This window comes from Miniopterus natalensis, chromosome 1, assembly GCF_054644295.1.
Source record: "Miniopterus natalensis isolate mMinNat1 chromosome 1, mMinNat1.hap1, whole genome shotgun sequence".
In the NCBI taxonomy this organism is placed as follows: Eukaryota; Metazoa; Chordata; class Mammalia; order Chiroptera; family Miniopteridae; genus Miniopterus; species Miniopterus natalensis.
The window spans coordinates 153,341,790-153,485,968 of NC_142081.1; the positions used below are offsets into that span (position 1 = coordinate 153,341,790).

General features: G+C 39.3%; 3 protein-coding genes, 2 non-coding genes and 2 pseudogenes across 7 annotated transcripts in view; 4 read left to right on the forward strand and 3 right to left on the reverse strand.

Moving 5' to 3' along the window:
* The first annotated feature begins 11,791 nt into the window (after positions 1–11,791).
* Positions 11,792–37,023, forward strand: HSD17B11 (hydroxysteroid 17-beta dehydrogenase 11). Its single transcript, XM_016213116.2, has 7 exons — positions 11,792–12,057; positions 14,193–14,300; positions 18,400–18,531; positions 19,910–20,016; positions 23,918–24,055; positions 32,349–32,465; positions 35,222–37,023. The coding sequence occupies exons 1-7, from the start codon at positions 11,845–11,847 to the stop codon at positions 35,310–35,312; spliced, it is 906 nt and encodes a 301-aa protein (XP_016068602.2). The 5' UTR covers positions 11,792–11,844; the 3' UTR covers positions 35,313–37,023.
* A 2,355-nt stretch (positions 37,024–39,378) lies between these two features.
* LOC148094451 (U6 spliceosomal RNA) lies at positions 39,379–39,483 on the reverse strand. Its single transcript, XR_015716341.1, has one exon. It is a non-coding gene; the product is annotated as a U6 spliceosomal RNA (small nuclear RNA).
* A 13,463-nt stretch (positions 39,484–52,946) lies between these two features.
* LOC148094452 (U6 spliceosomal RNA) lies at positions 52,947–53,053 on the forward strand. The gene has a single exon (XR_015713691.1). It is a non-coding gene; the product is annotated as a U6 spliceosomal RNA (small nuclear RNA).
* Positions 53,054–67,234: 14,181 nt separating this feature from the next.
* LOC107537110 (tubulin alpha-1B chain-like) lies at positions 67,235–68,511 on the forward strand (annotated as a pseudogene).
* Positions 68,512–89,392: 20,881 nt separating this feature from the next.
* Positions 89,393–123,713, forward strand: KLHL8 (kelch like family member 8). 3 transcript variants are annotated; one of them, XM_087826641.1, is made up of 10 exons: positions 89,393–89,479; positions 101,785–102,064; positions 104,804–105,352; positions 106,517–106,703; positions 111,095–111,238; positions 112,188–112,299; positions 117,184–117,352; positions 117,575–117,734; positions 120,180–120,381; positions 120,610–123,713. In XM_087826641.1, exons 2-10 carry the CDS (start codon positions 101,846–101,848, stop codon positions 120,731–120,733), a joined length of 1,866 nt encoding a protein of 621 aa, XP_087682767.1. In that variant the 5' UTR covers positions 89,393–89,479; positions 101,785–101,845; the 3' UTR covers positions 120,734–123,713. The 3 variants fall into 3 exon arrangements, with proteins under 3 accessions (XP_087682767.1, XP_087682775.1, XP_087682763.1); XM_087826649.1 differs by lacking the exon at positions 89,393–89,479 and adding an exon at positions 91,412–93,681; XM_087826637.1 differs by lacking the exon at positions 89,393–89,479 and having other exon boundaries at positions 101,503–102,064.
* A 2,412-nt stretch (positions 123,714–126,125) lies between these two features.
* Positions 126,126–128,650, reverse strand: LOC148094453 (translationally-controlled tumor protein-like; annotated as a pseudogene).
* A 13,746-nt stretch (positions 128,651–142,396) lies between these two features.
* Positions 142,397–144,179, reverse strand: part of AFF1 (ALF transcription elongation factor 1) — a 174,197-nt gene continuing 172,414 nt past the window's right edge. The window contains exon 21 of the mRNA XM_016213073.2: positions 142,397–144,179. This exon is cut by the window's right edge and continues 271 nt beyond it. The gene's annotated coding sequence lies outside the window, so the exon portion shown is untranslated.

Sequence of the window (144,179 nt, forward strand, 5' to 3'; positions counted from 1 at the left end):
TTTGTCCCCCCTTCTCACTCCAGGAGATTTTGTATGGGGACATCACACTTACAAGCACCCCGTCTCCATATGCTGGCCTATTTGGGAAAATAGACAAACTACTGGTAGTCACTTTGAGGAATCCACGTTCAAATAGTGCATGGGTATATAGTTTTTATGTTTTATTGCACTTGTAACATTTAAATTTTACCATCAAATACTGAGCATCAGTATGTGCTGGTCTTACGTCTGCAGATTTTTAAAAGGTAACAATAAATGGATGAATGACTTAGTAAGCATAGATATGACACAGTAAGCATCCATTGTAGAATCTAGATGGTGGTAAAATTCTAGGTAAAGGTTGTACCTTATACCCTCCACCACTAAGAAAGAGGAACAGTGCCTCTTTGGGGTTGACAGGGGACATATACACGACGACAACTGTTGGGACTGCTTACCTGAGTAACGCAGAATGCTGCCAGTTTTCAGTGTTGCTAGAGTGAGAGCGTGCTCTGTGCCAGGTCCAGGCTGTGCTGCAAGCTTGCCGGCTGCTTGGTCTTTATTGCTCTGCAGATCTGTTGGGCAAGAGGTATCCATGGCAGAGAAGGAAGCTGTGTGAAGTTCACAGAGCAAACCCCTAGGGCTCTGGAGCAGGACTGTGCCTTCCAAGGCAAAGAGTTATTTGAATATCAATTTCCGGCATATTACCTGGCCCTTGTAAAGACTACGCGACCAACCATGGGAAATCAAGTGACCAGGTGGCTCAGGGAGGCTGCATTAGCAATATCATGTCCTGAAGACAGCCTTTCAGATGACCTTCCCAATTCTATCGGATTAGTAAATCTCCTTTGGTTTGTTGTCTCTTCTTAAACACTTGTCCCAAAGAAATATCGTGTATGTCCACTGTCCATAAATCTCAAAGAAACCGTGTCCTGTGTTTGTTTCTCTGGAAGACACAGTCGTGCTGATGACAGAGGGATTCCATGTGAACAGGGAGAGGGGCGGAGACCGTGATGGAGAGCTTTGTAGAAGGGTACAAGGAGTTTGGATTTTATTCTAAGGGCGATGAGAAGCCTGAGTGACAGGAGACTGTCCATCTAATTTTCGTCTTTGAATGAAAATATCCCTCTGGCTCCTGTGAAGAGGGGTTTCCCAGCTGAGTGGCAGGCCGAGCAGGTTGTGATTAAGGTGGAGTTTGCTGCAGTGTTTGTGTGCCAGCCAGAACGACTCGGGCACAGTGCTATGAAGGGGTCTGGAATATGACACTAGCATAAAAATGCTGTCAAGCCGAAGGCACTTGAGAACAAAAGGCTTTTTAAATGAATTCCCTTATCTACTAAAAACCAGAGCCTCCCCCAAAACCCAATTGTCATAAATCCTCTGACCTGGAGTTTTGGGAGTTGCACAATTAGGGAAGATTGTCACATACATTGTCACAACACGAGATAGATACGGCGTCTTTCGGAGAGTGGGAAAGGAAGCATCGCAGGGATTTCTTCCCAGGGAGTACTTCGCTCCCAGCTGAAATGTGCGTTCACAAATTCTCTCTGTACGGTTGAGGCTGTTTATTTGTTTTATGAAAAAAACAAAATTCTACTGAGTACATTTTAATGGACTTCATTTAATGAGTCATGAATCAGGCAGCATCCCATTTAGCAGATAGAAGGAGCTCTGAGGAACTGCACAAAATGAAAGACCTAGAGGCAGAAGGGAGCGGGACTAGGAAGTGATACGACTGGCAAAAAGCAGATTGGTTGTGGCAAAGTCACCTTCCTGGGGAGGGGTCGGGGGCGGGGTGGGAGTAGGGCTCTCCCAGGCAGATTACCTCACTAGTGCTGACCAGGTAATTCCAGGCTGACTGCTCTAAGATTCCATTCCTGGGAGAGGCTGATGCTGTAATTAAATTAGGTGTTAAGTCTCAGCTTGGTGGTGTGGGGCTTAGCACAATTGACTCCATATTTGGGCCTGTTTTTAACAGATTTCTTCCCCCCAGAAGTACTCAGCTTCTCGGTACCAGCATAGAGTAGAAAACAGCAGGGTTTAACGAGGGCTGGATCTTCACTAGGTAAGTGTAGTGGAAGGAATGAGAAAAGATAATTGATTACAATGAAGGGGCTTGGATCGAAGGTGAGGAAGGAGAGGAGGGGGGAGCTGAGTGGGGGAATCGGGACGCTGATGAGTCAGCTGAGTGAAGGTCACGGGGGAGTGGCTGCTGCAGTGGGTGCACTCAGGTGGGGCAGCTGCAAGCAAGGGCCGGTGGCGAGAGTGTGGGAGGCTCCAAGCGGAGACTGAAATGTGATGTAGTTACTAGGGATATGGAAATCATGAATACAACTCGGAATGGGTGCAAAGAGAACTGAGTAAAAGACCAATCTATCATTTTTTTAGCCGTGGTCTAGTCTCTTCTCTGCACATTGGTCTCCAACGTGTAATTGTTTTTTTACGATTGCACAATAGCAATGGATCTGGCAGTTCTCAGAGGGCATAGAGTCAAGGTTTATGGAAGAGCAGTGAACTTTCAAAGGTTATCACTGGGGGGTAGACAGTTAAGGCACATTAAATAGATTCTGAAAATTCACACAGGAGAAATCTTAAGACAAAGGGTCCTGGAAGCTCAAGGGAAAATCAAAGGTATGCAGCCCTTTGTGGCTTGGAAGGCTGCAGAAAATAAAGTGACAAAACGGAGTAGTGTTGAGTCCTTTTGTTTACAATGAAGTAAACTGCTCAGTAGTGGGAAAGAGGGATTGATTTAAGCAAATTCACTCTAATTCTCAGGGTTACAAGTCAAGGACAAATAACCCTGTATGCTCTTTTACTTACTACCTCATCTCTCTACATGGGAATATTTTCCTGTTAAATGAATCAAGTTATAATGAATATCCATAGTAGCCTGAAGAGGAAAACGAATCATAACAAAACAAAGGAGGAGATTATAGGCAAGACTCTGAACCTCTTTCTCTCAGTACAAAGTATAGTCTGAGTTACTGAATTACAGAAAACCATAAGCAAATTAGATTAAAGACAGCATTAAGTTCTGGTGCAGAGTGTAAACACCAGCCTTTATCAAATCCTGGATTAAAAATTGTACAGTTTGCACAGTATATATGAGAAGTTCTTAGGTAAGAAATACAGGTTCAAATTCAGGTCTCACAAGGCAGAAAAGATGTTTATATATCCAGACCAACTGTTTTAACATATATTTGGTTTAACAACTTTATAATCCCATTGCTGAATTTACTGATATACTTTCCTCAGAGCATGAACTTAGATAATTTCCTTATAGGGTGTTTTCTTACTGGTCATGACATTTATAGATCACTGTTTGCTGAACCTTTCCATTATTGTGGAAGTTATTTTTAGAAATTATTAACTTTTGTGCCTATTTGACCCTCCTTTCTCTGATTCAATCAACATTAGTCTCATCACCTTTACAATACAGGGCACTGAATTAGATTTACTCTTCCAAGTTAATAAAAATGTACTATTTTTTAAAAGAGTCTAGGGAATAAAATTTCAGTTATCTTCCCAAATACCAATCAAATGTTATTTGCTGCCCTATTATTAAGATCATCATTTAAATATCATTCCTCACTCACGCTACCAAAAAACTTACAATGAAAAAGCTGAAGACTGAAAGAAATGAGTCTGTACTACCCTAAGCATTAGGTGTGATTAGAAAATAAGGAGACAAGTTTTAAACAAACCTGCACCACAAAGTAAACACTTCTTTCAAACAGTTCCCCAGGGAGGAGATGCACTGTATATATGAGAGTTATGGTACTCCTGTCACAAACGAGGGACCCACTGGGACCCACTGGGGCTTGAATAACTGATTCTCAGCTAAAGGTGAAAATGGACCAGAGGGCAGAACAGAGGCCTGGATAACCAGGATCTCCAGGACAATGTGTGTGTGTGTGGGGGGGGGGGGGGGGGGGCCATACTAAACATTAAAATGATTAATTAAATTTAATATTAATTCCCAAAGACGTTCCCAGATACAGTTCAGCATTAATTAATTGAAATTATTTTTTGTTTAGTAATTTCAAATAACATTAAAGGGAAGCATAAAGTTTAAAAACTATTTTTTAAATCTAATTGTCCCCAAGCTAAAAAACAAAAACACACAAAAAAAATGCCTGGAAACAAGTATTTAGTTCTTTGTCCTAGCTCTTGACTGGTATGTGCGGAGTTAGAAAACCCAGGCAGTCTGACTTTAAATACCATATGTGTTTCATTCAAACATGCAAGGCACATCCTGCCTCAGGGCCTTTGCACTTGCACATATTTTGACTCACAGTGTAAAACATATTGCTTTCTATGGATTCTGACATAAAATATTTTAAAGATACTACATCACATCGAGCTGCCTCCACTTCTCTAGTCTCTCGTCTAGTCTGAGGCCTCCTAAACCCAGGAACAGAAGTAAGCTTATTATATAGTTATATAATGAAATTAATCCTTTGATAAAGTAGTCATTTTTTAAACTAGATGACTTTGTCTTCCTATATTCTTTCATAGCTCATATGTTTTGTGACTTTATTTGGTTATTACATATTTTAGAGTTTATGCAAAAATATGAGGGAAAAATTGTTGGAATGGCATTTTCCTTAGTCTTTAAGAAGAAAGTAGAGTTTAGTTAGATATACTGAGCTTGTGATTGTGAGAGAACTTAAGGTATTAATGTGCAACAAGAAGTTGGATAAAAGGTATCAAGTTCAGGAAACAGGTTAAGGCTAGAGCAGTATATCCCTGAGTCACTCTGCTTCAGATGGAATATTTGTGTTCCCACATTCATATGTTGAAACCCGAGCTCTAGTATAATGGTATTTGGAGTTGGAGCCTTTGAAAGGTGATTAGATCCTGAGAGCAGAGCCCTCCTGAATGGGATTAGTGACCTTACAAAAGAGCTCCCTCAGTCCCTCTGCCACATGAGGACGCACAGAGAAGCCACCTGTGAAGCAGGAAGCAGGTGCTCACCAGACACAAAATCTGCTGGCACTTTGATCTCAGACCTACCAGCCTCCAGAGCTGTGGGAAATACATTTCTGTTGTTTATGAGCCACTCGGCCTGTGGTATTCCGTTACAGCAGCCTGAACAGACTGAGATGCACTCACAGAGAGGTGGAAGCTGAAGTTATGGGCTTAGGTTAGAAGTCTAGAGAAGAGTGTCTGGCAGCTTCTTCAGACTTCAGATTCAGTAACACCTCCTCTGGCCACCCTAAATAAAGAAGGCATCCCTCCCTCCTCCCTGTTATTCTCTGTCAGAGCATCCCTTTGACTCTTTCATAGAATTTTCATAATAGCAAATTTGTAACTATATACTCATATGGGTTATTACTCCATTTTCTACCTTCCCCACTAGGATAAAAGATTCACAAGGACAGAGAGCGACAAAATTGTAATAATAATAATGTTAGCAAACTTACCTAAGTGTTTTCTGTATAGTAAGAGATTTATCTTCACAGCAATCCTAAAAGTTTGATTCTATTCTTACCTGTATTTTATAGGTGAGGAAAATGAGGTACAAAGGGATTAACCCACTTGTCCAAGTCATGAAGCCAGTACAATAGAGCCAGAATTCAAACCCTCGAAATTTGGCTCAAAAATCAGTGCTCTTAACCTCTGCTACCATGTTGCATTGTCCCTCTAAACCCAGAACCCATCACAATCATTGGCACAAGGGTGGTGTGTAGTAATTTGTTACATGAATGAAGGATTCAGTCATGTTATCCTACTGTTTAAAATGTATCAATACTCCTGATCTCCAACTGGATAATATCATATTCTAGTCTTTAACATAGAAAGCCCTGCAAGACTTGGCCCCAGTCCACCTCCTCTGTCTAGCCTCCCATCTCTCCCCCTTGGAATCTTACACGGTTCCCAGAACATGCCATGTCATACTCATCTGGTCCCTGCACATCCAGTACCATCCCTGCAAGTGCCCTTCCTTCCCTTCCTGCGCTGAACTCCTATTCAGTTTGCTGTGAAGCGTTTTCTAGCCTGCACAGGGAGAAGCGACTGCTCCTCTCTGTGAGCCCCCACTGACCCCAGCCTTGCTCTCCATAGCACCTTCCACATTGTTCAGCATTCACCATTTAGCATGTGTTTCACCCATTGGACTGTTTGCCAAGTATTAATGTTTCTACACCTACTGCTTTGCACAGCTCCTGGCACATACAGAAATTCATTGAATGCTTGCTGAACTGAATTGAAATAGAGGCAGAAGAGAATTTGGTGAAGGAGTTAGAAATAGAGGAGTCTTTAGAAAGAAAAGTATGTGCCTGGCACAGACAAGATGCTCAAAAATAGTAGTTGCACTGATTCGAATCAGCCTAGTACAACATCCAAAAGAAAGTACTTAAAACACCTGGGTAAATAGAGTTTGGCTAACAGAGTCAATAGATTCATGGGCAGTACTATAAATGAGACGTAGCTTCCTCTGTGCTCTCTCTTAGATTGCAGAATCCTAAGGGGAGAGACGTTTTTTCTCTACAGTCATGCACTGCATAAAGCTTTGGTCAACGATGGACTGAATATAAAACGGTGGTCTCAAAAGATTATAATGGAGCTGAAATTCCTATCACCTAGTGACATCGTTGCTGTCTTTTCTTAAAAAAGAATTTTTTATTGTGGTAAAATACACACAACATGAACTGTCCCCATAGTTGTTTTAAATGTAGCACAACCCATTACTCTTGTCTGTGGCAATGCTGTTGTGAACACAACTACTGTGCTGCCAGTCGTATAAAAGTCCAGCACATACAATTATGTACAGTGCATAACACTTGATAATGATAATAAATGACTGTTACTGATTTATGTATTTACTATTCTATAGTTTTTGTTATTGTAGTGTATATTCTTTCTACTTATAAAAAAAGGAAAATTTTGCCAGAAAGTCTGCTGTGCTGCTCTGGCAGCAGTCTCATGCATCTCATGTTTACAAAGTCTCTTGATTGCATCATTTTCTGCTGTGCTTAATTTTATCTTGTGTTGTTTTATACAGTCACAGGCTGTGAGGGCTTGTAGCCCGGGGTCGTGGGCTATCCCATGCAGCCTGGGTGTGCAGTAGGCTTGTGCAAGTGCACTCTATGGTGTTCCCACGAGGGTGAAATTGCCTCACAGTGTCATTAGGTGGCAGAAAACTGGTCATATCCCTCAGTGCCCTGCACACAGAATGTGTACTAACATCTGTTGAACTGAATTAAATGGAATTGATAGTGATCCCTCAATAGTATTTTGTTAGGAAGAATAAAGACCCTACAAGGCTTTCTTGAGGGAATAAAGAAAAGGGAGAATTCCCTTCAGCTTTCCGCGGTATAAGAATGGCATTGCCTTTGATTCCTTTGCTTTGGGAAAGGACTATTTTCTTTTTTTTCTTTTTTTTATGGTAAGTTTTAGTTTGTATGTTTAAATCAGAAAATAATTTAAAGATTCAACCAAGAAATTACATGAAATTCTTTGTTTTTCAATAAATGAACTACTGAATTAAAAAGTGAACTTATGACCTACGATTTCTAAATGGGTCTTCACCTACTTTCAAAAATGACAGTTTGTGCATTTTACATTGCCATGCAGTTTATAATAGGGACCTTTGCTTCACTGATTGAATCTCTGTTCAATCCTAAATAGAGAAAATGGGAACATCTGAATCTAGGTGACTTAAATCACAATCTTACAACACCTGAAAAATGATCCAAGAAAAACAACGGGCCATGGCATGGAGTAACTTTGTCGGAACGAGTTTTGCAGCAGTGGTTGCCTCTAGGTTTTCTTCTTAGATGACAGTGCCTAAAGCAAGTCTTGGATTACTTTCGAAATTCATATACTTACAATGTACCAGGCATTGTTCTAAATACTTTATAAATGCTAACGCTTTTAATCCTCTTGCTAGTCCTGCAGGGTAGTTACTAATGTTTTATAGATAAGGAAACGTAGGCACAAAGAGTATAAATGACTTGTCCAAATTCACACATCTGGAGCGTAACGGAGCTAGAAGTGCAACCCAACTTCAGAGCTTTCGCTCTAACACTATGCTGCCTCAAGCTTCCGAAGGGCCAGTGATGAAAGGTTTCAAAATGACGGTGGTTTCCTTGGTCCAGCCTGCCCCAGGCAGCTTTAATAAGCAGCAAGATGCTGAGGAAGGCTACTATAGTCACAAGAATGTGAATGCTATTTGTTAACTCTCAGCTTTCAGAATCAACCAATACACCAAGCACAGAAAATGTTAGTTACAAAACAGCAAGGAGATATTATCAGTCCTGACATGTGAAAGCAAGTGTGCAGAAAATAGAAGCAGGGAGGTAGAAATGGACAGCTGAGGAAAAGAATAGGGCATACCCTCCTCTTACAAAATCGGAAGCCAAAAATTTCAGCAGGCAGTTGCTGGAATAAGACATAAAAAGTGTAAAAGTTTTAAATATAACCATATAATAGTAGTAAAGATAATGACATAATTATATTGGGAATATATATATATATATATATATATATATATATATATAGAGAGAGAGAGAGAGAGAGAGAGAGAGAGAGAGAGAGAGAGAGAGGAGGGAGTTACATCCTCAGCTGTTACAGGAGAAAATTGACAGATAATGTCTACTATTGATTAATCTGGAAATGGCACTGTAAGTCTTTGTTAGAGGCTTTTCAGTGGCCTCTCCAATAGATACCTACGTGGATTTAAAGTAGCTGATCTGAGGAGTTAGACAAAGGTCAGACTAAAGACTATGCTTTTTAAAAAATTTATCTTTATTGTTGAAAGTATTAGATGTCCCCTTTTATTTCTCCATGGACCCCGTTTTGTTGTTGCTTTTTATTGACTTGAGAGAGAGAGAGAGGGAGAGAGAGAGAGAGAGAGAAACATTGAGAAATATTGATCAGTTGCCTCCTGTACACACTCCAACCAGGGATTGAGCCCGAAACCCAGGTATATGCCGTGACGGAAACGAACCTGCCACCTTTTTGGTGCCCAGGATGATGCTCCAACCAACTGAACCACCCGGTCAGGGCAAGATGGTATGTTTTTAATATCTGCCCTGCTGAATCTTTTTTTTTTTTTTTTAAATGTTTTTATTGATTTCAGGGAGAGGAAGGGAGAGGGAGAGAGAGATAGAAACATCAGTGATAAGTCATTGATCCGCTGCCTCCTGCAGGCCCCCACCGGGGATCAAGCTTGCAATCGGGGCATGAGAATTGAACTGTGACCTCCTGGTTCATAGGTCGATGCTTAACCACTGAACCATGCCTTCCGGGCCCCGCTGATTCATTTTTTAAACAGATATACCCATTACTTTGAATTCATAGATTCATTACTTGAAAACAAACAAACAAAAGCAGATGTGGTTGGACAAGTTAACATCTAACTCCCTCCAGCTGTCAAATTCAGACTACAGAGCCAAGTGTGAAGGCTTCTACCCCAGAATGACAGAGAAATGATTTGAAGTACCTCGTTTACAACAGTCTGACAGTCAATTCTGGATGTTCCTCTTTGGTATTTTTTAGAGTAGCAGGCAGAAAAAAAACTTGTGTAATTGCTACGTAGGGTGGCCTTTTGTCCTGAATCCACTAGGATTCTACAGAGCCAGAGCCTTACAGATGACCATCATTTATTATGTACATTTGTATGTAAAATGTCATGCTCTATGCTTTTTAAATATCTCATTTACTCAATCAAGCTGCTATTATATCCGTTTTACAGATTAAGTGCTTAAGACCTCAAATGAGGGTAAATAATTAACCAGATATCACATAGATAATAAAAACTTTGGCAGGAATTAAAACTCATTGTTTTTACAGTTGTATTCTATTGCCTGCTAATTAGTCAGTTAAGTTACTTAATAATATGAGAGGGAAGTGTTATGAATGCTGAGGAAACCTTCATCCTTCAGTTTGCAGGTGGATGCTCTAACGACTTAGCCACACCAGCCAGGGTGAAAGGCATTTTTAAAAATCACAAATATAGAAAAAAATCATAATTTTACCACTGTATCAGATTAGTAGCTAATCATCACTCACAAAACCATTCAATTGTAATTATATTAGTGTTCATTATAATTTATATAGAGTTGAATAGTAGATAAAGTATTGGGCTTTATGTTAACTTATTTGAACTTCAACAGACTCCTGTAGGGTAAGTATTAATAGCATCCCAGTTTTACAAATTAGAACACATGCTCAGGGAGGTGAAGTCACATACATATACAGGATTCAGGTATGAATGTTTCCAAAACTGGGTTCTTTCCTTGGTCAACTTAGTGAGTCAAAACTACCCAGTTTTTACTTAATAAAATTTGTAATAGAAAAAAATAGAGTCAGAGCCTTAATATATATTAAAATCGACATATACAAAAGCAAATACATATACATATACTAGGTCACCACGGAAAATACAGCTATTGGGCAAAAAAAGTTTGACAAACACCGACCCTGTATCCAGCTCCAAATTTTTACTTGCTGTGGGAACTTTAATAGTCAATCTGATTTATTCATTTATAAAATAATGAGAAAAAAATTTTTCTGTACTTCCTAGAAGGTATTTTAACATCCAATGAAATAATAAATGTGGAAAAGAGCTCTAGAAACTGTAAACTTTCTATAGCTATGTTTGTACTTTTGTAAACTTGGATTTGGGGGCCATAAAAATAAGAAAGAGTTGCAGATGAAATTCAGAACTTCCAAAGACTCCAAGGTGGAGTTTTACTTTTGCACGACTGTCACTGTCCCTTGGTCCACTATAACAGTGTAGGGCTGCTTAAGAGGAAGGGGTATGAATTACTTGGGAACTTCATTTCTTTGACTTTCCTGCCTCTTAAATCTAAAAGGGTAACCATTAATTACCCTCCTGACAAGTCTCCTCCCAAGCACTGTAATGTCTTGTTAAAAGTCCCAATTCAATTACTGTTAAGAACTGAATTGAAAAAAACACAATACATGCAACAGACATTAAGCTCTTACTGCACACATACAAGCCCAGAGTTTGGTCTTTTCTTTCAATAACCAATGGCTAGGGTTTTTAAAAATCTGCAGTTACATGTTGAATACTCACATATATAGGCTGCTAAACCCAAAATTACAATCTTTAGACAAACATTTTCTTTCTAGTTTACCTATTCTGTAGGCAGTGATTTAACCTGGATAAAATACAGTTACTAAAGGGTAATATATGGTTTTTCACAGGTTCTAATAGGTTGAGTGAAAAAGGTCATCCACATATACAGCTCTTCCTTGTGGAAACAATCCCATTTAATATGATCAGGTGTTTCCTGGGTCTTGACTATCGTTGTCCCTGAAAGCACAAATTTTCCAAAAAAAAAAAAAAAAAATCGTGCTTAGCTCCAATTAAAATGGGATGTAGCACCACTGCCCAGCCGGGAGCGGAACCGCTGGCAGTGCCCCCGGGTTCACGTAGGACAGGCCACTCTTTGCATCAATCACTTCGCTGGTGACGGGCTGCCAATCAAGTGTAAAAGCAGCATCTGCGCCGCGGACACTGTCAAATTGCCCAATTTAGGAAAACAGGCGGCCGCTAACCGTCGGAGGTCGGCTGCGAGGTCGCCGCAGCGGGCGGCCCGGCTTCCCTCCGGCGGCCTGGCCCCGCCCCGCGCCCCGCGCCCGCCCCGCGCCCCGCGCCCCGCGCCGCGCGAGCCAATTGCAGGCACCTCGCAGGCCCGGCCCCGCGGAAGGAGCGGTTCCGAGCTGTTTGTTTCTCGTCGCTGGACCAGCCTTTTCTTGCTCCTGCTTTTTACCGTCGCGGGCGTGAGACGGCGCGGCTCTCCCCCCCCGCCACACCCCACCCCACCCCACCCCACCCCCGAGCAAACCCGGAGAGATCGGTAAACGCAGCTCATCCCGGCGGCCGCGAAAATGGTCAGATTCCTTCTGGACCTGCTCCTGCTTCTGCCCTTACTGGTCGTTTTCATCTTAGAATCTCTCTTGAAGCTTTTCATTCCTAAGAAGAGAAAATCAGTCGCCGGAGAGGTCGTCCTGATCACGGGAGCGGGACACGGAATCGGGAGGCTGACTGCCTATGAATTTGCCAAACTGAAAAGCAAACTGGTTCTGTGGGATATCAATAAGGTAACAGGGCTTTCCTGCTTGACTTTCTGGGACCTTTCATCCGCGGGCGTGTTTGTATTTTTGCGGGCAACAAGCTCCTCCAGCTGTAACTGTAAAGTAGGTAGAAAAATTTACTATTGCCAATTTATAGATGGGGCGGGGTGGGGGACACACACATGGATTAATTAACGTGTTTATGACCACGGGACAAACGGACCTAGAGGGTAAGATTCTCGGTTGCTGCCCATTTGACGTTGTAAATCGATCCTCACTTTTGCCCGGGGAATAATTTGTAATTTCCTCCTGAACTTGATTTCACTGATCCCTCCGTCTTAATCATATGGAAAAAGTAATAGTTTTTAGCTGGTATATTCAAAGAGTAAGAGGTTTGTACCTATTAGGAAAAAAGTCCTACTTGCAGTTACTGAGGTAAGTCGGTTTAAGATACCAAACAGAAAGCAACATTGCTATGCGGTAGTAATTTCCAAGAGTAATTTAGTTAAAAAAAAAAAATCTTCAATGTAATTTTCTCCAGAATAGGTGTAGTCTTAAGGAAGAGAAGAGGGATTAGATTCTTACCTTTAATTTGTCCAGTGGTTGATGTACAAAGAGGTTCCTGGAAGCACCTGCTGGCCTGAAATGCTACATACCCTATACATTAGTTAACATCCAGTGATGTAAACAAGAATTCATGGGATGCGAAGTTAGGTGAGTGCCAACCGGGTGAGTTGAGAGAGCAATCAACAAATACTTGCTTAGTCTCTGTTGCCTAGATATTAAGAACAGGTGGCAAACAGGAGCTAGGTTCAGATGCCCTCACTCTAGTAAAGAAAATAGACATTAAATAATTGCAATGAAAGATACAAAGTAGGCCCAGCCCAGTCTGGTGTCGTCAAGGAAGTGTCTGGTGTGGTGGTGTGGTCAGGCTCATCTTAGCTCTGCATTTCTTCATGGACAACTTACCCAGTATCATGGGTGACTCCCTAGAGCTTTTGGTTCCTCTTCTGCAAAATATATAAACTGCAAAGTGTATAAAATAACACTACTTATCTTAGAGGGCTGGGAGGATTATATCAGATAATGCACACAAAGCATTTAGCACAGTATCTGGCACATGGTATGTGCCAAATAATGCACACTTAATATGCCACCTAACGCCCTTTGATTTGGACTACAGCTGGCCTTTTACTTTATGACCCAGCATCACCAATCTGCTAGTGCTTCCCCTGATAGGAGAGAACCTTTCTCCTATCAGTCCCTTTACTTACACTGTGCCTGCCGTGCCCTGCCCCTCTCTTTGCATGGCTGGGCTGTTCTACTCTTAAGACCCAACTCAAGTACCTCATCCAGAATTGTACTGCATGCCCCTTCTCTGTGTTCCCGCAGCTCTCTCTATGTAACTCTATTCTTATACTTGCCAATAGTCAATCCTTTGCACTAAAACAGTAACATTTAGGTGGTGGGCACATAGAGCAATATACAGATCTTGTAACAGAAACTCACACCTGAAACCTATATGTTCATATTAACCATTGTCACCCCAGTAAATTTAATAAAGTGTAAAAAAAATAAAACAATAACGATTTCATATGGTCCTACCTAAATATTATACTTATTTTATGCTTCTTTCTACTGCAGTGTGAGCTCGCTGAGGTCAGGACTCTGACTCATTCATATTTGTGTCCACAAGGTTCTTCAAAGCACCATGAATGTGACCTACACATTAAAATGTTGGAGGAATGAATGAATTGTAGTTAACTCCTTACGTATTTATTTTGCAGCCAGAAAATTGATGTCCATAAGTAGTTTTTAGTGACAGAGAAAAAAAGCTTAATGTCATATTATTAAAGCCTGATATGGAATATACACACATACATACATTCACAATGTAAAATTAATAATACAAAACCAATATTTTAAGATTTTTATCTTCTTTTTCAAAGCTTGCTTTAAATTCACTTCCAACTAAAAGAAGCTCTTCAAAGTACTGAGAGCAAGCAAAGTGTACCTATATCCCTGCCAAAAATGTGTGTCAGTTGAATTCTTGTCCAGTTCCAGTTCAAAGAATGTGACTACCCTTAATTATTTCCAGCTGTTGATATAATGCGCTCACATCATTTATTTTATTCTCCTTGCCTCTTTGTTGCTTTTCCTAGCATGGAATTGAGGAGACAGCTGCTGAATGCAAGAAACTGGGTGCAAAGGTTCATGCCTTTGTGGTAGACTGCAGTAACCGAGAAGATATTTACAGCTTGGCAAAGAAGGTGAAATTTTACATTTGGTTAGAATCATATCGTGTCAGAGCTGGGAGGGATTTTGGAGATGGCCCAGGTATGATGCAGACAAACTAACAGAAGTTTTGTGATTTACTCAAGGTTGTATAGCTGGCTCTGTATAGTGGCAGACCCAGAACTAAACCCTAGAACTGAAGTTCTCAGACTTTAGTGTGTTCTGGAATCTTCCAGGGGGCTTGTTTAAAAAAAAAAAATAGGCACCCCAGAGGTTTTCTCTCACTAGGTGGAGGGCTGGGCCCAGGAATTTTCGTGTTTAGTACACTATGCACCCACACCTCACCTGTCTGATTCTGATACAGGTAAATCCTTGGGTGGCACTGCAGAACCACTGACAGGGTCTTCTGAAGTTCAGTCCAAGAACTCAGGAAGATAGGATAAACCTAACTGTTAATCAGGCTTTGATCGTAGACATACCTATTTCTATAAACCATTATTTGACTAGTCTATATATAACTGAGATGTGCTACATATAATGGGATTTCCTCAACACATCCATAAATGTACTTGTTAACTAAATGTGGTAATGGTGGGAAGATCAGTAGAATTACCTTGGCAAATTCCTTAAAGTACACCTTCCTGGGCCTTACCCCTGGATAGTCTGATTCAGTATAGTATAAAGATTCTGATTCAGCGAAGACTTGAGAACCTCTTGAATTTTAGGAAATTTTAGATTTGGGGACATTCTTAACTTCTATTTTAAATTATAATCTTTTATTTCAAACTGATGCCTCTTATAATTGATTAGGCCTTAGCTAAGTCAAAAGAATAGGTAGAAATTACCCAGGCCAGTGGTGGGAAATCGCCTTCTGGAAAGGGGGTACCGTAAGATCAAGGCCTTTGGGTAAGAAACATCTGCATTCTTCACAGTAACTGTTTTATTAACAATGATTCTCCTTCATAGAAATGAGTTTTCTTTTAGTTAATACTAGCTTTTCCACCTTGGGCAAATTACCCAACCTCTCTGTGCCTAACTTTCCTCAATTATAAAATGGGGATCACAGCAGTATCTACCTTATAGGATTGTTATGAGGATTAAGTGAATTAATGATGTAAAGTTCTTAGAACAATACCTGGTGCTTAGTAGTCACTTAATAAGAGTTAGTTGTTAGTATTATAATGTTGCTGGTGGGAATGGGGTTCTTGCGATGTCACGAGAAAAGCATTTTGGGGGACCCACGTGAGAGGATAAGGCCTGGCAGTAAGATTTATTTGGGTGGAAATAGAAGGCTGCCTCCAGGTTCCCAATGTCTCATCTCCATCTATTGCCCTGTGGAAAAAAATCCAGCCTTGTCTTCTTTAAGCCCAATACAAAGACCAGTGTCCAAAAATTCTGTGCTGTGCCAAAGCTTAGTCCATGGTTAGCCCATGCCTGTCCCCGTGTGGCTGGCATAGCCTGTCCCCTAGCTTAGTCTCTTCCCGGTTGCACTCCGGTTGGCGCTGCGTTGCTGTACCCAGGCCTGTGCTTGGTGCCCGGGGTCCCAGATGGCTGCTAGGGCTGCATGGCTGCTATGGAGAGAAAACTCGAGAACAAACCGGGCAAGCTCGCGTTAGAGAAAAAGAGAGACAGAGACACAGGCTGATTATATTATCCCAGGCTTGGGAAGGACCAGGCACCCTTTCAAACTAACCAACTTCCCAGTCTTTCTGTGTGTGGGTGTTGGGTCCTCCCCCTAACCAGTCCCTTTCCTAGGCCTTCCAGGGCCCTGTGTCCCTTATCCAACCCGCTCCTCTTCCCAGGCTTGGCTCTGCCCCTTCTGGTTGCCGGCTCGGTTCCTGCCCTCCTGGGGTTAGGTCCCTGGAAAGGAGGGTGCCCAGGGAGTGTGTGAAGCTGTAACATCCTGGAGACACAAACAGGCTTATTGCCTGGTTCAGCTCCCTGGTTTAGTAGGCTTCATTATGTCCGATTCCTTCTACCCCCTTCCTTTATTGTCATCTGGCTACCTATGCGAACAATAATGGAATCGCCAGTATTTATATCATTTTGTTATTAGGCATTATTACACACCCGGCTGACCAGTCTCGAGTATACGGTGCTCCTGTGTCTGAGTGTTGCCGACTGGTCACGATATAACTCATGTCTGCACTTACATTAATTTAAGTAATTTTAAACACCTTGCTGACCAGTCGTGACTGAAAAGTAACCCTCCATTCAATCGAGTTCTGGCTTGAAATAGCCGGTCAGCAAGGTGTTAAGGAAATTGAGTAGTGTTATCTAAATGGAAAACATTCATTGCCATCGTCATTTGGGAATAGGCTTTTCTGGAAAAGATAATTATTATTGACACAATTCCATGTATTTTAAACATAGTGTTTTTACTGAAAATTTTATTAGATGAACTAACTATATGCTTAAACAGAGTGTACACAATGACTTATGACTATCAGATATTTTGAAGTAGCTATTTTTTTTTTGGTATTAGGACAATTTTATGCCACCTCAACAGTAAAACTCTCAGCTCACTTTCATTATTAAGAAATGTGCAAGTTGACATTCTCGCTCTGGTGGGAGATAGGTGACAATGGAGAGCTCAAGGATGAAGGAAGGGTCAAGAGGGTCTGGGTAAATACTTTGGCAATGTGAAACAGTAATTTATATCTTGAGTCATGTTAACTTGGAGGCATTAGAGCAGCTTCATCAGTTCAACCACATAAAATGTCCTGTTTTTCTCATAACTTAGTAGCATTATTCTGAATAACAATTTTCTGTTGTGCTAGAGATGTGGATATAGGTACAAATTGTATTGATTAAGCGCCCAGTAATTCTTAATTTGACTCTAGTAAGTTAAATACAACCTGATTAAATTCAGTTCTGGCTGAGGAACCTTCACAATGGCACACTGATGTCCTACAGGATATTGATGGGCCTCCCTCCCCTCCTGACTTCCTTTCTGTTCCAGATTTGACGCTTCACTTTAGTCTCTGAGGTCAGAAAATGTGGAAGAGTCCCAACTCCATGTGACCTTTAATAACCATGTGACCTTTGGCAAGAAAGTTAGCGATTCTGTGCTTCATATTTCTCATCATTAAAGTGAGCATACTAAGAGTTGCTACCTCATAGAATCTTTGTGAGAGTTAAATGAGATAATGAAATTCCTTAAAATGCATAGCACTTACATATGTGAAAGCTTTTTTTTACATGTTTTTTTGATTTCAAAGAGAGGAAGAGAGAGAGAGAGAATCATCAATGATGAGAGAGAATCATTGATTGGCTGCCTCCTGCACATCCCCTACTGGGGATCGAGCCCACAACCCAGACATGGCCTGACCGGGAATTGAACCATGACCTCTGAGTTCATGAGTCAGTGCTCAACCACTGAGCCACACCGGCTGGCCTGTGAAAGCTTTAAATAGGCTAGTAGACACCTCCCCCTCAGTCTCCCAACACACTGCACCACTATCTAAATAATGATAACTCTATTAATAGAGGCTAGCTTTTATTTGGAAGACAATGTATAACAAAATGCATTGTAACTCTAGGGTCCATCCACCAAGCAGCTTAGTTACTCAAAGAACCATAAAAATGTTGAATAGGATATTTTTGCATTGCTAGCTTAATAGTCTTGCAATTAAGCCTACTGCAACTCAATGGAGAAAGGTTAGGGAGCAATAGAGTGGAGTGACCATAAAAACAATAGAAGATGTAGCCAGTTTCATGGTGTGTAATCAGTTTTACATAGTTCCTCGTAATAGTCCCTGCGCTTGCCAATTAATTAAACTTTTTTTTTTTTTTTTGGCTTACCTTTTTAAAGTTTTATTTAAAAAATCTGCTTATTTGTCACTGGTTTTGTTTTTGTTAGCCACATGCCTCCTGAACTATAATCAATAGAGCAAAGTCAAGAGACTAAATTGCAAAAGAAAATTTTTACATAACTAATTTACAGGCAGAGCTATTTTGAAATTAAGTACCTAAAATTAAAGGTTTTTTTTTCCATGTTGGCACATAGATTCAAAACTACTTGTTTTCCCCACAGCTCGTTAAAAAATACATACTTCTTTAATAGTCATTGCTTGCAAACCTACCCTCGTACTTCTTAATGATGCAGGTATCTTTCTCATTTTATTTTTAAAGGTGAAGACAGAAATTGGAGATGTTAGTATTCTAATAAATAATGCTGGTGTGGTCTATACATCAGATTTGTTTGCGACACAAGACCCTCAGATTAAAAAGACTTTTGAAGTTAATGTACTTGCACATTTCTGGGTAAGTATGACTTCTTTTACAAAAACATTCCCTTCTCAAAGATTAAGTTTAAAGTGGAGCTTTCAGTAGACATAAGGACATATCAACTCAATACTAAAGTTTTCTCCTCTAGGTACCAGGGATAATACACAAAAAGATCATTTTTCATGTTTCAACTAAAGGTCATCAGTCTTTCTCCCCTCTCAAAAATATTAATAATAAATTAATAAATAATAATAAACTTCTGGGGTTATATATGTTTTAATTCTAAGCTACATTCTCATATCTCTGTGTTTAAAGATGAAGAAGGAATTAGTGATCATCCAAGTCACCTTCTGCGATTCTATAAAAGGGAAACCCAGTTTGCTTTCAGATTCTCATGAAAGCCAGGCCTCCCATTATATCCTGCCCCAAATGCAAACTTTATTATGAAACTCACCATTCAAGGTCTTAAATACACACACACACACACACGCACGCACGCACACACGCACACGAGTTTCTGAGGAGTCTAAATATTGCCCAAATAGCTAGTCCCTAGAAGGGTCCCTGAAAGTTTTCTCGGATGTGAGTCTGGGATGAGTAATCTCCAGAGAATATTGGAGTTAGTTGGTGAAAATGTAGTATTATGTTAACATTTTCTAGTTATTGATATGTCTTTGTATTTTATGACTTATGAGTTTGCTTATCTTTCTGCCTCTGTTGGAATGTAGGGTATTGTCTGTCTTATTTGTTTCTGAATCCCCATCACCTAGTAGATGCTCAATAAATATTTATTGTGTGAATCATTCAGCAACTACTGGAAGATTGCTGTTCACTTCAATATTTTAATGACAAACACTTTTCTAACAACTTCAAGTTAAGATAGAAGACATCATTGAGAAAAGGTGGAGGATCAGTGGACATAAGTTGTTCACAATTTTTTTTTTTTAATATATCTTTATTGATTTTAGAGAGAGGAAGGGAGATGAGGAGAGAGAGAGAATGAGAAACCTCAATGATGAGAGAGTCATTGATGGGCAGCCTCCTGCACGCCCCCGACTGGGGATCGAGCCCGCAACACAGGCATGAGCCCTGACCAGGAATCGAACCATGATCTCCTGGATCCTAGGTTGATGTTCTGCTGCTGAGCCACACCCAGCCTGGCAAGTTGTTCACAATTTAAATAAGATGAGTTCTTAAAATTTTCAATATCCATTGTTTACCTTAATTTTTTGAATCTAGGCATCCTATCCAGTTGCCTTATGTTGCCACATTTGGCAATCTAGGGTTTTTTTAATTTATGCCAGGAACAATATATATAGTTAACAAAATATATCTTTGTTTTAAAATATTCCCAATGGATTTGCAAATCAGAGATAAAAGTATTTTTTTTCTGTCTTATAAAAACGATTTCTAGACTACAAAGGCATTTCTTCCAGCGATGATGAAGAATAATCATGGCCATATTGTCACTGTGGCTTCAGCAGCTGGGCATACTACGGTCCCCTTTTTAATGGCTTATTGGTAAGTGAACATGTGTTTTTTCATTGGTTCCTATGCTTAGCTTTGTTGCACAAGGTCTCTTGTGCAACAGCATTATCACCCATTAATCCCCTTCTATGTTGACCACTGTAGAGGTGGCTGCAGAGAAACTATCCAATTAGAAGCCAACTGCTTTAAGCATTTCTTATCTCTTTAGCAGCAAGGAATTACAAAACAAGCAATACCATGAACAGAAGTTAATATTAATAATTTTAAGTAAAGTAATGTGGAAATAAAACTGTAAAGACAGAAAGAGTACAATCTGGAACTCTAAACATTAAAAGCATTCAAACAGTGAAATTGTTGTGAAAATAATTGTAATAGTTATCCATGTAAAAATCCACATTGTTTTAGTAATTGAAGAACTTACTACAGCAAGCAGGGCACAGTAATGGTGTGTTCCTCTGTATACTATAAAAAGTTGATCAGTGAGGCCACTGTAGCCAAGGTGATCCTACTGGTTGCACCCACCCTAACAGTTCTTGGCTGTTTCTGTATTTTAGCAAATAACTTTTAGAATGTTGAGTTATGATTGTGCAAATAAATATGCATACAAATAATGCTCAAATTTGTCTTCTACCATTGTGCTCTTTTGGAATTGATTATCTAAATTCCAGAAACAATATAGTTATAGTTGTATATGTAGCAGCTATAGATAATGCGTATAAATTTATAGACCTAGGTATGGGCAGGTCACACACACACACACACACACACACACACACACACATCTTGCATTTAAGAAGTTTGCAAGGATATATACCAAACCATTCATCTCACCACACCTATTGAGTGGTTAGCCTTAAGTAATGGCAATAAAAATGATTTTTATTTTGTTCTTTTTGGTCATCTATGTTTTCTTTCTTTCTTCCTTTTTGAACATTGATTTGTTTTATAATCGTTTAAAAAATAAATATAGACATGGGCTGAGTTTTTTAAAAAAGAATGAAATAACAGCTGAAGCTGTCACAGACGGAGGTGCAGCCCAGATGTCTCTCGTCTCTGTCAGAGCCAGCTTAAGTTAGGCAGCGAGCCCCTGCCGTCAAGGGCTAACACAGCTTTGCACGCGTTTACTTCCTTGATGAAAGGCGGTTGCAGACGCTGCTGCTAGGCCGCTACGTCCCACCGCCCTGCCGGGTTCTATCTTACTCCCCCGCTAAGCAAGGAGGATCAGAGACTCCAGCAGGGCCGTCGGCCTTGTTGCACTTCCCCCTTCCCTTGGCATAGGAAATATTGTAGTTCTTTTGATTCTGGTTTGATTCTGCCTCACTGAGGTTTGCAGTGCAAGTCAAGCGAGAACGGGCTTTGTGTGAGAAACAAATTTACTTTGGTGACTAGTGATGGTGCTTTCAACAGAATTAAAGCTTTTCATCGGGTATTGTCAAACAGGAGCCACATACACAGTTGTGTAGATTGTACACTACACATTCTAGGGGCACTGTTCACATTCAGGTCCTTTTAGACTTGAATGATTTTCCAGGTACATAGGCAGTAAATTAGCTTGGGAAGAGGAGTGGCCTTCTCTGATTCACAGAAAGGAACCATTTGAGCTAAAAGGCAGGGTTGCATTTGGTTTGTACATTTCCAGCTTGGGGACGGATCTGTGGTTTGCCTGCCCTTGCAAAACTCCTGTTTGTACTCTCAGCCCTCACTGGCCTGAGCTGCAGTCTGTGATCCTTACTGACCACAATTATCTTTTTTTTTTTTTCAAATATATCTTTATTGATTTCAGAGAGAGGGAGAGAGAGAGAGAAACATCAATGATGAGAGTCATTGATCGGCTGCCTCCTGCACGCCCCCGACTGGGGATTGAGCCCGCAACCCGGGCATGGGCCCTGACCGGGAATCGAACCCTGATCTCCTGGATTCCAGGTCAACACTCAACCGCTGAGCCACGCCCAGCCAGGCGACCACAATTATCTTAAATTCAGTTCACACTCTGGTTTTCGCTCAGTATCTGATCAATGGCAGAACTTTCACAGAGACACACTGAAGACTTCACCCAGCAGAAGGCAATCTTATCAGCTGTTGTTATTAACAATTGCGCAATTAAACTGAGATGCTGCTTTTTAAAACATAAACTTTTTATTGAAGTATAACATTTATAAAAATGCAGAAATCATGAGTGTACAGCTCAGTGAGTTCCTGCAAAGTGGACACATCTATTTAATCATCGTGCGGGTCAAAAATAGAACTTTACAAGACCCCAGAAGCTCCTCTTGGAACTCTTCCCAGACACCAATCTCTCTTTCCTTCCCAAGGTAACTCCTATATTGACTTGTAACACCATTGATTAATTTTGCCTATTTTTGATCTTTATATACATGGAATCACACATTGTTTTTAGATTTATCCCTGTTGTTGTTGGTAGCTGCCATTCAATCATTTTCATGCCCGTATAGTATTGCATCATGTAACTAGACAGTAATTTACTGTCATACCACTGCTGATGAACATTTCGGTTGTTTACAGGGTATGATGACTATGAATAGTAATGTTCAGAATCTTGACTCAATCACTTATTAACCTATGTGACCTTGGGCAAGTTACTCAACCTCTCTGTGCATCATTTTCCTCATCCGTAACATAATGCTAACAATAGGAACTAACTAACTCATCAGGATGCTGTAAAGTCTAAATCATATAATGAAATGCACTGAGCATAGAATCTGGAATCCTGTAAGTGTTCGACAACAGGAGGTTACCTATTGATTTTGTTCCAATTCTACTTCCCTCTCTTCACACAGAATGGTAAAGTCCCACGTCTCATTTTAGCTTTCAAAATGCTTTGCCTGGAGGGATTAATCATATATGCTCTAGCTCCTATTTGTTAGAATGAAATGAGAAAGGACCTAGCATCACCTGTTTTTCCCCCTGTAATCCAGCCCTCAGCTATCATTGTCCTGATGGACAATGCAGACATAGCAAAAGAATCGATTACAGTTCTAATCACCTATATTAGAAAATGAAAAAGTCCATTTCTTTTGAATTTATAGTTCAACAGTTTTAATGATTAATGTGAAAAATGCAAGATGAAAGAACTGAATTCATGGTGAGAGAGGTTAATCTTTTGATTCTGTTCTTTTGCTGCTTGCTAAGTATTTTACCCCAAAGTATCTTGATTTTAAAAAGAAAACAATTTGGTGCTGCAAAACTCTGGCTAATATATCTTGTCAATTCAAATAACCAATTTATAAGCATGAAAGTTAGCAGTATGGGAAGACATGGCAAAATTGGAGTCTTCATCATTAGCTTGTAATGAAATGTTATTTAAAAGAATAATTTGGAATAAGAAATATTAATTCAGATTATGAATAAGAAATTTGATATAATGTTACAAAGTACAGAAAAAATCCACTCATAGCTTTCACATATAGATATATATGTCTCAAAACAAATTCACTTTGAAGTTCAAAAATATAAAATCTTTTTAACACACTCAAGAGCATTAACTCTGAGTTTTAATATATTCTTGCATTTTTGGTTCACTTAAGAAAAATCAGAAAATACACCTTAGTAAAAGAAAATTTACTGATAATCTCTCCATGCAGAAATAACCTTGGTAAGCATTTGTTATAATTTTTTAGGACATTTTAAATGAAGATGGTCATACATTGAAAAAAACCTGTCACTCTGATAAATGATGTTGGGATGCAGTAAATATTCTATGTCAGTGCTTCTTAGACTTTAATGTACCTCTGAATTTACTCAAAGATCTAGAATGAAGGTTCTGATTCAGTAGGTCTGCGCTGGGCATTGAGATCCAGGTGCTGCCCACGCTTCTCGGCAGGCGACCACACTTAACTAAGGAAAACAGACCTCTGAATTAAATAGATGCAGCAGCTTTCCAGAATTATTTTGTGACCTCTGTCTGTATTTTCAGTTCAAGCAAGTTTGCAGCCGTTGGATTTCACAGAGCTTTGACTGACGAATTGGAAGCCTTAGGAAGAACTGGAGTCAAAACATCATGTCTCTGCCCTAATTTCATCAACACTGGCTTCATCAAAAACCCAAGTACTGGGTAAGTTGAGACAAAAATGGCAATAAAAAGATTGGTGATTGCATGAATATGAGCCATTCTGTGGGTTTTCGTAAGTATTTTAAGCCTTAAAACACCTGATATTCAATGCCCTTACCTAATTTCAGTTCCAGCTTCTGGAGATTGTGGGAAAACAGGTGTAGAGACAAAGCAAGGGAGAGAATGTATATAAATGTTCATCTGAATGACACAGGTGAACCTGCTAATCTTCCTTATTTTTCCTTTCCCTAAGCAGTGGTTCTTAGACAAGTAAACATACGTTTCACTGGGAGTGCTTGGGAACCATGTAGGGGACCCACCTGTAGAGATGTTGATTTTTATTAGGTTTGGTTGGGATAGGGTAGTCAGTAGTTGGGATGGGGAGTTGGAACTGTGTATGTTTAACAAACATCATAGGTAATTCTGATGGAGATAAATCAGGACCACAATGTGAGAAACACTTTCCATTGGTAATCTAGAGATTATCTTCCAAATTGAGTACCAGACCATGGTCTTCCCTTGGCTAAAAAATAAAATTGTAAGGATCTTCTCTGAGGTTAATTTTAATGTTTCTTCTCTTTGGGAATAGCTTTAATTGCCTTTGTAAACATGATATATACTTTTTAAAAATTCCAACACACGGAAAAGTACAAATAAGGAAAGTTTCTTTTGAAAATTTCTTAAAACCCTCTTAGCATTTTAGAAACTACTCTTAACATTTTGATGAACATCCTTCCAGACATCTCCTTATGTACAGATTAAATGTCTAAATTTTATGTAACTGGCATATATTACACATGGGGTTCTGGAAACAGTAAGTACACTGCTCACATCCCTCAGCAATATGTTTACAAACAATACTGTATTAAAAACTTCAAAGTGTCCCTGGCCGGTGAGGCTCAGTTGGTTGAATGTTGGCCCATGCACCGTGAGGTCGCCGGTTCAGTTCCTGGTCACAGCACGTGCCCAGGTTGTGGGCTCCATCCCCAGTAGGGGGCATGCAGGAGGCAGCTGACTAGTGGATCTCACACATCTGGGTTTCTTTCTCTCTCTCCTCTCACTTCCTCTCTCACTAAAATCAATAAAAACATATTTAGGGAAAAAAACAAAAAAAAAAACCCAAAACTTCAAAGCTGGATCTTAACTGTTCTGACCACAAAAAAGAAATGTGTTAACTCACACTATGGTGGCAGTCATACTACAATATATAAGTGTATCAAATCGACATGTAGTGCACCTTAAACTTACACCGTGTGATGTGTCAATTATGTCTCAATAAAAATTCATTCATTCATTCATTCATTCATTAAAAGAGCTCACTAAAACTGAAAGGGTTATCAGAGGAAGAGGTGTCATGCCCAAGGATAGAATTTGCCTATTTCCTCCATTATTTTCAGAATTTAGATACTAAAATAATATATTTGAGTCAGAATTTTTCACTTAGACTTTCAGCAGTTAAAATCAGATGGCATATATTTTTAAAATTATAATTGAATTTTTTACCCTTGCCCCCAGGGCAAGGTTGCACAAAGCTCACCTTCATGTGGGCAGGGGTGCCCTCTCCCGGCAAAGCTCTGCTTGAAAAATAACTGGGAAGCTTGCTGTGGGGGTGGGGAGCACAAACAGAAGCTGACAGGATGCTAGCCTAGTCACAGGAATATGACCTGGCTCAGGAAGGGTCTGGGGCTCGGTCCTGCCCCATGAACCCCTTTGAAGATAAGCTGATACTAGAGTGGGTGCCAAAGGTGAAGTTGGTTTTAATCTAGAAACTTAATTATTCTAATTCGAGGACAGACAGATCTTATGGGTTTATATTTTGGATACTCAATAAAATCTGTAATTTTCTTAAACCTCACGACAGTATTTTGCTTAGAGAGATCAAGTAACCTGCCTGTAAGTAGCAGAACTGAGATTCAGGCCAAACTTTGTCCATTTTACACAGAGGGCCACCTTTCTGAAATAAGGAAACTGAACCAACCTCTAAATGACTGATTCAAAATCATCTGTGTCTTGCTAATATTGGAACTTAGATTCTCTTTTAAAGCACATCAGGGGTGCAGTTTATTCGTTCTTGTATTTACACATCTAACATACTGCGAAGAAACTAGTTTACTATAAAGTTTATAATGCAGCATAATCTGAATTTATTGGAATTAAGTGTAATCAGGTGTTCTGAGTAATTTTTGACTGCTAAGAATTATTTTTGTTAGGTAAACTTGTATATCAAGAAATCATTTTATTGCCCTAGCCGGTTTGACTCAGTGGTTAGAGCATCAGCCCAGGCACTGAGGGGTGTTGGGTTCAATTCCCAGTCAAGGGCACATTCCTGGGTTGCAGGTTTGCTCCCCACCCCTGGTCGGGGCTAGTGTGGGAGGCATCCAGTCAATGTGTCCCTCTCACATCGATGTTTTTCTCTCTCTCTCTCCCCCTCCCTTCCATTGTCTCTGAAAAGCAATGGAAAAAATATCCCCAGGTGAGGATTAACACACCAAAAAAAAAGAGAGAGAAAAGAAATCATTTTATTAAAAGCATTTATTGAAGGACTACTAAATACCAGGTATCCTACTAGGTCTAGATACCTCACATAAGTTACCGTAATCTAGATTTGGCCCCAGGCTATAGTTTGCCTACGCCTGCCCTAATCCTTCTAACAATTCCGCAAGATAAGTATTACTGTGTCATTTTATGGACGAACAGAAACTTGGAGGAGTTAAGAAAATTGCCCAATGTTACACAGCCCCAAAGAGGCCGACTGAAATTCCTCCCTAGGTCCTAGATTCCAAATGCCCTACTATTCCTGGCTTTATTTTTTAACAAAATTGTAATAGAAGTTTTTTTCTGAGAATCATCATTTTAAAAATGTATATTAAATATTTCATTGGAAATAACTTTATTCCTATTCTGATAATGTGTTATGATTATAAATAAATTTTAAATAATGTAGAGAAAAGCTCCTTTAAAGATGTTGTTCTTCCAGAGATAACCACTTTATTAAAAATTAGATTTCCAGTTATAGCTTCCCAATTCTCATTAACGCTTTGCGGTCGTATTAAATTTGGACATGGGTGTCGTACTGGTCAGAATTAAGAGCTTTCAGAGAAATTATGAACTGATACATGAATGGACTTAAGATTCGTACGGTTCCTTGCTGTGGTGGCTGAGAGCAGACATACGACTGGAACAGTAAAAAAGCTTTGGTGGCTGAGAGGAGACAAACGACCGCAAAGGGTTAATGCATTTCTTTTTCTGGTACATGGAAACATACGTGCTATTCTGTAAGCTGCCTTTTTGACTTAACAGTATGCTGTTGTTGCATTATTTAGCCAAGATATGGAAGCAACCCAAGAGCCCATCAATAGCTGAGTGGATAAAAAAGCTGTGGTACACATATGCAATGGGCTATTTATTACTCAGCCGTAAAAAAGATTGAAATCTTACCATTTGCAACAGCATGGATGGACCTAGAGGGTATTATGTTAAATGAAATAAGTGAGTCAAAGACAAATACCATATGATTTTACTTACATATGGAATCTAAAGAAGAAAATAAAACTGGGTGAATAAGGTGAAGGGATTAAGAAGTGCAAATTGGCAGTTACAAAATAGTCATGGGATATAAAACACAGCATAGGGAAAATAGTCAATAATAATGTAATAACTCTATGGTATCAGGTGGGTACTGGGAATATCAGGGAGAACACTTTGTAAAGTATATGATAGTCTAACCACTATGTTGTACACCTGAAACTAGTACAATATCATATTGAATGTAAACTGTAATTGAAAAGTAAAAAACAAACAAACCATAAACACACACACAAAAAACAATTTGCTGTTGTCAGTTTTCTGTGTTGATAGATAAAGTGCTCCCTTACCTTACCCTTTTTAATGTTAGCCCAACAATTTGGGTGTACGTCTCCTCTATGGAATCACATTTAGATCTCTAATCTTTTATTGTTGTGATAAATGCATATCCTTGTTTGTGTGTGCATGCATACACCTACATATGTGCGCTGTGTGTTTATATATTCATATGCATGTGCATTTATGTACATATGTGTGTATCTTTGCTCACTTTTCCAACCATTTTGTTATGATTGGTTTTTTGCAACAGTTGCTGGATCAAAGAGTAGGGACTTACTTACTTTTATTTATTAGATTTATTAGATTGCCCTTCAGAAGGATTGTTCTCATCTCTCCTCCCACCAGCAGAGTATTAAGTGCCCATTCCCCTCACCTTTTCCAGCTTTGAATATTAGCACACTTTTAATTTTTGTGAATATGATAGGAAAAAACAGTATTTGTGTTATATTAATACATTTTTTATTATTAGAAAGGATGACAATTATCTTTTCATATTTAATAAGTCCTGTTATCTTCTCTATTCCACTCTGCTTATACAAATCAGACCCCATTATTCAAGTGCTTCTATAGATCAGGTTAAGGAAGTTCTCTTATTTTATTTGTTTGTTGAGTGGGGTTTTGGGGGGTTTTTTCATGAAAGGATTTTGTCAATTGCTTTTTCTGTTCCTACTGAGATAATCATGTGGAGCTTTTCCTTCATTCTATTAACATGGTATATGTTACATTGATTTTTATATAGTGAACCACCTTATAGTCCTGGAATAAATCTCACTTGGCCATAACACATAATCCTTTTAATATAATGTTAGACTTGGTTTGCAGTATTTTGTTGAGAATATTTTCATCTATATTTATAAGAGATATCACTAGTTTTCCAGTGATATGTTAGTCTGGCTTTAGTAACAGGGTAATTCTGGCTCATCGAATGAGTTAGGAAGCATTCTTTCCTTTATCTTTCAAAGGCTTTGACAAGGACTAGTGTTATTTCTGTAAACATTCTGGTGTTAATTCTTTAAACATCATGAAGCCATCTGGTCCTAGGATTTTCTTTACTGGGAGTTTTTTGATTACTGATTCAATCTCTTGTTAAAGGCCTATTCAGATTTCTTATTTCTTCTTCAGTCAGTTTGGTGCTAAAACTTTGTATGTTTCACTAGGTTATCTAATTTTTGTCATATATTTTTTTATAGTGTTTTCTTCTAATTCTTTTCTATTTCTGTAAGGTTGGTAGTAATGTCTTCACTTTCATTCCTGATTTGAATAGTTTGAGTCTTCTCTCTCTTTTTCTAGGTTGTGTAGCTAAAAATTTGTCAATTTTGTTGATCTTTTCAGTGTCAACTTTTGGTTTCATTGATTGTATTGTTATCTATACTCTATTTTATTATTTATTTATTTATTTATTTATTTATTTATTTATTTATTTTAAATACATCTTTATTGATTTCAGAGAGAGGAAACGAGAGGGAGAGAGAGAGATAGAAACATCAATGATGAGAGAGTCATTGATCGGCTGTCTCCTGCACGCCTCCAACTGGGGATTGAGCCCGCAACCCGGGCATGTGCCCTGACCGGGTATTGAACCCTGATCGCCTGGATCCTAGGTTGACGCTCTACTGCTGAGCCGCACCCGGCTGGGCAATACTCTATTTTATTTATCTCTACTTTATTTATTTATTTATTTATTTTTTTATTTTATGAATATATAATTTTTATTCATTTTTTGCTACAAACTAGTGCTTATTTAAAAATAGTATTTAGTAATTTATACTCAAAGGACATCTTACAGCTAACATCCAAAGAAGACAATCAAAGTATTTTTTGAAGATTTATTATGTGCTTAGTACTGAAGAGCTCCTAAATCTGCCCATTGTTGGCATTAGTAAGATGAGAGAGTTAATTTCTGGCTAATGATTAAAATTTCCAATCATTATAATCAGTAAGATTATAATTTTATATTTAACAAAGGACAGTGGTCAAACAAAAAAAAGTTTCTGATCTAAATAAGATTGCAAAAGAAATCAAGCTTCCTGGAGCTTTTATTCTTGGAGCGGGGGCAGGCCCATTTCAGACTCTTGGGTTTAATTCTGAGTTTATGCCAGTTATTCAAACAGAAAGTGAACACAAACCTCCTGTGAATGGAAGTTACTTTGCCTACATTAACCCTGAAGATGGAGGGTGCCTACTAAAGAAATACAGTCATTGAGGTGAAAGCCAAAAGAAGGACTGGAAAACTTAACTTTGTGACTTGTATGAGACAGACTCTGGATAAACATTATGGAGATAAGCCTGTAGGGATGGGAGGTACTTTCATAATTCAGAAAGGAAAAGACTCACATTATGCTTAGAGAATTTTCTTCCTGCCCATTGAACTCTGATGAAGAGGTGAATAAGTGGTTGCATTTTTATGAGATGAAGGCTCCTTTGATTTATCTCTATTTTATCTTATTATTTCCTTCATTTTGTTTGCTTTAGGTTTAGTTTTTTTTTTCTAGTTTCTTAATGTGGAAAGTTAGATTACTGATTTGAGATCTTTTTTAATGTAGGAACTTATAATTATAAATTTCCCTCTGAGCACTGCTTTAGCTGCATCTCATAAATTTTGTGTGTTGTGTTTTTTCATTCGTCTCCAAGCATTTTTTAATTTCCTGTGATTTTTTTTTTTCTTTGTCCCACTCATTAATTCCCACATATGTCTGAATTTTTTAGTTTTCTCCTATTATTGATTTCTAATTTTATTCTACTGTGGTCAGAGGACATATTTGGTATGATTTCAGTCTTTTTAAATTTAATAAGACTTGTTTTGTGGTCTAACATATGATCTGTCCTGGAGAATGTTCCTTGTGCCCTTGAGAAAAATATATGTATTCTGCTGTTGGGTGGATTTTTCTATAGATGTTATTAGGTATAGTTGATTTATACTGTTTTTCAAGTCTTCTATTTTCTTGTTATTCTTCTGTCCAGTTGTTCAATCGATCATTAAATATGTGATTAATGTCTCCAACTTTTGTTACACTATGTATCCTTTCAATTCTGTTAATTTTTTCTTTCATGTATTTTAGGACTCTGTTGTTAGATATATGACCAACTTTTAATTAAATGATTTTCCATCAAATAAGTTATCCCTTTCCAGTTAGTAATATAAACAATGCAGCATAATCTGAATTTATTATATTAAGTGTAATTGGATGTTCTGATTAGCTTTTGTTGAACATCCTTTTAAAACGTCTACTCTCCTACATGTAATATACATGACCAAATTCTATTTTCTCTAAAAATTTACTTTTTCAGTATGCCACAGAAAGATACTACTTTTTTTTGGCTACTGCCATAAATAAGATGTTATATAAGAAGGTGGCAAGTAACAATTGTATAATATAATTTATAAAGTGCTTACATGTACATTTCCCCTTTATTGTCACATTACCAGTACAGTACTGAGGCCGGATTATACTCATTCAGTGGTGCCATGTTGGTAGCTCGAAATTTGCCACAGTAATTGTATTTGTTTTGTTTTGTTTTGTTAAGCCTCACCCAAAAATATTTTTTCCATTGATTTTTAGAGAAAGTGGGAGGGAGGGGGAGAAAGAGAGAGAAACATTGATATGAGATAAACACATTGATTTGTTGCCTCCCACAAGAGCCCCAACCAGGGCCAGGGATCGAACCTGCAACCCAGGTACGTGCCCTTGACCAAGAATTGAATCCACAACCCTTCAGTGCGAGGGCAGATGCTCTAACCACTGAGCAATACTGGCCAGGGCTCACAGTAGTAGTATTTATTCTACTGGACATATTTCTGTGTTGTAATTCCTCTGACACTTTAGAAACTGTTCACTAAAATGTCTTAGTATGTAATAATACTTGTATAATGGTATCTGATTTCTTTCCCAAAGCTTCTAAATATTTAAAAGTGAATTTATCAGTGTTAACCTAGCTAAATTATTTTTAAGTCTTGGTTACTTTTATACTTCTCTCTTTTTTTGGAATTTATTGTTGAAAGTATTACAGATATCCCCCATTGTCCGCCATTGACCTCCTCCAACCCAACTCCCCCCCCCCCCGGCCTACTGCACTATTGTCTGTGTTCATGGGTTATGCATATATGCATATAAGACTTTTATACTTTTCATTTGCATAATAGGGACAGTAGTCTGTCCTTCACAGGGTTGTTGTAAAACTTCAAAGAGGTACCTTGTGGGGAATGTTGAGCTCAGTGGGCAGTACATGCTAAGCACTACATAAATGGTTATAAATGGTTTTTGTTATTATTTATGCTAATGCAGCTACCATTTTTGAGCACCTATAATGGGCTAGATGCCACAAGTCAGTTATGTTACGGTTCCTGTGGTAATGGAACTGATTTGTTTGGCACTGAACTAAAGCTGAAACCTCAGTGAAATGATTTGTTTCTGGAATCTGCTTCTGATTTCAGCTTGGGACCCACCCTGGAGCCTGAGGAAGTGGTAAGCAAGCTGATGAAGGGGATCCTGACTGAGCAGAAAATGATTTTTGTTCCATCTTCCATAAGCTTTTTTACAGTGGTGGAAAGGTAAGCAACAGTTTTGTTTGCCTGTGTTACAAATATTCATCCTACACATTTTTACTCAGATTTAAAACCAAATCTCTGTAAAGTGCAATGAAATGGAATAAAGTTAACAAAAATAATGGGTTTAAAGAATCCATCAATTTTTAAACTACATTTGTTAGTGATTGAAGCAAGATTGGTTTAGCAATTGGGTAAATGAACTGAATAATTTCACAAGTTTTTAAGTTTTTTTTTTAAAGAAAAATGTATATTTTTGGAAGTCTTGTCTTATAAATGAATAAATATGAAGGACAGTTTTTAAACATTAGTACATAATGGAATCATAGGACAATGATATTGGAGGAGACCATAGTTAAGTTTTATGTGTTCATTTAAATATACAACATATAATCATTGAGCTCTCGTTTTGTGCAAAATCATACTGAAGCATAGGGATTGCTAAATAATTTGAGAGATCTTTGAGCCATGCTACTTCAAATGTGGTCCATGGGCCAGAATCTCCTGATCTCCTGAATCAGAATTTGCATTTTAATAAGATCCACAGGTGATTTGTATGCATATTTAAATTTAGAAGCATTTCTTTAGAGCAATAGCTCTCAACTTTGCACATTGGAATTCACCTGGGAGTTCTAAAAATGCTAGTGTCTGAGACCTCCTCCCCAAGATTCTGACCTAATTGATCTGGAGTGTGGCCTGGTCTCTGAGAGATACAGCAACTTTCCGGTGATTCTAGTGTACAGCCAGGATTGGAAACCACTGCTTTAAAGAATGCCTCATTATAACACGTTGTCTCGTCACTCATCTGGTAATAAGGGGAAACTGAAGAGATGCGTTTGGCTGAAAAAAAGGCCTGTTCCTGTCCCTTGAGTCAGGCTTCTCCAACATGGTAGGGTATCAGGATGACTAGCTTTCACCTCTTGAGATATTAATATAGAATGTTTGAGTTGGGACCCAGAAATCTGTATTTTAATAGGTAATTGCCACAAGCAGTTGATTCGAAGATCAGACTTTGAGAGCTACTCACCTAAAGACTGAAAAAAAAATTTAAGAGATGAAAAATATTAGGGTGTGTGTCAGGTGTTTTAGTCCCTTCTGCTAGGGACTATGGTCGAACACACTTTAGAGGTTTAGGTAATAAAGCCCAAGTGTCTCCTTGGTGGATACATGAGTTAAAACCTTTGAGATATTAACATGTGACTTGTCACATCACCAAGGTAGGCACTCAGTGATTATAGTCCTTTAGAAAATAACTCTATGAGGGAAGAAATTTTGCCTGTTTTCATCACCATAGAGTGTCCCAAAAAATGTATACACACACTTTGAATAATTTATAAAGGCAGTGTTTATTAAAATACATTTTATTTTCAAAATTGAGCTATCAGCTGTTAAAGTGTGTATATATTTTTGGGGGCACCCTGTATATCCTCTGCACTTTGAAGTGCTGATAGACACATTCAAGGCATCAAAATATTTGCTGATTGAATAAGTGAATTCTGTTCCCTGGACCTTTAGCATAGAGACTCAAGGTTTGTGCTCTGGAGTTAGGTGAAGCTGTGTTTGTGTGACTGGCTTGCAAACATGAACATGGATGAGTTATTTAACTTCTTTGAAACTCAGTTTCTTCATCTGTCTCAAGGAGACAATAATAAGACTATAGTGCTATGAGGAATAAATAAAATAACGCATTTAAAGTATTAGTACCCTATAAATACTCAATAAATTTTATATACCAGTATTATTTTTATAACTACCACTATTACTATCAATGCCCTGATTTTCCTCTGACTATGAATGTTCAGTGCTCAATTTCCAAACTTTATTTTAATGCCATTTAGGCAGATGTCTGTATATAGTTACACTGACTTACATATTCTTTTTAGTTTCTCTCAGACTCATTAGAACATGACAAGTTCCTCAATATTCTTAAGTATAGAGCGGGAGGATGTCTATCACTGTTTAAGGCATTTTATATTAACATATTGATCCTTCAAACAACACTTGGGATAGGTGTTAATATTTTCATTTACATGTGAGGACTTTAAACTTATAAGTTAAATAACTTGCCCAGCCGGCGTGGCCCAGCGGTTGAGCATGGACCCATCAACCTGGAGATCCCGGGTCGATTCCCGGTCAGGGCACATGCCCGGGTTGCGGGCTGGATCGCCAGTCGGGGGCATGCGGGAGGCAGCCGATCAATGACTCTCTCATCATTGATGTTTCTGTCTCTCTCCCTCTCCCTTCCTCTCTCTGAAATCAATAAAAACATATATTTTTTAAAAAAGTAAATAACTTATTCAGCATTATGCTCAAAACAAAGTGTATTATCTGCATTATCATTGAGCAATTCTGCTTCCCCAGTCTCTTAGTGGAACATTTTATTAATATACAGGATTATAAAGCATAAAGTTAGCTCCTATTCTCATTTCCTTTCCGATGTCATTTTTTAAAGCCTTGGAATCTCAATCATTTAGTTCTATAGACTTCCTCTCATAGATCTTTTGAAAAACAGACTATATTTCTTTTTAAAACTAAATATTTCAAGTGACTTTAACCCTAAAGAATTAAATCTTCCTTTTCCTTTTGAAAAGGCAATGGATTTAATTGGAAAGAACATATAATAGTGACTGTGTGTTAAAATTCTCAATCTTGTTTAAAATGAACATGAAATGATACATGATAAATATAAGTATTTTAAGAGAAGATATCTTAAAAATGCACGTAATATTAATTTCCTAATTATGTTCCTGTCTTTCTTTTAGGATGCTTCCTGACCGTTTCCTGACTCTTTTAAAACGGAAGATCAATGTTAGGTTTGATGCAGTTATTGGATATAAAAGCAAAGGACAATAAGTACTTGGTTTTTTTGAAAATTGATTTACCAGGTTTAAGTTGATTTCATCCAATATTAATCAGAAGTTTAATGTTTGGACTTCTGCTTTTCTTAATTATCTTTTTTTTCCCTTCAGTATCACCTTTTGAGGCTCTGGCAGTCCTCTGCATTTATTACCATTGTTCTTTAGCTGAAAGCTAATTTCATATAATACAAAGAGAAATACCTTAGCAATTGCCTTATGGAAAATGGAGAAAAAGAACAAAAACAGTTTAACAATAATTTCTAAGATTTCATGGCTCATCGGAAAGCTTTGCATAATTTGTACTATAAATGTTTAAGATATATTTTTATTTTTAATTACACTTAAATTTTATATAATGCACGTTTCCTTTTTCTATTGTACATAAAATAGAAACTTCAGGCTCTCTAAATATAATGAAGGACTGTATCTGGTAGCATTTCACAGTGAATTTCAAGTGATGTCAGAAATGTTCAAACATTTCATCCTACACATTACCATTGTTTCCTGGGAAATACCTCACATTTCAGTGCCAAACATTTCAGCACAAGGAAACTGGAGTTAGACACATGTTGCAAATAAAAAAACATCATCAAGATTTAAGGCAGAAAATTGGGAGAATGTACCTATAAGTGGCAACAATAATAAGTGGATGAAACTTAAACTTGTGGTGTTTCCATCTTTTTTGTTTTGAACAGAACATGGCTTAACCTTCAAATGAAAGGAAAATGGATTATGTACTCAAACTTTTTTTTTAGTATATGGAAATTCCTCAGATGTGAGTGAGGCTCAGTGAGATAATAATGTAAGTTCAGACCAATAAATTGAAAAGATAAGTAGGTTTGTTGGATTTCTATTAAAGAAAAATATTTTCAAGACTGTGTTAGACACACGAAGTAAAGAACATACATATGAAGTAAAGAACTTTGCTCCTTATATCAGAAAGTTCATACTCAGAAAGCATAAATCAGAGTCACTCACCCCTGTGAAATGTAGCAAATGAATCACATTTGGGTTTAGACACTTCATTGTAAAAGATTTCGATCCATCTTATAAGCAGGAATTAATATTTATTCACCACGTGTCAAGTGCTATCCTAAACACTGACTTATTGAACAGTCGAGTAATCTCATCAATGCCACTGCAGATTCTAAGGATTGTATGACAATCCGTTTAAGGAAGGTTATACTATAGATTCTATACCATGTAAGAAAATTTCAGAAGGTATCATTCCTACAATAAATTTCCTCTTTCCCATCAGCTACCCTCCTGTGATACAGAAAATCAAAGTGCAATTACTGTTGAACTATGTTCAACATTTAGTTGATGTAAAGGCACATCTCAGTAAAAACGCCTGCTTTCCAAATTATCGTATTTGAATACCGTGACTTCGATTCCCGTCCATGCGTGGGCCATGTAGCAGCGCTCTACCAGAGAATCTACGAGAATGACACTGCGAGTCTGTACAGTCAGCTTCTAACTTGTTTTGAAATAGATGTAATTGATGATTATTTTCGTTAAGTTATACCTGTTCCAGCTTGCCCAATGGAACCATGAGGAGAAAGGCTAGGAGAAAGCCGACAGTGAAACTTCAGTAAGATAAACTGAAGTTCAAAGTGTATTGATAACTTTCCTCTTATCATAGTAAACATGTTTTGGCTCTTAACACACTTGTCTGAAATAAACACTTGGATGAACTTTGGCCTTAACCATTATGGTGAAGTATTACTTCTTCGATATTAGGCTGACGGAATGGTAATGGATTCTTTTTATTGAATGTTAACCACATTCTAGCCACAGTTTGCCATTTAACCCCCAGCGATGCTGTGCAGAGGGCATTGTTGAAGGACTGGAAATAGCTGTGGACACAGCAGGAGTGAGCAGGGACCCAGAGGAACCTTAGAGGCTGGAGCCCCACTGCTGGAAGGTCGATGATGGGATAAACACTGGAGGGGTTCTCAAGTTAGTTCTTTGCATTTTTAAAAAAAGTTTGCTATGATTCACCAACATCAGGCAATTGCTGCTGTGACTCTAAGTTTGAAAATTTTTGCCATTGGAATGAAGTTAATCTTATCTCTGAACCCACTTCTTAACAGCCAACAATAGGGCTACTTCTGAAGGTCACACCAAAGTCAGAGGCTTACATTGTCTTGAGGGAAATGGGAAAGACTCCTCATGTCAACTATATGGTGCTCTGTGGTCCTAAACTAAGATTTTAGTGGCAGATGGCTCTCTCTTTTGCTGGGTACAGAAATCCTGACTGTGGCCAGGAACCCAACCTCCAGTGACAAACTATAAAGCCTTTCTCTGAGCCCTCCCTGTCCCCCTGGAGACCTGCCATGGGACTGCTGGGACTCACTGACCTCTTCTCTTCCCTTTGAGAATATTTCCATGCTCACCTTCAGAAACAGTCTTCCCTGCCCCACCGCCACGCCACCATTCTCACTTGCCAGAAATCTACTCTTTTTAGTGGGAACAAGGATTAGAATGAGTGGGGAATCAGGCCAAGGGAAAAAATTAAAACTGACCTTCCATACATCCTCAACACCAACTTGGCTAGAGAGTAAATGGCTAATAATTTTACTGTGGGGAAGGGGAGCAGTATTAGCCTCCTTTCGCAGGCTGGCTAATAGACTTACTCCCGTGGACAATTCCCTCTGTGTGACATCTTTCCCATTTCATAGATGAGGTAACTACAGCCCAAAGAGGTTCAACAAACTAACCTAAAATCACACAGCTACTGGGAGGTCAAGCTGAGGACTGGAACCCACGTTTGCTGACCTCACTATCATACAGCCTCAGTGAAATTCTTGGAGAATCAAACCATCATCCTGAACACCTTTCTACTTCCTTTTACCCCAGCTTTCCTTGGTATTCAAACAATATCCAAAATCGGCCAATGAAAATCTCTGATGGCAATTAAAGCTATTTCATCTAGGAATTATTTTAAGGTGAAATAAAATGCTACAACGCAGGTGCTCACTATTCCACTTGAAAAAGGTCCAATCTGCCCTGGCCCAATATCATCACTGTTTAATTTCCTGATATTAAAATGCTGAGTCAGAAAATATTGGGATAGTCTTTAGCTTTAGTCTACACTGGACATCACATCCTTCCCCCAAATAAGAATTCCCACTTGACCTTAGAGTCAGTCTGACTGCTCAAGTTTTTGTTGTTGATTTTTCCTTTTTGCCTAGGGATGACTAGGGTCAACCTCAGAATTAGGGAGATGTGTCTTATTTTTAGTATGGAAGGATGTATGGAAGGTCAGTTTTAATTTTTTCCCTTGGCCTGATTCCCCACTTATTCCCCACTCATTTAGCTACTGGCACCCCAGTATTGCAAAAAGACCATTGGCAGTCTAATTCAAGGTAGCTGTTCTGGAACCTGTTTCCTCACCTATAAAAGGATCTATGTAATCTCCTGGATTATCTCCAGTTCCAGTTAAATGTCTATAGTTAAAACATGCAAAACCAAACATCTCTCCCTCCCATCTGTGTTCCCAAACAGAGAATGACACTTCTAACAAAAACATGGGATTATGCCTGCCCCCTTGCTTCTGACCCTCATCTCTCATTTCGCCCAAATCTTCTAATCCCCACCACACACACATTCCACATCAGTCACTATCCCCACATATTTCCAGCCTGAATCTCTCTTCTGAACATCAGATACATATCCAAGTGCCTTCTTTATATGTCTGCCTGTATGGCCGACAGGCATTTCAAGGTAATACTGCCAAAATTAAGCTTTTGATGTTATCCCCAAACTGCTCCAAACCCTGTTATTCCAGTTGCTCAGGCCAAAAAATAAAAATAAAAATAGTGTCATCTTTGATCCCTCTCTCTCCTATCGATGATAAAAACAATTCTGTTTGCCCTCCCTTGAAAATACTACAGAATTCTATCACCTTTTATCACCCCCACTGTGATCTGAGCCACCATCACCTCTTGTTCCCCTTGTGCTATTCCCAACATAGCAGCCAGAATGACTTTTTAAAATATGAGATCATGTCATACTTCAGCTCAAAATCCTCCATTGGCTTCTCATCTAAAACTTTGATTTTTAATGTGGACCGTTTCATGAATTTACCTGCCCTTGCACAGGGGCCATGCCAATCTTCTCTGTATCGTTCCAGTTTTAGTAAATGTGTATTCTCCAGCCTACAGCATTTCTCAACCTGGTGACAGCATCCCCTGCTCAGAAACTTTTACTAGCTCGCATTGATGCTAAGATGCTGAGTGAGCCTCTGCTATGTCCTCTGTCTTCTCTCTCTACCCCACACTGTTCTCCAAGACAGAACTTCCTTTTCCTTGGATGTGCCGCCGGCTCTCACTCCCTGGGGCCTGTCCTGTATCTGGAACTCATTCCCTTCACCGTCTGGCAAGCCCCTGCTCACCCTTTAGGTCCTGTGCCTGAGTTGTGACAACCAAAAATGTCTCCAGGCATAGTAAAATGTCCTCTGTGAGGCAAAAGTACCCCTGGTTGTGAACCACTCATTTGGTCTTAATGTCGTTGGTCTAATTAATTTAATCCCCTTGTGACGTGTAAAGTTGATATGTAAAGCCTTTAAATCAGTCTATGGCATACAGTAAGTGCTTCATAAATTTCAACTATTACTAGTATTATTTGATTTATATCACCATTTACTACTTTCAAAGCCATTTCATATACATCCTCTCTCGTTTGAGCCTTATAACTACCTTGTGTGAGGGAAGGTTGAACTTGTGATGTGTGGTAAGGTCTGTGTTGGGTCAAAGCTTGCTTTATTTTTATCTCTATTTTCCACATAAGGAAACTGAGACATAGAAAAATAAACAGCATTGGCTAAAGTCATACTGCTTTTTTTTTTATTGTGACAAAATATACATAACATAAAAGTTACTATTTTAATAATTTTAAAATGTACAATTCAGTGGCATTAAGTACGTTCAAACTGTGCAGCCATCACCACCATCCATCTCCAGAAGTTTTTCATCACCCCCAAGTCGAAACTTTGTATTCTCAAACAATAATTCTTCATTCTCCCTACCCACCAAACTCATTCCTGGTAACCACCATTCTGTTTTCGGACTCTGTATTTGACTATTCTAAATACCTTATCTGAGTGGAATCATGCAATACTTTCCTTTTGTGTCTGGCTTATTTCACTTAGCATAATGTTTCCAAGGTTCATCCATGTTGTGGCACGTACCAGAATTGCTCTCCTTCTTAGGGATGAATAATATTGCATTGTATGCATATAGCACATTTTGTTTATTCATTCATCTGTTGATGGGCACTGGGTTGTTTCCACTTTTGGGTATTGGAAGTAACATCACTTTTCAATGGAGAATTCTAGCTCCTGGTCTAATGCTCTTTCCTAAGTTATCACAAGGGAACTGGTTCCATAATATAACCTACAATCTCCCCCCAAATCAAGAGGTTTTCCAGGGAAGTAGGCATCTCATGTAAAATAATCAGCTAACTGAAATATCGATGCTGAGCTTTCATGAATAAATGAATCACGCCTAGCTTGGTTGGCCCTGGGTGGATATTAGAGCATTGTCCCGATGGCCAAGGTTGCAGGTTTGATCCCAGGTCAGGACACATACAAGAATCAAACAATGAATGCACAAATAAGTGGAACAACAAATTTATGTTTCTCTCTCTTTCAAGTTAATAATATTTTTTTAAACTAAGCTTGGTTGAACCATACTTTAAGTTTCTTTAAGATAATATCTCTGTTCTCTTTTTCCTTCATTAAAAAAAAAGTTAAGCCCAGCCAGCGTGGCTCAGCATCTGAGCATCGATCTATGATCCAGGAGATCAAGATTCGATTCCCGGTCAGGGCACATGCCCAGGTTGCGGGCTCCATCCCAGTCGGGGGCATGCAGGAGGCAGCCCATCAATGACTCTCTCATCATTGATGTTTCTTTCTCTTTCTCTCCCTCTCTGAAATCAGTAAAGATAATTAATTAATTAATTTAATTTAATTAAATAAATAAAAGGTTTACAGAGGGATACCAAAACACTATTAGCTGAAGTCATATCTCTAAAATTATTTCCAGAGGTGACACTCTATGGTGAAACATGGTACAGAACTACTACTCAGGTAAGCAAGTCCAGAGAGCACTTTCTCTTGTGTGCCCTTGTCCCTGTACCAAGCTTTTACTGGCAACTGGCACCTTTCAAAGCTAGGGGTATATCCAACCTACTGGACACATGGACAAAGCCTGCCTGCAAATCCGGCTCAGCCCTGCCAGTCCCACCAGCACCTGGAGCACCGCCCTTCCCTGGGGCCCTGGGCTAGACAAGGACTGAGGGCGGGAAGAGTACAGAGCAGAGCCATGAACATTGTCATGGATCCTCTGACTGCCATCGCCTACTTCTACTTGGAGTCCTTGGTGAAGATTTTCCTTCCACGGAGGAGAGGATCTGTGGCGGGGGAAATGGTTCTCGTTGCAGGAGCTGGCCATGGGATAGGCAGGCTGACTGCCTATGAACTTACACAACAGAAGGGCAAACGGGTGCTATGGGACAGTCATGAGGTAATGGATTCATTTGGCCATCTTGTGAAGTCACAAAGCAAGGCACATGTTTAAAAAATTATTTGACTTAAGGGTTGTCAAAGCAAAAACCAAACAAAGGAAAAAGAACACCGGACAGAACCCCTTAGTGCCTCCCCTCACATGCAGACAATGCTAAAATTTTTACTGTTTCTCTTTTTAAAGAAAAAGTTTGCCAACCCTTGGGCAAGAGGATTAAATGAGTGAATGTTTTAAGTGCTTAGAACAATGGCTGTGATAAACAGTTAAAGAAAACCTACAGGCAGGCAGGCAGCCTTTTTCTTGGGTATTTGTATTTTTCTTGACATATTTGTAAACACTGTTTAACTATAAAAAAGAAAACTGAAGTAACTGAAATTTTGTCATTTCCCCTACACTTGTGAATTCTGGTAAAGCCATGAAAACATACACAGAAAAGTGTTAACAGGGTTTTAAAAATAGAAAAATAAATTTTTTTGAGAATCGGATTTTCCACAAATCACAGTGATTTTAGTTGCCATTATATTTTACTCTGTCATATTCCTTATCATGTCTAGTTAGCACCTATTAAGGCCTTGAAAAAATCTCTCTTGAATTTAGAAAACTACTTCTCTGATTCTTTCTAGACAATGAAGAATACTGTATACAAGAGAAAGTTGATATATTTTTATATAACAGTTATGGACACATATAAAACGTGAGTTGACATACATGAAAGTGATTTGGCATCAGTTTGGTCCTTGAAGAGACTCCAGTGAACTTTCTAGAAGAGGACACGATTTACAAATTGAAAAACAATGTCGTCTGTTGTTCTTATTCATTTATCAAAAAATATAAATAAGTATAAATCCATGAAAAAGGCTTGATGAAATCTAAGCTTTAGATCTCTTTCTAGATGTGTATTTTTAGGGAGAAGACAGGTACTCCATTTGTTAATTTTAAAATTTTCAGTGACAAGAGAATAACAAAATTAGAAAGAATAATGAAAATACGTAAATAACATTGTGCCTGAAGAACGTCTTTGACTCCTTAACCTTTATGGTTAAACATTTGAGGTATTTAATGATCCACCCTAAGGCTATAAATCTAACTCAGATCTCCCCTTCACCATGGAAGGTGCCAAGTGCCTTTATGTTGCAGAGGGTTTCTTTTGCCTTACAAATGAGTTATGTTAGCAGTCTGCCCTCATTTCATCCAAACCATAGGAACACTGTGGTGAGTGGAGTGAACAATGCATCCTGGAGTTGAAGCCAAGCAAGCAATTGCTTACAAAAAGACAAGGCATTACATCTTTGCAGTGCTTTAGCTCAGTCCAAGCGTCTCATGAAAGCTCTGGTTGCTAATGCACTTTCCAGCCTTGACCACAGAGACCAAACAGCCCGTGATCTGGAAATGAGCCAGCTACCAGAGGAAGCCTAAATCGGTGAACCATGCTCCTGTCCTCCCTCTACTCCTTTTCTGCAAGCCCTCAAAAGGTTATGAGGGGACATGGCTTTGTGACTGAGTGTCCTAATCTCTGTTTGGGTCTGTTCTTCAGGATTTCAGGCTGCTGCTCTAGGGTTTAGCCCACCCGAGTGAAAAACAAAGGACCTAGGGCCATGGCGCTGGGTAAGGAAATCCACCTGCTACTCACTTAGCAACGGCCCCAAATAACAGCCACACCACTAACACCCCGATATGCGAAAAAGACGTTTCAGGTGTCCTTGCCTTTTGCCTTGATCGCATAGAAGAGTTTACAAACTGTGAGAGGGAAAAGTATAATTTTAAAAATCTTACAATCTTCTCTACAAAAGTGAACAGATGTCAAAATTTGAAAAGAATTCTACTTTTCCAGAAATACAGGTCAAGAAACATCAGGGCAACTTTATCTTAAAAGATAAAATTGAATTTAGGGTGAAAAGAAGTTGTTCTGTCTCCATGTCCTGGAGCTACGTGCAAAGTTGTTACATAGGTGAGAATCCATCCGGAGGCCCTTGCTATTTTCACTCCAGGACGCTTGAAGAATACAGGTATAGTATTATATCCCCACGAGTAGTAGCACTGTCTCCCTACGAAAGTCTTCCTAAAATAAGAATTCTTCTTTCTCCTTTCCTAGATTCTAGAGGGTTTAATCTGAATCATTGAGAAAAGTATCCTGGGCAGAGGTAGATAGTTTAAAATTAGCACTAGTTGGAAATTGCTAGTTGGTGCTTTGCTGCCTACTACATAGTTGGTGCTCAACAAATATATGTTCAATGAATTGAGTTTTCCTTTCTTCTCCATACTCAAACATCTTCTTTCATGACACCACAAAGAGCCACATCTTTCAAGCATGCTCTTTGAGCCGAGAGAGTAGCCTGCTTTCAAGAAACTGCCTCCTGGAGAACCTCCAGACCAAGATGAAAGCTGGAAAAACAAGAAGAATTTTTTTATTTTTTTTTTGCTTTGGTGCAGAATGGCTGTCAAAAATGTAGAAAAACAAGGTGGAAACACATAATTGACATGACCAGGCAGAGCTTTATTTGACATTTTTCAATTGCTGTTAATACTAAAAACATTGGTTTGACATTAGCAGCAGTCAGATGAAAAAACTAATTACTGTCTTCCTATTTCTCAAGCATATTAATGTAGGTTTAATACTCAGATCCATTTTTTACTCCATGCCTCTTAAAAACTTCTATTTTTACATAGACATACTTAAAAGGTCATTTTTCTTTAAGATATTTCATTTCTTTCTGTTTTAAGGTGGACAAAGCTACCTCCCTGAGAGTAAATACAAAGAGAACTTCTTTACACATGGGAGGTTTAAGACTGTTCTCAAAGTAGCCTTCTAATCAGTAGTAAGGCCACGAAATGTCAACAAGTACACAGTGTGAGCTAGTGGTTAAAGATCTAGCCTAAGCTGGCAGCTGTGTTCAAACGACAGACTTCTGTGATAGTGAACCTTTGGAAGCTTTCTCTAGCTCCTCCTGTGTCTGTCAGGGCAAAACAGTGCAAGAGTATTCTAGACTTTCTCTCTGCATCCTGTCCTTTGCATAGTTCATACACGCACCAAGAGCGGACCCTCCTTACTTTCTGCCCTTTTCATAATCTCTTAAAATATGATAACATTACAAAAGATGACTCTTGGTTGAATTCAGACTATCTGGAATTTTAACGGTATAATAACCTCTTTTCTTTGTAGTTTATGCTTTCACATACCATTGGTACCAGAGATGTTTAGACATTTTTGCACTTCAAAAATGAAAGCTAATACAGGAAAAGGAACGAGGCTGGCTACCTAATATGTGACAATGGGTCTGAGAGGCAGAAGGAAGAAAAGAGTGAGAGTGTTCTTTTTTTTTAATAGAAAAGTTTGGCTCCTACAACATCAAGACTAATTTTGCCAGGGGTTCCAGGTCAACAACAATTGTAAGTCACTTTGACTTATATAGGATGTGGTCTCCTGGGTGGGATCCTGGAACAGAAGGACATTAGGTAAAAACTAAGGAGACCAGCCCTGGCCGGTGTGGCTCAGTAATTCGAATGTCGGCCTGGGCACTGAAGGGTCATGGGTTCGATTCCTGGCCAAGGACAGTTACCTGGGTTGCAGGTTCAATCCCCAATTGGGGTGCATACAGGAGATAACCAATTGATGTTTCTCTCTCTCTCTCTCTCTCTCTCTCCCCCTCTCCCCCTTCCTCTCTCTCTGAAATCAATGGAAACATGTCCTCAGGTGAGGATTTAAAAAAAAAAAAATTTCCAGTGAGAATGAAAGTCATATTTTTGATTGGCAAGTTTGATACAAAAGGAGTTTAATGCTTTCAGATATTGGCAAACTCCTATACTGTGCTTATTTTTCTCAGACATTTACCTACCAGTTTTACATACATTTACTCATTTACTCAACAGTGATATTTACTCATATCTCACAACAGTGCTGAGAGATAGATATTGCCATTGGCAACCATTTCACATATGTAACTGTAAAGTTTCAATGCCTTGTCCAAGGCCACACAGCTGGTGAGTGGATGGTGGAGCGGCAGCCCAGCTCCAGGGCCCACGCTCTCAATCATCCTGCCTCTCATGTGAGGAAATTACACTTTTCAGCCCTTCCCAGTTTTCCTCTGACTTCTCTGACTGATCTTCTCCATCTCCTCTTCAGGGCCCTCTTCTTCCTCCTGCTCCTTAAATACAGCTGTAACTCTGGTGACGGGTCCCATGAAAACAAGTAAGGGTGGCGGAATTCCAAGGTGGCGCCGAGGGCTTCAGTCCCATCACCCCTGGGACTGAGACTGGGATGGACTTTCCTCTCTGATGAAATTATGTTATATGACACAGTTGGTTTAAGAAAGGGAGATTATCCTGGTGAGCCTAACCAAGTCACATGAGCTTTATGAAAACAGAGGATTTTCCTGAAGCTGATCTCAGGAGGGGAAGTCAGAGAAATGCAAGAAAGCAAAACGTTTATTCATTTTGTGAACTGTGTATGTAGAAGGGTGGCTAGGAAAAGCTGAACTCGGTCCCCAGCCCACAGCCAACAGGAAAATGAGGATCTCAGTACTACAACTGCAAGAAAATGAATCCTGCCCCAAAGCAGTGAGGTTGGAAGAGGCCTTTGAGCCGAGATGAGATCACAGCCCTTGCTAACATCTCGATATCACTGAGATGAGACCCTGAGCAGAGAATGCAACCACCCTGTGCCTGTGCTTCTGACCCACAGGACTGTGAGCTAATACATAGTGTTTCATAAGCCATGGAGTTTCAAATGTGTGGCATTTTGCTACACAGAAATGGAAAACTAATACACGATGCCACAGTGATGAGTCTGTTTCCCTGATTAAATAAACACCATGTAGCTGTCACTTCCTCTTTCCATTTAAGATATAAAATCCAGTTTTTCTTTTGTAAACATCTTACAAAACAGTCTTCTCCTTTTCCTCTTTTCCTGTGAAAACATTTATATAAATATTTTAAGTTGTTGGGGGAATAGTCATACCTCCAGATCGTTTTTTCCCAGTGAGAAAATGTTGTGACGTATTGACTGCTCCTGGAGAGGCTGAAATCTGAAAGCTAAGATTTCAGGTGACCTGAGCTATATTTTTTGTTTTGTTTTGCCCTTGACTCGGTTAGTTCTATACAACCTTCTAAAACCACCTCCTTTCTTTGTGGGCAGGAGAAAGCAGGTGGAACTTGCACAGATCCGCCAGGCAGCGCACCCCCGGTGCCTTTGTTTCTCCGCTGACCTGACAGGCAGCGGCCCAGTCACCTGGGCGTTGCTGACCGAGGCTCTCACCGCTGCTGAGCGTCCTGATCCCCACTTCTCTTCCCCCCTCTCCCGAGGGCTCCATGGGAATACTCTTGCTGGGAGTGAAATAAAAGGAAGTGCGCTCATTTGAGATGCTGATTTGGAGAGCCCCTAGTTCCTACGTCGCTAACATTAGGATTAATCCAAAGGAGCTTGTCCTGTCGCACCAAGTGCCCTGAACGCTGCCTCCCCAGGGTCTTCTCTGTGCCCAGCAACTTAATTCACCCCACGGGCGGCAGGGTGGTTCTGACTGGGCTGCACAAGTTCCAACAAAATTCTTGCCATTTTACTGGGGAGGCCTCAGGGTCAAGGTAACCTTTGCTGAACGTGGGCAAGGTTCTTTTTTCCCCCCAATTGCTTTTCAGAGAAAGTGGAAAGGGGAGGGGAGGGGGGGAGGCAGGGAGGGAGGCAGGGAGGGAGGGAAAGGAGCATCAATATGAGAGAGACACACTGACTGGTTGCCTCCAGCATGCACCCCAACCTGGGCCGGGGATTGAGCCTGCAACCTAGGTAGGTGCCCTTGGCCAAAATCAAACCCAGGACCCTTCAGTCCGCAGGCTGATGCCCTAACAGGCGGGCAAACCAGCTAGGACGGGCAAGGTTCATTTTTGACATTCCATGTGACTTGTAGGGAACAGCCAAGAGGCAGCTCTTCCTGCCCTGTCCCCAAGTCCTCCACTTACCACTCTGAAGCCCTGGACGCCAAGGTTCTCTGGTTCCTTTTCATGATGGTAGTTGCCCTTGAAAGTCATTAAAGCAGTGAGCTTCAGAGAAATGAACAGAGTAGTCCGTTTGAGTTGTTTTGATTTGAGGGTCTCTAGGTTTTATTAGCTTTGAGAAAAGGAGCCTTCCCACGGAGTCTTAGCCTATTTCAACATTGGGATCTGAAGCAAAGCTTCAGCTACTAGTAAAGTTTTCCTTGCCTGTTTTGACTTCTTTGATGATGTGAGTGAATGATTAAATGCATGAAAGAAATTTATAAATTATTATATAACCATTGTAAATAAATCATTACAAAGTATAATTCTATGCAATAACAAAACATTTTATAATGCAGTTAAATTTTATTTACTAAGAGAACAGAATTTAAATATGAAATTTGTTTCTTATTTTATAGTGTGGCTAAAGAGTAAGGTTTGCTGGATTAAGTAATTCAAGAAAAAGATGACTCTTATTGAACTTATTTTACTCAATACCACCTAAAAGAATATTTTATAAAAGTATTAGAGTAATTGCTAACAACAAACAAATGAGTGAACCAACACAATAAAACATTAGTTACCTGAAAAAATACAAAAGCATGTAAGTTTATATAAAATAGGTCAATCTTAATAACGTCTTTAAAACCAAGCTTCTTTTATTAGAAGAAGGGAGAAATTATTGGTAATGAAACAAATAAAATCTGGTATTAGGTGGTTATTTTCCTTTGGTAAAAAATGTGTATTATTAACTTTGAAGTTGAATTACAATTTTATTTTTATTTTTTAAAGGTTTTCATTTTCTTTTAATTTTCCCTTTAATTTACTTTTTCATTACCATTTATCCCCCATATACCCTTGTCTGCCTCCACCCACACAAGATTTTTATTTATTGATTTGAGAGAGAAACATTGATTTGTTGTTCCACTTATTTATTCATTCATTGGTTGATTCTTGCATATGCCCTGACCGGGGATACTCTAACCAACTGAGCTACCCAGCCAGGGCCTGAATTACAATTTTAAAAAAATTTTTCCTTAATGAAGAAATGACTAGCTGCAAAAACTTGTTTAAATAGGACCTATAATCTAAAGCAGTGGTTATTAACCCATTTAAGTCATGGTATCTTTTGAAATCTCAATGAAAGCTTTGGCTTCCCTCCAAAATGGGGGGGGAAAAAAAGCCTATATATATATACACACAATTTTGCATATATAATGTATAATTGATAATTTATACATTTGTTTTGAAAGACTTTCTTGATAAACAAGGAAGGAGTCATTTTCCATATGATGTAAGTATGGGTTCTTTTTATTTGACAGTAACAAACTGACATTAAAATATATTCTCATGTAAATATTCTGGAAGAATATACACCAAAATATTTCCAGTGGGTGGTGGGATTTGAGATGACTTTAAATTTTTTTCCAGTGTCATCTCTGTTGTCAGGGTCCTTTCAGGGTTTGTTTAGGTTAGATTTTTTTTTTTTTTTTACTTTGATAGTTAACATTTAAAATATCAAATTTTTATAAGAGAAAAACTATTTGCATTTTGAATAAAGAATGATGATAAATGATGTTAAGAAAATATTATCCAGGGATTAAAAATGTTTAATTTTTTTGGTTTTTTGCTATAGATATTTATAAAATATATATGAAATAGTAGTAAAATGGATCTTATATATTCATCACAGCCTCTGCACATTTCACATTTTCATTCCCTGCTTTCTGACCATTCCAGATTGAACCCAAGGAAAAGATGTCTTTGAGAGCAACTTCTCTCTTTGAAATGACCTGAAACTAGATCTGAGGGAAGAGAGATAGATCAGAGACCCCCAGGGCTCCTGGAATCTTGGAAATCTGGGTAGACCAGTCTGACTCTTGTCATTCTTGCCAGCATGAAAACTCTTAATGTTTTATTCACGCTTATGGAACTGATCCCCTGACTGTGTCTTCGTTGTATCAGAGGCTGGACACTCATCACAGAAGGTGCTGCCCTCTTTTTTCATAACCTTGCTAAACACGAGAAAAGCGAGCATTATAAACCTTGGCTGGCAAAGCTTAAATAAAAACAAAGGCAACACATGGGGGAGGGGGTGGGAACAACATAAATGGCAGGAGCTGCTCTTGATTTGCCAGGGCCCCTGCCAAGTGGAAGCCTGATGATTTCGGTATGAAGAAATTTGTTGAGTTTCAGTGAAGAAAAAAAAAAAGTCATTATTTGAACTAAAACATGACCCCGGTTCACACAGATGAATTTTTTTTTTCTGAGTTCAGTCAAGGGTGAAAGGTGGGCTAGTCTAGACTAGGTTCGGAAAAAGAAGTCATAATTCTTCTAATGGGGGGGCAAGTACGAAGAGCCCCTTCAATACTGTTTGCTTTCTTGATTAAGGGACTGTGGTTTTCTAGAAGTAGAAAAACTGTGGTAGTAAAGAGAGAGAGGAAAATATTATCTTCACGGGTCAGTGACAAAAAAATATTTCGTCGAGTAAGTAAAGAAGTATGAGTAGCATGACAATACTTGTTATGGTCACACCAGGTACTGTAGCAAATCATCGCCACGTTCCCAGTGGTTGATGAACACAAAGGACACGTTCCCTGCCCGTGTGCAGGGCCCGGGCCTGTGTGCCTGGTCAGCGGCAGCTCCGTGGCCACTCCAGGCTGTGGGGCCTTCCCTTTCTCAGTTCTTTCGTTTTCTAGGACCTCAGAGTCTTCCGAAGTGATGGAGTAAGAGAATGGAGAGGCTCGCCCACTTCGAAAAGACCTGCAGGCCCGTGCAAATGCCCATCGGTGGGTGAAAGGGTAAGCAAACTGATTCAGGCTTCAACAGGAAGGGGCTTCTTCACATGTTACTACATGGGTGAACTTCGAAGACACCATGTTAAGTGAACAGCCAGACAAAAACCGACAAATACGGTATAATATGAGGTACCCAGAATAGTCAAATACGTAGAGACAGAAAGTAGAACCGTGGTTACCAGGAGCTGCGAGGAGGAGGGAATGAGGAGTCATTGTTTAAGAGGTACAGAGTTTTCGTTTGGGGATGATTAAAAAGTCCCAGGTGGAGAGTGGTGGTGAGCACATGGCAATGTGACCATATTAAACACCACTGTATACTTACAAATAGTTAAAATGGTAAATTTTATGTTACAGATACTTTACCAAAATAATTTTAAAAATAAAAATCCCTCAGCTCAGAACTAGTCAAGGGAGTCCAGGAACGAATCATCTTTGGCTGGGCAGCTGCTTTCCAGCGATGCCTCCTCACTGGCAGAGCAGCACCAAGTCTGGGTGGACATCTAGCCTCTAATGCCAACTGGAAAGGGAGGGGGCCGAAGCACTGAAATATTTCTTCTAAAAATGACCCCTGTCCGCTCCTCACGCCTCCCTATTCAAATAAAATGTCTCTGGGGCCATTATTTGTCTTCAATGTTAATAGTTTATTCTCAGTAGTTTATTCTCTATACAGTTATGTTATTGAACCTTCAGCATGCCCCAGCCCATGTTATACTTACATAATGCCCTGAACATATTGAATTATTTTACCATCATAAAACTTTTATGAGGTAGGTACTCTTGTTATCCTATGTTAAGGGACCTGAGGTACTGAGAAATTAAATAAAGAAGCCAGTACATACAGCTCCTGCATGGTCCAGCCAGGCTTGGAGCCACTGTCCATAGTGCTCTCATTCCTAACCACTAGGCCATACTGCCTTCTAGGAATCTGTGATGGTTTGTCACTAATTGGTGGTATATTTGGCTCAATTTCTTTTTAATATTGGCTTACACAAAAGAAAAGGTTTACTTCTCTCTCATTTTAAAAGTCTAAGCTGTTGGGTGGTCCAGGAGAAGGGGCCAGCTCTGCTCTCCAGTATCAGCCAGGGACTCAGACTCTTACTACCTCATTGCCCCGCCTTCCCCTAGGGTGCCCCTCTTATATTCCAGCACATCCTGGTTCCAGTGCAAAGGAAGTAGAGGGAAAGCAACTTCCTTCTAAGTAGTTGACCTGGAAGTCACACACACCACTCTATTGCTATGGCTTAGCCGTAACTTAGTCATATGGCCATACCTAGCTGTCAGGGGAGCTGAGAATGTAGTGTCCAGCTAGGTAGCCATGTATACATTGGAAACTCAAAGACTTGATTATTAGCAATCTCTGCCATGCATGAGCACCACATAAAGACCACATGACCATTAATCATCAGACCACATGTAGGAACCATGTGCCAGAGATGGAGAGTTGTTAAAAAGCCTATCTAAGATACCTAATATCTATAATAGTAGGACCAGAAAAATAAATATAGAAATAAAAACAAGAAAGGGAGGAAAATGTCAATAAAACCATAGAGGTCTAGAATTTATCAAAATGAGTTTCCAAATTGAAAGGGGAAACTTATATTTATGCATGAGTATCCTGATTGAAAGATTGCTACTAACAGTGAATGAGAAAAGATTTATACCAAAGCCCATCATTATTAAATTGTGGACTACCAGGAATAGAGATGATCCTAAAAGCTTATAGAAAGAAAAAAATGTCACATTTAAAGGTTTGGGGAGATAATGGCATCAAACATCTCAACAGCAACTTTGGGAAGCTAGAAGTCTAGGAAGCGATGCCTACAAAATTCTGGGGAGATATAATTTTAAAACTAGAGTTCTACATTCAAGATAATTATCAAATAAATATAAGGAGAGAGGAAGACATTTTCAGAGATGCAAGGTTGCAAATATGACTTTTAGAGAGAAATGGAAGCTTGTCCATCTTCTATGTAGCCTTGCTCAGAAAGTAACCAAAGGATATGATTCATCAAAATGAGGGGGGTAAACCAAGACGCTGTCTGTTGCAAGAATTAGAAGAAAAACAGAGAAATACAGGAGAGGTGAAGTTACAGCAGGCCTAAGGAATGACGAGTCCAGGTTGGAGCTGGAGCAAGAGGGGCTCCAGGAGGCAATCTCACTGCTGTTGCAGAGCCAACTTGTAAGGATCACAAGGGCCAACTGCTGCTTCTCTTCCCAACTCTGCACTCAGTGATGTTACATTGATAGCTTGAAATCTGCCATGGTGGGAGTATTGACACAATGGAAGGGAAAACCTAAAAATCAGGGTTTGGTTCCCCCTACACCCAAAGAGAGATGGTTGTTGTGCTTGCTTCAGCAACACATATACTAAAATTGGAACGATACAGAGAAGAATAGCATGGCCTCTGTGCAAGGATGACACACAAACTCGTGAAGCATTCCATATTTTTATCTCCTAAGGCAAGAGAAACAAAAGAAAAAATAAACAAATGGGACTACATCAAACTAAAAATCTTCTGCACAGCAAAAGAAATCAGCGTCAAAATACAAAGAAACCCCACAGTCTGGGAGAACATATTTGCCAAGGAGCTAATTTCCAAAGTGTACAAAGAACTCACACTACTCAACAAGAGGAAGATGATCCAATTAAAAAATGGGCAAAAGACCTGAATAGAGACTTCTCCAAAGAGGACATACAGATGGCCAAGAGACATATGAGACATTATGCTCAGCGTCGCTAATCATCAGAGAGATGCAAATTAAAACCACAATGAGGTATCACTTCACACCTGTAAGAAAGGCCGCCATCAACAAATCAACAAATGACATGTGCTGGCGAGGGTGTGGAGGAAGGGGAACCCTAGTACACTGCTGGTGGGAATGCAGACTGGTGCAGCCACTATGGAAAGCAGTATGGAGTTTCCTCAAAAGATTAAAAATGGAGCTGCCATTTGACCCAGTGATCACACTTCTAGGAATATATCCTAAGAATCCTGAAACACTATTCAGAAAGAATATATGCACCCCTATGTTCATAGCAGCACAGTTTACAATAGCTAAGATCTGGAAACAGCCCAAGTGCCCATCAGTAGATGAGTGGATCAAAAAGCTGTGGCACATTCACACCATGGAGTACTATGCAGCTGTAAAGAAGAAGGATCTCATACCCTTTGGGACAGTATGGACGGGCCTGGAGAGTATTATGCTAAGCGAAATAGGCCAGGCAGAGAAAGACAAATATCACATGATCTCACTTATATGTGGAATCTAAACACAATAATCTGATGAACAAAATAAATTCAGTGACAGAAGCATGGATCAAACTGATGAATCTCAGAGGGAAGGCGGGGGTGAGTGGGGAAGAGATTAACCAAAGAATTTATATGCATATATGTATTGCCCATGGACACAGAAAATAGTGTGGTGGAGGCCTGGGGCAGGGAGTAGGTACAGGGTGGAAGCGGTCAATGAGGAAAAAAGGGGACGTCTGTAATATTTTGAACAATAAAAAAAAAGAGAGAGGGATGGTTATTAAACATTTGTCATCTCACTCCTGAACTTACCAGGTTTGCTCCTAAGTTTGACTATACAGAAATTTATGTTAAGAGATGTTTTACAAAGCTGTTAAGAATTATGGGAGCCTGGCCAGACATGGCTTAGCGGTTAAGCATCGACCTAAGATCCAGGCGACCAGGGTTCGATTCCCAGTCAGGGCACATGCCCCGGTTGCGGGCTCGCAGCCAATCAATGACGACTCTCCCATCATTGATGTTTCTATCTCTCTATCCCTCTCCTTTCCTCTCTCTGAAATCCATAAAGATTAAAAAGAAAAAAGAATTATGGGAAGCTTTAGCCAAAATTTCAAAGAAAACTAAGACAGTGGGGAAGAAATGAGGCAATTATTATCTCTAGGAAAAACAAGAAATGCACAATAAATATACTGTAATTATAATGCATTATCTGGCTCTGCTATGGGCAAAATTTACATAATCATCATAAAAATGGAAGCACTGAATATGAATTTAATAAAAATTGGAATATAATTATATTGGAGGGAAGGAAAAGGGAAGGGGGTCTGTGTAAGGGAGCTAAAATCTTTACCAGTCACATTGGAAGTGCTGGCAGGCAGGCATGAGAAGGCCCCTTCTCAGATCTCAAATAACAGAGGCCTGTCTGTCCAGTGGGCCCAGTTGCCTGCACTATATTTATGCAGAGGCCACACTTCAAAGGGCTGCTTCCAGCCAATGGCTGAGAGAGAAGGCTATGAAGTAGGCTGGCTCCTGGGAGTAGGGGGTACCTCGCATGGGGGACTGCCACTCAAGGACTCCCCAAGGCCTTGTTGGCCTTTCCTTAGAACTGCTCTGTGGTCTAAGGAGAGTCCACCCAATCTTCCTCCTTTTCTCTCTCCTGACTTAATAAGACCTGCAGGTTTCCTCCTCATTTTTCCTCAAAGGCATTTAATAAATTTCTTGCTTTTGTGCCTGCTTCTTGAAGTGTCTGGACTAAAACAGAAGTCAATTAATAATACCTAATAGTTAATCAAAAGATGACTGTATATACCTCTTTCTTGGAATGTGCATGTAAATACCAGAAGAAATAGTGATGAGAAGTAGAAGTGATAAAGGGGCACACATTTTTAAGGTTTTAGCACTAACTGATTTTTTAATATATATACTAACTGTTTTTAAGTAAATTGTTTAAAAAGTAAAAGGTCACTCTCATAAATGGTTGCTTTAGATTATTGAGAGAAACCAAATTTTATCTTGATTTTATAATCTGTACTTCTAGCAGATGATCAGTCTCTAAATGACTCCTTTCATTTTCTCTTTGGATATCGGTGGTGATTAATTAAACTCCTTGATGGCAGCTCCTCCTAGAGGTAGCAAAATGATCTGCCATCTCAGAGCCCACTCTGGGATGAAAGCCCAATGTCCTTGCATTGTTGTCTTTATGCTTAATATATATGGAAAGATAATTTTTAGAGATGTTAATTTTTCCCTTCTCCCCTCCCCATTTTGGGTAGACAAGCCCTTAGACCTTGCCTTCAAATTTTTGCAAATGCCACCAAAAGTGGTATAAATCCTCAAAAAATTCACTAGAACTTTAAAACAAAATCCAGGTGAGTACCTTTACACACTTATAAAAAATGTTTTCTATGCTAGGACAGTTTATTAAAACATTATATATTATTATCTAAAAGCAATAGTAACACCATGCACCATCTTCATGGTAAAGACTATTTCCCGAGGCTGTGCTGAAGTCTTCATGAAAAAAAACTACCTGAGCCTAAATCCTTCAAAGTTTTCACTGAAAATGTAGTGGAAAATTCTAGTTAAATTCATTGATTAAAACATAAATGTACCACCATTCTCTCTCATAATTTCTCTAAAATGGCAATGAAGGAAACTTTAGAGAATATAAAGTGACAGGATTAAAACAAAAAGGACTGCAACAGAGAAGAGAATACAGAAGGCAGATGGGTGAGTGGTGAGTAACAGTGGGACAGAGACAGCTGAAACCCACCCCCCAGAGGAGTAAACCAAAAAGAAGCAAACTGATATTGCCACCCAACTTTTGAGTAAATTAAAGTAAAACAAGCAAACAAATATGCTATTTAAAATGTAAGATATCCTCAGAATAACAAAAAAAGTGCTATTTTATATTTTATAAGAGGAACATTTTGAAAACAAAAGGAGAAATCTTGGAAGTTAAACATAATATTACAGATATTAGAAATGCAATAAAAGGTTTAGAAGATAAACCCAAAGAAATTGCACAGAAATTAAAACAAAAAGACAGAGAGATTTATAAAAGGAGAGAAAGATAAGAAAACAAGAGAACCAGAAGACTTCTAGAGAATGGAGAGGGAGGAGATTAACAAAGAACTATTACCAAAAAGTCCCCTATTCATTTGATTGTGAAGTGATCTGTTCACTTTTTAGAGTGCCTACTATGTGCCAGACTCTATTCTAGGTGATGAAAATTCCACAGTAAACAGTAAAGCAGCGAAATTCCCGATCTCATGGAGCTTACTCAGAAACGAAGGCTATAAAAGGCTGTACCTTTTTAGGTAGAAAGAGCCCACTGAATATCATATGCAATAAATGAAGAAGGATGACAATTAAGGCATATCATCATGAAATTTCAGAACACCAGAATGATGAAAAGCTCCTAAAATCTTCCGGAAAAAAGAAAATAGTTTATACACATACAGAAGACGGGAATGAAAAAGATGGGCGTCTCAACAAACAATGGAACAATGTCTTCACGATCCCAGGGGAAATTATTTTCTACCTGGAATTAAATTCCCGGCCAAACTATTAATCAAGGTGAGGGTGCAGTACGGTCATTTTCAGAACATTCCAAGTTTTCAGAAACTTCATCCTTTCTTGGGAAGCTACTGGAAGAGGTTCTCCACACAATGGAAAGTAAACTAAAAAAGATGTAGGATCTAGGAAATAGGGAATGCGACACAGGGAGGCGAAGGCAGCCCTAGGACAGGAGCAGGGTCTCAGCCCAGGTGGAACAGAGGGCAGAGAGCTCCAGGGGGCGCTGTTTGCGGGGGCGAGGGGAGGGCGGAGGGGCCTGCGCAGGAGCCCTGTCTTACCTGATACTTAGGTATACCTTCAGGAGCCATCCACCCTGCTCCGGAGAGTTATAAACGAATAAAGGATGCCTGGGTAAAGAAAGACTTAGCTAAGAAAAGGAAAGACAAGTATCACCTCGGGGGAAATCGTATGGAAAGGAAACATCACCATATGCACTCCGTGGCTCACCCGTGGATAATGCTTCCACAGGCATAATAAGGTGAACTCCGAGCAGCCAGTTCATGAAAAGGGATTGTGGGTTCCAGTTCAAGGTGGCAACGGAGGGCGACCCTGAACTCACCTCCTCTGAGGGACACACTGAATTAGAGCTATATACGGAACAATTGCCCCCGAAAGGATGGGATGACTGTTGAGGGGATAGAGGGTGGAAGACTGTGCAAGTTTGGAGAGGAGCTGTTGGCAGTACACGGTGGCTAATTTGTAGGAAGTAATTAGGAATACGGAAAATTGGAGAAAAAAGTAGTAGTATGGACATGGTTATTTAGAAATTTGGAAATAAACAGCCAAAGAGCTAGTTGAAACTAGTAAATGTCTCTTCTGTTGAGAAGATTCCTGTTTTTCATTGCAAGCCTTGTTAAAATCTGAGTACATGCATTTCTCTGATAAAAATTTAAATTAAATTATAAAAAGGCAGATAGTTAAATGTTGATACTATTTAGAGCAGTTGTCAAACAAAAATATAAAAATAATTGCTCAGTAAATCTATTTTATTTAACAAATAAAAAGAAGTGGACTATTCCGGCTCGTTCAGGCGCTCCTGAATCTGAAGGAAGAGTACAGGAACAAGTCATCTCTGCTGGTCCACGACCCTGGAACAAAAAGAAGTCAGGAAAGGCCTAGAGCAGTTTAGGCCGGGTTACTACTGCGGTAAGTCCCTACGCAGTCCTCAGGTTCTGATGGGCCTTCTGTTCACCATTTCTGATTTTCATGGAAATTGTGTTTGTAAAGTAACGGAGTCATTTTGCAGCAGCATTAGGACTCACATTCTCCTTTCTCCCTAAAGGGGAAGTAGCATAAAATTCTCAGCGTCAAAAGAAGCAACAAGAAACAATGTTAACTATTTGTAGAATATTTCAAAAGGAGACTAAAACTGGAAAAAAAGACAGAGCGCTAAGGATCGATATATACGGAGAGAGGAAAAGATCGCATCAAACAGAAATGTATGACGTGAACATTCTTGTTATACTATCAAATAAATTATGAGCAAATGACTCTCTGAAGTGCCATCTGAGATGGATTTAATATCAGGCCAGAAAAATAACTGTAAATTCCCTAAGTATTTAAAGTAAAAAGGAGGCTTCAACTTTCTTCATTTAAATTGACAAAATAAGTAAAACACAAAGACTCTCCAAGAAAGAGAAATAGTGGCATAAACAAAAGGATGAAACAGTCCTTCCCCCCCTTAATGATTAATAATACAATAAAGATGAAAAATGCATTTCCTTGTCATGTGTTCTTGGCCATGTACCTCCTTAATAGCTTTACTCTCTTTCATTTACTAAAATCCTGCATAATAATGTATATCAAATGAAAATTTTCTTTCAGAGAATGTGCACTGTCTTCCACTGGAAAAGACCTCCAGGGCTCAGACTGCCTTTGGAGCAAACAAGGGAAAATAGCAGTAATGATTAAGCAGCCCTTCTGCCCCTTCTGTTTCCCTCCCCGCCCCTCCTCCTGTTCCTCTTTCCCCCTACCTCCCTCTTTTCAAACAATCTACTTAAACAGGGGCGAACTGATAAACTGGAATAAGAAGAATGGTGAGGGAGGAAGGCATGGAGTATCTCACTGAAATAAAGAAAAAACAGTTAATAACACTAGCTCAGATCCTGCATCAAATTAGTCTCAAGGTAAGGAGGCCCAAATAGAAAGCATTAGCAAATCAACAATATGTGGGTCTAGGGTAAAGTATTTCTCTGTCTCAGGCCTGTAAGAATTATTCTAGCTTGTGCTGTTTGAAGCTATTTGGCAAAAATCAACTAAAAAAGAAATAGACTACAAAACTAAAGATGAACTATTACCTCCTCCCAGTACATGGCTTTAAGTAGTTCCTGCCATAGCAGGACCTTTCAAAATCTGTTTTTCTAGTGTAATCAAGTGGAAAAATTGAATTCACCAGAATCTCCTTCAAGGGGAGTGCTGTAGTTGTACAGAAACGCCTTACCAAACCTGTGTGTGTGTGTTGGAAGCCAAGAAACCGAGAGGGTCTGAATGAGGGTAGAATGTTCTATGTGGGACAAGGGGATGGATCTTGTGGTATTTCAGAAGAAAAAGGAGGAGGTGGGGTGATGGAAAGAGAATGGCAAATCCTACAATATGGCATCTCTCTGAGACCACCACCACCACTCTTCATGCAGGTCTATAAGAAAAAATCATGGAAGCTCCGAGGTTGGTGAGTAGAAAATAATGACTATAGACATTTCATCTCCAAGATCCCGTGGGGCTGATCAGAGACAGCTGAAGGGAAGGGGAATGGTGAAGGCAGAGAGAAGCATGATGTTGGACCCTCACAGAGCATGATAGTGGGCTTTGGAGCCAAGTTTAGCCAACCCTTTGAGGGACCAGGTGCCCAAATGACATATAGGTAACAAGTTTTTTGTTTTATTTTGTCATTTTGTTTTTCAATTTATCTGGGCTGCTGTGAACTAAGGTGGAAAACCCAGTTTGATCTCAGATGAAATCATCATTTTAGAAGTAGGTATGTCCCTCACCAAATTATTAGACTCCTTGTGAAGAAAGAAGAGACCTGAACATGGCATGAGTTGTGAGGGCCTTTGGGATTCAACATCAGTGGCACAGGGCAGTTAGGGAAACTGCTGGGATGGTGATTGCAGACTGGGGTGGGGGAGTGAGGGTTAAAGGAGAGGGAATTTAAGAGAGAATGTCTCAGAGACCCAGGCATACTCCACGCCATATGAGCTGTCGGGAATGTGAAAGTCCAAGAAAATCCTGATGGCTAGCAGGCCGGATGATATTCACCCCAGCCCTTACCTACTTTACCTACCTCAGAAGGAATTTCTAAAGGCTTAATGGTGCCAACCAATGGTCATGGGCACCAATTCAACACCAAAAGGAATCCCCAATTTGGGGTGCAGTGAAGAAGGAAACTTTATTCAGTGCAAAACAACTCAATTGTAATACAGCATGGTTGTGAGGCACCCCTGGGGCCAGGCAGCCCTAGGGCCAGGCCCCTCTCCAGGTAGGCAGCTCTGCCCTGCTCCTTGCGGATCAGCACTGTGCTGCCCTGGTTGCTCCACTCTGCTTGGTCTGCTCCATTCTGTGCCAGTCTGCTCCGACCTGCGCTGGTCTGCTGCACTCTGCTCTACCGAGAGGGCTTCAGTGTTTCAGATCAGCCAGGCAGACTCAGTCTTCCGGCCTCAGTGCAAAGGGACGGTGCTCTGTAAGCCTGAGGTGAGCTGGCTTATATGGACAGAAATCCCTGCCCCTGGTCCCATTGGTGTGTCCTCATGCACATGAGGACTCCAAATACTCACAGTTTGATTGGTCCAAAAAGCACTGTCCTGATGGGTCAGAATAGGGTCAGTCTGGTTGGTCAGAGCTATACAGCTCTGATTGGATGGGAAAGCCTCAGTCCTGTTGGTTGAATAGGACTCCAGGCACTCTTTATAAGCGCGGCTCAGGTGGCAGAATCACAGTGCAGGAGGGCAGCTCAGGGCGGGCGTCTCCCTAAAGTGCAGTTTGTGTGAGAGACCCCTGTGTAGAAATGGATGCTAGGCTCTGTTTTAAAAGTTTTAAGCCCAGGTAGCCCCAAGGAGCCCTTCTTAGTAGGCATCTTCTTTCTCAGGGTTCACAACGGCTTCTGTGGAGCTGGTGATCATGGAAGATATGGGGAACCCTGGTCTAGGCTGCATGTTACCAGTAACAAGAGACATTTGGAAGAAATCAGGGATGGAAGAAGAGGATTTTGGGTTGTAAGTAGAATACCACTGACATAGAGAAAGTGGCAATTAATATAAAATGTGCAGGGTCCAGCGTTGGGAACTGGCATAGACTTGAAGGCATCAATCCATTTATATTGATGACAAAATGCTTGCCAGAGTTCAAAAGGTAATTCATAGCCCAATTTTGAGGCTATGTACAAATGAGAATTTGGAAATACCTCCGCATACGTGTTAATATTCAAAGGATTTTTTACCATGAAAGATGCAACACAGTGGTAGGGAACACAATTTGGAAAACAGGGCCAGTTGGAAGACATTGCTTCAATAGTAATCTAAGCAAAAAATTATTGTGAAAAATCAAATTCAAGGGCCTCCTCCCTTCCCCCTACTGAGAGTTAAAATGTACAGATGTAACTCACTTCACATTGTTCACTCTGGACCCTAGTGATTGATTACACATCCATGTATTATATACTCTCTAACCAATAAATGGTGTTCCGATATACAAATCATTCACCTGAGAGAACCCACATATTTCCAGATTTGATTCTTGGCTCTCCACATATTCAGCAAACTTTGGTCCCTACTTCTGGCCTCCACTCTGGCGTTCTATCCTGGTGTGAGCACATTGCTTGCTATGCAAGCTTTCAGGGAGAAGCAGCTCCTATTATCTTAGGTGAGAATTCACACTCTTGCGCCTGGACCCAAGATGCAAAGAGAAGTCATCCAAATGAAAATCAGTATTTATGGCCTTAGAGGCCCAAACAGCAAAGCCAAATAAACATAAGAAACATGGAAGGCATAACAAGTCGTTCTCCAAGGTTCCAACACCTGAAAGGATAAATGTCCAAAAAACACACCTAAAACAAGAACACTAGATACAAAAGATTCTAGAATGGTCCCAACCTGTGCCTAGCAAGTGTAATTACTTGAATCCTAGTCTCTTCTAATTTTTTTTCTGTCCTTGAAACAGTTTCAGTATCATTTCCAAAGAGTTCCTGATATGGCAGGCCAGATGGAGGGGGGGAGGGAGAGGAAGAAGCTGCCTTCCTAATGCAGATTATAAAATGGCTACATATGAATCAGCTGCAAAGCAGTGATCTGAACATTTCCTGCTTGCCTGACAGTTTTATCATGTAGAGGAAGTGACTAGGGGAATTTCTGCTCTGTGGCAAACTCTGACCAATGGGGAGGAATTTATTGGTGAAGTGGAAATGACATGACTCTTGGGGGAAAATTATGTCAGCTAGAATTGGAGATAATTAGCGTGAAGGACGGGCCCATGAGGCACATAATTGCTATCTTCAAGTATTTTAAGAACATCCATTTGGAAGAGAGATTTAGATTGTTTTATTTATCCCTAAGAAGTACAACTAGGTTCAATGAATAGGAACTGCAGGGCAACAGATTTCATTTATTATAAAGAAATAAGTTTTAGGAGTACTCGGTGTTGTTCACTTTTTTTTGGTAACCATAATTAGAGCCACATTGTTTGGTTTATGTTTTGTTTTTAATTTCAAAACACACAAAAGCAGAAAAGGTTACTATTTAAGGTAGGGGTTCCCTGTCGCTAGGGGTGTCCAAGTCATGGCTGGAAGGCCTCTTGGTCAGATTTGGCCCTATTAGCACTGGGAAGAATATCGGTTAGATATTGCTATATAACAAACCACTCCAAAGCTTAAGGGCTTAAAACAAAGCTATTTAGTTAGCACATGATCCCTGTGGCTCAGCACTTCAGGGGAAGTGTAGCTGGACAATTCTAATATTGGGTAGGTTCATTCATATATCTATAGCCAACTGCTGGGTCAGCTGGGAACTGGCCTTTGCAGGTACATCTATCCTGAAGCAGGCTAGCTTCCCACAGCAGAGAAGAGGGTCCCAATAGAGAGGAAGTGTGCAAAGCACTGGCACATCATCCCTGCATCCTATCAGCCAAGGCAAGTCACAAGGCAATCAAGATTCCAGGACGGGGGAAATAGACTTCACCTCTTGATCACAGGAGTAAAAAAGTCACATTGAAAAGCGCCTAGGTACAGGGAGGAGGGAAGGATTGTTGTCATTTTCACAATCTTGTATAGAAAGTCACTGAAGGATCTTTAGCACAGGTATGATGTAATCAAATAAGTGTTCTAGAATGATCACTTGGAAATATGTTGAGAGCCATTGCTTTAACATTCCTCAACTTATACTACAGAAAACATAGAAGTTATATAGTCTTCACTTTGCATGGCTCTGATATGCATGAAATTCAGTTACTACAGGCTTAGTTAAATAGCACTATCCCCCAACAACATAGTTCCAATCCCTGTGTATCACGGTATGGTAACTGAATGATTATATAAAGTATCAACTTTATTGCTTGCTCTTTAGTCCATAAATCACTATGTAAATAACAGATACACATGCTGATCAGAGATCAATCACATCACTCCTTTCAAAGTCTGGTCTCTGCACATCTATAATTCAGTTCACACACAGCAAAGCATGGACATGTGGTGCTTTCCTGTCTCCCAGTGACAAACCCACGTGACATTTTACAAAAATGTTTCACTAAAAGAGGGAACTGGCCAAGAAACATGAAAGTACAGCAAAGAAACAAAAAGTGGTAATGCTATTTGTGAAATTCAAATGGGACTGTTGACTATGCAGCCAGAGGAACTTAGTGAAGGCAAACTTATCACGAGGAAACATAAATGAGGAAAGCAGCTGTAAAAGGATAAAGATGTTCCACGGGAAATGACAACAGCAAAAAAACTTTACATTAAAGCAACTCTAAAAAATAAACCAACAACTCTCCGAGATATTTTACTACATTTAAAGCACAAAGAATAAAATGCTGGAAGCTGATCCAAACTTAGAAAGGACTGTGAGAATTAGCCAGGGCACAGAAACTATGCTCTCTCTATACATCATAAATATACAATGAGAAGGCAAGCACTATTTAAACCGCATGTAATGCGGGCGGGCATCTGGGGAGGCCAAAGGAGGCCTCAACCTGATAGCAGGGTCCAGGTCCTTGTCACCACACAAGAAAGAATTCGCAGACAAGACAGAACGATTCAGCAAAGCACAGTAAATTTATTAAAGTGAAAGTATTCACTCAAGAAGTGAGAGCAGGAAAAGTCAGAGGACAAGACGTCCCAGGGGGTCTGGGTAGAGGTTTTTATTAAATGCAGGCAAAGAGGGGAGATAGGGTGGTCCTCAGCTTCCGATGCTGGCGGGGTGACTGCTGATGCAGCTGACCTTGTCCCTCTCCAGATAGCAATTTCTTTGTCCTCCTGGAACTGTCATGGTGACTCAGGAGGCAGAGTGATTCCGAAACCACAATGCAAATTTATTATAATGATATTATAATGCCCCTGTTGGTCACTTTTAGGTCAATAGGGCTGCCAAATCTAGTTGAGACCAGAGACCAGTTTTCATTTGTCTTAACTGTAGGACACTGAGAGGGGAAAGCGGGGGAACAGGTGGCCAGTCTGCAGCGTCCCAGCCAGGATGGCGAGGGGAGGGAGGGAGCTTGACACCTTTCCCCCCTATTCTAACTGGCTCTTAGCGGTAAGTTTTTTAACAAACAAACATTTTAATTTTCAATGTGTCTAGTGTTTTAAATCACAGTGTACTAAATAAATATTGGTTTTGCTATTTTTTCATTTCCTTATACATTCATAACCAACAGTAAAACAGTCCTTAATATTTCACCAAAGGGCACTGAATAATTGTAATTCTCCCCATTGGTTAAGATTTCCTCGCATGGTTTCAGCTTGCAGAGTCGTTTTCATGGCCCCATAGTACTGGACAGAGGACTGTTAGTACAAGAAACTTCCTTCTCAGGGAGATTGTTTTATATAGTTACTGAGTTTGGAATTGTTTTGGGTGTAGTGACTCTGTAATTAGTAAACGAACAAAAATAGATGTCAGAAAAACAAATTGGATTTAATAAGTAAAAATATTTTTTAATTAGAACTAAGCCATGCGTTTAAAATCCATGCTTTGGGATCTAGTAAACTGCTCCCAGAAGGAAAACCAGAGATATGTTTTTCCCTAAATATTACTTCAGAGCCAAAAATAATGATGCTAATGAGCAAGAAGCACATCTTTATCAAGAATGAAAGTTTTCTGCTTCAAAATAAAAATTGGCTACAGCCTTATCTAAAATGAAAAGCTTCCAAGTTTTAAAAGCATGCTAGTGTTTTGGGGAGGCAGGGGCTCACTACCCATCTTGGAGCATGCTCTGTTCATATTGGTCCCTTTGTTCATCTGAGCTAGAGGGAAAAATAAAAACACTGCCAAGGTCAGTTCTTTCATAACTTTCCCATGGCCTTACGGCCCAATCCAAAAATGCTGGTGGAAGCCTTAAGGCTGGACACCAAATTTTGTGTCCAACAAATCAAATTCACACACCAAAAAAAGTTTTAATAAGATTTATGACTAAATCATCGCTCTCCTTCCCACACAATTATATGGATCAAAATAATGCCCCTTTTGAGGAAAAGAAGACTGGAAGACATAGTGACAATGCAAAAGTGAGTCTTGCATAAGTTACAAGTATTTCTTCTGAGAGTCTCTTCATACTAAGTTACCCTGACAATCTAAATATAGATTTGTTTTAAGGTAATAAGAAAACTGTCATATTTATTTATTGAACAAATACTTACATGGCTTTCACCATATGCCAGGCACTGTTCTAAGCATTTTATGAATATTCCATCAAGGAATCATCTCAACAACCCTTTCAGGTATTTTCATTTACCTCGTTTTAGAAGAAACTGAGGCACAGAGAGGTTAACTAACTTGCCAATTATCACATTAGTGAGTAGCAAAGCTAGAATTTGAACCCAGGCAGGCTGGTGACAGCCTCTACTCTTATCACTATGCTATGACATGTTGTTGATTTTTTTCCACCCAGCAGTTTAGTTTGGTGTGCTTTTGTTTTTATTTCCAGATCCCTCCCACTGATTTCTTTTTGTTCTGCTAAAACTTGGAAAGCCTTATCCTCTTTATCATTTATAAGAACTTGGATCCAATTCCTAATCTATGATTTTCAACTCAATTTAATGGTCTATGTACTTTCGGTGAGAGCACATTGTATATAAAGCAGAGATGTGCCTTTGTTTCTTGAAGAGATAGAGGCCTATTTTTACAAGTGACACCTTTGAAGAAATAATTATGTTGCACACTTCTGGTGTCACTGTGTACCAGACAACATATGTGCTAAGCACGTCTATGTGCAGTTTCTCCTATGCTCCACACAACTATAAGATGTAAGTACCATTAAAATTCCCATTTTATAGATTAGAAAATTTAGGTTAAAAGAGGTTCGGTAACTTGTTCAAAGTGCAATACCCAGTAGGTTGTGGAGCCTGGACTCAAAGCCAAGTTTATCTGACTCCGAAGAGCATTGTTTTGTTTCTAATTCTGTGCCATTCATTCTACATCACTTTCTGGGATGAGTTATTTCCTTACAAGGATATTCAAAGGAAGAGTTTGGGAACAGCAGAAGCCATGTGTTGCTTTAGAGAAAAAGTTCTTCCTCTATAAGGAAATAAGTCACATGGATACTCAATGACTAACCTTCTACAATCAACAATTCATTGATGAATGCCCAGCCAGAATAAATACTACATAGTAACATTTAAAGGGAAGTTTTAACATCAAACTATAATGCAAACATCCCTTCTCAGGTATAAATTGTGATTAATATGTCTTACCTACGCTAGACCATGTCTCAGAAAAAACATATTCAGACACTTTACAAACACCTTACACAAGTCTTCCTCAGAACACTGTTGACTTTTCCAAAATCATTACACTTTTCAGAACCTAGATGGCCTTCAAAAGGTTCCAGCAGTCCCAGTCATAGTTTTCAATACCATACATTTCTCATTTTCTGTGTCCTTCTACCATTTTTCATTATCAGTGACCGAAGATTACACTTCAAAAAATATGTCATATTGAGAGTGTTACTTACCTCAACTCTTAGCTTGTCGGGGACAGTAACCGGGACCCGGTGACTACTATTGTCTGCACCTGCTGACCCATAGCCATGGTGAGTGCATCTCAATCCACGTTGGCCAGGCTGGTGTCCAGACTGGCAATGCCTGCTGGGAGCTCTACTGCCTGGAACATGGCATCCAGCCAGATGCCAAGTGACAAGACCATTTGGGAAGGAGATGAGGCCTTTTACACCATCTTCAGTGGACAGGCACTGGCAAGCATGTGCCCAGGGCAGTGTTTGTAGAACTGGAACCCACAGTTATTGATGAAGTTGGCAGCTCTTCCTACCCCCTGCTCTTCCACCCTGAGTGGCTCATCACAGGCAAGGAAGATGCTGCCAATAACTATGCCCATGGACACTATACCATTGGCAAGGAGATCGTTACCCTCATCCTGGACCAAATTCAGAAACCTGCTGGCCAGTGCACAGCTCTTCAGGGCTTCTTGGTTTTCCACAGCTTTGGTGGGGGAACAGATTCTGGGTTCACCTCCCTGTTGATGGAGTGTCTGTCGATTATGGCAAGAAGTCCAACCTGGAGTTCCCCACTTACCCAGCTTCCCAGGTTTCCACAGCTGTAGTTGAGCCTTACAGCTCCATCCTCCCCACCCACACACTCTGGAGCACTCTGACGGTGCCTTCATGGTTGACAACGAGGCCGTCTACAACAGCTGTCGCAGAAAACCTGATACTGAGCGCCCAACCTACACTCCCCTTAACCGCCTTATTAGCCAGATTGTGTCCCATATCGCAGCTTCCCTCAGGTCTGGCGGAGCCCTGAATGTTGACCTGACGGAATTCCAGACCAACCTGGCGCCCTGTCCCCGCGTGCACTTCCCTCTGGCCGCATACGCCCCTGCTGTCTCTGCAAAATAGCCCACCATGAACACCTTCCTGTAGAAAAGATCACCAGTGCATGCTTTGAGCCAACAGACCAGATGGTGAAATGTGACCCTCGCCACAGTAAATACATGGCTTGCTGCCCGATGTACAGTGGTGACGTGGTCCTCAAAGACGTCAATCCTGCCATTGCCACCATCAAGACCAAGCGCACCATCCAGTTTGTGGACTAGTGCCCCCCTGGCTTCAAAGTTGGCATTAATTACCAGCCTCCCACTGCGGTACCTGGTGGAGACCAGGCCAAAATACAGCGAGCTGTGTGCATGCTGAGCAATACCACAGCTATTGCTGAGGCCTGGGCTCACCTGAACTACAGTTTAACCTGGTGTATGCCAGGTGCGCCTTTGTCCGTGGGTGAGGGCATGGAGGAAGGAGGGTTTTCTGAAGCCCATGAGAACATGGCTGCCCTTGAGAAGGATTATGAGGAGGCTGGTGTGGATTCTGTTGAAGGAGAGGGTGAGGAAGGAGGAGAGGAATGCTAATTACCACTCCTTTCAGCCCTGCAACATGTCATACTTAGAACTTCAGGCTCAACAGCTGATAGGTGTTAAAGCTTTCTGGTTTGATTGTCTTTGCTTTTACCTGTGATCATGTCTGTCTTTTTCATGTATTCCTGTACGATTTTTCCCTCATGTTTAAAAGTAAGGGCACTGAGAAAGAAAAACAGAAACAGAAACAAAAAATATGCCATGTACCCTTTTAAGCATAATTTCCTTTGAAAAGTAAATAAAAAGATAGCCCAGCCAGTGTGGCTCAGTGGTTGAGCATCAACCAATGAACCAGGAGGTCACTGTTCGATTCCCAGTCAGAGCGTATGCCTGGGTTTTGGGCTCGATCCCCCATAGGGGGCATGCTGGAGGCAGCAGACCAGTGATTCTCATCATTGATGTTTCTCTCTCTCTCTCTCTCCCTCTCCCTTCTTCCCTCTGAAATCAATAAAAATATATTTTAAAAATTTTTTTAAAGAAAAAGAGAAAACAAAACAAAACAGTGAGTAATAAAATGGCTAGACAATCATATACTTTACAATGTGTTTCCAGGGCCCTCTCTGGCTAGACTGCTCTGCTCTGCTCTGCCCATTCTTTTCCACTCTAGTCCAGGGAGATGTCCTTGGTGTTATAGTTCTAGCAAGGGAAATGCAGCCTTCGTCCTTGATGGAAAGGAAAAGTAAGTTCTCTGAGCCAGTGGGAAACTGACTTACACAGAAGTCCCCACCCCCGGTTCCTGATGGATCTGTTCTCATGCAAATGAGGACTTCAAATCTTCAGAGTTTGATTGGTCCAAAAGTTACTGTCTGATGGGGCAGGGTGGAGCCACTCTGACTGGTTGGTGAAGATGCTGATGGGGGATGCGGCTGCACAGCTCCAAGTGGATGGGGAAGGCTCAGTCCTATTGGTTGACACAGGATTCCAGAAACTCTTTATAACGGCTGGGTCAGCTGGCAGGACACTGTAGGCGGGTAATTCAGTACAGACTTGTCCCTAAAGTGCAGTTTGGGTGAGAGGCTTCTGTATAGAAATGGGTGCTAGCTAGGCTCTGGTGTTTTTTTGTTGTGTTTTTGTTTTTGTTTTTGAACCCAGTAAGCCACCAGGTGTTCTTCTTTGTATCTTCTTCTCAGGGTCCACATGATTTTTTTTTTTTTTTAATGTCTATATTGATTCAGAGAGAGGAAGGGAGAGGGAGAGAGAATGAGAGAGTCATTGATCGACTGCCTCCTTCAGGCTCCCTGCTGGGGATTAAGCCACAACCTGGGCATGTGCCCTGACCAGGAATCAAACCTCGATCTCCTGGATCATATAGGCCAGTGCTCAACCACTGAGCCATGACGGCCAGGCCATATGATCTTTTTACATGAACTTTCCCTGTTCCATTGGGTCTTTATCAAAATATATTTAAGAAGATACAAAAGAAATCTGCCCTAAAATGAGATGTTTTATTATTCTGCCAAATTAACCATAAAGCATCTATTCACTGATTCACTCCTTAATTCTCAAATTTTCCTCAACAAGAACTCCTTTGTATTTCTCCCCTACCTCCACCAAGTTCCCATTTAAATTTTTAAAAAATATTTAACAAAATGTATTTAAGTAATAAACAATTTCCTCCATTTAATAGGTGCTGGACAGAAGGGTATGAGAGCTCACCATGCGGTTTTCCCCTCAAAGTCATGGGTCAAGCCTGCCCTGAAGGTGGAGTAAGAAAGCAGATTTATATAGAATTTTAGAATGAAGCATTAAACTGCACTGGACTTGATTTTTAAAAAATATGTTGTTATTGATTTTAGAGAGAGAGTGAGGAAGGGGGAGGGAGCATCTTCAATCAGCTGCCTCCTGCACGCCCCCCACTGGGGATCAAGCCCAAAATCAGGGCACATGCCCTGTCCGCGAATCAAACTGGTGACCTCTTGGTGCACAAGATGATGCCCAACCAACTAAGCCACACCAGCCAGCGCTGGACTGGACTGAATTTTATTAACTACGATAAGTATAGTGCGAATTAGATGAGGTAACACATGGAACATCTTTGCCCTCAAACAGTGATGAGAAGACAAGTAATTAGCTCAAGGGCAACAGGAAAGTCTCCCTCAACATTCAATTATGCAAATCCACAAATACATCCCTTCCTGGTGCATTTCATCTAGTCTGCTCTCCACTGGCCCAGGATGTCTAAATCAGGTGGTTTTTATTTGTGTAATCTAACCCTGAATGAAAGGTTGAATTTTTCTACACATCACTAAAAAGCACACACAACATGGCATCATCTCTCTCAGAGCTCGCTCCTAGAGTTAAATGCCAACGTGCATAAAATAAGAGTAGCTGCCCACACTCAAACCGAAGAGAAAATGCCCTTTGCCCTCCTCACCACGGCCTCCAGCGTCTTCATCAGCACTCCCCAAAGCTCTAGCGTTACAGGGAGTTATAGCTCATGCTAGATTGAAGTGTTTAATGAGTGGAAGAATTAAACAAAAACAAAAGAGCCATCACAAAGTGCAAATTAAGGGATCAGCAAAACCCCTGTTGGTTTAAAAATCCCATTTGACCTTGCCAATACACTAATTAATATAAGAAAACACACAAAGATCTTGCTTAACATTAAGCGAGCAGGCTGCCCACGCTTGCTGCCCACTCTCTGAGCAAGCATCTGCTTAGAATGTAGCCAATTGTCTCTCTGGGAGGTTAAAGGGAGGGAGGGGAAATTGCTTTGGCAGAGAGTCTGACAGTTAACTATGCCCCTTTTGAAAATAGAATTCTTATCCTGTTTTTAATGCCAAGCACATACGATGTCGAGTACATTGGTCTTAATACAAAACATGTCAGAACTGCAGCAAGTGGATGAAAGTGAGTGCTGCCATTTACATCAACAAAAATAAGAGAAAAATATATATACAATTAATCTGTGTTAACCAGTGTTTGAAAATTTTCTTCTTTTTAACTTACACTCCTCTCTTGTGTCTAGAACAGAGCTTGGCCCATATTGGGCACTCGATAAATATATGTTTAATAACTCTAGCTAATAAAAATACACCTGCTGATGTTCCACAGACCTTGTTAATATTAATGATTCACTATCAGTTCTTGATGCCCAAACTCAGAGGCTAAGCATCTTGGTTTGCTTTGTTCAGTCAGTAATTGTTTATTATGCCCATCATTGTTCTAGGCACAATAGACAATATTTTAAAAATAATTTCAGCTTCCTTAAGCAGCTTATGAACATAAGCTCCTGTCTGCAAGAAAAAAATGCTCAGATTGGAAATATTAAATAACGGTACAGAGAAATAAGAACTGAGTCATATAGGAATAAGCTGCTGTACTTCTATGCCTGTTTCTTGATAAATATTAAAAGATGCCACTGATTAAGAATTTTCTATGTGCTAGACACTGTGGTAGGTGGTTTATTTATTTTTAAATTTTTATTATTTTTAATCCTCACAAGAGGATATTTTTTCCTTGCTTTTCAGAAGGAGTGGAAGGGACAGAGAGAGAAAAACATCGATGTGAAGGAGACACAATTGGTTGCCTCCCGCATGCACCCCAAACAGGGCTGAGCCTGCAACCAAGGTATGTGCCCTTGGTCAGAATCGAACCCAGGACCCTTCAGTCCTAGGGCCAAGCCTCTAACTACAGAGCCAAACTGGCTAGGGCTGTAGTAGGTGGTTTCAGTACATGATTTCATTTAGTTCTCACAACTTTGCTTCAAATTAGGTTTTACAATCCTTAGTTTTCTTGAAAAGAAAACAGATACCCAGAGAGGTTATTAGACATGATGCTATTACTAAAAGACGAAGTTTAGGACTCCAGATGTCTCACTTCAAAGATTACACTCTTTCCAAGATGTCATGCTGTCTCCTTTTTAAAACATTTATAAAGTATGCTTGTGTCTCTTCTTGGAGCTACAGAGATATTTAGGAGATGTAACTTGGATACTGAATTCTGGAATTGCTAAGACATCTTGAGAATTTTCTGAGAGGAAAAATGGTCCAAGAATTTGAAATCTGGATTATTCAGGACAATTTGTTCTTTCTGCTCATCGTCCATGTGTAAAAAATGAAAGATTACTTAAAGGATAGGCAGGAAGTTTTCATGAAAAGGATGAGATCTGAGCTATGCCTAAAGGACTCTAAAGTAAGGTTCAACCCTTGCACATAGTGAGCTAATGTTTGAGAAAGTTGTAAACCAATGGATGTTCATACAGGATAAAGACACTTAGAATGTAATTAATTTTTGTTCACACAACTCAGACATGGGTTCTACACTTTGGTAATTAGTTGGGTTTGGCCTCAGGCAGGGTTCTTAATGACAGCTGACTCCTACTGAACACACTCTTCGTTCTTTTACAAAGTCAAAAGTAGGGTTCTAATAACTCAATGGGCCAAAGGTACTCTCTTCAGAATTCTGTTTGAGGCTGTTCATAAGATTAAAAACAGAATTTATAATTCTGTTACATGTAATTTTAAATACTAAAGGTAAAACATAATCATAAAAAATTCTAACAATAGAACAATTTATAAAGCATAAAGTAAAAGCCACTCCTCCCCTTAATCTTACTTCCCTGGAATCCTTACATTCGTCCATTATTCAACAGATATTTACTGAGTACTTACCATGTGCCAAGCAATGTCTGACCTAGACTCTTGGGCAATCCATGAACAAAATAGACTAATATCCTTATTCTTACTGATTTTACATTCTAAAGAGAGAAAGTCAACAAATAACACATTTAAAGTATGTGGTATGTTAGGAGATGCTCAGTGCTACGGAAAAATCAAAACAGGGCAAGTGAAAAAGGAAGGGTTAGGAGTGTAAGCTGGGGGTGTGTGTGTGAAATTTTAAACAGGGAGTCCAGAGCAGGCCTCACTGAGAGGTGTCATTGTCTATGCAGATCCAAATACATACTCATCCATTATTATTTTTACAAACATAAGATCATATTCTGGCATTGCTTTTTTCAGTTCAAGAATAGATTGTGGGCATAATCCTGTGTCATTACATATGGATCTGCTTCATTTTTATAGTCATTGCATGGTATTTTACTATATTTGTGTATATATATTTTTCTACACCTTCATGAACTAGGCATTATTATTTTATTTAAATCCTTGCCAACATGGTTTTTTTAAACAAAAAACTCTGCAAAATATTTGTAGTTCTCTGATTATTATCTTATGTTTATTGTTCACTGATTTATAATTACAAATATAAAGTGTCAAAATATATTTTATTTGTAATCTACTTGGATATTTATCAATACTTGATTCTACAATTGTCTCCTATAGAATGCTCTGACTATTAATCTATCTATCAGCTTATAAACAACAGAAATTTATTTCTCACGGTTTGGGAGACTGGAAAATCCAAGATCAAGGTGCCAGCAGGTTCAGTGCCTGGTGAGGGTCTGCTACCCGGTTCTTAGAGGGCCATCTTCTCATTATGTCCTCATATGGTAGAAGGCATAAGGGAGCTCTGTGGGGTCTCTCTTTTTAAAAAATCTTTATTGTTGAGAGTATTACAGATGTCCCCTTTTCCCCCCATCGACCCCCTCTGCCTGGTTCCCATCTCACCCCAGTCCTTCACCACCCTATGGTCTGTATCCATGGGCAATGCATATATACATATAAGTGCTTTGGTTAATTTCTTCCCCCACACCCTCCACCCCGCCTTTCCTCTGAGATTCCTCAGTCTGTTCCATGTTTCCATGCCACTGGTTCTATTTTGTTCATTGGCTTATTTTGTTCATTAGATTCCACATATAAGTGAGATCATGTGACACTTATTTTTCGCTGCCTGGCTTCTTTCGCTTAGCATAATAATCTCCAGGCCCCTCCATGCTGTCTCAAAGGATAACAGATCCTTTCTTTTCACAGCTGCATAGTATTCCATGGTGTAAATGTGCCACAGCTTTTTTATCCACTCATCTACTGATGGGCACTTGGGCTGTATCCAGATCTTAGATATTGTAAATAACACTGCTATGAACATAGGGGTGCATATATTCTTTCTGGTCAGTGTTTTGGGCTTCTTAGAATATATTCCTAGAAGTGGGAAAATTTTGGAGAACCACAATGGAGGAAGTGAGAATAATTTAAGAAGACATGCAAGTGATCAAGAGGAAGTTTGTAGCAATACCAATCAAAAGGGTTTTATATGCTTTAGGATAAATAAAAAGAAAAATGATAGTATTCTGAGTTTGGAGATAACTAATAGAAATGGCAAGTGAGTAGAAAAGGCAAGGGCCCTTGGGAAAGTAGAGAGGATTACATAATAAACTACCAAGTTCTCATGGTCCTTCTTCAATAATTATCTCCTCATGACTGATCTTGTTTAATCTACACCTCCACACTCCTCCCCCACTCAATAGACTATTTTGAAGCAATCTCAGAAATCATATTATTTTACCTGGATTTTAGTACATATCTCTAAAAGATCAGGGTCTTTTAAAAAACCATAATCACAAAACCATTATTACGCCTGAAAAATTATCAATAATTCCTAATACAAATATTCACTCCCTGTTCAAGTGACTCCAGTTGCCTCATAATTTTTATAGTTGTCTTGTTCAATTCAGAATCCAACCAGAATTCACACATTGCAGGTAGTATATAGGTGTCTTAATAGTTCTCCCTGCAACTCTTTGTTTCTTTGACATTTTTTGCTGAAGAAACTAGAAGTAGGAATGGAGATCAGATATGTAAGAACTTTGGTTTTAAGTGCAATCAAAAGCCATTAGGAAAGTAAAATATTGTGATCTCAGTTTTTAAATTCTCATTCTGGCTACGGTGTGGACAATGAATTATTGTGGGCAAGAGTGGAAACAGGCAGACTCTTTGCCATCTCCAGTTCTTAGGCATTCCCCTTAGTCTTGTGCCCCTAACTTACCACTTCACATGAAGATTGTTCTGTTTTTCAGGATAATCGATGACTACAGTGGGTGTAGACATATTCTACCAAAAAGCTCTCTTTGGGACAAGAGACAGCTTTCTTTTCACAGTTTTTTATAATGAACGTGAGCGCACATACAACAGATCAATCTGGGCATGGCAGAGAATAAGCCCTCATTTGCTCTGAAGTGCTCCCCTCTGTGCAGAGACAAAGTGGACCTTGGCCCGACTCGCCAGTGCGAACTGAGTCCCACTGTTAGCAGCTTGAGGCACAGCCATCACTGAGTCTGCTTGAGTTGGCAGCATTAAAAGAAACTCGGCCCTTGTTAATTATGAGAGCCTGTTTTTTCCAACTTCCACTTCAAAATAAATTGAATATTCTTATTCTATTAAGTGCTGCAAATGAACTCAAAGCTTTAATAAAACACACCTTTCAAAGAGAATTAATATGGACGCTTTGGGCTTGTGTGCTGCCAATAACATCTGAAATATAAGTGCCAGGAAAGTGGCTTTCCTAACTCGGGAAAATAAAAAAATGTTTTATTCTTCTGTTTAAAAAGATTAAATTATTCAATATCCTCTAGAAGGCACAAGACTTTCTGTCACTGTAAGTTATTTTTTATAAAATTATTTCCTGTTTATCAGTTCCTTCAGAACCTTGCTGCACAGTCATAATGACAAGGCAAATAATGTACTGGTTGAGTAGACGTCCATGGCAGACTGCTTGGGTTTGGATCTCAGCTCCATCCCTTTCTTCATTGTGCAACCTTAGACAACTTACTTAACCTCTCTGAGTTCAGGTTTCTGCCTCTAAAAAGTCGATATAGTAATAGGCCTAGTCATAGGCTTGTAATAAAGACTAAAGAAGTTAGTATCTGTAATAGATTTTGAACACTAACAATAGGTAGTGCTATAAAATGTTAGGTATTAGCTCCTACCACAACTTTAAAATGTCCAGGCTAGGATTCTATTTTTTCTTTCTTTTTTTTAGTTTGATTGTTTAAGTGCACAATTCAGTGGTTTTGGGCATATTCACAAAGTTGTGCAAGCATGCCCTGGATGGGTAGCTCAGTTGCTCAGAGCGTCGTCCCAACAAGCCACGGTTGCGGGGTCCATCCCCAGTCAGGGCACATGCAAGAAGCAACCAATGAGGCATCACTAAGTGGAACAGCAAATCAGTGTTTTGCCCTCTCTCTTTCTCCTCCGCCTCCTCCTTCTTCTCTCTCTCTCTCAAATCAATCAATTAATCAATAAAAAATAAAATTAAAAAAAGAGTTGTGCACCCATCACCAGAACCCAGTGCCAGAGCATTTTCATCATTGCACAACGATCATCCAGAAAATTGTGTCTCCATTGTCTTCCAGAAACATTATCGTAGGGTTTGCCATGTTTCATTGTTATTGTTCGTGTCATTATGGTGCCTTTCCAGCAGGCTGTTAAACTGAGATCTGGGAGGGCGAGGAGCGTGCTTCACCCATCACTGCAGCACCGGGCCTGACTCAATGCCTGGGCGCAACACTGAGTTCATCCGGGAACACGGTTACCAGCAAGTTCTGGGAGGTTAGCCACGAGCTTTTGTGGCACTTCGGAAGTCTGCTTCACATCTGTTGCCCTCTCGGTTACCCTCCCATTATCAAGTTGTTTGGGACTGTTATCATCATCTTTACTTTAAAATTAGAAAGACACAGTATAGAGAAGTTAAATGACTCTCCAAAAGTTTCATAGGGAATGAAAGTCTAGGCTGTAAATAAAGTTTAGAACCCTGATGTTCAGTCATCAGCTCCCAAAAGCGATGCTGTGCTCTTTCCTGAGGCTGCTCCTGTAAGGTGTCAATTAATGAAGCAAGCTCATGCTTTCTCCTACTCTAAGGCAAATAGTCCTTAAGTAAAAGGAAAACTGACAAATTCTACATACAAGCCCAGAAGAAAGCCTACTGTTGTTTTAAACTTTCCCTTTAACCTAGAGGCAAAGCTAACAGAGAGAACGGTTCGTTTCCTTGTGTTTCCATTCCCTCCATCTGGAGAAAGAGCTCTTCCGTGACCTCTGCTCCTCGGACAACATATTCCAACAGAGGGAGCTTCCAGTGTTTTACAACTACCCACACATCACTATCACGCCTTCACTTCCTCCCTCTCCACTTAACCCAAAGACAAGTTTGGGCCTAATTCTGGTGCCAAATCATTGGACGGGCCTGGCTTTCCCCTAAGGTTATAGTAGGAGCTGGTAGGGTTTAAAAACCTGACGAGAGAGACTCAGTATTTTATCACACGCCTCCACATTCCATTAAGGAGGTCATACTTAAACATACCATATGAAGAAGAGAGCATACTTTTCAATGCTCGATTTGCTATATAGCTAGAGATCGTGACAGATGATTAAATGACAGCAACCATGCTTCCCCTCTGCACTCCCAAAAAAGATGTAGCATATCCAATTCACCTCAAAGGATACTTAAAAATAACTCTACATCTATAATACGGACCCAGAACTCACCTTACTCTAAATCTAGTGATTCATCTAAGAATTGAATGCTGATTGTGGCAAATTTTTGGCTTGCTTGTGCTTTTGGTAGCTTATGCAACATCTAAAGTAAAACAATGACAAAGAATGCACTGTGGAGTGCTTCTAAGATACATTTAGCTTGGAATAAGCATTTTTTTAAAAACATTTATTTAAAATAATAAATCCAAAACTGAAAAAAGCCCTGGCTGAGTAGCTCAGTTGGTTAGAGCATCGTCCTGATATACCAAAGTTTCAAGTTTGATCCCCTGACAGCACATACAAGAATCAACCAATGAATGCATTAAAAAGTGGAACAACAAATTGATGTTTCTCTTTCTCTCTCTCCCTTCCTCTCTTTCTCTAAAATCAATAAATAAAAATTTAAAAAAAGAACTGAAGAAAGAGTAGAAAATATTGAATATCTTCTATAGGCTGCTAAGATTTAGGCATAAATAGTAAAATGATAAAATTTTCATTTATAAAAATCAATTCAGGCAGACTAAGAATTTAAATATAAAAGGTAAAACTCAAAAGTTTTAGAAGAAAATATCTTTATGTCTCAGGAACAGGAAAGTGTTTCTTAAAGATGATGTAAAAAGTTTAGCCCATTAGGTAAACACTGATAATTGTATTACATTCTAATTAAGAACTTCTGATTATCAAAAGATAACATTAAAAAGAAGACAAGCCACAAAATGGAAGAAGAAACTTAATACTTATATAAAGAACAGAGAATTACTATTTAGAATATAAAAAAATCACTCCTAAAAAAACTAATCAGTAAGAGACAAAAAACCAATACAAAAGTGGGGGAAAAATTAAACAGGAATTTTGCAGAAAAGTAAATCTGAATTAGTAATAAACATATGAAACATTAAAACCTCATTCATAACCAGATAACTGCAAATTAAAACCAGGAGCCTATTTTATATACACCAGATTGACACAAATTTTAAAGTCTGACAAAACTAAATGCTGGCCAGATGTGGTAAAAGTGGAATCCTCAAAAACTTTTCTTAAAAGTATAAATTGATATAGCCATCTTGGAAGACAATTTGACATTATTTAGTGACATCAAAGCATAAATACTGTGAAATCAGCAATTCCACTTCTAAAGAAACTCTTGCATTTGCTATGTTAACTTGTACATGCCACAAGTGTTCATAGCAGCGTTGTCTGTAACAGTAAAAAACTGGAAACAATTTACCCATCAACAGGATAGAAAGTAAATTACAGTATATGCAGCAAAAAAAAGAATAAACCATAGCCAAATACACCAAGACAAATCTTACAAATATAATGTTGAGCAAAAAAAGCAAGGTGCAGAAAAATACATATAATATGAGACTGTTTAAAGTTCAAAACCATGCAAGCCCTGCCCAGGCAGCTCAGTTGGTTGGAATATGATCCTGATATGCTGAGGTTGTGGGTTTGAGCCCTGATCAGGACACACACAGGAATTAACCGAGTGCATAAATAAGGGGAACAACAAATAGATGTTTCTCTCTCTCTAAAAATCAATCAATCAATAAAAAATGTTTTCTAAAAGAACATACAAAATAAATGCAGATAGGGTAAAACTACAAGAAATATATGGGAATGATACACATTACATTTGGGATAGTGTTTTCCTTTGTGGGAGACAGAGGGAGGAACATGTTTTTAAAGGAGCCCATAGAGGTTTAGTACAGAGTTTTATTTAATTATCTTTTCTATCTTACGTATACACATGTGCCATTAGGTACCAGATAAATTTAGTTATTTTAAAATATTAAAATTTTATGTTTAAAGCTCTATTAGCTCTGAATTGAGAGACGTCATTCCAACGGAATGTGATAGGTTTAAATTAGAGTCATGGTTGTAGAGATAAAGGGTTAGGAGAAAATCTGTGAGATGTTGTGACCAAAGAAACTGCGAAATCGTATTTGATTGGATTTGGGTACAAAAAATTAAAAGAAGTCACACAATTTCAAATTTGGGAGGCCAAGAGAATTTGGGTGGCACTGAGGAAGCTGGCAATAGTTAACAGACTGGAAGTCGGCACTCAACATGCTGAAATTCAGCACTGACAGCTAAGCCAATGGAGAGATCCAGTAGGTTACGGGAAGGCCTGATGTGTGAGGTCACTGGTACAGGGGTCAAGGCTAAGCTTGAGTGGGAATGAGACACCTGAAGCAGGGAGCTCTCAAGGGCCTGTTGGGCTTGTTCTGGGAGCAGGAGCAACCGAGTGAGTAACAAACAGCAACAGCTGCATGACCTTCAGCTGGGGCACAGCGCAGCGTCTCCCTACCACTGTCCTCTACAGAAGCAAGGCAGTTCACACGAAAAGACAAAGAATGGCCGAAAGTGTATCTTTATTATTAATCAAAGAAATAAAATAAAATATTGGCCAAGACTTTAAAAAGAAAATGGAGTCGATAAAGTCAAGAAATAAATAATTTTATATTTCTCTGGTATAAACCTTCCTCGGGGCCACTCAGGTAAGATATCTGGAATCTTTTGAATTTATGTGCTCTCTGAGATAGCAGTTTCACTTCTGGGGAAATATCTTCATGATTTAGCTACAACTTATACAACCTAGTTTTGTGTTTTTTTAACTGAAAAATTTAAAGAAAAAAAAAAAGCTTGATTAAAGGAATAGTAGTAGCAAGTCCATACTGTGGAACATTCTGCAATCATTTTTAAATATTGTTAAATATAAATATGTCTTGACTTTGCAAGTTATTCAGCGTATATTCTTTTTTTTTTTTTAATATATCTTTATTGATTTCAGAGAGAGGAAGGGAGAGGGGGAGAGAGAGAGAGAAACATCAATGATGAGAGAATCATTGATGGGCTGCAGCCCGCAACCCCAGGCACGTGCCCTGACCGGGAATCGAACCCTGATCGCCTGGATCCTAGGTCAACGCTCAACTGCTGAGCCACGTCCAACTGGGCATCAGCGTATATTCTTAAGTGGGGAAAGAAGCAACAGAAATTAAAAAAAAAATTCATGTGAAGTAAATGATTCAAAAGAATACACGGCAAGATATTAGCCAGTTATTTTAGAAGCGATAGTATCTTTATTTTCTAATTTTTCAATCATAAATAAGCATATATTGCTTTTACAAGATAAAATAACACTAACGTTTACTTTTAGTTTTAAAAAATGTAATTTTTCTCAGGTTGATCAAAAATATGTTAAGAAAGAGGAAAAATACCAGGATAAAGAAGTTATATTGAGCAAAGCAGATCCTTGTATATTCCTGCCAAAAGTGGGTTAAATATCATTGGTGGCATCACACCATCCTACCCTAGAAGGAAAACTGAAGAACATAAGTCAGTATTTCACTGGAGAGGTGATTCCTGGAAGCAGTGGCAACACAGAGGTAGAGCAAGAAAGAAGGGGAAGAAAGCTAATGAAGCTCAGGTGCATCTTCATGCAGATCACCCATGTGGGCTCCATCCCCTGGGGAATTCTGGGGAACTGTGCAGAAGAGGTGCCCCAACTAGGTTGCTGTGATTTTTAGTCACCAGCTCCTTTCAGTCACTGGTGGAGCGCTGCTTGCAGGGAGAGGGAAGACGGCAAACTTCCCAGAACTTCTAGCCTCCCCTGCCTTTGGGTGGCGCAGGCAGATAGAAAAAAACCCTCAGGTAAAGAATTGCAGGTGCCTGCAGATGGAAGCCTGGGTGCCACCTGCACACTCCACCGCCCCGCTGCAGGAACACCCCTACTGACACAGCTGTAAAAGCCCTAATGCCCAGGCCTCTTGTGCTTCCCAGTACTGACTTTAAATGATTTTTCCCCCTTGAGGGCCCACATGATGCTGTGAAGGAATAAGCCTCCTCTGGAGCCGGTAGGGCGTGGGGATAAAAACAGGAAGGGAATTAAGAAGATGACAATTTGCTTCACCTGGTCTGTGCTGAACACTGTGTTAGGTGCTGCGAAAATGGGAAAAAAGTGTAACTCATAAATTCTGGTCCACAGAGCTTACAATATAAGAGAAGACTTATATATACATACAAAACAGTTAAGTGGCAATAAAGGATATATATAATTGTCAGAGTGATAAAGATAAAAATGCTGAGGAGAGAGGCATTTCTGTGTTTAAAAATAGGTCATACACCGAATCCTACACCACGCCAGAGGATTATATGACAGTTGAAAATGAGTGTTCTAGATGAGAAGCCCAGCATGAGCAAAAATGTACTAACAGGTGTGCCGATGTCTTTCCATTGCCTCCAGATTCCCCTTCGCCCGGCTCTATCCCGCTGTGTGCCAGGCAGGCTGACCTTTCCGGCGTACTTTTACAGCTGACCCTCACAAACAAGATTAACCAACTTCCTTGAACTCTGACTTCCAGCAACTGCCTTTGGCAGGCTGTCACTCGAGGTCAAAGGGAAGGAGAGGGAGTTTGGGGTATTTCTATCCCAGTTCCCTTCTTGCACGGTTACTGCAAGTTAGCTGCTTTTTTTTCTTTTTTTCTTATAAAGTTTTCTTGGGACATAGCCATGCCTGTTCTTTGTTTTTTTAAAATGTTTTTATTGATTTTTAGAGAGAAAGGAAGGGTGAGGGAGAGAGAGAAACATCGATGAGAGAGAAACATCGATTGGCTGCCTCCTCCACACCCCCTATTAGGGATCGAGCCTGCAACCCCAGCACGTACCCTGACTAGGAATCAAACCAGCGACCTCTTGGTGCATGGACGGACACTCGACCACTGAGCCATGCCGGCCAGGCTATCTGCTTTTTTTGGTCAAGGTTTTATTACAGCCAGCAGGCCTCTCCTCACAGCTTTCTTTCCTCGCCAGGTCTGGTAACTGCTCTCTTACTAGCCCAGGTGTACTGCACTGTTCCTTGCAGTGCTTCCTAGAACTTGTCCACACCTTTGTTGAATTCTCCTCAAATTGCTCCTTAAATGTACCAGGAGTTTTCCATCTACAGCCAGAATGACAGGGTGGGAATGGGCTCCACAAGAGGAGAGGAGACCGAAATGTTTGGCGGAGTTTGAGGAAAGCGCTCATGCAGAGAAGCAGAGGCAGGTAAGATGGACAGTGCTTTTTATTTTTTTTTCTAAAAAAATATTTTTTTGTCCAGATTTGAGGACAATATTCAAAATGAAGTTGAGATTCTTAACTGACACGTAAATTGCCAAAGAGCGGGTAGCAAAGGTGATTACATATCTTCTGTCGTGAGCGTTTTTGGGCCTCCCCTGTTGTTAAGTAAAGGGCGAGTGTTTGTGTGGGACCTCCAGCAGGTAGGCACATAGTCAATTACCGTCGGGGTTTCTATGATTCCAGTCTCAGCTGCTGAAAGAGTAGCAGCTGAAACCTTCCAAAGAAGCTGAACAACAGGCTGCTCTATTCTATAAGCCAATTTTGCCTCCGAGGAAATCAACTGAAAGTTTTTCTTACTAGTTCTACTTCCTTGAAAAAAGGAATGCAATTAATTAAAACAATTTCTCTTTTTTTCTAAAACAACTTCTCCTTTTCAATGCTAGCTTATAAACCCCCAAAGAGACTCACTCACAAAGAGGATCTGAACATTTGAGCTTCTTCCTGCACCATTCGTGCGTGGTGCCTGAGTTCCAGATTGTGCTGACAGGACAGACAGCAACCACTTAGCTAAAAGAATTACATCATCTTCAATAGGTTGCAACACCATAACCTCAAAGTATTGTCTTTAAGTTTCTGTGCAAACACGTCAAGGCCTAGTCAAGTAAATTCACATACCTTCTCTGACACTTCCCTGGTTGTTGGTGCACAAAGACTCAGCGAAACGTCCTAGGACTGAAAATCTACCTCCATGACTGGAGGGCAGGGAAAGGCGGAAGATAGAGGCTGGCCACTCCAACGCGGTAATCAGTTGAGTTTATCATGGGAAACTTATATATAAGGCTTGTCTTGGGTGGCTGCAAGATGAAATAGATCCCTGAAATGCTTAAGAGGCACCAGAGAATTACATAGGGTAAAGGTGGGGGATAGTCTCGGGTACTAGTACAATGAATGTCACCAGGTATAGGAAATTACATGCTTGACCAGGTCAGGACAATGGCCTGTTCCGGGATCCAGCTGGGAGCAGGAAGCATGGAAAGGGTTTGTCTCAGAATGGACATCGATTTTTATCAGTCAGTCTCTGAGGTGGTTTTCTGTAAGCACTCCCAACCTCTGATTTGGCCCTAGTGCAGCTAGCTTGGTAGGACGGCAGTCCTGTCATGGAACAGTCTCTCCTTCACGCTTGTTTCTCTCTTTCAATCAGTGATTTTCATCTGCTGATCTCTTCTTGGCTCCTGACTGGCATGCTTTCTTTCTCCACTGACCCAGTGAAAGAGCAGTCCTAAATTGCTAATTAATAAGAAAGCCTGCAAGCCAGGGCAGGCCACTGTGCCAGTTCTAAATTTTGGAAGCAGCACATTTTGTTTATCAGAGACAAATATTATCCTTTGGCAACTCTAAATCCTAACCCCTCAAGGCCTGTAGTGAGACTGTTTTGCTGGTTCAATGCTTATCAGGTACTCAGTCGTCTTGTGTCATTCTTCCACCAACCTATAGATCACTTCTACCTTCAAATAACCTCATAATTTTCAATGAAAAGAAGACTGGAAACTCTGTAGACTTAGAAAAGAGGTTTTTATTTGGGCCCATCTGAGGACATTGCTCAAGAGCAGAGTTCCAAGAAGACTTGAAATAGTGCCCTAAGTTTAGGAGAGTGAGGGGATGTTTATATAGGGAGGAAGACAAAGAAAATACAACTATGCATCAGCAGTTTTAGTTAGTTACATTCAAAGATTAACAGTTTTACATCAGGTGGAGGGAATATACAGATAAGGAGAGGTCATCAAGCACCTGGAGGCAGGAGTGTGGGAGGGGTCTGGTAACAATTATTTTTACATTTTTATCAGGCTGTGTAAAGAACAGTCACTGTCTTCCATAATTATTTATCTTTTTTTTTTTTTTTTTGGAACTGTTAGCTAGCCCCACTGAAGGCCGTGGTTAGGAATTTATTGTGTTCCCTTGTTACTGATCAAGTTGGAGCAGCAGCTTAGACACCCTTTCCTTTCTCATAGTCCAAGACAACTGCTAAGATTTAAGTCATTACTTCCAAAAAGAAATAAGAAAGATGAGAGAGCTACCTCCCAGCTGAATCAATTCCTTTAGGCAGCCATGGCCAAAGTCCATGCAACACTGTACTTATATCTCATGGATAGAACTGAGTCTGTCAGGGAAGATGAAAAATAATCTGTTATCTGGGTACATAGTCACCCTCCTCAAAAACTGGGGTTGTTTTATTATTACTGAAGAAGCAAGAAGATACTGTTTAAGCAGCTAGCAGTATCTGCCATGCTGCTTTTTAAAAATTATTATTAAAAAAATAAACTTTTCGGAGGTAGATTCCATTATGAGAACATGAAGATGATATCAGAAAGCTAAAGTAATATAGATTAACATCTTAATGAAACATCATACATTTATAATACATATTGGAAGTGAAACACGACTGCATTTGTTTCACTGTGCCAGTTTCTACCACATGTATGGATACAATTTTGCTCAGAAGTGTGTTGCACATATTTCAAATGGAGATTGGAAAACAAAGTTTCTCTCCATGTGTTTTATTGATGACTAAAGTCCTAACACTTCTGGAGTGTGATAGGGATGGAGACATTGCTCTCATCCTGTCATTTCACATACTGCTCTAGAGAGAATTCCACAGATCCCCACCTGTGCAGCAGGAAAGCTCAACCACATCTAGGCAAGTTCATGGGAAATGGAAAGTGATTTGACTTGGGCAAGGTGGAACAGCAAAATGTTAAAAATGAAAAAACAACAACCACCTCAGATTAAATGATAAATTAAAAAAACTCACCAACACAAGTAATTTTCAAAAGAATTTCGTGTGCAAACGGAACTAGCAGTGGCCATAGGCTAAGGATACCTTCTCTTTTAGTTCCACCCACCCACCCAACCCCAAACAAGAACAATATACCAGTTATGGAAACATACCCTCAAGTTTTGTCCTTTAGCCCATAGCTGCACCCCCTCTCCTTCCACTCAGATTTTAAACTTAAATTCTGTCTTGTATAGATATTCTGGAGAGAACTAGCCATCGTTTTTTGGAAGCAGAGTTGAATAGTTGCAACACAGATCTTATGGTCCTCAAACCTAAAATACTTAGTATCTAGTCCTTTACAGAAAATATTTGCTGAGTCCTTCTTTATTGCATAAAGTTAACATGCATTCATTTATTATTTATTTATTAAACAGCTATTATATTTATTAAACAGCTATTATATATTAAGTGCTGTGCTCCTACTTTCTATTTAAGAAGCTCTCAGACAAATGAAAGAGTAGATAACTAATTAAAATGTTTACTGATAAGTGCTACCTTAGGGGCAAAAATAGTTTGCATATAGCATATATAGGAGGCATTAACCCAGAATAGAGGGGCATTGTAACCTGGGAAGACTTCCTGATGAAAACAGTATCCAAGTTGATATTGGATACTGAGGAGGAGTTAGCCACGCAAAGAGGGAGCAGGCACAGCGATTACCAAGGCCCAGAGAGAGATTAGGGAAATTCAAATATTTCAGAGGTGAGAGTGAAAAAAGGTCATCAAGGAAAAGTTTAGAGATATTTATGTCAGGTTGTTAGCGAGGGCAGTGGATGAAAGAACTGTCCTAAACTAACTAAAATAGCATAAGCTGGGCTGCTGGACCAAGGCCAGAAAATAGTTTGTAGTGGAGCAGAAGGCAGGAAGTGATTGTTGTTAAGGGAAGCTGAAGCCTCACACTGAAGGGTGGCTGTAGAGGACCCAGATAAGACAGGAGAGGAATGGGAAGAAAGGTTAGCTGCGGGCCAGTGACTGACCTGGACAGGACTCTGACCTGGACAGGAGGGGTGGACTTGCTGGTGGTGTTGAGGCTCTTTAAGGAAGCTTTCACAGACTGGCAGCTGCCCAGAGGACTGCCCTCTAGTTGCAAGCTTTGCCTCCGCTGCAAATCAAGGTAAAATTGTCCTCTTTATTAATCTTTCCAAATCTCTCTGCAGGCCACATCTGAAATTCTTTTGGAGATTATAAAGCCTTTTATTCCAGGATTAGGGATAAAGATTTAAAATGCAAATATCAATTGAGGTTAAAACAGTGCAATTTATTTTGGACCAAAGTCCATCAGACAATGAGGCAACAGATATCAGTCAGATCCTTTCCAGTTTTAATTTATGGGATTTTAGGGAAGAGCAGTCGTGTTTAATGAAAGATCCTTACTTATGAAGGGCCTGTGCTGCTCATTCTCCAACAGAGCCAGAGAGCAATGAGTAAAAGCGAAGAAGATACTCTTTGTTAAATTTAGAAAAGGTGTGTTTTTTTCTTTCAGCTGAGATTGTAGGAGAGAAAAAAGTTTTCTTTGACCCTCCTAAGGTTCCTGGCTGGATCTGAAATTTAAACTGACAAAGACAGATTAGCAGGATGAAATCATACAAGTTTTATTGAATTTTTACATGTACATGGGAGCCTTCTACAAGAGAATGAAGACCCAAAGAAGTGATGGGAGCAGGAAGCTTTTATACAAAGAAACAAATTTGTGATGAATTGACAGGACAGAGGGGTATGGGCTAGGGGTAGTAAACGGTGAAGTATCTAGGAAGACAAGGGTCAGTTTAACAAGGTTTGTTTATATGGCCTTTTCAGCCCTAAATTCCCTCTCTGGTGATAAGAATGTCTTTTTTCCTACTGGTACAGGGAGAGCACCTTTTACATAGGGGTCTTACGACCTATTTGGGCAAAGGTGGAGGAGTGGGGGAGGGGGGGAAGGAGGGAGAGTGACATTCCTCTTTCTGTTATCAAATTCCTTCCGCTTAATATATTCAATGTGCCCAGCTGCCTTATTTTGGGATAGCATGTCCTGAACCACATCAAGGTATAGCTTGTTTTGTGAGATATATATTTTAAAAAGTAATTATTTGAGAGCATTGTTGTGGATATATCATTTTTTAGGGAAGGACTTTTCCCTCCAGTTTGTCATTTGCTTTGAGAATTTCATTTAATTTTCAGAATTTTTGCCTGCCCCCCCATCCCAAAAAATAGCTCTCCATTGCTGTACTTTATATGTTCCCCCTCCCCTGCCACCCTATGCATATCTTCTTATTTCTCATAATCTGCTTAGTTCTCTGTCTCCTCTACTAGATCTTAAATCTCTATCAGTGCAGGGATTTCAGTTTTGTTCACTATGTATTTCCCTGTTCCCAGCTCAGGGTCTGGCATATAGTAGATACTCAATAAATATTCCTGAATAAATAAATAATAATACGGAAACATTGTGTATATTTCTTCAATGTAGTTAGTAACTACAAGCATTCTATTGTTTGCATTTGTCAATTAGCAGAGAAAAAGATCTGCTCCATAAACATTTTTTAGGAAACAATGCATACCTGACTAAAAAAAAAGTTCAGGTTATTAAAAAAAAAAAATTCTATTAGAACACGGTCTTATTAAATATACATTGTATTACATCATGCTTCCAAATTTTACACTTTTTGTGTGCACACTTTAAAACCAGTCTTGCTCTATTTTTCCCAAGGGTATTTGCATGAAATTTGCAAAATATGCTCTGAAGAGAAATATTTTGAAATATTAAGAATTGTTTCTATTTCTGCTATGTAAAACAAAGTGACTTTCTAGAAATGAAATTTCAAATGCAAGTAGTCATTTTGGGTTTTTACATAATATGCTAATGTAAAAATAAAAGCTCTTTTCTAGCATAATGCAACATCTGTTAACATTCAGAAAGGTACCTAGGGTTGCATTTATTCTGAAATAGATTCCCACGGTTGTAGAAGCCTGAGGTTGCTCTAACAAAAGACACATTTAGGGGAACATCCTTCGTTTAAAATTTTTTCTTTGCTTTCTCTTAATCTCTACCCTCCGACACTCCATCACTTTATTGAAAAGCTGGTTTACTTCAACATCTTTTTTACTTGCAATGGCTTTTAGCAGAGAATTCTTAGGGCAATACACTGCTTCCTTGTAAGCTGTGGGTATTTATAAACGCGCTGTCTGGTATACCCTTTGCAGAGCACGCGGAGAAAATGATACAGGAATAAAAGTAGAAGCCTTTCTTCCTATTTTTTTTTTTTTTTAAGACATAAACCCTAAGAACACCGCGCGCATGAGGCAACTTGGTTGGATATGAAAACCACCTAACTTTTGCAGGGCCAGTGAAATGCAGACGCTCCGGCGGTATTTACATAAGCGCCCCATCCAAACACGCGTTTCGAGGGCTGGGCTAGGCCCCGGCGGGCCCGACCGCCGCGGGACTGCAGCGCGCGCTCCCCCGGGGCGCCCGCGGCCCGGGAGTCGGCGGGGGCGGCGGGGACGCGGGGGCGGCCGCCCGGGGGAGGGAGCCGTAAACCACACTTCCCAGAGTGCAGCGCGCAGGCCGGGGGCGTGCTCCTCGCCCCGCCCCTGAGGCGCCGCTCCGGGGGGCTGAGCGCCGGGGACGGCGCGCGTCGGGCGGGCGGTGCGGCGCTCGCGCGGGGCCGGCGCTCGCAGCCGCGGAGGTCTGGTCGCTGCAGTGTCGGCGCGGCCAGAAGGAAGCGAGCGGGCGGACGAGCGGAGGACCGAGGTAACTGGGCGCTCCCTCCTCAGCGCTCCCGGCGCCTTTGTGCGGTAGCCCGCGCTCGCGCGAAGCCCTCTCACCCCCGCTGCAGAGCTGAAAGCCGGCGCCGGGAAACTCCAGCCCTGCGAGCAGGAGCCCCAACTCCACAGCCGGGGGGCTGGGCCCCTTTAAGCGCGGCACGGTTTCTGTCGCCCTCCTTGGCGGGAGGAGCAGGGTCGCGTTCCCCGAAGGGAACCCGAGCCTCTGGCTCTGTCGGTGTCGTCGGCCACCTGCCGCGCTCCTGGAGAGCCGGGCAGGTGCTTGCGGGGTCCAGTATTTGAGCAGCGCGGCTGGCGCGGGGTCGGGAAGGAGGGGGTCGGGGCCGGGGGGGTGGGGCACGAGACGCCCCTGGGAACCCTGGCTGTGGGGGCGGGGCGGGTGGGCCGTCTCCCGGCCCCGCACACCCAGGACTCGCAGCCGGCTGCGGGGCTTAGCCGCCTGGCCCGGGCCAGCTCAGGGGGCACGTTTCCTGGCCCGGGCTTGCGGGCACTGGGATGGGGGCTATTAGTCGCCCCTCGCGGACATGCCCCTCGCGTCCTCATTGCTGGTATCCGGGGCTTCTGCCCGCAACAAGTGTCCCTCTCTCGGGACTGCGGAGACCCGGTGGCGCGGTGCCTCCTGCTGCGACCCCAGAAACCGCAGCCTTTCTCAGCGCGCAGCCGCTCTCCTCGTTCCCCTGCGCCCTGGGCTTCGCTGGCTTGCTGGTCTCCCGAGGGTGACTTGTCTACATAGTTGGAGTGTCCTAGCCTGGGGCTCGCCCTTTACTGGACTCGCATGCTCCCGGGCGCCTGGGTTTGAAAAGCTTTTTATATCTTCCCCCACTGGGCAGTGTTTAATCAGATGACTTTTCGTAGAAAATTGAACCTTTCTCATTCTTTTTAATGAAAGCATAAGGGCGCCGGACCCTTTCCCCCTATGCTAATGTGGAGGCTAAGAAAGTGTTACTACTTTTTCTCCCACCTTTTTAAGTTCTTCTGGCCGGGCTGCTCTTCAAATTAACAGAGAGGTTAACAGGAGAAAAGCCACAATTTTTAATGTGTACGCACGAGGACTTCACGTAAGCAGAAACATTCCAGAGATAGTGAGGCAGCATTGAGTATGTAAGACATTTTGGATACAGGAAAAAAAGAAGGTGGGGAATGGGCGATTTACAGGTGGTTGAAGAGCAGAACGTACTCGGCTGGAAAGACCTTGCTAAGCAACTCAAACAATGCAACCCCGGGGGGTAGATAACAGGCGTCTGCCTGAAGCCCTGCTTACCATACATAATTCAAGTTAGGTTAAGGTGACCTCTTAAGATAATGTCTTCCCGAAGCAGGTTTGTCTGTCCAAATGTCTTGGGCAGGAAAGGGGGGAGGGCCAAATGTTCGTCTTGTGTCTTGTTTCTTAATAAACAGCTTAAAATCAACATCCTCAAAAGGTAGCTTCAGGGGGCCAAAACTTTGGTTCCCTTCACTGATGGTACCACTTTGGAAGAATTCTTTGGGAAAAGGTTTTTGGAAGAACTTGGACTGAGAAGTATTTTATATTTTATCTGCTGGTTGCACCTTTTCTTTCTTCCTTTCTTTTCTTTCTTTTTTTTTGCATTGCTTTTGTCAGCGTAAGAAACATTCAAACCTGTAGAGAATTTTTGTGAATTTAGTTGAACCATAATGATCACGGTTGCCCGGAAGCAAAATCTCAACGGATTGAAAATTGAACCTTTCTCATTATTCAGATTGAGAAAATGCTTTGGAAAATGACAGTTTTACTGTCTGTTTATAGATCAGAATCAAAGGGGAAGACTTAAACAGGTTACATGAAATTCATTGGTGATAGATTAGGGAGGTGGGAGAAAAGCAAAATGGGGGGTGGGGGAGAGGTCTCTGGGATTAGATAAAAAAAAGTAAAAGGAATAGACGCTTTGACACAGGTGGATGTAGGATAGTTAACATGATAACAGCAATGGGGATTTGCAGTCTCTGCTCTGGTGTGGTGGCTGTGCTTTGAAGGGTCCAGAAAAAAGGAAATTTTGATATTCCAAAAGCATATTATCACGCATGTTCTTGTAGTTGCAGTAAAGACAACAGACAGGCTCAGTTAAGGTGAAGATGACCTTTGTTAGGGAAAAATGCTGCCCCAGGACTTGACTACCCACCATGAACTGCTTTTAGTTAGAAAGTTTTAATTTCAGACCATCCTGTGTGGTTATTTTCCGTCTCTGAGTTTGCAAGGCTGCCCCCCCCCATCCCCCCGCCAGCTTGTCAGGTTTAATATGTGGTGCATGCCCCCCGCTGTTTTCTTTCGTCCACACTTTCCTCGTGTGTAAATTGGTAATTGCTAAGCTCTTGGTGTTCTTCATTCTCACACTGTGAGAAAATCCTCTTCGTCTATCTCACTCTTGTCTTAACCCTGCCAGAGAGTACACTTGGATGAGCAGGGGACCTCTGCCTGGTGGTTGTTGCTTTTCTTCTTTTTACTGCCACCCCTATTAGTTCAGTCAACCCTTGACCCACTTCAAACTTTTAGTCACTTTATAGATTGCCTTTAAGATACCAAGTAGTATTAAGATAAATATAAGAAGAAATTTCAGGATACTGTACCTCAACTATTGCATTTAGCTTTGAGACAGGCCAGTAAGCCAAGGCAAGTGGAATAGGGAAACAGACAGATAGTTAAGTAGCCAACCAGTTTACAGCCATCTAGTAAATTGCAAAAGCCTGTGCTCTGTAACCTAGGACGCTTCTCTCCAACCAGAGGGTAAATAGCTTAAATGACCCTACTCAGAGGGAGAGCGAGCAGAAATCCAATTAGTGCCATTTGTGTCAACCACACCTAAGGAATGATGGAATTAAAGGAATAAATCTCATTTTGGCACATCTGCATAAAACTAATAAATATTCTATTGAGATCCTCTCCTAGACCTCCCCTAAACTCCCAGCCTTTAAAAACCTTCAAAATGAAGGTCCCAGGGTATACTCTCTCTCCAGGGAGCACACCCTTGCTAATCCCCTGGACCTGTCTTCAAAGCCCCCTTTTCTCTGATTTCTCCATGAGCCAAAGCAGCCCTGCGTAGGCTCTCCAGTTGCTTCTTATCCTAAGCCCTTGTTTCACTGTCTCCAGCTTTAATAAACATACTCTCAGAATCTCCTGGACTTGTGTTATGAAATCTTTCTGCATGAAGTCAAGAAACAATACACTACTAGCTGGCCCTAGGCAGACCTGCTCTGGCTGGTCCTCTTTCTGGTAACAGCTTCATCATATTAACATGTAAAGCTACTAACTCATTTATTATTTTATAAAATTACTATTATTGTCTTTTAAGATGTTATATTCTATAATAATTGCATGTTCTGTATCCTGGCAGGAAACTTAATTCACAGTGAGTGTAATTAAGAAAAAACAGTATTTCTTTACTTTAAGAAGAAAGTGAGGTAGGTAAAATTTGACACTGCCACCCTCTTTTCAAAATAAAGTTTATATTTAGAGCAGTTTTAGGATCATAGTAAAATTGAGTTGGAAGGTACAGAGATTTCTCATATATTTTCTGTTCCCATAAGCACTCTGTTCTGCCCCATATATGGTCATTCTCCCCAACTATCAAAATCCCCACAGTGGAATGGTAAATTTGTGGTAACTGATGAATCTACATTGATACATTATCACTCAAAGTACAGAGTTTACATTACAGTTCACTCCTTGGTCTTGTACATTCTTTTTAAAAAAATATGTTTTTCTTGATTTCTGGGGGTGGGGAGAGAGAGAGACATCAATGTGACAGCAGAACATTAATTGGCTGCCTCCTGCACACCCCCTACTGAGGATCGAGCCTACAACCTGGACATGTGCCCTGACCCAGAGTCAAACTGGCATCCTCCTGGTGCATGGGATGGTGCTCAATCAACTGAGCCACGCCACCTGGCAGTGTTGTACAATGGGTTTAGATAAATGACTCCTTTAAAAAAAAAAATCAAGAACTTTTAAGAGTTGTAGAGAACTGATATGGATATTGTCATTTTTAGAAGATTAAAGAGAATATTGTAAACATCCTAAAAATTAATTTTAAATAGCTTTTCTGTTTTAAAAAATTGGATGTTTAAGCTTTGGTTCTTATATTTGAACTGTCATCAGTTATTTGTTTTTGTATATTAAGAACTGAAGAGACTCAACTTGCTGGCTGTGTGACCATGGTGAGTTATTTTCTGAACCTCTTTCTTAGAAATAAAAAGGGGGTCAAATTTTTTTACTATGTGAAATAATTTTATAAATAGTAAGCACTATAGTATTCATTGATATCATTAATAACCTACTGTTTTTTAAAATGCTGCCAGTGTAGTTTATTTTTTGGTAAATGTGGCTTATGTAAATACTGTCAAACCTTTTTTTTAAGGGGTGGTTGTACAAGAGAGTTCATTGTCTGGTCATGCATAATTCTTGTGAGTCAGAGGTAAAACTGGAAGAGAGTCAAGGGACCTTGGGAAAATTTATACTTTGTCTTGCTGGTTCTTCTTTATCTTCTTTTTTTGTGTGTGTGTGTCCATATATAAAAGTTTATTGGAACACAGTTATGCTCATTTATTTACATATTGTTTATGGCCAATTTGCATAAACACTAGAGTTAAGTCGCTGAGACAGAGACATCTACCTTGACAGCCTAAGATATTTATTTGTCTGGCTCTTTTGAGAAAAGGTTTGCTGACCTCTGCTGTTGAACATTATAAAGAAGAAATTTCATACCTTCAGTGAGATGGCAAGATTGCGTCTCCCAGGAATCTTTCCACATAAAAATCTCCAACAGTTAGAAGTTAATAATCTATGAAACCTTTTTACTGTTTTCAACAATAGCAGTCACCTACACATACACACCACCCACCCACCCACGCACCTTTCAGTCTTCAAAACCAGACCTGGTTGAACCATAGTTTTTCTAGTCTTGTGGGCTGGGGTCCCATGTTCCCAGTAACCACATTATATGATATTTCTGCCACTCTCTGTATAGTCAGGGCTTTGACACAGGCTGCGCCCATTCTCCAACAGTCAGTATCACATCTTTTCTAAGTTATGGGTGAAAAGATATAATCATTCTATTTATAGAACTATATAAACAGTGGAAGGGAGGGTGGAACTATACTGCACTATATTCTGTACAAGGTCATTAATGCTTCAAAATAGTTGGAAAGCAAACTTCAACCAATATACTTGATATCTAGAACCCATGGACTGATTAATAAGTTAAAAAATGACCCATTTTACAATGTGATGAATCATAAAAGCACTTAAATATAGTAGTATCACCATATTGAGTGAGAGTACATTGCTGTACAGAATTATGTCATCTCACTGGTTCTTAACCTGACCTGTGGGTGTGCCCATAAATGGTCTTCCAAGAGTATGAACTCTGTGTATATGTGTACAATAGTTTTCTGGGAAGAAGACTTATAGCTTTCAACATGTTCGAAAGGGGTTCATGACCATCCTCCCCCCAGCTTCAGTTATCTAGGCAGGTTTTTTTTTGTGTGTGTGTTTGTTTTATTAGATATTTTGCAGATATTTTTTAACATAGTTTTTAAAAATTTTTAATTTATTTTTAATCCTCATCTAAGGATATTTTTTTCCGTTGGTTTTCAGAGAGAGTGGAAGTAGGGGGGAGAGAGAGAGAGAGAGAGAGAAACGTCAATGTGAGAGAGACACATGGACTGGTTACCTCCTGCACGCATTCCAACCAGGGCCGGGGATAGAGACTTGGGCAACCTCGGTATATTCCTTTGACTGGTATCGAACCCGGGACCCTTCAGTCATTGGGCCGACACTCTAACCACTGAGCCAAACCGGCTAGGGTCACTATAGCTTTTTGAGAAAAGAAAGTGAAACAGGTAATTTTTGAAGCACCATCAGTGCCTGTTTTCTACCAGAATTAGAGATTGATACAATATGTTCATATGAATAACAGTGCTGCTTCTTAGACCTGGAGATGACCCCGCTGATTTATCCATTATCATTAGGCAGACACTGTCCACTCCTCCCCTCCCCAGGCTTGATGCGTAATAGAATGCATGGCAAAGAATGACACCCTAATACAGTCCAGCATGTTAGAATATTATTTTGAAATGCTGTAAGATAATTTGGTTTGTTCTAAAAGTTGGATGTTTTTTCTTTTGTCAACAAAACACCAAATGCTAAAGAAATTTAAGTATTTTATCTTCCAGACTAGATGATATTTACATAGTATATGTGTTGTATGTCTTATATAGCACAGAGTGGAAAGTTATACTAAACCCTAATTGATCATTTTGACTTTCAGTATTGCTGGTTAGAAAAGAATTTACAATCTTATGTAAATTAGACTATAATTTGTAATTTGAATTTAGAACATTTAAAATTAATCTTATTTGCATTTGGGGAGTTTCAGAATTAGGTTACAGTTCTAAGGTTGAGTTCTTATAATAAGAGTTGGAAGTAAGCTGTATCACACTGCCCTGTTTTCCTTGTAACTGATAGGTTGCTGGGCTATAAGGCTTTCTAATGTGAAACCAGCTTCTGTTTCTGGGTCAGTTACCAGTAGCATTCACAAGGTCTGAAGAGTGTGAAGTGGATCAAGTGATGTTATAGAAGCTTATGAATGAATCTGACCATCAGAGTAATGTCATTTTGTCTTTTTCCTTGGATCTTTTTTTCTTTTTCCCTTTGGTATTGGTGAGTTTTTTCATTTGAAATCTAAATGCTTCTCAAAGTTCAAGGTTCTAAATCAATACTTGGGGATTTATAGTAACAGAACTGTTTTTCTCTCTCTAGATTTGTTCTTTACAAAAATAGTATGACAGGTCTACATAGATCTCAAAGATTAATTAGAGGTGAATGCCAGCATTTGCAAAGTACTTTATGTATGAAAGATAAGTCAGGGTGCTGCATTTTTAGTGCATAGCATTGTTTATTTCTTTAATAGTGAAAGTCTGAGTTAAAATAATTGGATATGGAAAGCAAAGAGGAATCATTTTAGCAAAAAGTTTACCTGTGGGAATACTATCATTTTAAGAAGATCAGTGATTTTGTGTGTATTCTCTTACTCTTGAGCTTTTAAAAATTCAAAAACATTTTTTGTATGGGCAGAATTTTATACCTGTATTTTAGTTCTCATAATTTATACAGAGATATAATTAATGCCATCTTTGTAACAAGAATTTTGACTTTGTAGTCAGGCAAGCCTATGTTGAGTCCTAGGCATTGCCACTTAATAGCTGTGTGACCTTGGGTAGGTTTCTTAACTTCTCTGAGCCTCATCTCTATTCCTATATGAAAATGTAGTAATGATACTGTTTTGGGTTGTCCTGAGGATTGAAACGAATAAATGTGAAGTATCTAACTGAAATAATAGCAGTTTACTTATATATAAGTTTATGTGCCAGACAATTTACTAACTCATTTAATCCTTATAACAATCCTATGAAGTTGGTACTGCTCTTTTCATTTTTATAGATGAAGAAACTGAGGTTAATGAAAGGTTATGTAACTTAACCAAGGTCATATAGCTAGTAAGTTGATAAAGCATTCAGGCATTCAACTAATGCTGACTGGTTTCATTTAAAAAAAATGTTGATTGGAGGATTGTGTTTCTGATCAATGACTCAAGATTTCTTAATTTATAAAAGTATTAATGTCCGTTTATTGAATGCTTGCCATGTACTAGATATAGGGTTAAGTACTTTTTATATATTACCTCATTTAACCTTTACAACAGCCTTACAAAAAAGCTGAGACTTTTTTTTTTAATCTTTACCTGGAGGATATTTTTTTCATTGCTTTTCAGAGAGAGTGAAAGGGAGAGAGAGAGCAAGAGAGAGAAACATCGATGTGAGAGAGACACATCGATTGGTTGCCTCCTGCACACGCCCCGATCGGGGCCAGAGGTGGAGCCTGCAACCGAGGCATATGTCCTTGGCTGGTATTGAACCCAGGACTCTTCAGACTGCAGGCCGATGCTCTAACCACTGAGCCAAACTGGCTAGAGCTGAGACTCACTTTTTCAAGTGACTTGCCCAAGGGCACTCAGCTAATAGGCAATCCCCAAACTATCTGACTCTCAAGTCTGCTACTACTAGTTTATGTACCTTGTATTAGATACGGTTAACACGTCTCTAAAGAGCAAGGCAACACCTTAAGTAATTTTAAATAGAAAAAAAAGTACTCCTAGTTTAGACCCTGAAGTAAACAGAGATTACCTAAAACTAAGATCTCATAGGCAAAACCCAGCTTGCTGCTGGTTTTGTAAAATAAAGTTTTATTGGAACACAGCCACACGCATTACTTTAGATATGTCTGTGGCTGCTTTCCTGCTACAGTGTCATAGTTGAGTACAGTTGACAGGGGTGAGAGGTAGAGGCACAGACTTCCCTGAAGTGGAAAATCTGCGTTTAACTACTGTGTGGATGCATATGCAGGTTCCCATCCATGGAGTTATGGAGTTGACCTTTGAACCATATAGATTTAATCCAGATCAATTGAAAATAAAATCCTCCCTTAAATGGAGTATTTCAAAACCCGTGTTGTTCAAGGGTCAACTGTAGTGACAGAGTCCAGATGGCCCACAAAGCCTAAAGTACTTACTATCTGGCCCTTTACAGAAAAAGATTGCTGACTCCTGTCCTGGACCACCTCTGTTCTTTTATAAATGAAGAAACTGAGACTTGGAGAGATTCATTTCCCTATTATGTAATTAGTTAAATTCTAATTCCCCTGTTACCTAACTAAACTGTTGCTTCTGCTATACCATGCTAACTTGTACGTTCTATAAAATCCACAAGTGTACCTACCATATGATCATTATATGAGACTTTAAAGTATCATAAAATGTTTATGATATATAGTCATGTGCCACTGAATGTCCTGGATACATTCTGAAAAATGCATCCTTAGGCATATTTGTCCTAGTGTGAACATCATAGAATGACTTTAACTGCCTGGCCAATGTGACTCAGTGGTTGAGTGTTGACCCATGAACCAACAGATCACTGGTTCGAGGGCTCAATCCCCCCCAATAGGGGCGTGCAGGAGGCAGCCAGTGGATATTTCTCTCTCACACTGATGTTTCAGAAATCTCTATCCCTCTCCCTTTCTCTCTCTCTAAGATCAATAAAAATATATTTTAAAAAAGAAAGAATATATAACCTAGTTAAAATTGACATGCTATTCATAATAACAGTAAACACTTAATCATTTCTCTTTCCTTACAATTTGAAGAGCTTTGGGAATATACATTGTATGGCCCATGCCTTAAAGTTTTGTGGTCCACTTTAAACTTATGTCTCCTTATTTTCTTCCACAAATTTCTCTGTAATAAAGAGGCTTTTGGAATCATTTCATTAATTGATTACAAAACAGCAATTGCAGTTGGAAAACTATCACATATACATATTTCCAAAATATGTATATGTGATAGGTGTGCAGTGGTATTTCATTCTGATTTTAATTTTCATTTCCCTAATGGTGATTTTGTTGCACATCTTTTGTGTGCTGTTTGCTATTTGTATATCTCCACTGTTGAAATGTCTTAAGTCTTTCACCCATAATTAATTTAGTAGTTGTTTTCTTACTGCTGAGTTTTGAAAGTTCTTTATACAAGGATGGGCAGTAGTAGGTTTACAGCTCATATGGAAAGTAATACAATAATAAATAGTAATAGAAGAATAAACTCTGTTTTGAGTACTCACAAGTATAAACCTACTTTTGCCCACCCCTGTATATTTGGGATACAAGTCTTTTGTCAGATGTTTTACTTGCAAACATTTTCTCCTAGTCTGTAGCTTATCTTTTTATTCTTTTACAGTATCTTTTTCTTAGCAAAGCTTTAAATTTTGATAAAGTCCATTTTATCAATTTTTTAATTTTAATGTAGCTAAGAATTCTTTTCTAAGAACTAGTGGCCTAACCTCAGTCATGAAGTTTTTCTCCTATGTTTTCTTCTAAAAGTTTTACACACACACCCACACACATGAGTGTGTGGGTGTGTGGGGGTGTATGTGTGTGTGTGTGTGTGTGTGTGTGTATATATATATATATATATATATATATATATATGCAGTCTCTGATCCATTGTATATGGATGTCCAATTGCTTCACCATCATTTTTTAAAAGACTATCTTTTCTCCATTGAACTGCTTTTGTACCTTGTCAAAAATCAATTGACCATATTTGTGTGGGTCTATTTTTTAACTGTCTATTCTGTTCTATTGCTATATGTGTCTATCCCAGTGCCACAACAATTTTTAAAACATGCAATACCTAACTATTAAGTCAGGGGCACTGACCTCTTTTCCCTTAGATTGTCAAATAAAATGACAGAAGCCAATACAATAATAGCTCGCTGTTTGATGTGAATGAATCAAAATCATACCTATTTTTTTGCTAGATCAGCAAAATATATTTTTTGGTGTGCTGCAGAATTTTATTAATTAGTTTATGTATGCCATGAGATGAAAAAGTTTGAAAATCACTGGCCTATCAATTTACCATGATCTCATTGTCTTCCCCCCCCCCCCTTTTTTTTTAATCCTCACCCAAGGATATTTTTTTCTATTGATTTGTAGAAAGAGTGGAAGGGAGGGAGGGAGGGAGGTGGAGAGAGATAGACAACAGTGACAGAGAGAAAGCGAAACATCAATGAGAGAGAACCGTTGATCAACTGCCTCCTGCACATCCACCCTGCTGGGGATCAAGCTGCAACCCAGGAATCAAACCTGAGGCGTCTTGGTGCATGGGACGACGCCCAACCAACTGAGCCACACTGGCCAAGGCTGTCATTGTTTTTTGCTTTTTTTTAATTGTAAGCTGTCTCTGCTGAAGATAACCCTGAGGTGTAAGCTTAAGGTTGCTCAGGTCTTTTCTGAGCCTTTCCCTGGGCATGCACTGTGACTTCCTAATATTCCTTGTATATACAATTATTTTTTAATGTCTTAATCTTCCATGTCTTGCTCCCTAAAGGAGAAAAGACATAAAATGTAGGGGGGGTAAAGGACACCATCCTTTTAAATCCTCTGGAAGTTACTTCAGCTGAGAGGGAGAGACTTGCAATAGTGGGAGGAGGTATGACAAAAATGGCTGCCCACTCTGTCTACATTTCTGTGAGCAGAAACAGCAGTCAGCAAGCAGAGCAGAGATCCCTGATATTTGGAGGACAGGGTCCTTTTTGCCTGCCGTGGCTCTTGCAAATTGTGTGCAAGCTGCTCCAGGAACACATGCACAGCTGCTTGTGACATGCACAGCAGCTGGGGTTGTGGGGTGGACAGCTGCTACTGTACTAAGAGCTGAAATTGTCAAAAATTAACCATAATTTACCATCCAAGTCTTCTGGAAGTTGTAAGCCTTCAACACTCGAGTTCCAAAATAGTGACGCCAGACAGATTCTGCCACTGCAGTGGTTGTCTAGGTGGGAAGACAAATTCCTGGTGCTATTTCACCTTCTTCCCAGAATTTTCAAATTAGACTTTAAAGGAGTTTCTTCACTGCCCGGCTGGGTGTGGCTAAGCAGTTAAGCATCAAGATCCAGGAGATTGCAGTTCAATTCCCCGGCAGGGCACACGCCCGGGTTGCAGGCTCAGTCCCCAGTGAGGGGCGTGCAGGAGACAGCTGATCAGTGACTCTCTCATCATTGATGTTTCTATCGCTCTCCCTCTCCCTTCCTTTCTCTGAAGTTAATAAAGATACATATATTTTTTAAAAAGTTTCTTCACTGATGTAAAATACAGTTGACACTTCAAAACATGGGTTTGGCCTACGTTGGTCCACTTATATATGGATTTTTTTATAGTCAGCCCTTTGTACCCAAGGCTTTCACATCTGTGGATTCAAACCAGCCACGGATCAAAAACAGTATTTACTGATTCTCAAGCATGAATTCCCAGCCATGCATTTCCAACCGTGAATCGAAAATACTGTTTATCTGATGGATTGACTCCATGAACACAGAGGCCCAACTGTAGAATTATATGTGGATTTTCAACTGCACATGGGGTTACCCTCTGCATTGCTCAAGGGTCACTTGTATTTTGCTGAGGTAATTTGTGTGACATTTAGCAAACGATCACCAAAGTTACTTGTTCTTTTTTGATTTATATAGTCTTTTTACATATATAATATTAGTAAACTATAGCTATTGCTGATTTTTTTCTTTTGGTTTGTTTCCACATGTATTTTGTTGTTCATTTTTCAGTTTCAGCAAATTGGACAATGGCAGCTGAGTGGGTTTTGAAAATATCTTAAGTTTAGTGGGCTGCATGTACCTTCTGCTTTCGCTCTACAGTTTACAAAAGAATAAATGGGATGTTTGAGAAGACAGCTGTATTAAAAGAAGAGTGTTGCAAATGGCTTCAGACTCTATGAGTGCAAAACAAGCTAGGAATCACTTCACAAAGGGGAAAAGGCAACAGCACCAGCAGATAAAGAACAGATCTTTAGTCGGCGATGGCGATGGCGATGGAGACGACTCCTTTATCTTTGAAGCACAGGAAGCTTGGAAAGATTTTCATGGGTCTCTTCTTCGGTTTTATGAAAGTGGAGAACTCTGTGATGTCACACTAAAGGTGAGACTATTTTTTTCTTTTCTTGTTTTTTCAGAGTATTATGAAAAATGGGGGTTTCTATAACCACATCAGCAAATTTTTGGTGCTGTACTTAGAATGATTTTAGTTTCACTTCTTTTTATTGAAGGGGAAAGGACATAAGGGAGGGTAAATAAAGGGTACTAATTAAATGTTGATAGTCATTATTTCTTAGTTTAACTTCTGAGAGTTCTTGAATTCTGAAACAACGAATAGTTACTATTAGTAAAATCAACAACTTGCTGTTGACTAGGTAAACTTTTAATTTGTGAATTTAAGAACTGGATGTATTCACTTACTCTTGATTTTGGTTGGAAGTCAAGAATTCTTGGTTGTTTACTCAATGGCACTAGTGTTTTACTTTATCCTTGTAATTTAGTCTCTGCTTCAGTACTATCCTCTGTTAAGTTTATCTACACCTGATAGTGAAGTAGAGTCTGTTTAGACTTCGATGAAAAAGTCTTAAGTAAACTTTGAGTCTATGGTTTATAGGATCATGTTGGTAATTGGAAAAGTGATCAAGTAGTGTGGAAGAGCCTGTTTTCTAATTGTTTTTCATTATTTGTTTAAGGTACTTTCTTATTGTTATCTCTCAGTGTAGTATTAAAAGTTTTTAGTGAGTATGTATATCTATGCAGCATTTTCCACGTAAGATTTTCCACTTTGGGATCTCTTAGATTTTGTTTTCTGTTCCTGATCAGATAGGTTCATTGGGTTTATAGTTGTAGGGATTGAGGGCCTACTTGGAAAATCATATGAGAGGTACACTCAGCAAAAGTCTATAACTGAAAGAACAATCTTTGAGTTTCAGGCCCAGAATGTCCAAGAGTATAGTGTTACACTGTGAATAAATGATCTATATTCTCTTTACTTAAACTTTTAGTGTCCTTACATGTTTCTAGGCCCTAAGATTTTGAGAAGAAAATCATTATATAATTCTGCTCTGTGTGAAAATTAGTAATGTGCGCATATATATATATATAAATAAATAAATGTTTCTATTGATTCTGAGAGAGAGAGAACAACATTGAGAAGAAACATTGATCTGCCTCCTGCAGGCTCCCTACTGTGGATTGAGCCGGCACCCCAGGCGCATGTCCTCACCTGGAATTGGACCAGAGACCTCTTTGTCACAACGGGCCACAGTGGCCAGGGCGCAATGCATTTATTTTAATGAAGGAACACTTTGATCCATACGCTGTATTATGTTTTAATCCCACACAATTGTTCTGATTTTTAATCTTAGTATGTTACTATTCAGTGACCTACGCTGGCTTTGGCAAAAACAAAAAGTATAAAATAGATTATTTTAATTTAATCAGTTATCAAGTCAGCATATCAATATATGGATGGAAAATAATTAAATATAATATTACTGATTTTATAAATTTTTAATTAGATTTTGTTTATGTAGATTTTGTTTATGTAGACTTTGTTATTTACTGTGTAGCCATTTATTTTAAAAAGTTTTTAAATTTATTGGGGTGACATTGGTTAATAGGATCATATAGGCTACAAGTGTATATCTCTATGATACGTGATCTATGCACTGCACCGTGTCACCAGCATCTAAAGTCAAAACATCGTCTGTCACCATATATTTGGCCCCCTTTACCCTCCACCACCCAATTAGATTTTAGAATAATTTTTGCAAGCTATTGCATATTAACTTTGTTAAGTGAAAAATAAGGATACATCCATTTTAGGGCAAGTGATAACTAAAGTCATAACTTTTATTTGTTTATTGGGTAACTTCAGCAGTAGGTTGAAATAAAACTTCAGAAGGATTTGTGGTGGGAGATTAAAATACTGTTCGAAGCAGTAACAGAGGTCATTTAGGAATGAGAAATTTCGCTAATGTAAAGGGACTATCATTTTCTTCAACTGTAAAAGTGATAATGATTAGATTTTTGTGAGGAATAAGAGAATTGAGATGTGTAGAATCTTTGTGACAAGTCTTGCCACCTAATAATCAGTACATATCAGCTATTAGGATCATTATGTGTACTACTATTGGTGTCCAAGAGTATTATATAATTCTCCTATGGTATATTCTCTTCCTATTCATTAGAAAGAATTATAACTTAATGTTTTATTAGGCCTGTTATTGGATTGGTTTCTTAATTCTAATTTAACCTCAGTTAAGTCATAATAAATACTGCTAAATACTGATTTATTTACTCTGTGCCTCAATTTCCTCACTGAGAAATTGTGGATAATAATAGTACATAATCATAGGGCATTGGGACAACTTGTTAATATATGAAAAGTACTTAGAACAGTGCTTGACATGACTATAGTTAATAATACTGGATGGTATATTTGAAAGTGGCTAAGATCGTCTCATCATAAGGGGAAAAAATGTCATTATGTGAGGCAATGGATGTTTACTAAACTTTTGGTAATCACTTCATAATCATTACATATATCAAATCATATTGTATACCTTAAACTTAACAGTGTTATGTGTCATAGTTTGTTGTATATACATTATATATGCATAGATACATGTAAAAATTTCAGTGGCTAATTTGGAAGAAGAAAGTTACCCGATTTTAAGAAATTGGCCTAAATTAAAAGTAAGTGACCAAAGGATTACGTTGTTAAAACAAATATACTAAATTTGTCTGGAGTTATTGTCCCTGCTGTAGCACATGCTTGATGCTGATCTAAAACTAATTGTGATATTAGACTGAATCCCTTTCTGTTGGTTTTTAACAGGTTGGCTCAAAGTTAATCTCTTGTCACAAACTGGCATTGGCTTGTGTTATTCCCTACTTCAGGGCCATGTTTCTCTCTGAAATGGCTGAAGCCAAGCAGGCAGTGATTGAGATCAGAGATTTTGACGGTGATGCAATAGAAGACCTGGTCAAGTTTGTGTACTCTTCACGTCTCACTCTGACTGTTGACAACGTCCAGCCTCTCTTATATGCGGCCTGTATTCTGCAGGTTGAACTGGTGGCCAGAGCTTGTTGTGAATACATGAAGTTACATTTTCATCCCTCCAATTGTTTGGCAGTAAGAGCCTTTGCCGAAAGTCACAATCGAATAGACTTAATGGACATGGCGGATCAGTACACCTGTGAGCACTTTACTGAAGTAGTGGAGTGTGAAGACTTTGTAAGTGTGTCACCCCAGCATCTCCATAAACTTTTGTCTTCCAGTGATCTAAATATTGAAAATGAGAAACAGGTCTATAATGCAGCCATCAAGTGGCTTCTTGCCAATCCTCAGCATCATTCCAAATGGTTGGATGAAACACTTGCACAGGTAGGGACTGAAATAAGATTGTGTATAGAAATGAACCATATGGAAGCAAATCAACATGTTGCATTTGTCATGAAAGGTGTAAATTATCAACTGAGGTAATATGATGTGAAAATGGCTTTGACTCTTACTTTCCTATTTACTCACTTTAGTACTTAAGGATAGGTTTGAATTTGTTACATTTGAATTAGAACTATCATTCCCTGCTTTTTAAACTAATTTAAAATGTCCCTTTGAGAGAGTAGTAATGAATATTTCATTTATGCTAGTAGAAAATGGTTCCGAGGAGACAGCTCAAAATTAATTTATAACTATTGTTTTTAATGAAGTTTCTAAATTTTACTGAATTACTTTCCTGATGAAAGTACATTTATTCCTAATGCATATAGATTTGTTCTGGAAAGAACTACCAGATATCACTTCCTGTTTTCTTCCCTCACCACAGTTTTATTTTTTAAATCTCAAAAATGTATCTCTATTTTAATCATTTATTTTTACTTTCAACTGGCATTACTTAGATAGGAAGATAATAAATAGGCCTTAGAATTACTTTGAAAATAAGTTTCAACAAAAGCAAACAAAAAGTTTCATTATCTGGCAGCTATATCTTATTTTTGTACGTGTGTGCGCATGCTTTTAACTCAAAATTGTATTACCTGGTTTGATAATCCTGTTAACCCACTAGAAAATCAATGCTTCTTTTAAGAGAGGAAAGGCGAGTGTCTCTCCTAGAAGAGGGGATGCATCCTTGAGTTAGTATGTAATCTTCCTAGGTGATTGATTTGAAGAAAACAACACCTCCTTGTTTCAGATCTGAATGTTTGTGTTTCAGAAGAAAATCGAATTTCATATGTTCAGTCTTAGCTTTAAGGGGCAGAATAATAAAGCAGCAAGGGGCCTTCTACATGACAACTATTTTGGAAGGAAGAAACTTGGATGAAGACAACTGAATTACTTTATTTAGTTTACTTAAACCTGTATTTAAACAGGGAGGATATATTTAGCATATAATCTGATTTCATTAGTACGGACCAGTACTGGAAATTGCTTTAGAACTTGGCACATTGTACTTAAGTCTTTATGAAGTGAGTGAGTTTTAAAAAGGTAATATGCTGAGCTATTCAGTTACAACTTAAATTTTATACCCGCATCTATTTATGATCTTAGGTTCGTTTGCCGCTTTTGCCAGTGGATTTTCTTATGGGTGTTGTGGCAAAAGAACAGATTGTCAAGCAAAATCTAAAATGTAGAGATTTATTGGATGAAGCAAGAAATTACCACCTTCACTTGAGTAGCAGAGCGGTACCTGACTTTGAATACTCTGTTCGGACTACACCAAGGAAGCATACTGCTGGTAATTAAATTACTTGTTTGTCAACTCTGCTGGACTTAATTGTAAGATGATTAGTCTCTGATTGCCTTAGAGCTGGGGTGGGGAAACTTTTTTCTGCCAAGGGCCATTTGAATATTTATAACATCATTCTGGGGCCATACAAAATTATCAACTTAAAAATTAGCTATGAAAAAAGCTCCTAGATTTATTGAATTTCAAACCCTGCCTATGGTTGCCTTGGCAGGGCCAGATCAAATGATTTCAAAGGCCTTGTATGGCCTGCGGTCCGGACATTCCCCATCCCTGCCTTAGAGTAATAATCGGTAAATAAGGTTATTTATGAATTCTTACTGTGCGTGATTCAGAGTTTTACCAATATGCCAGTTTTTTTAAAAAGCCAAAATACAATATACTATATAGATGATATACTATAGAATTGTACACCTGAAACCTATATAATTTTATTAACCTGTGTCACCCCAATAAATTCAATGAAAAATATAAAAATAAAACTAAAAAAGCCATTTATAAGTCTTAAACACTCTGAAGAGCCTGCTGAAATATCTTATTTTGAGGTCTTTTTAATTCTTCTGGGCAGAATTAGTTCCTGTCATTTCTGCTTTTAGAACACTTTTGCGCTTACTTTATTTTACTATATTGCATTGAAATTTATTTATTGGATATATTTTGAGCCCTCCTCAGACAGGTAAGTATCTTATTTAGTTTTGTATCCATAGTGCCAAGCATGGAGCTTGACAACATATTGCATGATTAAATACTTGTTTTGTGCATTTTATCAAATCAAAAGAAAGGTACCAAATCTGATATTTGTATAACAGACCATGTTAAACTCTTAGAATCTAAAACTCTTATTTTTGAGGAAGCATGCAGTTTTGCCTTTATTTGCCATAATGTTCAGACTTTATCTTTTCCCAAGTTTATATTCACTTATGTTATTACTCTTTATAAATGTAGAGCATATACGAGGAAAGAGGGAAAATAAATGAGGTCCAGGAATTCAGGTGTTAGTACTCTGAGCAGAGACTTCCTCTAAATTTGCTGCTACCTAATAGAGTTATTAAAAAAGACACCTGTGGAATAGCTTAAAAACAACAACAGAAGGCAATATTTGATTGTGCATAGTGGGATTTTATCTAGGTAGCATAAAGAAAGTTTGAAAGTCATAGATCTGCCAATGAAGAAGTGGTTCTAAATAATTTTAACAGGAAAAGGACTGCTGATTTATTTTACCTGTTTTATAGGTTGATTTCAATTAAATTATTTTAAAGTGTAGATTTCTTTTATTTGTGAATCCTGTTTCAAGATGTCAAATTATTTAATGAAATTCTTAAATTTAAATTCGGACAGCATCTTGGCAGTCTAGGTTATATGCCAAACATATACTAGACCCTCATATATGTGATCCCTTACATGATTGCAAGAACTTAATGAAGCAAGTTTTAGTGAAGGATTCAGCCCTCATTATGAGATAGCTGGTGTTATTCCATTTAATGGATGAGGAAACTAAGAATCAGAGAGGGTGAAATATGCTCAAGGCCACACAGAGAAATAGCAGAGAGAAGATCTGCATCCTGATCTTTTTGCTTCATTCTTAGTTTTCTTCCATGTCATGTTCCTAGGTGACCTATGTAGCTGAAATACTGATTTCCATTTAAAGAAAATATCAATTGTTGGGTTGACTTTCTGGGATTATAATTCCATGCAGTGCCATTAAACACCTGTAGTTTGGGCAGATTTATTTTTAAAAGATATTTTTTTATTGAGTTTAGAGAGAGGAAAGGAGATAGAGAAACATTGGTGTGAGAGAGGAACATTGATCGCTCGCCTTCTGTGTGCACCCCGATCAAACCCGCAACTTGGGTATGTGCCCTGACTGGAAATTGAACCCGAGCAGCCTTGTGGGGTACAGGATGATGCTCAGTCAACTGAGCCACACCGAACAAGGCTGGGCAGTTTTCTTAATCTCTGAAGACCTCGATTTATTTATAAACTATTTTGACTGTGATTTTTAAAGTCTCTTTCAACTTTAAATTTCTCTGACTTAAAATATTGAATTAGTTGGAGAAGATAGCACAAGCAGTACTGGTCATTCATTTATGCAATCATTCAGCAACATTTATTAAGTGTCTACATGTGCTGGCTTCTAGGTTAAGCATTAGAAATGCAAACACAAATAGCCAGCCCTGTCTTGATAGAACTTGCAGTCTGATCTAGGGAACCAGACCTATAAATAAATAAATATAAAGTATTACAAATACTTGGATACAATCATAACATATAGTGGGAAGCACAAAGAAAATAGTGGTCATTTTTACCTTGCAAGGGTCAGAAAAGGTTTTATAAAGTAAACCTCAGTCTTAGTTTACAATAATAAATAGGTGTGTTTCTGGGTGCCAGTTAGGGAAAGGGGTATTCTGTTCATGTTACATTTACTGAAAACCTAGTACATGCCAGGCACTGTGCTAGTCCTCATTAGTGTATAAATACTTAGTACACAGTCTTAACCTAGCTTAGCTTCTGGTGACAAATATCAGCATAATACATCATTTCAATACTGTATATTAAGTGAATGATAGTTACCAAAAAGTTGCTATCAGAACATCAAGGATGAACACAAACTACACGCCTGTTGCAGGAGCTTGAAGTTTTTAAGAGAAAGAAAAGGAGATGATCAGGTGGACCCTGCAAGCCTTTATGCTATGCGAGGGCTTTATCTTGCAGGGCAGCGATTCTGTGTGAAGGAAGTGTTGGCCCTGGACCAGTAGCGTCAGCATTCACTTGAGAACTTCTTAGAAATACAATCTTGGACCTACCACAAACCTGCTGAATCAGAAGCTCCGGGGATCAGGCCACAATCAGTGTTTTATGCCTTTGGGGTGATTCTGGACCACACTAAAATTTCGGTTTCTTGTTAATGGTGGTAAAATATATATAGGCACACCCCATTTTATTGTGCTTCTCTGATATTGCTTTTTTTCCCTCTCAAAATTAAGGTAAGAACCTCTACCAGAAAAAAAATTATGACTTGCTGAAGGCTCCAATGATAGCATTTTTAGCAGTAAAGTATTTTTAAATTTAGTTGTGTGCATTTTTTAGGCATAATGCTATTGCACACTTAATAGACTACAGTACTATGTAAACGTAACTTTTCTATGCATTGGGAAACAAAATTCATGTGATTGGCTTTATTGTGATACTGGCTTTGTTGTGGTGGTCTGGAACTAGACCCACAGTATCTTGGAGTTATGCCTGTATAACATTAAAATTGCCATTTTTAAATGTACAATTTACACACATTGCAAACATTATAAACTACTGCCCTAACCAGTTTGGTTCAGTGGTTAGAGTGTTGGTTTTCGGACTGAAGGGTTCCGGGTTCAATTGCAGCCAAAGTCACATACCTCAGTTGCAGGCATGATCCCTGGCCCTGGCCAAGTGCAGGAGGCAATCAATTGATGTGTCTCTCTCACATCGATGTTTCTCTCTCCCCCCTCCCTTCTCCCCCCTCCCTTTCTGAAAAGGCAATGGAAAAAATATCCTCAGGTGAGGATTAAAAAAATAAACTGCTGATGTAGATAATAAAAAGTTGTTGAAAGAACCTTTTAATTAGATTGCTCCAATGGCAGTCTGATATGAAAAAGGCTACGAAGTGATAAGAGAGGACAGGATTTTGCAGTAGTTGGGTAACAGCTGATGAGGGCCTGGACCAGGACAGTGGCAGTGGGAATATCAAGGGGGAGGAAGGGACACCTCAGGGAAGGAAGAAGATAAGGTAGGTGAGGAAGGGAGACCCTTTTGAACACGTTGGGTTTGGATGCTTATAGGACTTCAAGTGGAAATGTGACTTAGAAATATAAGTTGGAAGGCACTATCATACAGATGGAATTTAAAATAAAGGAATAAACTTCATGTATGAGCATGAAGTATGTAAGAAGTAGGCTAAGGATGAAACATGGAAAACATAGGAAAGAGAGACATGATCAGACACAAAAGGAGACTTCGATATTAAGGAAACCAAGAGAGTTAAGGAGTTTCTTAAAAATCAGAGTGATCAAATGTTGCCGTTGTGTTCAGTAAGAAATTAACTTCAGAGTTCCCTGGATCTTGTTATGACCTTAGCAAGAGCAAATTTACATAGTGGGTGAGGATCTAAACTATTGTAATGGGATGTTAGGAAGTAGAGGTAGCTAATGTATCCTATTCTTTGAGAAATTCAAGTGAGGGAAAACGAAAAAGAATTCAGTTTCTAGTAATGTAGTAACATTGGTACCCAAATAACTCATTTCCTTTGCCATTAATCAAAATTTTAACTTCCTAAATATTTTTTCCATATTAATTTTTTAAAAATTAGGGAAATGATTTTGACCTGTGTTTTGTGGCTTTGCCTTTAGGTGTGCTGTTTTGTGTGGGTGGTCGAGGTGGATCTGGTGACCCTTTTCGCAGTATTGAATGCTATTCTATCAACAAGAACAGTTGGTTCTTTGGACCAGAAATGAATAGTCGAAGGCGACATGTGGGTGTAATCTCTGTCGAAGGTGGGTTCACTGTTGTTTTAAGTCACATCATGTGATCATAGTGGCCTTTTAAAATATTTGAACTTTGAGAATGCTTTCTATAAGAAAATTGCTAAGTGATAAAGTGTGTTTCAGTATATCAATAAAATATTTGGGTGGTGATTATTTACTTTGATGCCCAGTGATGCTCAGTGTACAATCTCTTGCATATGGTGGCTTTGTAGGAGATGAGTTCAGGGAAAACGGAGTTAAAATAGACTATTGTGAGTTATATTTTCAAAAGAATTAAACTAAAGAAAAGTGTTTATTGAACCCAAATAATAAATATATACCAGCTTTTTTCTATACCCATCTAATTATTGAAATGAGACCTTTTTTTACTGGTTACTGAAAATGATTAATTGCAGAAAATCATGGATAAATTGTTAGGAGACTTTTAAAAAATCACTTTTATTCTGATTATAAACATAAATGCTTCTTTTGGAAAATATGAAAACATTTTAATAAAAACCACCTGTAACTCAAACACCCCAAAATTGTTACAGTTAACATTTTGATATGTAATCTTTCCAATTTTTTGTGTGGTTTTATTTATTTAGAATAAGTTTGATCATATTGTGTTAAATTTTACATTTTCTTTATGTAACACAGCATTTTTTTCATTTTACAAAACATTCTTTGAAAGCATGAATTGTGATCTCATCTACTAAGTAATAAAAAGTTGGGAAACCTAAGGGAGGGATAGTGTTTAGTGTTTAAATAACTTCATGTAGAACAGCACATTCCAGACATTTTATTAAGTAAAAGCTGATGTTTATTTCCATTTGGCTATGGAAGTTACATGATCATAATGTTGAACAGAAGAATACTTGTTGAAAATTATTATGCTGTCCTAATTATATGTTGACTATATATGTAAGCAACTGTCAGTTTACTTGGAATCAAATGAAAATACTTCTCTGCTCGACAGGTAAAGTGTATGCCGTGGGTGGACATGATGGAAATGAACATTTAGGTAGCATGGAGATGTTTGACCCTCTCACCAATAAATGGATGATGAAGGCATCAATGAACACAAAGAGGTAAATGAGCACAGAAATTTATTTTGATTTGTTGATAGAAAATAAAGAAAGCTTCCTATGATCCAAAGGGCTAATTTTTTACTTTTTACATTTTTATAACCTTTAAGTATCTTCTTAAACAGATTTTGTTAAAAGTATCCAATGTGATGCTTTAAAAATATTTTCTTGAGAATTAAAAATGGAATCGTATATTAGAGTGTGATAATGATAAAGTCTATAGTTTTCACTTACACCTGAGCATTGATTTTTTTTTAAAAAAACAAAACTTTTTATTTTGAAATAATTTTAGACTTGGAAAAATTGCAAAAATAGTGGAATTTCTGGTACCCATGATTCTCAACTGGAGGTGATTTTGCTCCCTCTGTGAAACACTTGGTAATATCTGGGGGCATTTTTGGTTGTCACAGCTTGGGTTGGGGGTAGGGACCTTGGAGAAGTTGGGGCTGGCATCTCATTGGGAAGAGGCCAAGGATGCCACTAAAGACCCTGTAACACACAGAAAAGTCTCCCACAGCACAGGCAATCTGGCCCCAAGTGTCAGGAGTGAGGAGACAGAGAAATCCTGCTGTGTACCCTTCACCCAGATCCCATAATGTTGACATCTTACACCATCATAGTACAGTGATTGAAACCAGGAAATTAACATCAGTGCAAAACTATTAATTAATCTGTAGACCTTATTCAACTTTTGCCAGTTTTCCCACACATTCTTAGTCTTCTAATTGGTTTTTCTTTTCTAATTGTATTGGCTAATAATCTAATATAATGTGAATAGTAACAAAGATAGGTGTTTTTGCCTTGTTCCTTATTTTAATGGAAATGTCTCTAGTGTTTCCCTATTAAGATAATGGCTTTAGGACTAAGAGATATGTATTTTAACATGATAAGAAAATATCCCACAATTTCTATTCATTATTTTTAATCACTATGAGTATTAATATTTATAATCTTCATCCACAGTAAATTGAAATATATGTTGATAAATAGATCAGTCTAAAGGGGAGGAAGGTTTTTAGTAACATGACTTAGTAAATGTTTACTAGCCTGTTCAGAATTTTTTAAATGACTCGAATACCCAATTTTTAGATATTCTAAAGTAGAAGGATAGCTAACATGTGATAAAATCAGGATTCAAAATCGTAGTAGACCACACCTACTCTAGATCTAGAGGCAAAACCTAAAAATACTAAAATTAGAGTTATAGGTAAAACCTGCATGATGCATTTTTAAAAAATCAATTACACAATACAACATAGTGGGAAGTCAGGTTTGTGATTACGCTTCACATGGGAAAAGTACCTGAACCAAAATAAAGCGCAGCTCTTAAAAAAAAAAAAAAAAAAGCTAATATAAAATAGTTGTCTACATTAATAGAATTGAAGCCTTTAATCTTTTGTTGTTGTTTGTTTGTTAGCCCTCACTCAAGGATATTTTTTCTATTGATTTTTTTTAGAGAATTGAAGTCTTTACATCAAGGGATATTGTAGTTCTGTTCTGTATGCTGATCTGTCCATATCTATAGCTGTCATCTCAAAGTGGGATATGCCCTGTAGGAATAAAAAATGAGACTCTCTGTGCATTTTTATTTAATCCTTTTAAATTTATTCTGAGTGGATGTTTTATAATGAACATAAACTGTTAGCATAGTAATTAATACATGTTTATAATTTGAAAGTAATTATGGTGCATAGGGGTGCACAAAAATTGTTGTAAATGTGGGCTGCATCTAAGTACAGACTAGGAAGTAGTAAGAGATCTGAAATCCGTGCCATATAAAAAATTGTTGAAGGGTTTTGGTCTGGAGACGTGAGCACTTAAGAGAATATCAAGATGTTGAAAGAGATGTATGATGCTTTAGACGGAAGGAATAAATATTTATTTATAGTTCAATATAATACTAATGGAGCGTACTCTAATGCCTCCCAATGATGGAATTATATATTTATATGTCATAAAGGGAACATATATGTTTGCACCAAATGGAAGATTAAATTAGATTACCTATTCTTTTTCTTTTTTAAATTTAAAATTGAGCAAATAGGGTGAGGATTTCAAAGACTGAGCTTAATTTACATAATTATTATGGATATTACAATAATTCTGCCTCTTTGTTTCAGAGTGAAAATGTGATAAAGGAAAAAAAGGGGGCTCTTTGAATAAGTATTCAAAATACTGCTTAAGAGTAGCTTTGTGTAGAGAAAGAAAATCAAAACATCTCTATTGCAATTTTATTTTAAAAAACAAACCAACCCAAACAAACAAAACCTAACTTCAAACATTATGGCTTGTATGGTTTGTAAGCTTTAGCAACATTCTGTAAAAGTTAAAAATGACTTGTTACCCAAATAAGCAGTTTTAAGTTGAATTGCACGTGGGATACATTGCCATCTAATTTTCTATTCTCTATCAATTTAACTCTTAAGAGTTTTAAAAAACTGAGTTTTCTTCGTGTGTTATAAATATGAAAGATCAGATGGAACTGTGAAAAGAGTTCTTCTAAAAAGATTTTTCACTCTCTGTACATTTTATTTAATCCTTTTAAATTTATTCTGAGTGGATGTTTTACAATGAACATAAACTGTTAGCATAGTAATTAATACATGTTTATAATGTGAAAGAAATTATGGTGCATAATTACTTTCTCATGAGGACAAAAAAATCTTAGGGGAAAAAGCTGACCTTAAAATATGCTATTACCTCCCACTTATCTACAAGTGACATTTTAATACTTTAATAGTTTGATTTATGCTACATGGTAACTACAGATAAATAGTTTAGATTGTAGTTCATTAATTAAAATGAGGGAGTTTTCTAGTTTTTAGCCAAGAATTGAGTGAAACTTCTAGCAAAATAGCAGTTGAATTTCTTTAATCTTTTAAAATATGCCCTGAGCACTTTACAATAACTATCAACTATATAAAAAATAATAGAACTGCAGTTATTTTGTCATATTATTTGCTTATAATGTGCATTCCCCCAAATAATTTTTTCAGTATGCATTTTACAGTCATATTCACATGGAAAATATCTGGTTTTCTTTACTTTTCCCCCTTTCTTTTTCATCTTTCCACTATGATGGACACTGGTGTTTATTTAATCTGTAGTTTTATTGAGACCCCTCGCCCTAACAGAGCATCTCTAGGGGTTGATTTATTTATTCAATAAACACCAGTTAAGTGACCACTGCTAGACACACCAAGTGTTGAAGATACAGTAATAAATTAGACAGCCAATGTCCCTACTTCATAGAGCTTACATTCTAGAAGGGAAAATACAAATAAAGACATGACTACAAGGGTAGTGGTAACGTGAGCACAGGGTAAGTAAAAGTGCTGGCGAGTGGAAAAGATCTTAATGAAGTCCTGTTTGACCTAAAATCTGAAGGGATAGAATAATTTAGTTAAGTATGGTGGGTGGAAAGAGATGAAGAATCTTTGAAAATCTGGAGGTGAAGGAGAGCTGAGAACATGAAAGACGTCAAGTATGGGTGAGAGATCAAAGGGAGTCGTGTCAGGAAATAAGACTGAAACAGTAGGCAAAGATTGAGGGCATTTCAGGTTTGCCGGGATTTACTTTATCTGGTGGGCTTTGAAATACACACATGTGCTTTTAATAGCAGGGGAATGATAGATTCACATTTCTCATTTCTAAGATCCTCTGCATATGAAATGGGGAAGAAAGTTGAGAAGGACCAGAGTGAAAACTGTCTGGGAGACCAAAAGGATTATTGTAATATTTCAGCCAAGAAAGAATGGTGCCTTGGACTAAAGTAGTAGAAGTTGGGGTAGAGAAAAGAGCACATATTTGAGAGAGAGTTCACAAGTGTACTGTCAGGATTTAATGATGAATTTGGTGGGAGCTAGAAAGACCACTAAGGCGGAGGCAAGGATGGTCCTTCAGTTCCTGGCTTAAGCATCTGATACGTATAGTGATGTGATTTTCTGCATTAGGCAGAACAAGACAGTGAACAGAACGAAATTTTTGTCTGTCTTGTGATGGGTTTGTTAGTCTTCTAAAGTTAGCAGCATAAAACCGCATTCATTTATTGGCTCACAGTTCCACGGTTCAGATGTCCAGCAGGTTTGACTGAGGTTTCCACTTAGGATCTCACAAGCCAAAATCAAGGTGTAGACTGGGCTAGGCTCTTTATCTGGAGGGTCTGGGGAAGAAACTCCTTCCAAGGTCATTTAGGTTATTGACAGAATTCTGTTCCTTGTGATTGTAGGACTGGGTTTCTCATTTTTACTGGCTGCTGGCCAGGGCTTACTCTCAGCTCCTACAGACCACTCTCAGGTTTTTTCCAAGTGTTCCCCTTCAAGAAATTTATATAATCTTTTTTTGATTATCTTTATAGTGAATTGGCTTTTAACATGAGCTAAGTCTCTTCCTTTCCAAGAAGAGATATAAATGCCCTACATAAGTAAAGCAATTTGATATAAAATTTGTAATATAAAAATTGATGTTCTTTTATGTGATATAATGAAACCCTGCAACAAAGCATGCTCTGCAGATTACATATGAATTTAGAAGTGATGTTGACTTCTGACTTCCATAGTAAACAATCTGTCAGTTCATCAATTTCTCAGTTATGCAGCTGTGTTTCACTAACTGAATGTTTTTGACTCTATTTATAGTATTTGTTGGGTTTTACTTTATTAACCTGTGTAAGCTATGCACAAACTCCAGAGGGCACTGTTCACACGTACTTGCACGTTTGGCAACCCTGTAGCCATCTAATTCTGAAGCTTGGATAAATCTAAATGTAATGGGGGAAAAACACATTGAAGTTTAACATGATGTATGACTTGCATTAGCACAATTATTTTTTTTGCTACTTGTTTTCTGAAAACAAATCCAGATGCTAAAGTTTTATTCTCTCTGCAGGCGAGGAATTGCCTTGGCCTCCTTAGGAGGCCCAATTTATGCAATTGGAGGGTTAGATGACAACACTTGCTTCAACTATGTGGAGAGATATGACATAGAGTGTGATCAGTGGAGTACAGTGGCATCAATGATTACTCCCCGTGGAGGAGTTGGCTCTGTGGCTCTGGTGGTAAGTTATATGGCAATTTGCTCATTGGACTGCATTGTGTCACAGCCCTAACCAAATAAGGAAAGATCTGGGATATTCATATCTCCAGTATGCACATATTGATTATATGCCCTATTATTTCACGAAATGCTGCTTGCTTTCAAGATTCTGATTTACCATTAGGATAATATATAAATCAATTCAAAATCTAATATGATACGTTTTTATTTTCTCTTTACTTAGAACCATGTTTATGCAGTAGGTGGCAATGATGGAGTAGCTTCTTTATCTAGTGTGGAGAGGTATGATCCACATCTGGACAAGTGGATAGAAGTTAAAGAGATGGGTCAGCGAAGAGCAGGCAATGGAGTTAGTGAGCTCCATGGTTGCTTATACGTTGTTGGTGAGTGGATGATTTTTCTCTGGTCTAATTTATTACAGGACGTATAGTGACAGTGTTATAAAACAACACAATCACACAAATTACTTTCACTTAGGTTCACGTGGAATCAGTCCTAAGGTTTGCTTTCGAATTCTTAGGGTTCACATTCATGCTTTTTTGTTTACATCTTCCTCTTTCATGGTTAAAACTTCTACCTCCATAGTATTCCTCGGGGTAGCAAGTGTATCTAAAGTAAGGGATTACGTTTAAATGAGATAAATATTTTTAATCTAAGGTCACAAATTGAATCTGCTTTGCTAAAATTTTTAAAGATCAAAGACGTGTTTTTCTCAAGGGAATTATGTTGACTACTTGAAACAAACCAATAGGTATTTCATATGCATAATGGGTATTGGGCATCTTTATATTGTTCTTTGACTTAGTGAATTGAAGAATTGGAAGGAACCATAGGGCAGTGCTTTCTCAAACTTTTGTATGCAAGTGAGTAAGATGGAGATACTGTCAGGCTGCACAGGAGGAGCCCAGATTATGTGTTTCTAACAGTTCCCAGGAGATAATTGATGCTGCTTCTGGTCCACCCACTTCCAGTTATAAGGCTTTAAAACGACCAAGAGATGAGAGTAATAATGCCTATCTTTCAGAATTGTTTTAAGAATTAGAGATAATATATGTTAAGCATCTCACACTGCATCTGGTATTTTGTAGTTACCCAATAAATAAGTAGCTGCATTGGGATTAGTAATCCCTTCCTCTGCAGAGGAAGAAATGAGTTCAGAGAGGTCAGTAGCACGTGTCATACTTATGTTGATGTAAAATGTTTGGTGTTACATAACTTAGAGTTTTTGATGAGAGAAGGAGATACTGTTAGTGTTTAAATATCTGCAAGTAATAGAAGTAATGCTGAATCTTCTAGTGCTTACATGTATTAAAGAGGAAGAGAAATAACATAATTTACCTTTAGATCTTGCCTGATCACAGCAGTTCTATAAAGTAGTCAAACTCAGAGAGGGTGAATAATTTACTCATAGTCACAAGCCTAAACAAGTGACAAAGCTGGAACTTGAACTCTGGTCTATGAGAAACCAGAGTTTACAGTACACTGTTGCTCTCTCTCACAGCTTCCTGTCCAGCATAGGCATTGATATATGTTATGTCAATAGAGTATCATTGTTGCTGTTACTTTTAAATCTAACCTATAGTTAGAAGAGGTATGGTAAAAAGAAGACTGACTGACCATTAAAAAATCCCCTCTTAGTCTTCATATCCTACTTTAAAAAGGTATGATTTGAATAAGAAAGCTTTGGAGATAACTGTATGCACATATATCATACGCTAGTTGCACCCTCTTTTCCTCTGTTTTGAATTCTTATAAATTTATAAGCATTGCCTAAGGAAATGATAGGGAGCTAGTACAAAGGAGGGCTATGAAAAATATAACTATTAAAAATGTAATCCTCTACATTAGCATGAGCAGTAATTAAAACTAAACCCTTTATTATAAAGAAAAAAATGGTTTTTATCATGGTTGTGATGACAGTACTGTATACATTTGTTTAAATTCATCAAGTTATGCATGTAAAATCCGTGAATTTTGCCTCAGTTGCATTGATTAAATCAAGTTAAACCCATTAGAGACATTGATTCTGTTGATATTATTTTTACCGACCTTGTTTCTAAATAGACTAATCATAGTATCAACACTTCCTGTCCTTACAAGAATAGATTTAGTCACCAAAGAGAACTATTACTCATGGAGACTGAGCTGGAGCATAAAGAGAGATACATTTATTTTTAAAGGAAAGGGCACTGTTGAAATAACAGTCTCTGTCTAACCCTCAGGAATATTAAAGTAACATTGTTAGAATGATTTATAGAGAGGACGGTCATCACCGAGAGCATGTTGCATGAAGATATAGTTTTGGCAAAAACTAGTAAGAATTCAGTCAGCTTATCACCCCTAATTATGATGGCAATTATAGTATTAAGGGAAACAGAAAACTAACATATCTGAATGAGTCAAATGACAGTGTAGTTTATTCTCTTCTCAAGCCCTGTTACTGTTTAAAAATATAATTTACACATGTACACACAGAGGGGAATCTCGGTGCTGTCTTGCTTGCCCCTAGGAAGCTAAGGGAAAATTATATGAAGGCCTGTTGTTTTTTTTGTCTTAAGTTATCTGCTTAGATACAGAGACTCCAGTTTTTCCTACTTTAAGATTTTTACTCCTAGTATTGAGGTAAAATACTATTTCAGTTACTGTGAATTATAGAAAATGTCTAATAGCAGATGTAGTGGCGATAGGTGTTGAGATGAATTTTTGTTTCTGATTTTCTGTTTTCTAAAATGTTTTTAAAAGATTGAGTTTGTAGAAGCTATTGAATTGAGACTTAGCAGTTAATGTCTATGAAATGTAATGCTTTTTAAATTTTTTTCTCCATATAGGTGGTTTTGATGATAATTCTCCTCTAAGTTCAGTTGAGCGGTATGACCCTCGAAGCAACAAGTGGGATTATGTAGCAGCACTTACCACTCCCAGGGGTGGAGTGGGGATCGCAACAGTGATGGGCAAAATCTTTGCAGTTGGTGGTCATAATGGCAATGCATACCTAAATACAGTAGAAGCATTTGATCCAGTGCTGAACAGGTAATTTTCGTTTTCTCTCTGACTTAATGGGATCTTTCAGTAACTGGTGCTAAACTGCTGCTAGATGTAGATTAATATAAAACATTTAGGATATCTTACCACCCTTAGGAAGCTTGGTGTCTTTCAAAACTAGTCCCATAATAGGCAGTTTTTATCTTCGTTGGTACTTTGAGTAAAGTAAATCATGCTTTGTTTTAAGATAACATTCTCTCTCCTCTATCTTTTCAGGTGGGAGCTTGTTGGATCTGTGTCTCACTGCAGAGCTGGAGCAGGCGTAGCTGTGTGTGCCTGTTTAACGAGCCAAATTCGAGATGTAGGTCATGGACCCAATAATGTGGTTGACTGTATGTGATCTGAGTTCCAGCCATCGACAATTTAGTCATCTCTGATAGTCAAGAAAGAAGACCAGGATTTTGTATGAACAGTTTTAACTACTATTATAGAGTCTTATTTAAATGTAAACTTGTTGTATTGTGACTAAGTGCAACTTTTGGAATAGTAGATAAAGAATTATTAGTAATAAAGTTAAATTTTATACTTCCCACTTTAGCAAATAATTGAGTAGGGAAGGAGGACATTTGAACCTGGAACCATACCTTCTCTGAAAAATGTTTAAAGTAGTGCCAAATGTTGAAATTGCCATTTAAAAGATTGTGGATGAATCAAAATGTAAAACAGTCACTTGCTGAGTTTTACTTTGTGCGTGTGTGTGTGCCTAAAGGTGTTAACCTTAGGCAGTGGATTTTTCCTAGAGGGGAGATTACAATATATTCATCAACACCAGGATATAGAAGAGACCTCTTTTTGAAGATCAGTTCTGCTTAGTGCTGATGAATTTATGCCTTGCTTTTTTCTAGGTGTTGATTTTTCAATTTCTTGGATATTGACAGAAATAGAAACAAATGTTTGATGTCTCTGCATGCCACTTGGCTCAAAGCTTGTAGGAGTGTTATGAGGTCTTAATTTCAGTTTGAATTGTTAGGACACCAAAGACCTAGCTGAACTATCCATCTGAACGAATGTACACTTTTATCTTTTCATCTTATACAACAAAGGAATTTTTTCATAATCAAAAATTGAACCAGTGTAAATATTAGAGGAAAGCTTTAGGGCTGATGTTATTCTAGTGCCCAGTCAAGAGACCTTGAGAAAGAACGGCACTGATTATGTGACTCCTTAATGAGGGGAGCCTGAAAATGTGTTCGACACTCTTTTTTTGATTTAATTACTTGATTTTGAACTTCCTATTTTGCTACTTGCCACCATTCTGGTGTTTCTAACTGTACAGAATCTGGGTTAATTTATTATGAATGAAAATGAATGCATTTTTACATAAATCTTATATAGACTCTAGTTAACTGATTAGTTCACATCCATCACTACCAGTAAAAGATACTATTGGTAGAAACAAGAGAAAGATTTAAACTACTTTTTCCCCACTTTATTTAATTCCCTTCAGTATATTTATTTAACTTGAATTGAAAATATTTCTGTACATTAATTTGAAGCCAGGATTTAAATCACACACCTACTGATTTAATAGCTCTTCATGGTTTTAACCAGCATTATAAAATGGCCTATTCCATCATATGCATATATTTTTATACATATTTATGAGGAATATCTTGTATTTGCAATGTAGTTTGGCACCTCTTTTCTAGGTCTTCCTAAATTTTCCTTTGGTCTTCCTAAATTTCCCTTTAGTCATGCCTTAGAATTTAGTATAATTTGCTGCTGGTCAGTCATCTGGTTCACAAGGAAGAACACTAAGCCCACCTGAAGTTCATTGCCTAGTCACTCTGTGGTCTTCATTAAATGGCAGCGTGGGCTTGTCAGTGCAGTAGGTCAAAAAGCCTCATTACAAAAGCCAGTGCATATTGGGTATAGTGGACCATCCCCCCAAAAAGAAAAAATTGTAAGAAGGCTCAGGCTGGCAGAAAAAGGTCTTTCATGAAGCAGATTTAAAAGTTCCCAAATTATGCCATTTTTTGCTATCAACCTGTAAGTGAGTTCCTTTGTCACAGCTGGATCTGAACCAGTGGTCTCATATATAACTAAAACCATATTTCAGTCAATCCCGAAAGCATTTAACTCTACAGCACTTTCTAAACTGGCTACAACTGGCTGGATGTAGAGACTAAGTCTCAAAACCTGGCTTCAACTGTGTACTTTTCATATCTAATGCTGTTCTTGTATCACAGTGCTTGTCTAGGTATGGCCAGTAGTCTGCTGTTTATTTTGTGGTGAAGGGGCTTTTGATCTTATTTCTAAGATAATTTAAAATGTCTTTTTCTTTAACATTTCTGCCTTTGTCATGTGTATAGAGTATAGGAACATAAAGTTGTTACATTTCCAATTCTCGTTTTTATTATACACTAGTCATCTAACATGCTAAGTTGGTATCCCAGGCACCCATAAAATAGGAACTGCTCATAAGAGAAGGCAGGTGAAGCAAACAGGACATGTGGCTGGCGGTTACATTGTGTGCGGGCAGTCAGCATAGCCTCGAGGGACCTGACGGTGGCATGAAAAGACAAATAGTGGAATCAGTATGCACAGTCTCTTTATTAAAAACACATTCTTTGAGATATGAAATGAGAATCAGGCCAAAGGAATCATGCAGTTGAACGATGATTATGTTCATAAGTGTAAAGAGATGAAATATTCAGAGATGGCTCCTTAATTGTGAGGCCTGTTACTTTAACCTCAGATGTTAATAGCGCCTACCAAAAAGTGATATAAAGTAGAGCTAAATTTTGAAATTGTAAATGGGAAAAAGAAAAAGTGAAAATTTGCATATTATTTTTTCAAGATATATTTCTAGGTGCTTTTGTGTGAGTCTCCCATTAGTCACTAAAGCCACTGCTTTACTGTATTGCACTGCCACTTTAAGAACAAATTACTTGATACTGTTTTTGACTAATTTCACTATATTCTGTGTTACTAATTATTTTTTAAATATTTGAATAAATTTTGTATTCCTTCTAAGGAGTATTATTCATTGTTTTAATTCCCAAATGTATTTTGAACTTAAAATGCTGTTAAATGCCAGTTAAGAGATTGTTGAAGTTGCATAAACTGCTCTTGCAAATGGTAAACATGAAAAACATTTTTGTTCCTTTTTTCTCCATGTGTTATATGGTAGAGAATGCATTTGGAATCTAATTCATGTCTTATCAGTTAAGAATGTTTTCTGTGGTTTCTCATATCAGACTTTTAAAGAATTATTATTGGGGATGTTGTTGGCTCTGTCTTTTTTTCTTAAAATTGTATGTATATTTGTGTGGTAATACTCCAGAGCAAATCAAAATAATAAATTATCATATACACTATCAAGTACTGAGATCAAAGAGTTGGGTTCATATCAGTGCTATTTATTGATTAAATATATTGCATGCATATATTAGAAATAGGAACTTCTTTCTGAACGGTCAATATAACTTTGCTTCTCATTGTTTGATTCCATTTATAGAACCTTATCAAGATGATGTAATTGTTCTCCATCTCAAATACAAGTCAATTTAGTAGGTTGGCTATAATACTTTTCTTATAAAAAGTATCTTTCTGTTGAACTGGAAATAGGAAGATTTTTGTTACCCTTAAAAAAGTTAAAGGTAACTGATGTAGTTTCACTAACTGTTCAGTGACTGATTAAGCAATTGTCTCTTCAGCAGTTGCAGACGTGTACTATATAGAAGTGAGATTCTTTATGCACTAAGATAATATTGCCCTTCCAAGTAGTAACCTTGTGAAGCTGTAATTTTGGGGTTTTTTGGTTTTTAGCTATGTGCCATTGCTAAAAACATTTCTGAAACTTCTCTTTGAAAAAACAGCCCAAAGAATCCATTTGTAAGTCATCTAAGAGAACTGGCCTCATGAGAGTCATATGTTAATTTTGAGCAGGGTCTTAACTTGATTATGGCTCCATGTGCTTTATTCATCGGACTTGATTCGAAATATTTTATGCTCATCACAGGTGAAGTCTATCCTCAAAGAATGTTTTCCTCCCCTGGGAAAAAATTTCTCCAGAAGCAAGCAGTTTTAGAGGAAGATTACTAATACTGTCCTGAACAATAGCAACTTCAGTGAAGGAAGTATGGAGCTTCTTTGAGGGGAAACCTTATTTGAATGCAAAAATTATGGTGGTTTTTGTTGCTATTTTAACAAATCACTCTGCCATTATCTGAATGGTTGAGGCTAAATTCAGTCTACCTGAACAAACTCTTTAGAGTATAAGGGATTTCTTATATTTGAATAGTCAGTCATGGGGAGCATTAATAAGTATACTTTTTAAAATGTGTAGTCTGTACCCAGTCATTTTATAATAACATTTTAAATATTTTAATCTCTATAATTCTGCATATTACAGTTAAAAAACAGATTCAAAGATGTTAAGTAGCCCAAGATCCACAACAAATCAGTGGTTAACTAGTGTTTTTTATGACTGAAAATTTTCACTGTTCCACCTAACCAACTACCTCCTTTTTCACAAGATAGTATATATATATTTAAGGGATTTTCTTTTTCAAAGTCTCTTCTTGGCAGTATAAAAGTATTTCTGGTCACTATATTTCCTTTTTTGTCACTTTTTTTTATTAAGATATAATTGACATATAAATATTAGTTTCAGGTGTACAACATAATGATTTGATATATGTGCATTTTGTGAAGTGATCACTGCAGTAAGTCTAATTAAATGTCCATCACCACCCATAGCAACTTTCAAATATATAATATATAATACAGTATTATTAACTGTAGTCCCAACGCTATACATAACATCCCCAGGACTTATTTTATAACGAAGTTTTACCTTTACTTCCTTCACCCATTTCACCCACTCCCTACATCTGTCACTGGTAGCCGCTGGTCACTATCTTTCTGTATGTAGTATTTGGTACATATATAAAAATATATGCAAAGTGGAAGTTATTGAGTATACTCAATAAAACACTTATGTACCTGCTCCCTAAGTGAGAACTAGGACATTCCTGGTAAGACTGACTCTACATTAAATGTTCCTTCTCAATTTCAATTCCCAGCCTACCTTGTCTGCAAGAGGTAAGTATCCTGAGTCAATCATTCCTTGCTTTTTTCTTTGTTTCTGTGTACAGATCCCTAAGCTACATATTGTTTACTTTTGTTGGTGAGCTTTATAAGAAAGAGTATCATACTGGTATATAGTTTACGTAATTTGATCTTTTCATTCAACAGATTCATTTTTGTAATTTTTTCCCCAACTGTATTCTCTGTATGTTTTTGGTAATCTCTTCCAGTCAGCTACTTCTGTTTGTGGGTGATGAAATGTCTAAGGAGTCCAGTTCAAGTGTTGGCTCTGCTGTGAGCATGCTCTTTCTCTGCTTCAACTCAATTCAGACTCTTGGTCCTTGTTTTTTTATATTCCAGCCCCTGAAATAGTTTTCATGGTAGAAGTTACCTGAAGACAGTCTTATGCTTTAGAGTGGTGTATAACCAGGCTCTAGTTTCTCCAGGAACACTATACAGGTTGCTTTTAAATAATGTATTAAACTAAGACATTCTCTCAAATGAGTTTATATGATTTTATTTTTAGACAACCTACATGGCATGTTTTTCTTAAAAACAATGCCTCCACTCCAAATAAATCAAGGTCAAAATAAATGAAGAGCTCCAGATACCATCAGTCCCATCTGTCTAGTCCTGGTGTGTGGATGAAAAGCAGCAGCCAGTTATGATGTCAGGTGATAGATCAAATTGCCAGGTTGTTAACACTTTTCCACTTCTGAAGTGTCCCTACAGGAAATCATATGTGGGTCACACCATCCTCACGTGGTCCAGCAGAGCAAGCGTGCCATCTGGACTTGTGTCACCAGTGCAGAGCTGGTAGTCTAGAAATTAGCAAGGGTGTGCTGGGTTGGTTCTGCCCTGTCATGAAAGAAGGTTTTACTCTTGCTGGTCTCTGTTCAGGTTTCCCTTTGCTTGATTACATGTCATCTTTATACACTCCTTGCAGGCTTTTGTGAAGCTGGTTTCCTGCAAATGATGGTTGATGACAGTATCAACATGAGCGATGGCTGTGCTTTCGGTACCTTCACCCTCGGGGCCTTCAGTGGAGGCATTTCCTCAACGACCATCTTGCCCTCCACCTCCAGGCACAGCCCGGCTGAGTCACTGATTTCTCAGATCTTGCAGATACAGGAGAACATCTCACCATAACTGACGAGGCCCCGGTAGATGACCTTGATGGTGGCTAGGAGGAGACGAGGGCGGCGCTAGTGTAGGTGGCGCTCAAGTAAAACTAATTTATGTTGCATATAGTTGGGGCTTTTTTGGTTTTTATAGTACTAAAGTGAACATTAATATTTCATGTAGTTTCTTGGTACACATGTGCAAGAGTTTTTTTTGGAGTATATACCTAGAAGTAGACTTGGTTGTAGGTTTATGTGGCTGGTCAGCTCTATATTAGTTTTATAAGTAATGCAGTTTTTCCAATGGTGTGCCAGCTTTTACAATATGGTTTATCATTTACTTGCTATTGTAAGACCTAATGCTTGCCAATCTGGTAGGTATAAAACGATACTTTATTGTGGCTTTAATTTTTTCCTTATTGAACATATTTCCATGATTATTAGTCATTCCTGTTTCTCCTATGAACTACTTTGATGCCTTTTGTCCATTTTTCTACTGTTTTTCTTTGTTTGGTATTTACTTAGGAGTTCATAATAGTATACTAATATTTCCATTTATTTTTATTGCGTATATCTTTGTCCAGTTTGTGGCTTGTGGCTTATCTTTTTATGTTTTTTTGGTAAGTTAATTTTAACATATTCAAATGTTAAAATTTTGTGTCTTAAGAAATTTCTTACTGTCTCTTCTAAAAGTCAGTCATAAATTGAACCTGTGGTCCAGAAATTCTTCTCAGTATATACTCAGAATTCATTCACATGTGCACTAATCATAGTACTAACTCAAATTTCCCTCAATATAAAAAGGTAAAATACACTGTGGTATGGTCATGCATTGGAATACTATGCAACCAGGAACATGAAGTATTGCTACACAAAATATGTAGGAACCTCACACATGTAATATTGAGCAAAACAACCCAGAAATAAAAATAGTATGTTATGAATGAATCAGTTTATCCAAGTTTATAAAACAGGCAAAACTAATCACTCTATTAGAACAGTTGGGAGAGTGGTTAAACAGTTTGGGGAGCAGAGAGAAAGGACAGTGGTCAGGAATTAGTAAGTGGGCTTTTGCGTAAGCCTGTAATGTATTATTTTTTCTGAAATGGGTGGTGGTTATACAGATGTGTTTATTTTGTGATATCTCATTGAGCTATATGTTATTCTTCAATAAAGCATATGGAGACCAAAAGTAAAAGTTAGAAAGTCATATAAGTCTTCAGTCTACCTGGAATTGCTTTGTGTAAGTGTGAGATAGGAAAAGAACAATTTAACTATATAGATAACCAAGTTAGTGACTAATTCATCCTTTCCTCAGAGACTTCTTCTAGATGGCTACTTTCCACATAAGTAAACATCTATTTGGGGACTTTCTGTTCTATTCCATTGGTCAATTTGTCTAACAAGGGTAAGTGACATTATTTTAATTGCTGTTAACTTGATTTAAAGGTCTGAAAACCTGGAAGAGCACGTCTTCCCTCATTTTTCTTAAGGAGTCTTGGTTTTTTGCTCTTTCATTAAATATTAGAATTAGTTTGTCAAGTTCTTTGGGGAAAAAGCAATTTTGGGTTTTTTAAAGAGAAACTAGAATCACATTTAACATATAGATTAACTGGAGTATTGACAGCTCTACAATATTGACTCTTCTCCTAGGTTTTGCTCCTTAATCAGGGCAAGGAAATTTCCTTCTTAGTTTGCTAAGCTTTTACTATAGGAGTTGAATTTTATAAAATACTTTTTTTTGTATTGAGGTAAACCTGGTTTTTCTACTTTGGTTATGTGGTGAATTACAACTGAGAATTTATTTCACTGTCATTCATATATATATATGTATTTAAAATTTTTTCAGCTTTGTTAAAGTATAATTGGCAAAATTGTTTATGTTTCAAGTGTACAATGTGATGATTTGACATATGAATACTTTGTGAAATGATTATTACAAGTTAATTAACTTCCATCACGTCATAGTTCTTTGTGTGGTAAGAATGCTTAAAGTTTACTCAGCAAATTCTGAGCCCACAGCACTTACTATTACTCTTGATAGTTTTACTAGACACAGTTCTAGCTCGTTTTCTCTCAGCATTTTGTTTTTCCACCGTCATGGTTTCCTTTGTATTTCAAGTCAGCTGCTCCCTGTGGATGATTCCCTTTTCTCTCTGCTGCTTTTAGGACCTCCTCCCTTGTTCTGATCTGTAGTTTCACTATAAGGCCATCTAGATGTGTCACGTGTCTCTCTCTTTGTCCTGCTAGTATACATTGTAACTCTTATATTTGCAATGTTTTCTGCTCTGAAATTTTGTGCTGTGGACTCTCTTACTTTTGCTCTCTTCTTCTGGGACTTTGTCTTTCTATTTTGTAAACTTCACTGTATTTCTGTGTAACCTGCTGTTAAATCATTGAATTTTTCATTTCAGTTACCCTTTCGTTTCCAAAAGTCTTATTTCATTTTCTTTTAGATAATCTTGGTCATTTTGATGGACTTATTCTTTTTATTTATTTAATATATCTTTACTGATTTCAGAGGAAGGGAGCGATAGAAACATCAAGGATGAACCATGGATTGGCTGCCTCCTGCATGCCCTGTACTGGGGATCGAGCCTGCAACCGGGGCATGTGCCTTTACTGGGAATTGAACCGCCATCTCCTGGGTCATACAGGTCAGTGCTCAACCGCTGAGCCACGTGTGGATTCTTAGTCTTAATTTCTTTTGTTTCTCTCTCTCATTCTTTGGGTATTTTCATAATACTTTATATCCTGTGACTGGGTAAGTCCAATATCTTGTCTTTGGGAGCCTAAGTCTATTTATTGTCTCTGAATTTTCCCTTAAGTTTGGTGATTTTATTTTGTAAACTCATACTTAGTTGGACCTGTGGGAATCCAGAGGTTCTAAATTGGGCATGTTCTCTGTGAGAGGTTTTACTTTTCCAAGCCAGGAACTACCCCCGGGACGTTTTAGCTCTCTCCTGGCGTAATTCAGGGGGCTCAGGTTTGACTCCTCACCCTCACTGTGGGCCCAGTGCTTAGTCTCCCAGCCCCAGTGCCGGTAACGGCATTTGTCCTCAGAGCAACCGCAGTGCTTCTGTTTACTCACCACTCCTGCTCAGGTTCCAGCTGATGTGTCAGTTGGCCTGGGGGTGTCCTTGTTTCCATGGGAATTCAGTAAAGCATTTAACAAACATGTTGCCTATAATTTATCTGAGAACTAATAGTAGTAGGACAGCCCTTCATATTATCTAGTGTTTCATAAACCCCAGAGCAGAACGTTGCTACCATCATTCATTGTAGAGGGGAAAAAAAGATGAGTAGTTTTACTTTAACATTCACCTGCCTTTCTTTTATGGACTGAAAGATGGCCCTGTAAAATCTATTTGGTGAGAGTCTTAGTAGACCTTAGCAGAGTGGTCCCATATATTTCTCATACCTGAAGCCTTGAGTAAATTTAAACGAGTTTATAAAAGGGTAATTCATGAAATGGAAGATTACTTGGCATAGATATGTGGATCACTCCTGCCCTCTGTCTCAAGTATCAGTTATTTTATACACACCCGTCCCTGAGCACATTGACATGTTATAAATCCCTTCTTAAACATGACTCCTGTGTACTGATGTAGGTTCAGGAAATAATTGTTTGCCTGAAACTTTTTCTTTAAATAAAAAAATTTAAAAAAAGGTTGTTTTGGCCTTTGGCCAAAAGTAATAACATTTTAACCTGACCATAAATTCCCTGATTTCCCGCTATTCGTCTGCAAACAATGATCCTTTTTCCTGTGTGGAAACCAGAGCTCAGGCCTGAATGACACAGTGGCTATTTGTATTGCATTCTAAGGCGGTGCTATAGTTTTCCTTCTAATTGGTTCACTTCATTTCTCAACACTTAGTCTAATGCAGTACTAACTCAGTGTGCTGTTTTGGAAGTCATCTTTATTATGGGGTATAATTTATATAAAATGCACCACTGTGTTTGCAATTCATGACTTAGTAAGCTTACAGAGCTGTGCCAGCATCACTCTAATCCAGATTTAGGGCATTTTCACCGACCCCTCAACACTCTATAGCCCTTCTGACAGTTGGCCTCCACCTCTCCCCTCCCTATCTCGGTCCAGGCAACCATCCATGTGCTTTCTGTCTATAAATGTGCCTTTTCTGGGTAGTTCATAAGTGAAATCAGACTCTGTATCTTTTGCATCTGGCTACTTTCACTTAGCATAATGTTTTGAGGTTCATTTCATCCATACTGTAGCATTTTTATTGCTGAATAGTATTTCATCCTGTGCACAAGCCATATTTTGTTTATCTGTTAACCGAGTGGTCACTTGGATTGCATCTAGTTTTGAGCTGTTATGCTGCCAGGAATGTTCATGAACTTTTTTTTCTTTTTAGTATATCTTTGTTGATTTCAGAGGGAGGGAGGGAGGGAGGGAGGAAGAGAGAAACATCAATGATGAGTCATTGATCTGCTGCCTCCTGCATGCCCCCCACTGGGGACAAGCCCACAACCTGGGCATGTGCCCTGACTGGGAATCGAACAGGGATCTCCTGCATCCTAGGTTGATGCTCAACCGCTGAGCCACTCCAGCCAGGCATGAACATGTCTTAATGTGAGCATGTTTTCATTTATTTTCCGTAAAGATCCATACCGGTGGAATTGCTGGGTTGTAACAGACTTTTAAAGAAAGCACCAAGCTTAATGCTGTTATATTCCTATCAGTACACTGTGAGGTTTCTGGTTTTGCTTCATTTCCTTTACCTACAGCCTTTCTCCTGGGTGCGAGGCGTCTCTTACTGTAGTTAAATCGTTTCCTGCAGTATTTTTTGCCTAAAGGAATGGTTGCTCTCTAGTGGTGCATTTCGCACATTACACTTGGAACGAGGGCACTAATGAGAAGCCTAAAGCTAAAGCTTGTTAAAATTTACATTCATTTCACGTTGTGCCTGCGCTAGTTAGCACACGGGGCACACTATGAGGCCCTGGGGCCAAAATGTTTTCCTTATTACCACTGTTAATAATCCTCAGGAGCTGGCTTGTTTGCTGTGGCTTTTATTGAATCCCTGGAGGTGCATTATAGTCCAAGCGAAGCTTTGGTGCCTCAGATCCCATCCACTTCGTGCACTTAGATCTTGGTAGAAGGGTTTACACCTGTGGAGTGGCTAAGGCCTATGAAGGGGAGGAAACCGGGAGAGAAGATTTTGACTCAAACCTATCACATCCTTTCAAACCAGAACCAGAAGGGTAAATAGTTCTTAAGAGTGAAATGAATGTAAATTCTTTTTTAATGAATTGCACACAAATGGAATGTCTGGTGGCTCTTTGGTATTCCTAGCTAACGCTCTGTAAATGTGCCTGCAGAGAGAGGTGAAAATTTAGGAGAATGGCTCTCAGCTGCCCCCAGGCTCCTAGGGCTGTGCGGAACGTGGAGAGCGCAGTGCACATTAGAAACAGTGAGGAAGTGAGCAAGGAAGGAACCTGGCCAGACATTTTACTCCTTAAGGAATGCAAAAGGGTAAGTAAAAGATGTGGCTTCAGGAAATTAGGGTAGTAAAATAAAATATTTAATGGTCTAAAGTAAGAATTTACAAGTTCTGCTTTAAACAGGATATCTCACTTGTTTTTTAGAAAGTGGAGAAAATGTGTGTGAGTGAAGTTTTCCTGACTTCCTGTGTCTTAGCAATGTGTTTTACTGTCCTGACATGCGTCTATCAAATGACCATGTATAGATGTGTATGTACCCATACACACAAATATATCCACATTCAAATGCTTGAGCACAACAGCAGAGAGCATGAAGGATGGACCTGGCCGCAGCTGATTTCCTGCTCCGGTCATATGGAGGCAGAGGAAGCGGGCCACGTCACCCATCTCTGTGGCATTTTGGTACACGTAATTCTGCCCCATAGTAAGTATGGTGGGTAAAGAGGTACAGGGTTTGGACAGGAGGAAGTTTATTCAACTTCAGGATAAGCATTGGATATGAGAGAAAACTGAGTTATTCTAAGGTTAAAATAATTTTTAACATGTATCAGAACTTTTAAAATGTTGCTATGATAAACATTGCTTTTTAAAGTGGAGATTTTGATTAACCCAGTGATTCTACCAGTGTTGCCAAAACAAAACAATTTAGGAAGATACTGGAATTGTTTAATAGGGACAACTAGTAAGGAGTCGTCTGTATGCTTGCACATCTAGTTCTGCAAATAGACTTAAGGACAGTTATAAATGTTTTGAACAATGGTAACAAATGCTTAGAGCCCCTCCTCCCTATCCCAGATAATTGAAAGAGTGGTCTTTTTAGTAAGTTCTGTGTATCCCTTTAACATATATTTAATAGGGAGATATTTGATTGCAAATATTTTTACTACATAGACTTTAGGATAACATATATTCCAACTCCTTCCTTTTTTTTTAGATGAATTCTTTCAAAATGTTTTGATTTTAAAGGTAGAGAGAGAGAAACATCAATGATGAGAGTCACTGATGGGCTGCCTCCTGCACACCCCCTCCTGGGGTCAAGCCAGCAACCAGGATATGTGCCCTGACCGGGAATCGAACCACAATCTCCTGGATCCTAGGTCGACGGTCAACCGCTGAGCCACGCCGGCCATGCCAACTCCTTCCTTTTTGTTACAGGTGAGGAAATACAGCACCAGACATTCAGGTACCTTGCCCCAGGTAGAAGTTGATTGCTGTTTTGGCTTCTGGTTTGTTGTATTGTTCAGACGCTGTTGTGAAAGTGACAGGCGTCCAGCCGGGCCAAGGCATTCAGCCTTCAAAGTCACCAGTTTCTGAGCTAAAGTTTTGTTCAGTCCTCTGCTCTCCAACTTGGAGGAGACCCTGGGGGAATGCGTGCTGTTGCCTGTTATTTTGTATAGGCTAAGAATTCAACTTTTAAAGTTTACCTTGTTTCTTACTTAAAAAATTTTATGCTAGTTTCTTTCCAGGTTTATCACACTAAATCTTACTTTTATATTTATTAAACTTTTCTTTAAAGAATGCCCTCATGAAGAAAATACAAATAAGGGAAAAAAATCTGTCAATTTCAGCAGTCACTAGCGTGAACTAGTATCTTCGTTCATTAGTGAACTAATCAGTGTGGGTAAATGGAGGAAATCTACAGGGCATCCCGTCAGGCAGCACCAGACAAGGACACCCCCCACCCCCATTGTGCTTAGTCACTAAGTTTCTAGTGATTGCAGATTCTCAGGGCTTCTCAAGTTCCATTTTATAAAACCTTTCTAATTCCTGTTCACAATCCAGTTTTACTAATTGTCTCAAGCATAATTAAGAATGGTTAAATGTTTCTTTTTAATTTAAGCGTAGCTGGCATACAATACTGTATCAGTTATGTTAGTTTCAGGTGTTCAGTATAGTGATTTGACATTCTTATACCTTACAGTGTGATCACGCACGAATTCTAGGAACCTCTGTCATTCTGCAGTCTTATCACTGTTATTGACTACAGTCCCCCTCACCTTTATCATCTATCTCACCACCCTCTTACCCCCTTTGCCCACCTCCACCCAGCCCAGGCCCCCCTTCCCTCTGGCCATCACCACACTGTTGTGTGTGTCTATGGGTTTTGATTACTGCTTTAATTTCATTGCTGGTAAATGCTGTTCAGATTCTCAGTTTCTTGCTTGTTTAGTCTTGGAAGGTTTCTAGAAATGTACCTGTTTCTTCTAGATTGTCCAGTTTGCTGGCATATAATTGTTCACAGCACTCTTTAGTGATCTTTTGTATTTCTGTGATGTTGTAATCTCTCTCTTTTCATTTCGGATTTTGTGTTCTTTTTGCTTGATGAGTCTTGCTAAAAGCTGGTCAATTTTTTTAATTCTTTCAAGGAGCCAGCTTAGTTTCACTCATTTTTCTGCTCTGATCTTTCCTTCCTTCTAGTTACTTTGGGTTTTGATTGTTCCTTTTTCTAGTTTCTTTAGGTATAGCTTTAGATTATTTGGGATTTTTCCCGATTCTTGTTCCCATCATTCATCACAAAGCTGCCTGAGGCCAATGGCAGAGGGACTCTGGGCCTGTGGGGGGACTGAGCCCCGAGAGCACACACCCAGTGTCTCCAGGCATGAGGTCTGCGCTGGGAGGAGATGGCACTTTTTGAACATATTTCTTATTATATCTGGTCAGTTTCCTAGTTCATGGTTTGAAGAGAATGTTTGTATTTGACACTGGGGGAAGAGACATTTTCAAGATGTCTTAGTTTGGGAAACTGCTGTAACGAAATACCATTGATTGGGTGGCTTAAATGATGCATATTTATTTCTCATAGTCCTGGAGGCTTGGGAGTCCCAGATCAGGGTGCCAGCACGGTCAGGTTCTCCGGAGGGCCCTCTTCCAGACTGCCTTACACCTGGGGGCAGAGAGCTCCAGGCTCTTGCTCTTCTTATAAAGGACACAAGTCTCATTATGGGGCCTCCACCCTCATCTAAACCTAATTATATCCCAAAGATCACACCTTCTAATCCCATCCCATTGGGGGTTACGGTTTAACATACGAATTTTGGGGGAACACGAACACAAAATTTTAAAACCTCATATGGGTTTTAAAATTTCATATGAACACACTTTTTAAAAATATCTTTATTGTTGAAAATATACAGATGCCCCCCCTTTTCCCCTATTGATCCCCTCCACCCTGCATAAGCCCCCTCGGGCCTTCACCACACTATTGTCTGTGTCCATGGGTTATGCATATATGTATAAACACATCTTTTTAAAGCAAAGTGCACTGCTTATAGTACAAAGTCTCAAGCTCTGGGTTTCACGGTTCCTCCTAATCTGAGCCCTACCCATGTAAGGCACCAGTCGACTGCTTTCAGCCAAGGGAAATGTGAAAATACCTGGAGACAAATGGTAAAAACACAGCACAACATGGGATATAGTGAAAGCAGTGCTAAGAGGGAAACTTGTAAATATAAATGCACACATTAAGAAAAAAGATCTCAAATCAGTAACCTAACTAGATCTTAAGGAGCTAGAAAAGGAGAGCAAGCTAAACTCAGCTAGCAGACGGCAGGAAATAAAGGTTAGAGTGGCGAAAAGCGGACAGAAAAAACAGGAATCAATAAAAGTCGGTTCTTTGCAAAAAGGAACGTAAGTGACAAACCTTTAGCTAGATTGACTAAAAAAAGAAACATTGAAATTGCTAAAAGCAGTAGGAAAGTAGGGAAATAAAAAGGGAAAAACAATGCTAAGTGCACAGAAGTTCTGAAGAAGATGCACCGAACTCAATGGTTGTTAATTCTGGGGGGAGGGGAAGGAAGGGGACTTACTTACTCTGTACTTTTTGCTCTATATGCTTTTGTGTCATTTGATTCTTTTTAAAACTAAACTATTTGTAAATCAATTTGAAAACAGTATTTTTTTTTATTCCAAAATGATTCTCATGTATATGTAGGCTTGGAGCCTCTGCACACCGCCCGCCAGGTGACTTACTTGCTCCCTTGAGACGCTGGTTAGGTCCTCCGTGGCAATCCTGGGTACCAGCCCTACCTGCAGGAGGAGCTTCTCTGAAGACTGCAGGACAAAGATGGAAAAGCATGGATTTGGGTAGTTAATTAAAGACATTTTTCTAAAGCCCATGCTGTCGCGTACAGTTGGTTTTCCATGTCCAGTAGTACCCACAGATGTAGAAATATATGTGTGCACGTACCAGTGTGTGCGTTGTTGCTTAGGTGGTAACTTACAGGAATATTCACCAGTGGAAATACAAACGCGTAATTCTTTCTGCCTCCCACACAGGAAATAAGGTAAATGAGACGTTAAGCCTGGGCCCCAGTTGTAGAGAAGGGTGATTTAAAGCACTTATCCCAGGCAGGCACACAGTCTTCTCAATCTAAAATGGAATCATCTGTTTGGAAAGTACTTCAAGGTCCGCCCTCCAGTCTATGAGAAGGATACAGGTCTTTATTATCAGAGTCATGGTGTCTCACTACAGTCTTGCTTTCAGCCAGATTCAAACAGGAAAACCACCGGGCTGGTGTTGCTCAGTGGTTGAGTAGTGACCCATGCACCAAGAGGTCACCAATTTGATTCCTGGTCAGGGCACATGCCCGAGTTTCAGGCTCGATCCCCAGGCGGGGACGTGCAGGAGGCAGCCGATCGATGATTCTCTCTCATCAATGTTTCTCTCTTCCCCCCTCCCCACTTCCTTTCTAAAATCAATAAAACAGGGAAGCCACAGACACTGAATTAGTCCTGTTCTAGACATGTACACTTCTCTTGCCACAACCAAAGTAACAGCAAAGTTGTTTGGACCAGACTGGAGGGTTCTAAGTGCCACCTAGATGTTCTGATTAAAAGTAACCTGGATTGTGACAATTCATGATCCCAACAACCCTGGCAAATAGTGAGCAAGTATCTATTTAAATAATCCAGGCTCCAAAGTGCCTCAATACTTGCTTATAAAATGACTGAGGACAGGACACGACGGGAAATTACTGCTCACCTCCGAGTTGCTGCCGTTCCTCAGTGGCAGTAAACCCGACTCACGGCCCTTTCCCACTTGAGACACCAAAAACAAACTGCAGAGCCATTGATAGAGGTCGGCTACATAACAAACTCGAAAAATGCCGTCATGAAAAGCAAAAGATAATCTGGAGAGAAATAGTTACAATAGAGTTACTGTCCTGAATACATAAGTCAGTAGGACAAAGACGAAGAGCCTGGAAGAATCGTCACCTCTCCCCTGCTCAGCGTCCCTTTTCATTAACAGGACCTCCCCAGTGTGCTCGTGACTGAGGTGAAGACCTCCCAGCATCAAGTCGGGCACTCCGGGCCTGCCACACGGGCACATAACCCACGCACGCAAACCGCAACGTGGTATCTGACAAAAAAACAGACTCGGTACCACAGAAGTAAAAATGTAAATGAAAACATCAGAAGACACTGTTTCCCACCTGTCAAGTGGGGCGATTCTTCCCCTTTGCATTTCCTGACCAACAGCGCGGCTTGCAAAGGCACGGTCATGGCTGGTGCTGGAATCGCCGCCTGAAGAGGCTGCTGGAACGGACGAGCCTGTGCACAGGGCTCTGCTGATCACCTCAACCCAAGACTCAGCATTAACAGGGATTTCGGTGCCCCTGATGCCATGCGACAGAGTACACAGCATCCCCTCTGAAGGACTCTTGACAAATACCATCAAGCCTCTAACCTAACCCAGTTTGCAGGAAATACAGGAGACAGAAGAATGTATTAGGGAACACTTAGGGAAACAGAAATCCAACATGTAGATTATAGTTAAAAAAAAAAAATTTTTGTTTTGTTCTAGATTAAGACTAAAGAGACATAACAGCTAAATGTAATGCACGAAATGACTGCATTCTGCTCCAAAAAGCAAGCTGCAAGACCTGTGGGGGGACAGTTGCAGAAGTTTGAATACAGACTATGAGATGTTGAGAAATTTTCTTAGACCATATGGTGGTGTGTTGGAAAATGTCCTAGGAAATGTCCTAGGAAGTTTTAGGGGCAAGCTAGAGCTCAGCATAAACATGCACATGCGCACATTTACATAAAGAAAATAAGGTGAAATATTATTCAATCTGCTCAAGTGGTTTGCTTCAGGGATGGTGGTGGAAGCATTCTTTAAAATGTCCCCAGATCAACCTGGGATCCAGGCGGTCAGGGTTCGATTCCCGGTCAGGGCACATGCCCGGGTTGCGGGCTGCAGTCGATCAATGACTCTCATGGTTGATATTTCTCTCTCCCTTCCTCTCTCTCTCTGAAATCAATAAAGATATATATATATTTTAAAAATGTCTCCAAATTAGAAACAATCTCAGTGTCTAACTAGGGGGTTGGTTAAAACTGGTGCAACTACACAATGGGCAACTACTACTGAAAGTTCGCAGCAAACAAGGGAAGGCACAAATGTTTTTGTGAGAAAGACGCAAGCCCAGAAGAGATTTTTGCAACCCATCTTTCAGGTCTCTCCCCCCTGTAGCTTCAAGACCAAACTCCCCCTCCCCCCCCCTCACCTCTGCCTGCTCACCAGTTACTGCTGCTTTACTTACTGCGAGCCCGCGCCCCACTTGATCACTGGGACTGATTTAAGTAGAAGCCACCCCCACGTAAGGGGGAACAAACTAAAGAGGAAGAAGTGGGGTCCTTCTCGGTGTCAGAGGCGGGAGGACATCACGGAGCAGTGAGGGGTCCGTTACAACAGCCAGCAGCAGTTCTGGGGTTGGTGCCAGGCACGGCGCTGAGCGCTTTCCACACATCGCCTAGTGCATCCTCACGTTTCCTGGGTAGGTACCAAATCAACAGCTGGTAAATGAGAAAAGACACCCAGGGATGCCACCCAGCAACCTGGAGAGCCAGGATTCAAGTTCGGGAAGCCAGGTCCTTCCTGACGCACAAGGCCACCAAGGTAGCGCATTTCTCTGAGGGGCAGAGCGGGGCGCGGCCACGGGCCTGCCCGGCCCTTTCAATACCAGCCTCCTACAAATGTGTCCACGCAGCCGGGAAGCGGGCACCGGGCGGGCCGCTCACGGCGTGCCTGGCAGATGTTAGAGGGGAAAAGGCTGCGCTGTCACACCCGGCAAGAGCTTAAAAGCCAACTGGACGGCAGGGCGAGCGACCCTCTGACCATACTTTTCCCATTTTAACAATAAATCCGTATTGTGAATGAGGGTACCTTACCCCAAGGGAGACTCTCCTTGGCTACAGATGATAAAATAATGATTTTAGAAAATTTTTATTCATGCAAAATAGAAGCATGATTCAACCCCAATGATTTCTCTAAATTTTTATTAATTTTTTTTTTTTTTTTTTACAGCTCGATCCTCTTGTGAAAAGGAAAGAATTTGAAAGTGAACAAATCAATTACACTTTTTTTTAAACAGCAATTAATCCTCATTACAGAGAACAAACAAAAGATCTGTGGCACATTCTCTTTGGAAAGATCTTTTGCAAATTTTTCTTCTAAAAAAAGAAAACAAACTATAATTCTCACAGATCACGTCTCTTTCAAAGGACTATACAAGGCAGCTAAATTGTATTCACAAAAGCCCCAGGCTGCAGTTCCATTGCTGAAAGATAAAATGCATGGAGTCTCCTTTATCCGTGTTGCACAACTTCCCGTGGAGAGCATCGCTGCTTCCCTACCCGACATACAGTCACTGTGTGGACTACACAGCTGGCACGTTATTCCACAATAATCAAAGAAAAGATCATATTATTTTAGAGACAGACCAGTGATCTTCACTGACCAACTGGACAATTTATTTATTTTTAAAACAACTTTAATAATACCAAGATTTGACTTTACTCTAAAGTTACAAGAAAGCAAAAAATATAATATAATATAATATATAATGGCAATAAATAAAAAAAAAAAGGCAACCCTGCTCAGGTTATCATCCAAAACGTAATCACATTCAGGAAAAAAAAAAAATTGAAACAAGATTTGGGACGCACGCATATAAACACACACACACGCACACCGACATGAACAGTGTATACTTGTTATCTGAGGGGGATGTGCAGTAATTTTAACAATACATGTTGACGGCCTGAACAGAAGGCGAAGTTAATACTGCCCGTGTTAAGCGTCGCTTAAACATCTACTTTTAAGCAAAGCAAGTTACCTTCCCAGGCCTGCCGCCGCCCGGTCCGCCCGGCGCAGCGGGGCCGCCTCACTGCCAGTGGTCTCATTCCCTCGCCCTTCCAGGCCGGGTGCCAGCCAGGCCCACGGAGCGCTGTGTGTCTCCTTCCTGCCCTTTGGGTGCAGAAACGCAGGCCCTTCTCTACCCATCACAGTACCTGTTGATCTCTGGCGCACAGGGGGACACAATATGGAGTGATCTCTCTCCAGGACCACAGGCAATTTACAGCCACCTTGAGAAAGGTGGTAGATGGTGCTTGTCAACTCATCATAAATAAAAACTAAAGAACGTGGCCAGCGGTCACAATCCATTCTCAGTGACTAAGAAACCAACACAACTAGATTGTGCATTTGAGATTTATAGGGTAGAAATACCGCTTCCGATGTTTGGAGGAAAATCCCCAACACCACGCTAACCTGTCACTCCACCTCCCACAAACAAAATGACAAAAGATTAAAAAAAAAAAAAAAAAAAAAAGGCACAGGAAAACCTACATCCATAAATTCTACACAGGACCAAGAACAAAGCGGCAGCCCACTGGAGGCGGGAAAGGAGCAGGTTCTGCCCTCGTCCTGGCCCCTCCGCACCACGTGCAGCTCACTTCCCGGCCAGCAAGGGCTGGTGTCTGGGTTTCGGAAAGAAGCGCGGGTGTTCCCGCGGACTTCAATACTGCGGGCCAGCGGGGAGAGGGCCGGGGGGGTGGCAGAGCTTCTCAAAGGTTCTGTGTAGTGTCTGGGAAAGGAAACCTTAAGAAGGAAGTACAATCTGTGGTGGGCGTCGGGAATCAAGCCTCATTGGATTCATTCACCGTAAGATGCACAAATACACCTCAAACTTCATGAAGCAGAAGAAAAAAAGGTGTGAGACCCACGGAACATCTCGCAGAGCCACGGCAAAACAAACACAGCACTATTCCCAAGTCAGGTTTGGTCACCGAAAGGCACAATAGATACGTCCAATTCGAGCAGCCTCCTAGTCTGTGTGTGTGTGTGTACACGCACACACACGCACACCTCCTTTCATGTATCAGAGCAGAGAGTGTCTTTTACGGCTAAAAATTACTGAACAAGAATCATAATAAAATAGTAAGCTCCTGATCTTACTAACATTAATATTTAAGGTTCCAATTAAGGCAAATTTTCAGTCAGGAGGAGGTGGTTTTTTAGCTTTTAAATATCCTGAGATCGGGAATTAAAGGATATAGAACAAGGGAGATAAATGTGGTCGCATTTGTCTGAGGGAAATAAACATTTTGGTCAAAACAGATCTATAAAATAAAGGTCCATTTGTTCAGAGCAATCAGATGCTTTCCCCCTTCAGTATGTGATGAATTAGATCACCGGACGTCCCTCTCCCGCTGCGGCTCCAGCCCCGTGGGCCGACCGCACCACGCTGGCACGTGGCCCGCACCTCCCCGCTCTGACCCCGCTGCAATCTGAATCTCAGGGAAGGGTTTCCCACCGTTCAGCAGGGCCCTTAGTAAAACATCAAGTTCAGTCGGCACCTCCAGACAGGGCAGGAACAGTCAACATTTTAAAAAGAAAACAGTGTTCGTCGGTTTCCTAAGAAACACACATGAACTGTAGAGCCAAAGGTGAGATTTCCCACTCAGCTTTCACTCAGGACGTTTTGTACGTCTCACTGCGAAGTGCGTACTATACTGTTATCACACATTCAAAGGCTTAATTTTAGACCCAGTCCTTTCAATTTATCTACCTCATTACAAATTTTGGCCTTTCGGAATTTAAGCATGTAGCAAAAAAGTGCAAATGTTTTACAAAGCCTTTTGATTTCTATATACAACTGTAACAGCCAAGAGATCTGATGAACGTGAAGGATTCATGGAGCCACTACCTTTTACACACACTGTTTAAAGAGTGGGCACCAGGGATTCTCTTTCAGGAACAGTGCACATTGCAGTAAGAATCAGAACAGTCCATGATCAAAACAGTGCAAACCGATCTCTGCAAAACTGTTAGTTTTTCAAGGGGCAAGTACAATTTTAATATAAAAGTCGGGGGGGAAAAATCACAAAGAATAAGGCCACTTATTCTCAAACAGCAATCACTTGTTTCAGCATTGCTCAGAACTCAAGCTGGAAATGCCCTCAGTCAAGGGAGCCCGTGACTTGCTGACAGGACACGCTCACTCTGGCAACAGTCTTCCCAGATCAGGACCCGTCGCAGACACGGTGTCCTTCCAAACTGACGGGGGGGGGGGGGGGGCTTACACTGGGGAGTGGTGCCGGGGGTGGGGGTGGGGGGCAGGAACTGGCCAAGGGAGAAAAAGGTGATGTTAAATAATTAGACACATGTGATTCTGGGACCTTGTCTCCTACACATAAGAGGACACACGATGTCACAAGCATACAACCTACCAGGCAATTACTGTTCATTTAACAACAGGGTGCTTTTTAAATGAGTAATTTAAAAAGGACCATGGCTTTGCTCTAGAACATCAAGACCACACATGAAGTTCATGCTCAGATATTACTACTGCTGTTAATTCTCTGGCTTTAACCTAAACACGAGGTAACAGGCCTCTGCCCTAGCTAGTCCGTGATGACAAAAGAGCAGGCTGGGTAGACGGTGAAAGACAGCTTCGCACGGTCCGCACAGCTTCACCCCGTCTTTTGCACGTCTCCTTTTGCATCAGCCAGATTACCAAGAAGGTTCTGACAGTCACCACGTGGACCTCAGCCTTCACTATAAGTAAAGGTGGTGTTCACCCCCTTCCCCACTAAACAGGAAAACGTCAGCATGCTTGTAGGAAACGTGTCGGGGGCAGAATGGGTGAGGGAGGAAAATAAACCAACTGTAGAGACCACACTCCTCAATTTTAATGTGTGCAAATTCTACTTCTAAAAGGGATGAGGAATTGGCTTTTAAAAACACTGCACTCAAAATAATGCTTCCAGTAATAACCTTCAAAGTGTCAACAAAAAAGAAAATCTGTGCTTATGCGTACGTGGGTATTCAGATGTGTTCTTTGAGATCATTCAAAACGAACTTGGCTTACTGTCTACAATATGGCAATAACAATGTCTGGGGAGGCCACAGTTCCTCCTCAGTCCATCAAAACGAGCTGACCGAGAACACTGGAGTGAAGGCAGGTGGTGATGACTTTTTCTAAGTCTAACCAATCACCCCAATCTCCACATCCTTTCAGGGAGTTAATTTCCCCTAGATAATTAAGGGCTCTGAAAGTCTAGTTTTGCTATAAATATAAAATAATTCTTAGCACAAAAATATAGCCTCTCTAAGTAGATTTCATTTGTTCACTGACAAAACTCTGAGTTGGTTAGACAACAGGAGTTACCACATAACTGTAGACCACAGACCAGCACCTCAAATTCCAGCTCTACTTAAACACAAATGAGAAAGCCCTTCAGCCAACTGGTCATAAATGTTGGTTCCCTTCTTCCCCAAGGTAGAAAATCCAGAATACGGTCACTGGTGACTGCCTTCCGTGGCCCCTCCTCTCCCACTGCTCCAGCTGGGCGGACTTCCAACTTGGTGGCGAAGAATCAGAGCTGGGGGAGCGTGCAGTACTCCGGGCGACGGGGGCTGCCCTCAATTCCATAAGTTATGACAATACTTGGTATTATCAAAGCAACTGTTCACTGGCAGAAAGTGGGGTACAGTGGAGTCCTTCACAATTTAGGTTTCATAGATGACTGCTAGAATTTACAAAACAAATATTTTCCCAAAAACTTAGAAGAAGAAAAATCATCCCAAAACCCTACACCAAAATTCATTGTTAAAAATATTTTCTTCTGGGAATGGACTAGTGTGGCTGCTGAGATGATGGGAACTTGCTTTCAGAGCTGAAATTGCTTCTCCTCATTTCATTTGCAACTCGCATCCTGCTGGTTAAAAAATACGGAAATGTTTCTAGACCATTCATAGACCCCTTTGAGGCTACATTGCACTGCGTCCTTCAGTTAGGAAAGGCGACGATCATCTCTGAAGCCAGCCTCATTTCTACTGCTGCATAACCATCGCGCGCAACCGATGACCACAC

What these genes read in the sequence shown, in the direction of transcription:
- HSD17B11 (XM_016213116.2), top strand. Translation starts at nt 11,845, where the DNA reads ATGGTCAGATTCCTTCTGGACCTGCTCCTGCTTCTGCCCTTACTGGTC. An exon ending in TTCTGTGGGATATCAATAAG is followed by an intron (nt 12,058 to 14,192) that starts GTAACAGGGCTT and finishes TGCTTTTCCTAG; the next exon opens with CATGGAATTGAGGAGACAGC. An exon ending in TTTACAGCTTGGCAAAGAAG is followed by an intron (nt 14,301 to 18,399) that starts GTGAAATTTTAC and finishes TTATTTTTAAAG; the next exon opens with GTGAAGACAGAAATTGGAGA.
- KLHL8 (XM_087826641.1), top strand. Translation starts at nt 101,846, where the DNA reads ATGGCTTCAGACTCTATGAGTGCAAAACAAGCTAGGAATCACTTCACA. An exon ending in ACCAAGGAAGCATACTGCTG is followed by an intron (nt 106,704 to 111,094) that starts GTAATTAAATTA and finishes CTTTGCCTTTAG; the next exon opens with GTGTGCTGTTTTGTGTGGGT. An exon ending in TGGTTGCTTATACGTTGTTG is followed by an intron (nt 117,735 to 120,179) that starts GTGAGTGGATGA and finishes TTCTCCATATAG; the next exon opens with GTGGTTTTGATGATAATTCT.